General features: G+C 38.9%; 5 protein-coding genes across 13 annotated transcripts in view; 4 read left to right on the top strand and 1 right to left on the bottom strand.

Annotated features, from left to right (window-relative positions):
* CDYL2 (chromodomain Y like 2) overlaps nucleotides 1-29265 on the top strand; it is a 61354-nt gene extending 32089 nt beyond the window's left edge. For all 4 annotated transcript variants that reach the window (XM_030025564.2, XM_041126386.1, XM_041126387.1 and 1 more), the window contains exons 2-7: nucleotides 935-1529; nucleotides 9543-9760; nucleotides 17012-17184; nucleotides 21358-21568; nucleotides 22295-22438; nucleotides 24700-29265. In XM_030025564.2, the coding sequence (XP_029881424.1) occupies nucleotides 935-1529; nucleotides 9543-9760; nucleotides 17012-17184; nucleotides 21358-21568; nucleotides 22295-22438; nucleotides 24700-24858 (1500 nt within the window). In that variant the 3' untranslated portion in view covers nucleotides 24859-29265. The remainder of the gene's footprint in view (nucleotides 1-934; nucleotides 1530-9542; nucleotides 9761-17011; nucleotides 17185-21357; nucleotides 21569-22294; nucleotides 22439-24699) is intronic.
* Nucleotides 29266-73833: 44568 nt separating this feature from the next.
* On the bottom strand, nucleotides 73834-90843 carry CMC2 (C-X9-C motif containing 2). The gene is made up of 4 exons (XM_030026114.2): nucleotides 90706-90843; nucleotides 82664-82800; nucleotides 78300-78371; nucleotides 73834-76174 (listed from the first exon to the last, which is right to left on the bottom strand). The coding sequence occupies exons 2-4, from the start codon at nucleotides 82742-82744 to the stop codon at nucleotides 76100-76102; spliced, it is 228 nt and encodes a 75-aa protein (XP_029881974.1). The 5' UTR covers nucleotides 82745-82800; nucleotides 90706-90843; the 3' UTR covers nucleotides 73834-76099.
* Nucleotides 90844-90957: 114 nt separating this feature from the next.
* On the top strand, nucleotides 90958-99577 carry CENPN (centromere protein N). 2 transcript variants are annotated; one of them, XM_030026679.1, is made up of 11 exons: nucleotides 90958-91119; nucleotides 91404-91593; nucleotides 92731-92776; nucleotides 93543-93599; nucleotides 93959-94035; nucleotides 95605-95781; nucleotides 96460-96561; nucleotides 97120-97177; nucleotides 97628-97737; nucleotides 98364-98487; nucleotides 98784-99577. In XM_030026679.1, the coding sequence occupies exons 2-11, from the start codon at nucleotides 91423-91425 to the stop codon at nucleotides 98897-98899; spliced, it is 1038 nt and encodes a 345-aa protein (XP_029882539.1). In that variant the 5' UTR covers nucleotides 90958-91119; nucleotides 91404-91422; the 3' UTR covers nucleotides 98900-99577. The 2 variants fall into 2 exon arrangements, with proteins under 2 accessions (XP_029882539.1, XP_029882538.1); XM_030026678.1 differs by having other exon boundaries at nucleotides 97625-97737.
* A 1655-nt stretch (nucleotides 99578-101232) lies between these two features.
* Nucleotides 101233-123292, top strand: ATMIN (ATM interactor). 5 transcript variants are annotated; one of them, XR_003925071.2, is made up of 6 exons: nucleotides 101233-101479; nucleotides 107860-107985; nucleotides 108952-109151; nucleotides 110155-112125; nucleotides 115132-115169; nucleotides 122629-123292. XR_003925071.2 is itself a non-coding variant. In XM_030026072.1 (4 exons), exons 1-4 carry the CDS (start codon nucleotides 101249-101251, stop codon nucleotides 111983-111985), a joined length of 2388 nt encoding a protein of 795 aa, XP_029881932.1. In that variant the 5' UTR covers nucleotides 101233-101248; the 3' UTR covers nucleotides 111986-117652. The 5 variants fall into 5 exon arrangements, 2 of the variants coding, with proteins under 2 accessions (XP_029881932.1, XP_040982285.1); XR_005933262.1 differs by lacking the exon at nucleotides 115132-115169 and having other exon boundaries at nucleotides 123103-123292; XR_005933261.1 differs by lacking the exon at nucleotides 115132-115169.
* Nucleotides 123293-129770: 6478 nt separating this feature from the next.
* LOC115346241 (protein phosphatase 1 regulatory subunit 3E-like) lies at nucleotides 129771-137709 on the top strand. The gene has a single exon (XM_030026074.2). It carries the CDS (start codon nucleotides 129782-129784, stop codon nucleotides 130739-130741), a length of 960 nt encoding a protein of 319 aa, XP_029881934.1. The 5' UTR covers nucleotides 129771-129781; the 3' UTR covers nucleotides 130742-137709.
* Nucleotides 137710-144179: the final 6470 nt, after the last annotated feature.

Genomic DNA, 144179 nt, shown 5'->3' with positions numbered 1-144179 from the left:
TCCTGCCTTTATGCCTTTCATTTGCTTTTTTTTTTTTTAATTGGTGCACTCACAAATTTTGTGTATTTACTCAAATATTGCATTCATTAAAAATACAAATTGTTGTAAGTTGGAAGTAGCAAAGTGGATATACACTACTGCAAATACGATCTTTGGTGTAAAATATTGTAATTTGTTACACTCAGTTCTCTGTTCAAGATAGTTTCAAGACAGAAGAAGTATGGGGATGTTTATAGGGACATAATGCATGTGTGGATTCAGGAAAGTGATCAGTAACTGACAATACAGCAAAAGATACTTTATTTAGCTCTTTCAAACAAGAGATAGGTGAGGAATGTAACAGTAATAGTCTCATTTTACAACCAGATTTTCAAAGAAGTCATGCTTTCGTTAATGATCTTCAGGTTCTCTCTTGTTTCTTCACATTGTGGCTATTGCAGGTTCCCAGATCAGATTTGATCAGGTGTTATGTCTCTTCTTAATGTTTTCAGAAGGGGAAATGGCCTTGCTGTCAAAATACCGCTGGGGCTACTGCATTCTTCTCCTGTATTGCCAGGTCTGCTCATGGGAATTCTTTGTTGAACACTAATTCCTAAATGTTATGTCAAGCAGTTTATACACACACCAAGTAGGTTCTCATCAGCAGTCAGCATGGTCGTTATAGGATCCAATGGGAATATAGTGTTGGACTGCATCTTACGAAAGAAAGGTAAATTTAAACCTGTAAAATAGGTTGCTATATTTTGGCTAGCCTGGGTAGGCTTTCCATGTCAGAGTCAGTTCATATTTTAGGCACTATATTTTAGGAGAATCTCATGAATACTAAGGCGCCTTTACAGTGTCAGGGAGGCCTTCCTAGCTGTAAACAAAGAATATCGTTTTCATGACCAAACTATTTTTCTTTCTAATATGATATTTTTGTTTTTTCTTTTAGGTAGAGAGGATTGTAGACAAAAGGAAGAACAAGAAGGGCAAATGGGAATATCTCATCAGGTGGAAAGGCTACGGAAGCAATGAAGACACCTGGGAACCTGAACATCACCTATTACATTGTGAGGAATTTATTGATGAGTTCAATGGACTACATGTTACTAGAGAAAAGCGATCAAGACATGGGAAACAGGCCAGTGCTCCAAAATTTTTACGGGAAAGCCGAGGGTCATCTGTTGAGAAAATATCACATAGACCTTCTGAATCTGGGAAGTCTAAAGGGTCAGCACACAAAAGGAAGAGAATTAATCCATCTCTTCAAAAACAGAAAAGAGGATACGCAGCAAAGCCAGCATCTACTAATGACAGGGCTGCTAAAACTGTGACTTACCGAACTACTCCCAGCGGTTTACAGATCATGCCACTGAAAAAGCCACATAATGGTCTGCAGAATGGAGATGGCAGTCATGAAAAAGATTCTAGACATTTTGGGAATGGCTCACAACAGCAAAACATGGATTTAAATGATCATGAAGGAGAACAAAATTTGCCCAGCGTGTTGGAAGTTGGTAATGATTCACCCGTTGTGAATGGAATTGGTATGTGATTTAAACAACTACAGTCTTTGTGGGTGGGGGGGTGTTAATTGCAGCAACTGCAACTAGAGAGTCCACTTGTGGAAAAATCATTGTCATGCTACACAAGTGATATGGTGAGAAGCACATAAACAAGTTTCACGCTCTTTCCCCATAAATTATACCATTTTTTTATCAGTTGGCTTCTCTCCTTCCGTTTCCCACGGAGTGACATGAAGCAGTGTGGGCTTTGCTACATGCCTTTGCAGTATAAAGTCCTTGTGGGGAAATGATGACAAGGCACAAAGTAGGAATGACAACTGAGGTATGTATAATACTGCAACTTTGGTTTTGTGTATCACCAAGTAACAAATCACTTCTCAGTTATGTGTGCTCAGACCCAATGGTCTAGAAAGATCAGGATTCTTTTAGAAACGGAATTAATACCACTCTTGCTAAAGTATCGTGGTAAGTATGGCTGAATAACATTCAAGTTCCTCAGTATTAATGCTCATCATATTCAGTACTCAGAACTGCCAGGTCCTTGTCTCTGACAGTGACTGGATACATCAGAAGTCACAAGACATACTCTACAGGAAGGTACAAACAGCCTTGAAGTGAATGAGAAGAAATAGGAGAAATTTCTTTCTAATCCTCATAGTTACTGACTGGCTTAGTTCTCAAAAGAATAAAGCTTTATGTTCTCTATATTCAGCTATTCAGCTTAATGCAACTAAGTAGCTTCTCATTATCTATATGTGTCCAATTTTTTTTTTTTTTAATCCTACCAAATTTAAAGCCTCAATGGGGCTTTGTGGCAGTAATTTCCAGGAATTAACAATGAGATGCACATTTTATTTCATCAGGGGTTTGGGTTTGGGGTTTTGTTTGGGGTTTTTTGACCTTTACTTTCATTGAATAAGCTCTTGTCCTTATATGAGGGGATAAAGCAGAAGACATCCCATCAATCAGCAGGCAGCCCCAGCCTTTTTAGCCTTCCTACCACGTGGAAGTCTTTCCAGATTCCTGGTAGTTTTCAGTATCCTCTTGTGCCTTTGGTGTGGGGGGTTTTTTTAATATCTTTTAAAAACAGCAGGAGCTCTTCCAAATTATTTCCTACTGCTTACTGATACAGTGGCAATACAACCTTTTGAGAATTATTTTTTCTGCTGTTACACACAGCATAAAGGTTTTCATTCAGTGATACACAGTTGCTCTTAGGTTTTTTTTCCTTGCTGGTTACAGTTAATTTAGAACACAGCTATAGGTATGATTTTTTTCATTATGCATTTAATCTGCTTTACTGTTGCCAATTCACCTTTTTATTATGACTCAGTGAAGCTCTTCAGAATCTTTCGTGGTTTTTACTCTACTTATTTTGTACTCTCTTCAAATTTTCCTCTCATACTTCTCTTCCCAGTTCATTAGTACATACATTAAATAAACTAATCCTTCTGCAGGTCCTTAGGGCAGCCAACTACTAATCATTTGACATGATGAAAAGTAACCATTTGTCCCAATTATTTATTTTTGTTAGCCACTTTCTATAGCCCGTAATAGCACTCATTTCCTTAACAGCTTCTTGTGAATTGCCCTGCCAAAAATTTTTCAAAAGTCAACATAAATTATATCATCCCACTTTCCATTTTCCAACCTACTGGCAATCTAGCAAATGCTACTTGATTTGGGAAGTAGAACTGACCTTGCCTAGTCTTACTGGTTACATCCTATAACTACTGGGATCTTTCAATCCAGGCATCAAATATCTTGTTAAAGACTCCCAAACCAGCAAAATGTATGGTCAGTTTTAAATGCGTAAATCGCCCAGATGATGTCAACAACACTTAAAATTGAGAGTGCAGGCTTTTGTATTTTGATGAGTTTCAGCTCATATAAGACTGCTTAAAAAGTTACCTGCTTCTTTAAAAATATTGCATATCTAATATTACTGATTGATGAAGTTTTTTTCATCATTTGTTTTATGTTATTCATTGGGGAAGTTCTGATACAAAAGGCATCTTTGAAATGCATCTTTAAAATTCATTCATTCCCATATTTTAGAATTATTTTTTTTTAGTGAAGAACTAAAGGGCCACAAAGAACTGTAAGGTCAAATGAGCCTTTCATTTGTCCCCCCAAGAGCTAATGAATGGCATCTACCAGCCCCTGTTTGAATAATCCCTGTAAGAGAGCTCTATTTCAGTAGAAAGCTGCTTTCCCTAAGCAGCCAGGTGTTCTGCCATGTACAGAGGGCTCCTGGCCTCACAGCTGATGTATGCAGCTCCTTTAAAACATTTCTTTATGATGGTTTTTGCATTCTCCAGATCCATCACTTCCGTTCTGTAGTTTGCTCTCCTTTCTCCCTTGCATTCTGACCTCCCTGTAGGCAAAAGGAAGAGATCTTTGAATCTCTACCTGGTTCTCATATGAGAAACCCATACTCAGCAGCACTCCCAAGGTCAGAAATCCCTCCAGTCTTGCTTTGTGATACCAAGCACATGCATAGTGGAGAAAATGACAAAGAGGAGATGAGACTACCAAAGTAAGAGCAGACAGAATCTGGTGGAGAAGGGTCAAAGTAAAAATACTAGCTTTTTTCCTAATATTGCCCTACAAGCTTGAGAGAAGTCAGATTTCCTGATACAGGATTTTGCATCATTTGAAATGTCAAATCGAAGAAACTTGCACTGCTCTTCAACAAGTCCAACAATTTACTGAATTCCCCACGGTATTCACACTCACAGGGAAGTAGCACAGAAGATGCCAGTTTGATTCTGCTATGTGTCCTGTTAGTATCACAAACTCATTTTAATCAGGATAGATGTCACACTGAAATTGGTCTGAAATTTTACAAATTACAAATGAAGAAAGTTTCAGAGAAAAATGCCAATTTGTTGAATAACAGAAGTTTTGTTCCAAACATCTTGGGTTTCAAAACTTTCTCCAAATCTGAGCCAAGGTCCCAATGCTTTGTCCCTTGAGACCAGGAGCAATGTGGCAGTCTGCTTGGCAGGACTCCCACGTTCAGCTTTGAGGCAGCCAGCTATGCCAGAGGTTTCAGGCAGTCTGCCACAGAGTCTGCAAGTCGAAAGCCCAGCATGCCCCATCAGTGCTCACAGGGCTCCCAGACACTATATGTAGAACAAAGAGGGAGCCTGGAGGACCTGGGTTTGGCTCCCAGAAGCTGTGGCTCCCAGGCAGCCCCATGCAGAATCTGATGAAGTAGACATTTGTGTCAGCTTTGAGATTGCCTATATGGAGCCCAAATGAACGTCAGACTCATTTCACAGCTAAGTGTAAGTGCACAGAAAAGGTATATAGAAATTTTAAGTTGGTCTTGAGAGGAAGCCTAGACTGGGAAAACTCAAAAATTCCCCCCAATTTGAAAACCCAGCTGTAGGCCCAGCTCTGCTACCAGTGTTGGCCTATGGTTGAAGGCCTCCAAAACCCATCAACTTGAACCAATATTCTTTCATATTATAATAGCGTTTAACTACTAGTGTATTGACCCAAGCAATATAATTAGTAATTTACAAACTACAACTAATCAAGAAATATCTATTTTGTTTGTGGTATGCCAGTTCTGTTGAAACAAATAATAGCTATTTGAACACTAGTTTTTGATGACTCCTTGACTGGACTTCCACCAGTCTGTTTTGTTTTGTCTATACATCCACTTGGGTACAAGTGTTTTCTGCTCAACCTATAGATAAAACTCTCACCAGTAAGTTATTTACCCCAGAAAGATGACTGTATACCTACAGATGTATGAACAAAATCATATATGCAGCCCAGTGGAGGCCTGGAACCTTGCTGAAGTTGGGACAGATCTTTCTTACCAAAACCTCTCTTCTACCTTCTACACATCCTGTCACAAGGAGAGTAGAGTCATCTTTGTTCACAGTTATTTAAGGATCTGCAAATGGGAAAATGTTGAAAAACTCTGCAGGAGAACATCCACTGATGCTCCCAGGAGCTAATAATACCGTTCTTTCTGATGATATTTGTTGTCTTCTGTTATCACATTTCTGTTTCTCTCCAGATGTTGTAATTGAGAGTGATTGTTTTGTCAAGTTTCTTGACAGTATCAAAAAACATCCTCTTTTAATTTTCTCTTTGCTTTTTCTACATCACTCTATTTCTGTACCATCTGCTGAAGAATTTTTGCTTGTCATGTATCACTAACCACTGTTTTTCTCCATTAAGAAAATCTTTGTAGTCTCATGGTGCCCTTAATTTAAATACTCTCTATGAACTTAGTCACTGCTTCCTCTTGTTTTTTTAGCTTGTTCTGTTTTATTTATTCTGGAGCAATACTGGCAGTAAAAGACAACCAAATATGCTTGCTTTCTCAGTTTGGATAAAAACCCATTGCTTTTAGATATCTTACAGATGCTCCCTTAGCTGGAGAAGTCTGAAATTATTAGTAAATTATCAACAGAACACTGCTTTTAAGTATGTACAGTATTAACCATTACCCACAAGAAAGGCAGAAAGGAGACAGAGAAAGGCTATTGGGAAGACTGAGGAATGCAGAACTGTTGTTCACTAAATCTCAATAGCAGAACTAGGGACCACTCACTGAAACTGGTAGAACATCAGATAAAAGCACAGATGAAAGAAAATTCTTCTCTGTGTAGTGGCTACACAACTTCTCAAAGTTATACCACAGGAAGCTGTGGAGACAGACAGCATCAACAGGCTCAAAAGTGGATTAGAGAAATCCATGAAAAGGTCCACGAGCAAATACTGAAGGAAACAGGAAGGATGAATCCTCCCATATTCCTATACAACACTTAGGGATGATACTAGGGCAAAGGACTGCAGAAAGTGGCCAAGCTTGCATTTTCTCCTTAAATAGCATTCTTTACTGCCATTCTTGGAGAAGGATTACTAGATGCACCAGTGGTCTGGGAATATCTTAAATTCCCTTAAAAAATATTGAAACTTCTTCTAGATACCAGTGTGGTTTTAGGTATTCCACAAGTTCTACTGCTGATTAAAAACAATGTAATAATTAGATTAAACTCCCACTAAAGGAAGGAATATTTTCTTCTGTTCTCTTTTCTTTTTGTACTTAGACTGAGCATCAAATACTCACTACTAAGCCAGTAAACCATACTTACAGGTACCTAAAGCTTCCTTAGTTAATTTGTGACATCCTTAGTTTGTTTCACATGCAGTATAGATTGCTTTGAGAATGTCTCTTTTTTCCTATGTCACAGTCATTTTTCATCTTGACATATTAAGGTACTGTTACCCTTGTGTGCGTTAAGCAGGTGCTAACTATTAACCCTCATGCAGAGACAATCTGGATGCTTTAGTGGCTCCAGAGCAAACCTTCAGTAGCTCCATCACATCCACGCAACAGACATGCTAAATTGGCCTGGTTTCACCTGAGTGTTGTCTTTAGATTTTGCTGATCATTTTCTCCAGTTTATCAGGTTAAACAAGATTAAACGGTTGCACTGTATACACTGAAACAACAATTTACTTAATATATGTTGTTCTGTTAATCATCCATCTTGGAAATGACACTTTTCCATGTATGTTTCTTTCATATTTAATTTAGATCTTTCTCTCCTCTGGTTAGATTTCTGTCAGCTGGCGTGCAGATAGTTAAAATACTGTGATAAGATCTGTAGTTTCTTACATCATATATTTAATTTACGAACTGAATGCATTACTCAAGGAAGAATACAACAAAAATTAGCATAAAATTATTACTGAGGCTTTTTGTTGAGCTGGATTATCTGTGTGAATTAATCTTCTACTATTCTCATACCACCTGTATTTAAAATAGATGTGGCATAATCTTCAACACTAGGTAGATAATCAGTACTGTTAATCTGACACATCTTCCATTCAATGTTCATTTGTGCCTCTGATTTTATAAGTTCTTTACACTTTTGGGGGAGATTTAACTCTTCACATCTTAGTAGCTTATTACTGGGTCAAGCAACATAGTAAGTATTGAATAGATAAAAATGCAATATTTAAAAGTCTGCCTCAGTCAAGTAATTAATTTGTTTCAGCATATTATTCCCAATGATATAGTTTTCCATTAGTAATTTCACAAGCTGATTTTTGTTTGTAAGAATACATGTCAAAATATATGCAGTAGCAAAACCTCATGAAAAAGAAGAAACATGCCATAAAAAATTATTCATAATTTTTAAAATTCAAGCACATGGTGATTTCTACACTTGAGATAATTCTTGACAAGAAAACAAATTTCAAATTCTGCTGGCTTCAAATGATTTTTTTTCAAATCAATGATCTAACATAATTTGTCAATATTTGCATTGCACCAGTTAAATCCTCTATTCAATATAATATAAGCGATGTTTTAGATGGTATCTCTTAATTTAACAATGAAAAAGAGTTTTATGATTGACTAAAATAGCAGACTTTTTAACAAACATGCATTTTTGTATGTAGATATATGTGTACACACATGCACACGTTACATGATGAGGCCAAATGATGCACCAGTAAATACTATTAAGCACTCTATATATTTTAACATCACATATCATAACTCCACTGTATATACAGGCATTTCACCCACTGTGAACAATTCCACAGGCCATTGCCAACTGAGAGGTATCAGACAGTTCAGTTACCTATATAAACATCAAGTTGAAACGTAGCTAATCCAAAATGAGGGTAAGTGATTTTGATTTAGAGAGTAATATGTTATGAATTCACCATTCAATTCCATTCCAACAGAGCATTTTTAATTGGATAGTGGTCATTTAAAGTATAAAATTATGTTCCAATATTCATGTCATCTGCCCTTTAAAAATTCCTGGCTATTTGATACCAGAGGCTGGAACAGGTCAGCTTTGGCACCAGTAACGAACGGAACAACCAAAGGTGTTTTCATTCAGCTTTTTCTTGGCCTTTCTTAAATACGGCATATTGTGGGCTCATGTCTATTTAAACAAAAAACAGATTTGGAAACTATTTCAATGAACAGAGTGACTTTAATCTCTGTTCCTCAACAACCTGTCTCTGCTTTACTTTTAATGGTAATAGTGTGAAACATCTGTAATTAGAAAAGGAGTATTGCATTAAAATCTTGCAAAGATATTTTTAACATTCCAGCTCAGCATTGTTACCAATCATAATATATCGCCTATTACAGAGGAACTGTAAACATAAGCAAAGTAATAGTTTACAGTTCATACACAGAGTAAGTGAGAATAAACTGTCTTTTAAAATTGACATACTATTACTCTCATTTGTTTTTAAGGAGGAACTATATCTTTCTTGTCATTGTTCCCTTTTTTCCCTACTGCTGGATACCCTCCAAAATGGCATCAGCATTAGTATTTATTATGTACAAAGTCCAGTATTAATATCATACCTCTTAGTAAAAAGTCAGTAATTATTGTTACTGCAAAATGTAATGAGCAGAAGCTTGGGATCAGAGCAAAGAGGATGGCTAACTGCTGTTTCTAATGCTAACCACAAGAGAGAGAAGAGAATGCCAGTTGTGTCGGCTTAGTAGGAACTCCCTTAACTTACTGTCACACAGAGAGGTGCAACAAGTGTGTATTGGGATTGTTATTTGAAACTGATAATGACCTTTTGGTCACCATAGAAGGAAGAAAATGTAACTTTGAAAGATGGGATTTGGACTAAACTTGTAATGTCAGGTTTCTCCAAAGCTGAATTAGAATCCTCCTATGAATTCAGGGATCACCCCAAATTCATATGAAAGACTATGATACAATTGCTTTCATCTTCAAAGCAGAACTGCATCCCATTAACAGTACCAGTCCTACATGCTACAGTTCATTGGATCTAGAGGTTGTCTGATCAGAGAACAAAACATACTGCATGTTGGAATATAGAATAATAAGAATGGATTGAGGCCATATTTGACTAGCCAGGCATATTTTTGATTTATCGAATCTATCACATAGAGGCTATCATAAATACTGAGCTATGTTTAAGCTAATAGAAAGTATCACTCCATTTCTTTGAAGGTATAGACATAACTATGCTTTGATTCTTTCCATCTGAAAGGTTCTTCTCTGGCCAATGGAAGCTTGAATCTACACAGCACTGTGAAAAGGAAACTAGATGGGGAGAAAGATTATGTCTTCGATAAGAGACTAAGATACAGCGTGCGTCAAAATGAAAGTAACTGTCGGTTCAGGGACATTGTAGTCCGGAAAGAAGATGGTTTTACACATATTCTGCTGTCCAGTCAGACGTCAGATAACAATGCACTGACCCCGGAGGTAAGCATGTAGCCATAAAAACCAAAGCAAGCCATCCTAATGTGTGGGTTATCTTGGAAACACTGCACTTGAACTGGATTTTATGTATTTTTGTCCTGATTGATTATCTTAGAAAAGAAATATGGAGTTCAGATATATCTAACTTTTTCATGCTTGGGATTCCTATCAAAAAGAATGCAGTGGAAATTAATTTTTAATTTACATGTCTGAAACCAAAAATTACAATTAAAGAAAGGAATGGCAGAATCAGTATTTCCAGCATGGAGTTGTGTGAAGCAGTTTTTCACACATTGAAGTTACTGGTATTTACTATCCTTAGGAGAAATCTGGTCTCTTTCATTTTATTAATTTAAATAGTGCTCCAGTTGTTGCATACAGAGAATTTCAGGCTCTATCCTGAGACAGTAATTCTAAAAGTATATCTTGATCCCTAATTGCTTTTTCTCTGAATCATGGACTTTGTGAGTCCTTATTTATGAAATCTCAACCAATTAGGGGCTCTATTCTCAGCTGAATTGCATGAATTCGTACAACATATAAATGATATTAATTAATTCCCTTGTTCCAAACATTATACACTTAAGGTCAGACTTGGACTTGTAGCTTGTACTACTCCAGTACATATATGGGTCACTGGAAGGGCTGAGAAGTTTTTCCTTCCGTTCGCTGTGATCCCAGCAGAGTGGGCGGTGATGCCCTGGTATACCTTTCCCATGTCAGAACAAAAGGGGTGTCAGTAAATCCCTGCATCGGGACGCATGTCCCGGAGAGCAGAGAACATGCTTGAGCCCTGTTCCACATGGGCAGTAATGGCCTGATGGAAAGGGCTTACCATAGATGAGAGAGGAAACAACAGGAGCTGCCTCCCAGCACCAGTTTTGCCTGTGAGCATTCTGCAGGCAGAGTTCCTCCACGAGCTGCTCGCAGTGTGGCAGATCTCTACCTTTTCTGCCCTCCAGACATGCCAGCGCAGCTCTGTCTTACACAGTAACTTCAAGATAAGAGTATATGAAATATCAGTTTGAGCAGCATCTGAGGGAAAAGTAGATGATAGCTTTGAGGAGTTATTTTATTCAATAAGAAACTGATTAACTTTGAAATTAATTATAATGAGCTTCAGATAAAACCACTGGCAGGTATGATGGGCCCTAAATTTGACTCCCCTTCCCAAATGCACACCTACACATGGACATCAATACACAGAATGATACTAAATAGTTAAAACTGATGGTACATACATTTCTCACTCCTAGTTTTTAAACTATATAATATTTAAAAGGACTATCTTGGTAATTAACACAGAACACCAAACACCTACTTTTAATACAAATTCCTTAAAACACATTAGATTGCATCAAATCCATCATTCCATCCATGTATTAATTACCACTAATTGACACTGCAGGTAATTTAAACAAAGAGCTCAAGGGCCTGAAAAAGTATGAAATCGAGGACTGACTTAACTATGTTCAGGCTGAACAGACATACCTTTACGTTGCTGGCTGTGCTGTTCCACATCAGCAGTGTTCAAATGCTCTAACCAGTGAATTAATTCAGGCTCTTCAGGTCTGCCAAAGCAATCCGTTTCATTCTTTGAAAATTTTCAATATGCCGGGAATCCACCTCTGTGGAAGAATAAATGATAAGCATATAATAGTCCTCTTCTTGCATCACTGGCATAGACTATTTCTAGATCCTTTATTGAAGCTCACTCAAAAACCAGGAAATACATTTTAGAAAACTACATTACTGACCAGGATCTGGATGGTCAGGAATTAATCAAGGTAATGAGTTCTCCACATTGAGATTGTCTGTTTAAAACTCATCCAGGCTGAGAGCAATTGAAAGCTCTTGCCCTCTGAAGGCTGCTTGCTGGCAAACACGAAACGACTTCTTTGGCCTCAGTCCAGGCTGCAGCCCATGATCATTCGCACCACAAAATCCAGCACCTCCAATATTGGCAATTCCACACCCTTGCTGGCAAGTACAGCAAAAATCCAAGGAACTGAAAGGAGGAATATGTTGAATGCCTTGTCCCTGCAGTTTGTCACCCATAGCCATAGATGAGACAAACTGATAAGAGTATTTTAGGGATGTTTACAACATTTTCAGTTTTGACGCCTTTTATCACCAGTGAATAGAAAGTACAAACACAAAATTCCTGCAAAATGAATCACAGAATTGTTTAGGTTGGAAAAGATCTTTAAGATCATCAAGTCCAACCGTCAACCCAATACCACCATGCCCACTAAACCATGTCCTGAAGTGCCACATCTACGTGTTTTTTGAACACCTCCAGGGATGGTGACTCCACCACTTCCCTGGGCAGCCTGTTCAATGCCCGACAAGAAAGTGTGTTTCGTTTTGTCAAAAGAAACGCTAACTTCAGGCTTGATTAGACGTTCAGTAAATTATGTTTGCTAAATAGTAAATTATTAATTTACTCAGAGCAGGTCTACTTGGTGTGGTTAAAATAGTGGTCTGGTTATTCTCGGCCATCTATGTTAGGAAAAAAAGAAAAGGTGTGCACTGCCCACAATCATTATAAAATTAAGCTTATACAAAATGACTCTCACCCCTAAACAGCCCTGCTTCCCTTTGTGCTTTATCTTAATCTTCAGATGAAATTTAATAGTTTGGTTCAACCATTGGCCTCTGCTATTTATGCCAATTTAATTAAAATAACAAAGAACTTATTTATACAAAAAAAAAAAAAAAGAAAAGCTGCTGAGAGCAGTCTACCTGAATCTTCATGCTATGTTTTTGGTAACCACCTGTGGGTTTGTGCAGGTGATTTTAGCATGAAATGTGCCAATGCTCCTTCCAGCAGCATTTGCACTAATTGAAGTTGGCTCAGTGCCACTCTAGTAATTGAGTTTTTTTCTACAAAATGTTCAGGGCACTATAGAAATTCTTTCTTATGCTTTACAAGACCTTATAAAACTTCCAAGCCAGTGTCATGAAACAGCACAGCTTGTTTTTATTTCAGTGGCTTAGGCTTGCTATTTTTAAAATTCATTTTTAAAATAGATATGTAAAATATTTCATCTTTATAAACTCCATTAGGGCATTTTCTCTCATGGGTCTTTTGCTGCTTCTGAAGTTCTTTCTCCAATGATGACATTGCTGTTGTAACTCAGCATATTTTAAGGATCCAAATTCTGTTTCAAACTTAAGATTAAATGGATCCATCCACTGCTTTTACTTTACACTATTAGTAGAGCTAGGAATTAATATTTCCCTGAATTAAAAGCAACACATACCCTGAACAGCTAATATCTCCATTGAAGACTGATAAAACTACCTCAAGTACACTTCTCATTCAAAAGAATTGGGTTTCGAATTTCTAGCCATGAGAATTACAGGGTTTGAAGTTCTACCAGGTGCATTTTGGAGCGCTGGTTTGTCTTCCTTTCCTTACTTTTCCCAACTTAAAAAAATTTAAGAAGGCAGGTACAAGTTTACTGTTATCAGTATTTTTGCTGTCATACAAAGACAAATTGGCTTTTTGGCCAGTATTTCTGACTGAAGCCAGCCTTACAGGTTCCTAAGTCCTTTATTTATCAAACAGAAAGGACTTGGAATCTGTTTGCACAAAGAGTCAGTAAGTAACAAAAAGTGTATTTATGTAAAAAGGTACGATTGTGGAAGAGATTCTAAGAACAACTGAATTGCTTTAAAATTTTGGTTTACTGTAATATTTACCTTTAAGAATATCAACAGCGAATCCTTAGAGATTCAGAGAAGTTAACCTTTTAAACTAGTATTACTATTTATATGAACAAGAGACTTCTGTTCAAGATACTTTGTGTAATTACGGTGCTAAATTCCCAGCTCTTTGATTTCCCCAGAATGTAAGCAATATAGAAAGCAAAGGGCACCAAATGCCTTTTAAAATTTCCGACATCCAGTGAAAGGCATTAAAATAAGCTCTTAGAAGTTTAATGAAGTTTTTAAACATTTTATGTTTATTTTGCAATATAAGGTGTCCTGTTAAAGAACTAACCAGCTTATTTTCTCGGCAGGATTAAAAAAATAGGCAACTTTTGAGAAAGTGATAATTTTATTATATATTTGGGTTTCAGTAAAACAGGAAGTAAAGCATTAGGCCTGGTCTAAATTTGTAATTTGGTAGATTATCATAAGCTAAATAACTGGCCCATACCGTTTTGTAAATACTTCCTCAGAAATTTTAGTCAAATGCATTTGAATAGAAATACTGTCCCCACAACTGAAAATTAACTAAAAGACCATAAAAAAGCTTATTAAGAAAAATATGGAACTGGAGAACACCGCTATGGAGCCCTGCAAATAGTAATATTAGATCTGGTCCACTAGAGAAAGTAAAATTTAATTGGACAAATGCCATAGTTATACCAAAATGAGGGAAGGTTTAAGAACTATGGAAGAGAGAAAAAGAATATGGAATCTGATAAAGAAATGTAACAAAATACACACAGTATCTCTATAATTGCAAACTGAATTCACTACCACATTAATGGAAATCTGTGCTTAAAAACAGACAGCAGTTCTGAACTAAAATTATATTTACTTTACAGTACTGCAGTTTGATACACAGTTCTGCAACGCTACAAGCACACCGTCTCTTTTATCTTTATTTTATTGTTAGTAGCTTTCCTATAATCATATAAACATCTGTAGAGAAATGCCCATACCCAGACAATCAATGAGGAAAGCTATGATGCCAAGGCATTCGGAAGCAACAGTGAACAGCAGGTTGGCTATAACTAGGATAACATAAGTCATAACAATGAATGACAAGGTGACCAGGTGAATTTTGCACTGTACCAGCAAAGGAATCATGGCATAGAACAAGGGAGTGAGAATTGACTTTGCTGGAGTTGGTGTATTCCAGTGAGCCTCCCAGCACCTTTTGATGATAAAGTTAATGACAAACTTACAGATTAAAAAAAAAAAACCAACTTTTTGGAGACTGAAAACACCAACACATTATGATTTCCTGCTTTCTGATACTGTTTTCTTTTGCTAGAAACTAGTGGAGCAGTGGAACTAGATTTTTCACTCCTGCTCAAAAATACTACCCAAAATACTGTCAAAACCTTCCCATTTTCAACTGTATCTGAGAAATCAGTTCCTAATAACAGACCTTTAATATCACCCTCTCCAAAACATTGAAAAAACAGTGATAGCAGAATATTGGTTTTTCCTACAAGTAGTATAATGTCTGCTCAAAAGTTTGGTATACTTTTAGATGGCTTTAGCCATCCAAATCAATGAGGGGTAAGATAAAAAAGAGACAGGTTTGTAATGGTAATGATGTGTTTGAAGGATAGCAGTGGTAATATCAAAGAGATGGTACATATGCAATTATCACTGGAGGAAGGGGAATGGTAAAGAAACTTGTTGAATGGAGTATCCTATCATGGCATCATATTTAAAGCAACACTCCTCATTGTATATAAAAATGTTCAACTGGTATTCTCTGATATTTATACATCCTCCCTAAGAAAAAGCAAATTTTGAGAACTTTTAAAATAAACTAAGAGGACAATCTTGCATTCACATGGAACTAGGAAGATCAAAATATGTATCTTTTTTTATTCTAACATCTACCACCTTCTAAAATTTCTTTTTTAACTTTGAACAGAGGTTTTAAGGTGTTTTTTTCCTTTGTTTCCCCTTTACAAAATATGCGAGTTTTGCTATGTTGTTACCAACTGAGGGCTGAGACAGCCTCCGAGACTCTGAGAATAAGCAGTACTTGTAAAATCGCTGATGACATTTTCATACCTGCACAAGAATTTCAAATACACTTCCAAATTCTGCTGCTTTTAATTACTTCACTTCCACCCACTGTCACATACTCAGTATTACAGGCGTTCTGAAGTGCACTTGTAAAAGTGAAGCATCTAAAAGTTCACCACCTGCTTTCTCATGTCCCACTCTCAGCAGTCAGTAAAAATCATTTTTATGCAAACACGTGTGGAAAGCAGGCAGGTAGCATTGCACTGCATGGTTTGAATATACAAGTTCAAGCTTGGTCTCAGAAGCCACAAAATTTCTAATAAAAGGCTACCTAGAATGGTATAAACAAAACTTCTGTTCTGTGTTTAGGGACATTTCTTAAATAAGACACTTCAGAGATCTAAAGAATTTTTGGAAACAGAAAGTAGTGAACAAAGATAATCACAAGCTAAAAATCTTGTTTTTCTCTCACGTGGAAACCATATTTAACCCACCAACCACATTTTGCTATCTTTTACCTAAATTTACACTAACAGCAAATCTTTCAGTTCGAAAGAGAAAAATTTGACTCAGCAGGACCCTGTCTACAGGAAATACTTTGACACATGAGTATGTTTAAGCATAAGAGGTGTCACACTAGATGAAATCATGGCCCTTGAAGTAAGGAGCAAATCACTAAAGAGAAGAGGGAAAACTGAAATGGCTGAAGTCAGTTACAGCTTACAAACTACACTGAATTGTGACGAAACAAGAGGTTACCAATCAGAAGTTTATGAAATAATATTTCCTTTTAAAAATCATTAGAAAAACAATTCTGCTCAGATGAAAGCATTTTCTTACAATACAAGCAGCTCAATTCTATACAGATTTTGATTACATTTGATTTATGGTGCAATTAATAGCCTGATCCAGTTGTAAATCAGAGTGTAAAAATGTCTCTCTTTCAAGTGGCTTTTTTGCTCTAACTTCTGCAGACTTTAACAATATCACTGACCACAGAAAAATGAATAATATATTTGTCATGTTGATGTATATGATGTCCTCTTGTCCTGCCTTGCTCTGGTTCAAGTCATATAAACCAAAGTAGTTGAAAAACTGAAAACTCGGGTTTATAGATTTTGCTTACAACCTGTTGAGGTTAATAGGCTATTGTTGTCATAACCATGTTATTGAGGATACAGTGATGTACACTGAATATACACGATGAAATTAAAAAAAATGATATTTGAAATTATTAAATTGCAATCAAATAGCATAAGCTGGCTAGACTTTCCCATAGAATAAGCAAAGAACAGCCAAGTTCTAAAAACTCGTTGAATTAGTAAGCATCTACAAAGCACTTCCAAATATAAAACTCAGTGTTATCATTCTAAGTATATTAAAATTATATTAATATATATAATTGATGTAAGTATTAATAGTGCCCAAAATGTAAGTCTCTCAAAATCAGTAAGGTTTGTAAAACTAGGGAAATGATATTGCAACGGCATGCATGTCGAATTGTTTACTTTTCTTTATCCACAGATCATGAAGGAAGTTCGGAGAGCATTGTGCAATGCATCAGCTGATGACAGTAAACTCTTACTTCTCAGCGCAGTGGGAAGTGTATTCTGTAGTGGCCTAGATTACTCATATTTAATTGGCAGGTTATCCAATGACAGAAGAAAGGAAAGCACTAGGATTGCAGAAGCTATAAGGTGACCCAAGCTTACCTATGATCTCTAAATTATGAAATGCAGTGTGTGATTATAAAGATATTTATCAGGTCCAAAAATGTTGTATATTTAAGTGTTGATTGCATTCTAATTATAGTCTTACAAATTTGTTTAATAAAAGAACCTTGGACCTTTCCTTATTAGAAAAGAAAGCACATTTATTCCAGTGCTAATACCCACAGGGATTTATTTTATTCCACTTCTCTGTATTTAGTATTTCAAATCATTCCTCCAAATTCAAATACAACTTTGTTGTTGTTTTTCCAAATTAGCTATTGCTTCATGTTCTAAAGTGGTTCCTGAAAGGCAGATATTTTACTTGTTTTAATGTTCATCATTTTAATGAATTTCAGTACAAATGGGAATCCATGGCTTACTCATATTCTGTTGAAACAGCAGTCTGCCACTGTATTTCAGAACCTTATTAGAAGGGTCTCCACTCTTTTTCTTAAACTTAAATTACTTAATATATATGTAAATGTAGTTTTACTTTCATAACTAAAATGTGACTTTCCTTATATATATCACATTACCTTAATAGAAATCCAGGGTTTATGACATGCAGTCTACAGATCAATCTGCACAATACATCACCAAATATTTCCATTATCCACAAGGTAAACTTTGTACGTATTTGGCCAATCTTCCAGTATAAATCAACATTACTCCACTAAAGCCAATGGTATTTCACCAGTCTGTACCAGGAGAGTGTTTGGTCCCCCTTTTTTTCCCCCACTTCCTACAAATAAGTATTATTCTTCTGAGAGCTTTAAAACTTTATGCAACAATTTTCTGAAGGAATATTAAAGAATTTGTTTTACAATAGATCTATATTTTGGATATATTAGCATAACATAAGATCAGGTTTAGTTATTATACGACGTGTATTAACCACTGATTATCTTGGTTACAACTACTGCAGATCAGTTTGGATTCTCAGTTTAATACTTTTGAAATTCTCAAAGTAGTAGTTATTTTGAAAGAATTTAAAATGTATAATAAATTATGACCTGTTTTTAAGACCCTAGCTATGCTTCAATATCATGTAGTGATATTTAAAAAGAGAAAAACCCTTTGAAGGACACATCCTAATTTTTTTTTTTTTTTTTTTTAATGTGAGGGATTTTTAATAATGTGGAACCAAAAAAAACATGAGGGAAGAATATCACTATTCTTGTTTGAAAACACAGGCACACTCACACTCCATTAGAAGATACAAATTTAATATTATTCATGTAAATATAGTGTAGATAGGTATCGTTATATATGTATACATTTATCTACACACATTTAATATACAGGTATACTTACCAATTCAACATTTAAATGAGTGTAAGCCAAACTATGATACTCAGTTTTTCCATCCTTGGACTCACAGACCACTCTTGAAATACTGGTACAATGTACTGCTCCTTGTCAAGAATGTCGGCTTCAGGCCCACTGGAAATAGATTTTTATTGTACTTCTGGAAACAATACACTACGTTTTCCATTTAGCACTCTCTGTGCTTTCTGTGAACAAAGGACTCAACTCATGGAAAATATACTGTAATAAGGGTAGAAAAAAATGTACACTTCGCTTTTTCAGTGGTTAGGATGTCCTAAAACACATTAACAGATCTCTGCGTCCTCTGCTGCTTTACATCAAGTTAGACTTGTATCAAAATGAAATTAACATCTTGATTACCATGTGTTTCCACTTTCTAAAGTATGGATCTCAGATACTGATCACAAGTTAAAACTGAAGTTTAAATACCCATCAAGTCTCATCTCACATGAATGATTTATTCATTTGGTCCCTGTCCTCATCTACTGCCTTTGGGGCTTGCAGCTCACAGATGTGTGGCACTGCAGCTTCTCTCCAGGTGCTGAACACAGATCCATCAGCCTGAGCTGCCATCATCCAGACATGTGTCTGGCATTGCACTCCTGGAGCAGGGAAAAGGCAGACAGGCTGCACTGCAACTGTGCATATGTGGCCTACAGCTTCTGTAGACCAAATGCAGGCATTTGCTGCCCTCACAAGCTCCCAATATTTTAGCCTTCCACTCCATCCTATAGGTGGCACGTTCCATACCCATCCATTGTAACATCCTCTGTGCTCCCCGTCCTTCCCTCATGACAGAGGCTCATTGTGTCTTCTCAATGTTCTGTTCCACTCTCTCCCAATCTCCAGGTCCTCCCTTCCTTGCTCACTCATATGAAGATTTCACATTTCCTTCAACCTTTCCCCTCCATTAATGTGTTCTGCTTTGTTCTTCCTCCCCATCATCTAACCATTTCCTCTCCACATCCCTACTTGCTTTTCCACATTCAATTCCAGTCCCACTTATCACCACATACTTCCTGCTTTTCTCCGCAACACTATTTTCTTCTGCCTCGACATCGTCCTCTGATCTGCTGCCACCATTTATCCATAGTTTGTTCTTTTTACCTAGCATTTGTCATATCCCTGTTCCCATCTGTAGTCCTACTTGGAAGGCTTACTTGCTTAACTGCTAAGGTTCTCAAAATTTTGGAATTAATCAGGTGCAGGTGCTGTGATCCACAGTCATTACTGAACCATAAACGACCGAAGAAATAACGAGATAAGGGAACGGCATTGCTTCTGCAAACAAAAATGAACCGCAACTCTCCTTAACCCTGCTATCCTCTAGAAAGAAATGGTCTTGAACAGACAAATATGATGTTCCTTATTTCACTCTCTTTGTCTTGCCTCTGATCTCCTGTTTTATTACTCACTGTGTGAACAGAGCTGCATCAATTCCCACGAGTCTCTATTTTCCCATGGTCAAAAATCAACTCCTTACTAGATAGCCTGAAAAACAGAACTCATTCACTGAACATGTAATGCTGGGTCACCTCAGACTCTCTGTTTTCAGTTAAAATATAGCCAATGCCCTTGCACTTCAGTCCAATAAAATACTTACTTATCTTCAGTACGTTCTCCGTTTTTTGCCAAATCGGCACTGTAACCTGCAAGGCACACCTCCTGTTCCCACATACAGAAGTCTAGGTCTTTTTGACCTCAGTGGGAGGGCTGCAGCTCATCAAAGGGCACATTTGACAAAATGTTCTTTCCTAAAATCTGCCAGCAAAGATGCACTCTGGATCTAATAAATACCCAATGCAGGAACAGAATCTCCTGTTTTGTTTAGAATTTGATTTATACATGTCTCTTTTCTAAAGTAATTGAGCATCTTGTTTGCCTCCATATACCTGCTGTGCACTGAGCTGCTGGAGCTCATAATTTGCCCACAATTACACTCATGCTTTTTCCTAATTGGTATATAGACTGTTCCATTCAACAGATGTCTTTCCACAGTTGCTGGTAGGTAACTTATTTAAAATATCTCCTCATTGCACAGAATTTAACATGTTCTAGTTCATTCATCCAGATGAATCTGATCACATTTACTTCCCCATTATTCCCATCGCTTCACATTTACTGTTGTAGGCAGGCAAGGGCATCTACCTTGTTATGTCTTTGCCAAAGACATTTGCAATGAAGAGCCAACACATCACTCGCCTAATTCTTTCCCTGTTCAAACATTTCTCTCTCTCTCTGACTCCCCTTTGTGGGTCTTATTCTTTCTGCTGGTGTTCCATAAATTTTTACTATCTCCCAATCCATTGATGGGACTTGTAGTAACCTTTGACAACCTTTTGATCTTAAGAGAACTTTTTGAAAAAAATAAATATTCAGCAATCCACCTATGAGTTTCCAGTCTTTCACGCTATAATATGTTCATCAAGTTAGCCAAACCAGATCGTCAGAATCCATACTAGCCATTGTGGAACAAACAGAGAAGCGCTATGTGTACAAACTCATGAGTTACTGGTCCAGAAGTAAAACTAAACCTAACCAAACCATTCTGCAAAAAGTACAAAAGTCAATGCATTCCAATTAATTAATTCATATACAAAACTATTTAATATGCCAGGTACTCAGAAAGATTAAATAACTAAATATGAGCGAAATTTTCCATGTGCAAACTAGAAAGAATCTTGCAATTCTGACCTCATAAAACTGGGCCATGGCATTTATTGTGTCATCTGTGGTTCTAATTTGTTTTCAGATTAAGTACTTTAAGCTTGGGTATTTATCTAAGTGTTACTTCTGTATTCAAGATTTTTCTTTTATTTTTTATTTTAGGGATTTTGTAAAAGCTTTTATTCAATTTAAGAAGCCAATTGTGGTTGCTATCAACGGTCCTGCTCTTGGGTTAGGAGCTTCTATTTTACCACTATGTGATATCGTTTGGGCAAGTGAGAAGGCATGGTTTCAGACACCATATGCAACAATCCGACTCACTCCAGCTGGCTGCTCATCATACACATTCCCGCAAATTCTGGGTGTTGCACTGGTAAGGTTTTCCACCTCAAATTGCTGAAGAACCTTTCTTGAATTCATGCTCTTCTTTCTCTCTTTAAAAAGTAAGGCAGAAAACAACTGTTTCTCTTAATTGTCATGAATGGAAATGAAATCTGTGGAAAGTTCATCTAATCCCTACCAATTTCCTATCACAAAATGACCTCAGAATTCAATGTACTACACATGCTGCACACAAGAAAGACTGACACAGGTTGAAAAAGCAAAGATTGTCAAGACCATGGTAGAAAAGGGAAGAAATGCATTAGCAGAATAATGTTGCAGAGTACTTGTCTGTGTTGTGTCAGGATTGTGCAGTAACAGAGCAAGATACTGCTCTCTGGTCTCTAAAGACAATCCATAATAATTCTAGTAAGGTTGCTTAGTTTTTACCAGTATAACAAAGCAGAATTTGCCCCACAAAGTATTTCATACTAGGTTCCATGACTCTTTGCACAGTATCACTGACAGTTACTCTTGTAAAATCAGCAATATAGATTCATCATGCATGCCAGCACATTTCTCTTTAATGAAACCCATGCTGGCTGTGGCCACCTGCACAATACTTAAATAGTTAGCGAAACTCCTTTTAAAGTATTTTGCAGTATGGAAAGATACAGGAGACCATTTGTAAATTTAATCTTGAAAATAACAGGCAAGTATGGAAAAGATTTTTAGGTAATTATAACCCAAGATCACAAGTGATCTTTTGGTTTCACAGGCAAATGAAATGTTGTTCTGTGGGAGAAAGCTGACAGCACAGGAAGCCTGCAGCAGAGGACTAGTGTCACAAGTATTTTGGCCAACAACATTTAGCCAAGAAGTGATGCTACGAGTGAAAGAAATGGCATCCTGCAGTGCAGTGGTAAGAAATCAAACTCCTTTGTGATTAAATTACATTTCACAGAGGCAAGGTCTGCTCCCAAGGCTCATCACATGGTGGGTCCTCAGTTTCCACAACCATACCTGTGAAAGAAGGCTAACAACAGAAAATCTGGAGAGGGTTCAGTGAGCTCATGGAGTTTCTCATTTTTCAGGGGCAGGGAGGGTTATTTCCTTTCCCCATCTTCACATTTATCCAATATGAGTGGAACCTCCTTGCCCCAGATTTTGAAAGGTGACTTTAGCATAGGTTTCCTTCATGAAGGTGGAAGAGTCTGCAACTATACAACTGTAGGGGAAATCTCTGTAGGGCCAGTAAGAAAATATATTTGCCTTTCACGTTGTCCTGGCCTACTATGTTTCAGCTGAGTCTGCCTTCTTTTCTGCACCTGCACAGTTCCTGATTCTGCAAAATGTTCTACACAGTGCACCAGAAGGGTAAGATAGTGCCAGCTAACCTCTGCTGTGAAGGAGAAGTGAGATCCAGACACAGAGGGATTTGAACACAGTCTGGTCACAGTGTATTATAACTTTCCTTTTGTGTACATAAAAGTTGGAAGAAAACCCTTTCCTATTTTTACTTCCTAAGGTTTTTTCCCTTCAGGCAGATATACTCCCATTCTGGGCACATCGTTGTTTAAAAAAAAATGCAGTGAAGAAAGTGATACTGGCTGCAATAAAACTGCACTAACTGAAGTGCAAATTGTTGCCGTTTCTTGCTATACTTCCTATGCCTGAAACTGTCTTAGCACCCCTCAGTTTCATTTAAAAGATCCGTTGTAAAAGAGAAGGTAGAGACACAGGAGATTTTTAATTAAATGAACTGTAGATTAGATCTTACAAAAGACATTCAGAATGAAACTGTCTGGAAATGTAGCATAAGCTTATTTGATCATGCCGATATAACGTGTGTTATACGAGTTGGGAAAACCTCTGGGCCTTATTGTGAATTCTTCCTTCCTTCACTGTTATTGGCTGTCAATGAAATTTTCTCTTGAGACCTGTTAGAAAGATTGGTGCTGACTTGCGGACAAAGATGAGTTAAAACTGTCAAAGACTAGATTTACTCTCTGAGATCCTAAATGCAAATCAGGCTGAAGTCACAAAACCAATGAATATGATGAGCTCATCCAAGTTCACTGTGGGTACTTGTTCACAGACAGACCAAAAAATAAACCACTGGCCCCACTATTTGCAATTAACACCATTTACTTGAGTTAAAGAGAAATACTTCTTTGGAATAGCAGTATTAGAACCGAAAACAGATAGGAACTGGGCTTAACATGTAGGTGTTGACAAAGCTGAGTGGAGAGGATGCGTCTCCCTTACCATAGACACCGTATTAGTTTACATTAAATCTTCTGCTCTCAAAAAAAAAAGTGATGTATGAATTATTAATGGTTTTGTTTGACTAGTTGGGTTCCTTGTGAGATACATACTGGTGTTATATATTTCAAAAAGGATACAATCTCAATGCGTTTAAAAATGGGTCTGGGAAAAATGAGCTGAACTATGGGAGCAACAATGGACCTGCTGTTCATGCCTTTAAGAACTTGCAGCAATTACTAAGGGCTTGAGATTGGGCTTTCTGTTGCAAAAACCTTAGGTGATTTGTTATGACTACTTGTATATGCTAAGCAAATGCAACTCCAGAACACAGTCAGAGGGTGCCTGTTTTGCTTAATACACTTCTTTTATAAAATATTTCACTTTTATAAAAATGCACGTAAATAAACTTAAAAAGGTATTTGCAGTAAAGGCCCTTTCCTATTAATTTCTGTTTTGATAAGGAAATGATGCATGAGGGAAAATTGTTAAAGATGATGGACACCCACGTTTAGGTTTCCAACCTCTATAACCTTAAAGACTACCTTCCAGAAAACAGGTAGCCAATATATCATGCCTCAGACATTTTCATTTCAAGGGATCACATTTTTAACAGGAGGGAGTTCAGCTCCTTCTAGTGCTTCATGGCAGACCTTCAATAAACTAAGGTACTTCAGAATCCCTCATTCCTTTTAAAAATGTTGGCACTAATGCATAAACCTCAGAAGTCCTTAATTCTTGAAGATGCTGACTATCAGCAAGTGGAGTTATGGCTGTAAATCAAATCTAATTTCTGTGCCCAAAGGAGTTATTTAGATTGTAAAACAGAGTCAGTAGTGTAAAAATGCTGTTCACGCCATTATCCATAATAATTTCTTCAGATTCAAAATGAAATACTGAGTGATATTTTGGCTTTAGGTATTGGAAGAGTCAAAATGTCTCGTGCGGAGCTTCCTGAAATCCGGACTTGAAGATGTGAATGAGAAAGAGTGTCAGATGTTAAAACAGCTGTGGAGTTCTTCCAAAGGACTGGATTCATTATTCAGCTACTTACAAGACAAAATTTATGAAGTCTGATGTCTTGGCCTAACTTAAAGAGAAAATGCTCCACTTGCAGAGTCAAACATTACCTGTGTTTGAAAAGCAGAGGCAATGCATCAATGAGGAATTTGTGACAGTGTATCCTAATACATATGGTTGTGTCGATTTCCTTGTGAGCTACACAGCTGCTTGTAGCTGGTTTGATTTTGTGTAACCGAGACGTAGGCAGGCTTGTTCAGTGCACATAATCTCTACAGAGGGCTGCATCTTTCACATTGCTCATCCAGATAAAAGTATACATTCCATGTGCTGAGAAGCACCACCGAGGCCCAATAAGGCACACCATCTGTAATGATTTATTTTGTCTGTCCTTCTTAACTTATTCTTGCTGTTGCAACACATCTGGGCTGACGCAGAGGGCTCAATCTAAAAACTGGGTCAGCACAATATTTTGTAGACCCAAACACCATACTTTAGAAATATTTTAATTATTTTTTTTCTAACAGTGTAATGGAAAAATCTGATAATTTATATGTATAATATGTAAAGTTAGTTTTACAAAAACTACTAGGATTTTTTTGTTGAATTTATTTAACTTATTTATTTTGTGTTCATATTCAGCTGTTTATTGATCACAGATCTTATTTTCATATTTCCCTTGACTGAATTAATGGCATCACATAAGAATGCAAACACATTTTCAGCAGCAAATTGTGTAGAAAAATAAAGAATATATAGAAAACACACAGAATGCTATGGGCAGTAAAAGAAACAGCCACGTGCATGCTCCTCTATGTGTAAAATTGTATTAAAAAATGTATGAAATAGATTCATTTGCCAGGGTTAAGGGGAGAAAAGTGGATTCTGAAACAGTGAGCCCCCCTTAAGTCTCTCTTCACTTTCTGCCTTCTTGAGGAGCACTGAAGGGCTTGCCAACAAGATGCTTTGTTTAAGTTTACTATATTCCTGTTAGCCAGATATCAGTAACAGGGTGAGTGATGCCGTTATGTGGCATCACACTGTTTTTCAGGTTTAAACATCCCGTTTTGGTCTGAAGTCTAAAAGCAAATCCTTATGAGCCTTAGTCTAGTTGCCTGATTCCTCAGGTGTGAGATAATTTCTGCTCTGGAGGCCTTTGGGTGTGGGCCAACAGTTTATACAAGGTGCTAGGTATTGAATTAAGTGGAGGGAGAGGTTTTGTTTTGCTTCTCCCAGCTCTCCACATCTGGCCACCCCACCATCTGTTACAAGAACTTATGGCTGTCCATAAAAGCAGTCCACAATGAACAACAAAAATCCAATCTGCTATTTTAGAATGTGATCCTAGTACTTTTCAGTGACACTGACTGACTTCTGAACACTGGATCTCTCTCAGTTCTTTCTTGCTAGTAAGGCAATTAATATGGGAATAACACAAGCATGCTCTGTGACTTCACCTGCCATTTTAGTAAGCCCAAATGAAAACCTCTTGAAGCAGAAGCTTTGCACATTTGTTTGCTTTGTAATTTGTGCACTTGCTCTCCCATCCTTGAGCTCAGTGATTTGTTTATGGTTTAAACCTCTGCAAATGAGGCTGCTAGGTTTTCTCCCTCCCCGTATTTCCATGAAGAGTTTCAACAAAGCCTTTGTAAAGTTAACGAACAGGTGATGATAGTAAACAGTAGCCTTCAACACATTAATATAACTTTTTTTTTCCCCACAAATAATTAGAAGCGCTGTTACTATGGCCTAATTGTATCACTGAATTTTAAGGAAATCATTACCCTAAAGGCAGAAGTTCTTATGGAAATTCTTCATTAGAAAGAGAAAAATCTGGCTTCTAATTAGCCTCTTTTAAATGTTTTCCAAAAAACTTGCCAAAACAAGTAACTTACTTATTTTTAAATGGCTGAAACAGAACTCTTTCAATAACTATTTGAAGTGATAGATGCACCACTTGTTTTATACTAATACTTGCTTATTTCCACAACCTGCCAGCAATGCCAGAGAGTGCATGTGCAAAGACTTGGTTGGATCAAGGCCACAAGACCCCCTACTATGCCAGTGTGCGCACGTGAGTCACCTGTACAGCAGTCCCATTAAAATGAGAGGGATTACTCAAGTGAAAACCACTCGCATACGTGTTTGCACAATCAGGCCTCCAGCATATGACTTCAGAAAAAAAAAAAAAGAAAAAAAAAAAGCAATGGAAAGTACCATGATTCCTCAATTTCCTTTATTTCCTTTATTCCCGTCCAGAGAGCCATAACTCCTAGTCATGTGTTAATAAGATATTAGGAAGTTTATTTCAATACTATGCTTGGGTTTTGTAGATAAATATAGAAAAATTGCTCAGCAATGTGAAGGTATGCTTTCCATATGAGATTTTCAAAGAGAGAAGAATCATAAGTTGTTAGACCTTTAAACTGCATCATTTCATCTGAATTTTCAGATATCTGTATCTTAGCATTTTTTATGACAAAGGAATGGTTGAAATACATTTTCTATAATTATTTTTCCATTAAAGCAAGCGCTAACCATAGTTAACATTTTTAATTATTCATAGCTATACAGTTACAATCTAGTTTTCAATGGAACCTATTTTCCCTTCAAAAAAAGAGTAATAACAACGTCAAAAGCTTCTTTTCCAGTATTTGGATCAGATCAGAATCAATTTTCTCTTGTGTTTCTGTCCTTACGAGGTATTCAGATATCTAGATGTACTGTACATATTAGTCTGGGTACCTTTACTAATATTCACAGTATTTAAGACTATAAATGCAATTTGTTGTTAAGTATGTTATTTTATTCTTGTGTAAATTGTTTTGTACAATCTTTAAAAACCTACAGTTTTGCATTTGTAGATATTAAAGGTAAGCAATTTATTTTGTGTTGTCCTGCATGTATATTTTTGCTGTAGATAAGTGTTGCTTAGTTTACTATTTCAGTACATTTCTGTTTAAATGAATAAGCTTACAAACTTTAATACAGTATATATTTTCAGAATATAAACTTTTATATTTCTGTGGTAGGTTAGGGTATGCGTTTTAGGCAATCTTTTTCACTACTATTAACTGTTCTTTTAATCTATAATATAATGGTTTTGTGCCAATAGTTTTTCATTAGAATAAAATGCTCTTTTAATGTTAGGGATAAACAGACAATTTTGGTTGGGGTTTGTTTTATTTTGGTTTTTTTATTATTATTATTTTGCCAGCCTTTACAGTTTTAAATGTAATTTATAAATGTATTGCATTTGTGAATAAGCCTTACCATTAGGTACAAGAAATCTTTAAAGCTACATAATTGCTTATGTAGTACTAAGGACTTCCCCAAATAATTGCTGTAAGAAAGTTAGCAAATCAGAGTACAGGGCCTTAAGTTTTTCTTGTGAAAAGGATAATACGGGTTGTTTCTTCTGAACAACATAGGTAGACTTGTCAGCATGGGCTTTGTTATATATAAACTGTGCATTTGTACTCCCAACCACAGTAGTTTAATCTCAGGCTTTTTGTGGCTGGGTCTATAAAAGTCAAATCTGGCTAAAGCCAGTGCTCTTTAGGAGACACTAAAGAAGTTTACATAAGAGACTTATAGACAATCTTAATCATAGTACATTTGGGTACTCGGTATCCTAGATGTGTTATCTGTGTCTGCCCAATTAACCGTATGTTTTAAGCCATATTAAATCTCTTTACTGCTACTTTAAATACTACACTGAAAGTCATTCACTAGCTTGCTTACTCACAGACAGGATTTGAATTTTTAGTGAATAAAAATATTATGCCTTCCATAAAAACAAAGGACCAAAGAATTGCATTATTCTAACAAAGCATTAGTTCCTTCGCCAGTGAACTAGTTTGACATTTGTGCTGAAGATCAGATAGTCTCTTTCTGCTACAAACACTGCATTCTCATCCATGTCAAGTGTAAGGGGAAAAGATGTATCCACTGACCTATTGGGAAAGGAGTGACGTTCAGCTAGGATGGCATGTCTATTGGTAAGGCTTATTACCAAACCTCTGAGATGAAGCAAAGAACCAAAAATTCACAAATTATGTCAATGTAAATTTATTTTCAGAACTTGCACAAATAATTAATTGTAGAACTTTGCAAATTAGGCCCTTAAGTTATTTTGTCAGAACGCCATGGAACAGACTAAAACAGTTTCTAATATTTGTAATGATGAGTACATATTATAATATTATAAGGGTACAGGCACCCCTATATCACAGTGTTGTAAATATTTTCTGAAACTGGTACAGTACTGAGGGACTTGTATCTTCTGATATATCAAATATTGACTGTCTAGATCAAATTGTACACAATTTATTTGTTGATGGTCCTGTAACTAGTGTATGGACACATTTCTGGGTGCCTTAGAAGTTGTATTTTTCATGTGTGTTAATATGCAGTATTTATACATTGTGAGAAGCTGCTTTGAATAAAAACATTGAAACTTCATTTCAATGCAGTGATTTTCAGTTTTACATAGGCAGAATGAAAGTGATGATAAGTAGTAGCCACAGAGTATTATATATGATAAAGCTATTCATGGACTCCTGCCCTTTAAAAGAAAGCAGGCATGCAGCAGGCTTTTTAAGAAGAGAAATTAAACTTAAAACTTTTTTTTTTCCAAATGGCAAAAAAACAGGGCACTAAAGACACTGCAATAAGAACTCTCTGAAATCATTCATCATGATCCATTTCATTTTTCATTTCATGATCAAATCCAAGAAAACTGCCGAGAGCTGTCTTATAAATACACTTCTAGGACACCTTCTCCACCATTATCACTTCCACTATTTGGTATGTGCACGTCACCTAAAGCATATCTGCCCAGAACCAACTACTGCATGCTGTATTTCAGCTCCATATGAGGGCATTTGATTTTGAAGTGGTATTTGCCAGGGAGGCCAAGATTCAGCCCAGAACCCCCTTGGTGCAGTGTGAAGCTGGATCACCCTGTGGTCCTCCTACATGGTTATAGACAGCAATCCTTCCATGAGGTCTCTTGTATACAAGGTGATCATTTGGCTGTAGCATCCATGAATGCTGTTTCCAATCACATATCTCCCATGATTAGAAGAGTAACTGTAAATTACCTCTGCCTGGGGCAGAAAAGGAAGGCTATTTTTACAGCCAGGGTTACCCAAACCACCTATACAACAAGGTCTGAAAAAAAAAGACCTAGACTTGATTCAAAGGACAGCAATTATGTTCTAGCAATTATGTTGGTTAGCTTTAAACTGACAGACACTGTTAGTAAAATCTGTGGTCAGCTATTTAGAGCAGAGGATTGAGCAATTTAGTCTTGCTTCACCATCAACAAATCCAATTATTTATTACAGTGACTCTTGTCAGGAATGAACTTATCGTAGCTTGCACTGGACTGTAAACAATATGCACATGATGAACAGAGTGTGATACCTTTCTTCTCTAACAGTTGTATTGATAATTTTTGGTTTAACATAGATTGCCAACATGAAAATTTTATTTTAAATAACTTATTTTCAAAGGAAAGCAAAAATTCTTTAAAATTAAAAAATCCACCCAAATATTTTGTCAAGTCAGGGTTTTTTAAAGCATGATAAGTGTTAGTCCTTGTTGCTGTAAATTAATATACAAACAAACTACATGGAAGAGGAACCCATTAAGTAGATATGAAGAAGGTCTACAAATTTAAGCAGACAAAAGACAGGTCTATGAATTGCATGTATAAAAGAGCTGGTACTAATCCCACTTAAGATATAAAAAGTACTCGAACAGGTCAAAGCCCTACATAAACTAAGATATGCCATTTCTCATTTTGAGTTTTGAATAATAGAACCAATATTGCATATGGAAAGAACAAGGAGAGGTTCTGAAACAAATGAACAGCAAACGAAAGCATGCGAGAAAACCAGAAGGACACCATTTTAAAGATTGTGGGAGTTCAAAGCAAATGAAGTCTCAGAAGTCAGGACTAGGGGTCGGCTTGGTTGAGAAGGAAAAAGTCAAAGGGTGAAATTCTGGGCCTATTAACTGCAGGAATTCACCTCTCCTTGGTGCCTTATTTTTCATGAAACCCTCTCAGAAGATTATAAAATTTAATAAAACATAACGCATCTGTTCATGACTCTGATGTCTGACATCCTCAAAACCAATCTACAGTCATAGCATGGAGAGAGTTTCAAATTACTAAGCAAGCCAGACTAACAGCCCGCTCTAGAATTCAAACCATTTGAATTGTGCTAGCACCACTTTGCTTTAATTTATACTCTTTCCTTGGTTTTACAAAATTTGCTCATTACGGATGTATAATAAAAATAGAACTGTTAAAATCTTTGTTGAATTCCAATTATTAAGTCCATCTGGCTTGACACAATAACTTTCACCTGGAACTGTCAAAAGTACTATGGGAGAAAGAAGGAAATTTTCATTCTGGGAAAAGGAAACAGTTTATCATTTAGAAGCTTCAAAAATCCTAAGCTAAACTGTATCACCTTTCCTTTATCACTTCCTGGCACTGGTGTCACTTGAACAAATTCAGTGGATCGAAGTCAAAACCTACCAACATCAATAGAGATCCTCCTACTGACTTCAGTTGCTTCTAGATCAGTCCCAGGGGTTGACAGATACCACAGCAAACTCCTTCACCGTAATAATACAGGAAATATCTTGTAGCCATCTTCTTCAAAAAAATAAATGTGGCACTGATCAGAAATATAAAATTAGGAGGGATGCAGGGTTCCCTATCCTTAGTTCAAAATTTAACAGCAGTGTCTAAGAAATTTTGAATAAAATTCAACATTTTCTATTTTATCACTGACTCTTGTTAGTAGAAAGACATGCTCTGCTGTGTTTTAACCTTCCTCAACTCTTCAAGTCACATTTATCAACTTGGATTCTGGATGACTATGTAACATCTGTGGAATTTATTTTATACATTGGTCATAGACAGAAATATGTTGGTGAGCAACTATAAAGAGAAAAGTAAAAATGCTCTTTGCAACTAAGAGTCACGTTTGAAACAGGGGCTATTGAACTGCCACTGCCTCCTACGATGTTAGATAAAAAGCTGCATCTAACATGAGAGTTTCTATAATGAAAAATGATTTAAAAACTAAGTGGCAATCTTGACTTGTTAGGATTAAGTTAATTACTATCATCTAGAAGTAAGTTATTCACAGTCATCCAGAAATATGTTTCTGATGTGTCTGTAAATCAGTGCTACAATTTCTGTTACTCCAAAAAGATCAGCAATTTCATACTGCTGTCCTTCCAGCCTTCTGGTTAGTTATTACATATGCTGCCTACCATGCTCTCGGGTATTCACTCTCTACAACAGGTTCATTAAATGGATAAAGGCATTCACAGGAAAACTCTTCCCATGCCTAATTATTCAAGATCTGCATTATCTTCACCTCTCTCTTGTTTGTTTTGTATGCAGCTGCAGCAAGTTGTTTGTCAGGGACTCAGACTCCAGCAAACAATTCCCTCCAAGTCCACTTTTTGCCCATTAGGCTCATAATGAGCAACAACTCAAAACTCCTGCCAGCTGAGCTGCCAAGGGATTCCCTGCTGTTTCAAGGGTAAAGGTCAGATGAGCACGGCTTTGCTGATCGGCAGCAGCATGCCCACTGATTGGAGTGCAGGGTTTGGAGTCGACAATTGCTCGACCCTGATCCTCCCTTTATTTCTGAAAGCAAGCCTTAATAATATCAGTGGTCCAGCCCTCTGTGGGTTTTCCTGCCATAATGACCTTTCACTGCTCCTTTGCACAGGGCTGCTCCCTGGAATGACATCTGAAGCAACGTTAACTATACAGCAACCTGCAAATTTCTTATGGCAGTGACCAGGTCCATCAGAAAAAAAGCAACTGACAAGGTGATCATAATACCTACACCATCCCCAGCACCACGCTGCGCCTAGGTTAATCAGACCAGAAAAACAGGACATTATATTTTTCATGCATTTACATGTAACAGGATAAAACAGATGGACTTATTTTCCTGGATGTGATTATTATTTTCCTAATTATTATTTTCCTAATGAGATGCCAGTTGGAAAGAAATATCCCAAAACACACTAGACCTGGTAGGATTCACCTTCCATACGTGGCTGTAACTAGTTGGAACACAAAGACCCTGTCCCTCTCTAAATGATGTTTCTTAAATAAATCCACTGTCTCTAAAAATCTATTGAAAGATTAAACTGAGCTTTAAAGAAGTAGGCTGCAATATAGCTGATTTGACAGGCTAAAACTTTTCCCAACTGTTTCAAGTATGAGAAAATCCAACAGCACTCCATTTGCGATTCAAGCACTTGGTAAACATACTCCACAACTGTACCATGGCTGTGTGCCAACAAAATGGTGAGTCAGCAGGCAGGGTAGGGAATCAAGTGTCAAGAATGCATTTAACCCTCACTCCAGAGAACACTTTTCGTATGAACAGAATGAAAACGCTCCATAAAAACAAAAAATTACTGGCATTTTTTCTCCATTAGTACAGGCAACCATCTCAATTTTCCTCCAACTTACAGAAGCTCTCAAATTTTAAATTAGGACAAACGCTTAAGAAAATAGCAGTCAGCAAACTGATGAGAAAGAGGCTCATAAACACATATCAGTCCAGTCCTATCGTCCTTACTCTGACAAAAATCCCACTGATAATCCTGGCAAGGCTGAGTGCAGAAGGGTTTCATGAGAGCATAAGAATCGATAATACTAAGTACTTGCACAGATATAAAAAGGAGTACATTTTCCTAATGAAAATACAGTTCAAATGATCTGTCATATTCCCAAAGGAGTATCTGTGCATGCTACTTTGCTTCACAGTGTTCTTGTGGAGTGTTTGATGAAATCATGAGATTTCCTAAATCATTTTTAAATTAATCCCTCTTCAGAAATTCCCCACTGAAGCATCACTTTGCATGACCACCCTAGATATACTATTCAGGATAGCAAAAAAGGATTAAAAGATTGAAGGTTAAAAAAAGATTTGAAAGAGGACCCAATCTTCCACCTGAAAATTTGAACACTCATTTACAAGGTTGTTAAACACTGCCAAACCAGAATGGCAGCATTTTATACCTACTTTCTTACTCACTCTTCACAGGTGTAAATAACCACATTGGACACCTGTGGAGGAGGGGAAAGGGGGAAAAAAAAAAAAAAAACCACAACCCTCTAGTTATTACCTTCACAGTGTTAGTTAAGGGTAATTATAGACCAGCTGTGAACTTATAGCTTACCCCTATTAATGAACAGATAGAGCTTCCAGTTAAAGGCTGAGAACAGCTAGCTCTGCCATACCTCACGCTGCTCAATCCTACAAACGCCTACACAAATGAGTAATTTTTTTCACACATCTTGCCCCACTGAACTCCAGAGCCATCTTCTACAGGAACTCAACTCACAGCCAGTAATGTCCATTTAATGTTGTTGTTTGTCCTGCCCTGGATTAAGTCTGGGTTGTGAAACAACAGAGATAAGAATTAGTTTGTACAGACATCTAATGTATGACCAGGGTGGAAATACTCATAGTTAGTTTCCCTGCACAGATCTATGAAAGAATTTTTCTCCCATCTAACAGTCCTTGTAAAGCCTAAGCCCAAAGTTTAGACAAAACCATCACTTACGGCATAAGAGACAAGCCCTGCCGAACCCTGCTAAACCCTGCTGGAGTGGTTGGAAAGACTTTTACCCCAGCCTTCAGCTCTGTCCTCCTGCCAGATGTTAGCAACTGTAGCAGGGGCTGCAGGTTAGACAGCTGCATCTGCACCAAAGAAGGTAAATTTGAGCTATGAACTCAAATGGCTGACAAAAATCTAGGACGCTTGAAAGATGGCAACCTCCCACAAAGGAACACAGCAGCAGGAAGGAGGTTATTTCTTCAAACACCACATTCCCCTCCACCATGATCTTATGGACTGGAAATACAGAAGTATGACCGAAGAGTAACTTTGATGAGAAACCGATGTCACTCACTGTGAATGGTTCTGTCATGGCTCGCACTTGGCTTACACAAGTGTGAGAACAGAATCAAGTTCTGCAGAACTTCAGTTCTGAAAGCAAATTCCCCATGTATGCTGCTAAATTTCTCCATCTGAAATTCATAAAGAAAGACGAATGTAAAAGATTGTCAGCTTGCAGTATTAAGCTTGCAGTTTATGGAAGGAAATCATGACACATCTTTCCTGTATGCAGAAAGCTCTAAGTAATCTTCCATCATTATCCCAGTACTAATTCCCAGAAATCCTGCAGAGCTCCAGAACTCTCTAGAGCACTATTTCATATACCCAGCACTCCTCCATCAAAAACTGTCTAAAAAAAAAAATCCAGTTACAAATAGAAAATTATTTGCCCATTTTTGCACTCCCATACCCAAACACTTTTTGGTCTTCTGTGTGTACATACCCAGGAAATGCTAACATCTACAGGTTATACCAGTTTACACTTCTTGCAACATTCTGAACAAATCAGGAGAGTAAGAGACCAAATGAAATGACACATGCAGTGGCACAAGACTAACACAATTGTTGATTTAGCAGCAGAAGAATCTGAATGCTTTACAGCTTGGTGGCTTGTTGTATGAAGGCTCTTCACCCAGATAAGAATGTGAATTATTGTTGAGAATTTTTTTTTATATAGTCTCTGCAATTTTTATGCAGAAAGCATAAGCAGAAAGTGTTTTAAATCATTTCAGATACTCAGCACTAAATAAGTGGCTCACTTTCAAGAAACAACCAAGAAAAAACATTTCACAGCATGTCATATATTCCTTCAAATGGGAGTTACATTTCATCAGGATGGATGCTTAAGTGGAGTAAGTCTCAGTATGAGGACTGTTTTCAGCAATAGTTGTTAATTAAGTAGTAAAGTACTAATAAAATGTTTAGTCAGGTTGCATTTAAATAGCACTATTATGATATGCCATTACTAAAAAAGAGTGCAAAACCCATTCTGCAATAGACTGCATTCAGTTTTCATGCACTGTGCAAATCATTTAAAACCAGAAAGGATTCCAATGTCCACTGTGCAGTGGCCAGCATACAAGCAAGCTATGAAACTTATGCTCTAAGTCACAGAGGAGGGGCTTTTACTTAAAAGCACACTTTAAGTTCCTCTAACATGAGCTACAGAAGTTAAAAGAAAAAAATTTTGAAAAATAATTTGAAATATCCAAAGTACTAAAAAAGACCACTACAAGCACAAAGACATGCCACCATAAATGGACTGAAATTACATCATAAATGAAAAAATAAATATTCATATTCTTAACACATACAGGAATAAATAAACACACAGCAGCAGTGAGGCCAGCAGCTCTTCTGCAGTGTCATAATGAAAAACCACCACGAAAACAAGGAAGAGCCTGTCAGGAAGCACACAATACACACTGAACACACCATGGGTGACACAGCAGAAATCTGTCCCCAACAGTACACAGCAAAGGGTTAGGCATTCAATTCAAAACTGAACTTGGTTATCAAGAGGCACCAAAATGTTTTGCTGCAGCTGGGTACAGTGAGATAGGTATAATTCTGTGTGTGTAAGCAAAAAGTCCAGTAGGCAAAAGAAACTCAGCACAGCCAGGATGAATTTCAACCAAAAGAAAATTCAAATATTTAAAACTGAAAAATATGTCAACAAAGATGAAGGCACAGGGGAAGAAAGCATAAGGCTGAAGTTGAAATGCAGTCGCACAAAACTGCCATCATAGCAGAAATTAAATAAAATGTACTGGAGAGAAAAATGTGTATAACTCAGGTATAATTTATATCATTATCTTTAGAAGATAACAACCAATAACACCAAGTACAGAGAAATTTTGATTTTCTAACAGCTCCTCTTCCTGATTACAGTAGTTCTGTTGTAGTTCTGTATACTTGTGGTATAAATGCAGTAAGCAGCTGACGATCTAACATGTCCAAAGTTGCTTGCAGAATCTTTATATTATTATTCCTCAATAATAGCCATTGGTGTCTTTTAGTCTAATTAACGATAGGCTGCTGTGAACATAAGCCCCAGTTCCAGAAAAGGTACTGTTTGTTCTTAAATCAAATCTAAGTAACATTCGTATCATTACTGTGATGACAAATAGTTTATAAATATACATAATAATTTTGAAAACTTAATTTTATTTTTACTCTGTATTAAACTAAAGCTTGGCAGGCCCTTCCAGCCAAAATTATTTTATTATTTGCAAACTGACATGGTATATCTCTGCACCATTAAAACCCTCAGACTTCCTGAGGCCACAGTTCCACTTGTTTTTAAGGCAACCTGTGCAATGACTGTACTACACATCATGGCAGCAATGGGGCTCCTTCCAAGTCAAAGAAAACAGGGCATCTCTTCATGGGATTTTTTCAAAATTTGCATCAATGTAAATTAGGTACCAAATTTACATAGCTGCTTTTGAGAACCTGTCTTTTGTGTCTTTGCTGGCAAGCTTCCACTCAGTGTTTAGGCGAAGTCTTTGTTCACTTAGAATTGTGCCAATAATCCCTTTTAAAATACAAAAGTACCTGCTTTTGTGAGCACTGGCTGACTCCAGTATGTCCACTGAGGTAGAATTTTGAGCATGTGCTCAGTAACGTACCTTTCAGACAGTCATATTCTTAACACATGTGTAACCACCATATGTTTAAAAACATTTTCTTGAAAATAAGTCTTCATATCACCTTACAAAACAGAGGTGGGCTGAAATACTGGATTTGCGGAGGCTTGGATTATTTTTGCCTGTGTATTACTTGCATATGATCTACAAAAACACTAAATCACAGTTTTGTTTTTTTAATTAAAGCAGCTGACCACAGGTTATATGCATGAAAATAACTGTCTTTTTAATACAGGAGGAAGGCCTTGTTCATTTGACAAGAATGGTATATTTTTTAGAGATTCAAATCTTACCACTAGAAAAATAGGTCATCTTCAACTGATATAAAAAGAATTATAACCAACCAAGAACAAAAAGCCAAACCCACATGCTTGGGGTGAGGTTCTCACCCTGTAAGTCAATTAATGCTCTAAAATGTTCTCATTTCTATTCTGCAAGACCTCCCAATTTTCACTGTGTAAAACCTGTGCTTTGAACATTAAGGAAGATGACATTTATATTATGGGAGTATGATTTGCAGCGGGTTAATGTTCTACTTTGTGATCAGATTACCAAGAAAGAACCTTCCCTTGTCATAAAAGCCACTTTTTTCCTTTGGATTCAGAAAGCTGATTTCACCATGTAACTGAGTCATTAAGGAGACTGCTGAGCAGCAGCACCAGCCAAGAAATAAAGATTAGATTGCATCTGTTGCTGCTCAATTCTGCACCTTGCTTTTGCTCAAACCCATTTGTACTTAGTCACCACACTCTATTCAGGACTCCCCTTGTACAGTATACACAGGAGCTTGTTTTCCAGATGTTCTGTTGATCCACAAAGCGACGCTGCTGAAGCAGAACAGGAACCTGATTCCCACCCTCCTAGACAAGTGCCCTGACCAGTAAATCACAGCAATATGCTTGCTCTCTCTCACTGGCCTACTGAACATTTAACTGCTCTTTGCAAAGTCGAACAGTTTCAATGGGAGGCACTGAGAAATCCCTCCTTCACTTCTAAGTATCCTGTTCATCATTTGGGATATACTTTTGGATGTTGCAGGAGGTAGATTCAAATCCATGAAGTAGATGAGGGCATTACAACTACACCTCCCACGTTACATATTCTGGAAAAAAGCTATGATACTCGATAGAAGTAGAGAATATCTCTTCATTGGCCTTCTTATGTTTTTCTTGAGTTTCCCAGCTTGGTTATGGATCCTCTGCTCTAACCCACTTAGATACCTTGGCACCTAACTTACTGTGGATCACGTAAACCTTAAGATTCAGGCATTGCAATGCTGGCCAACATAAGATCTAAATTAACTATGTGTACATTTAGTCCACAGACTCAGTTCTTCAAGTTTTAAAGAAGGAAGCTTTGATTTGAGAGATTGTTGCAAGACAGGCCCCTAGAATCCAGAAGTTCATTTTCTGCAGAATTCTATGTTATGTTTTTAGGAGAATTATGTCTTCTTTTATTTCATGTGGCATTATATATCCACTGCTTAGCTACAAAGCAGGATGTTACATGTCATGCAGCAGTGTAAGTTAAATTCAAGGAACCTTCCCGGACTCATCAGTAAATAACAATAAGTTATGTAATTAAAACCAAAACAGTAGGAGCATTACAATAGTGCATTGTCACTACAAACTGACAAAAGGATTGTGATAATATGCATACACGCATTCAGAGATCAGACACAGTGCTCATATATATATAGTATAGCCAAGCAAAACGGAAAACTTCTCTCACTTAAGAATTCATAAAACTGAACATAGAGTGGGCAAATTCACTGGTTCCAATGCAGGAGCAAGGTGATCAGTAACACCCAAATCCTTTTCCTTTATCTTTTTCTTTCCCAGTCTTTGATGTTGGTATTACAATAAGGATGAGATCCCAAACCCAGATTTGGCTCAGTTGCCAAGATGCTGTGGTAACACAGACAAAGACATAGCTCCTGTCCCAGCAGGAGGAAAATTCGCCATCAGAAATGCAGAGTTATAAATACAGATACAATTAAATTTAATATTGACCTTGCTGTACTAAAATCAATGAGAGATTTTTCACCAACTTGAATGGAAATAGGATGAAGCCCAGAGATAGGAGATATGCCAGTTCTGCTCATCAGACTCTACCTAGCCTTTGCACAGTCTCATTTATTACAATCATCACATTAGAGGGAGGTCTTCAGGATCAATACAAAGCAGAAAGAGACACAGTAAGTTTGTATGAGATTTAAAAATAGTTTTTGAGGCTGGGGATCAAGAGACAATGAGACAAAAGACAAGTAGGAAGAGGCACAGGTTAGCAGCTGATACAAATCATTACAACTCCAAGAGAACTGTGAAACAACTTCACGAACACAGGGCTTAGAAACTAGCAGGGTAAGCACAAAAAATGAAGAAGTTGAAAACGGGGCTTTACTACAAGAAAAAAGCATGGCTGAATGCATTTTTTATAAAGGTAATTAGGGGAAATAAAATGTTTCTCAAAATTGAGACTTGGAATTACTCAATGCATCTATGGATTTGTTGTCAGCCTGAATAGTGAAAGGTATTAGATAAGAGAGCTTTTAGTGATTTGAAGGGAAGCAGGAACTAGCCTAAACATGAGGGATGGAGTAATGCACTGATTAATTTACATAGTATTTCGAAGTCCGTAAACAACAATTGTTAAAATAACCACAGAAATGTAAGGATACTGAGAATTGAGTGTTCTCAGAGTGCACAATGACATTAACAAGCAAACAAGCAGTTAGTGGGTATCACATGATTGATTTTCGAGTTCATTGTTATGAACAACATATGATTCAAAAAATATAGATACTTCCACCGTGACTGATAGCAAGACAAACGAATTAGGGACTGCAAGCCAAAGAGTCTATTTTATCTCCAGAGAAGGGTTGCTTAGTCATCTCTAGTCAACAGCCCCTTTTAAAAATACTGAAAGTCATTTTAAAACCCCAAGGAATGATGGAATTTAAATGATTTGTGAGGGTGGAAGACTGAGAGGTTTTCGTACATGACCAGTCATTTACCAGAAAAATATGAGATGCTCCGCTGCATTGTTTAATCATATTTACAAGAAGTTTATTTTTTCCCCAGATTAAACTCCAGCCAATACAGCTGAACTCAGACACATCACAGCAGATCATATTTGCTCTCCCTTCTTTGCAATATACGTTTGTTGCAATCTACTATTTACTTTTCTCATGGTCATATGTGCATTTCTAAATGAATCATTACATTCAAATCATTCAAATGAATCAGTTCGTACTTCAAATGAAGTTCAAATGAATTCAGATGAATCAGCCAGCTTATAGAGAGAAAACAAGTAGGTAGGTTAAGGTAGTAGGTTTCGGTATACAAAATCCAGGTTCAATTCTCTGCTGCAGCAAAACATGCAGTGACATATGAACTGCTTTTGGTCTCAACCTGCAAAGATATTTTGGTACTTTTCACTGAACTAGCCTAAACCAGATTGTATCAATGAAGCACCTCACTTCACCATCAGTTACCCCTCCCATCCAAATTATCACACTAAACTCCAAAATGGCTCAACTGATCAAGTCAAAAGTGAGACAATAAAAACATAAGCTTTTTTAAAAGCTCAGATACCAGAGGGGAATGGAGACATATTTTTGTTCTCTAAATGCGCACCACTCTATAGTTGTGTTAAGTGTCTTTTTCTGACATACTAAGGTTCCTCTGAAAAATAAACATCACCACACAGACTGACCATTCATCCACACAAGATAAACTCAAATTTCCAGCTGCACAGTTAAGTAAATGCAAAATAAAGTGACTAAGAAATTAGTCACTGAACAAGTACATTTGTAAATAAATAATACATATCACATGAATGGTGTCAATAAATCTCTCTTTGGAAATGGCATAACTCTATATGGACTGAGACCAGTGATAAAACATAGGCTAATTTCCACAGGTCAGGATTAGAGCCTTGGATATGCTACTGAGAACCTAGACATCTTAACTTGCACTGGACCAGACCCTCAGCAGATATCAGTCACGTAATCTCTACAGGAAATCTACCGAGGATATACAGAAAGAAAAATTAAAAAGAAGTCCCAAAAGTCCTTTACTGTAAAGTCAGATACTATTTGTGGATGGTGGGTGAACCTCAGCATTTAGCTCCAATATAAGGCAGATAGCTGCAAGGGAGTACATATTTCCATCTGGGCACAACTCCAATTTTATATTAATAAACTAGCTCTTTTTTTGTAAACAGAATCAATATCCTGTTTAAAAGTGATTCTCAGAAGAGCAGGAAATTAGAAAATATTAGTATTAAATTAATCAAACTTCTGTTCATGAAATATTGTTACTGTTAGTGGATAAATTTCTTTTTGTTTTTTCAATGTATATATGCATGTACATTGAAAACATTACCCCAAACATATGAACTATGTGCTCATTTGAGATATACAAAAGCTACATATCTTCTTCTTAATGGTGACTCCATGAACACTAAATGAGTCCAATTTCTACTTTCAGGGATTATGAATTTAAAATACGATACAATTTTTTAGGTTGAATCATACAGAGTAAGTTTACTTTTGCTCTTTGGTATTTCTCAACAATATTAGATGTCCCTCTAAAAGTAAGGAGAAAGAAAAAGCATACAGGCAAGCAGAGATTTCCTAAAACATTTTATTTTATTACTGGCATGCCAAGTCCCCATTTCCCTGTCCTTGTCAGGAAACTCCAGAGAATCAAATGACATCAGTTACGTCACTGAAGGCTTTCTAGACCTTGGCTTGCATTTTTACATAGCTAAGGAATTTCTAAGCTCTCTACAGTTTTAATTTTTGCAGAAGAGTAAAAACAGTTCCTAGTTTAGAAGAACTGTATCCAAGACAGAGAGAGACCTCCCTGGGGAAAGAACAAGGAAAGCAGGAACAAGGAGGGAGGCCACAAGAGTGAAAGGGGGTGAAGTTTTGGGGAACAAAATGTCCAAAGAGATCAGTAATGTTGTTTGGCTTGTGACCCTGATGAATATTAAAAACACTCAGAAATTATATGGTCTGAATGTAGATAAGAAGATTGGACTGAAGAGACAAAAAGAAAGATGTTGCAGTCTTTCTCATAATCTAAAATAATACAAAATCATCTTTTAAGATGAGAAAAAAATCTGCTGAAAATAAATTAGTTTGTAAAACAGGCTTACTGTGCAAGTCTAAAGTTAACTACAGCATTCATTACCAAACACGCTTTAAAATACATCACATCCAGGGAAGGTTACTTTTAGAAGAAATAACTTACTCCATCTAGACTGTCATTCTAAACCTCAAAACTTTACTTCTTGCTGCATCAAGCTACTTTAACTTTTCAACAGAAGAGATTCAGGTTTTTTGGTATGACCTATGAGGGAAGTTACATTTGAGAAGAACATACCTGAAAATCATCAATTGCATAAACCAAGCACTGAGTATCTCGAGAATTACTTGCAAGACTGAAGTGCCATTTTATTTACTGAGCCTTTTCCCTTTTGTGTTTGCACATTCATGAACAGTAACTTTTTATGAGGTCTAATGGAATCCCAGTGTGAGAGTTCACAGTGACGCCTTTGAAGCAATAGGCAAACATTTTTAACTGTGAGCGTGCTAGATTAGCTGTAAACTTCACATCTACTGCCCTGCAGCTGAGATCACTGCTAACGGTCCGTAACTGTGGATTCCACAAGCTGGTGAGTGGGAGAGAGATATGACAGTTAATTCAATTACTCATTCATCCCAACATACACTTGGTCTTTTATTACAACATACATAATTCACATGGGGGAAAGAAAGTAAAGCTATTAACAGCCTTCAGCATTTCTACGCTTCCAATAACATATTTCAACAACTTCAAATCATCCCTCTGCTCTCTGATACCTTTAAAAGGTTCAGGTGTTCATACCATCAAAACTGCATATATGTCTTCAAAACTGGGCACACAAATCTCCAAGTTTTAGTTTGCAGCTCCCAGCTTATACATGCAAGCAGAAATGTCCACAAATTGAAACATAAGGACTACAGATGCTCAACTGTTCTTGCACATTTTGCAAATGCACAAGTAAATGCAATTTGTTCCAGAAAAGGGAAACACAAACTACAGACTGTCTGTTGAATATACTCTAAACAAAACCACCGATCATGGACAAGGTTCTCTTCTATTGTACTCTACCTTTCATAAGTGTTTTAAAATAAACACTAAATAGTTCTTGCTTAATGCACCTTAAATATGCCTTTGGGATGCTCTGTGGACAACTGCGGAAAGTCACTAGTGCCACAATATACTCAATACCTTTGAAATATTAACTTCCATTAAAATATCATTATTTTCTATTGTTACATCTGTCAGCAATAATTGCCAAAGGACATTTGTATAGAAAAGTTCCCTCCTCTGTGTCACTGAGGAGGCTTTAATACAGCTCTTCCATCAATGCTATACAGTGGCCACAGATAGACTGTATTTTTTTCTACAGTCACAACCTACAGTAAAACTTCTCAATGGGTAGAGAACTTGATGTTAAATAATAAAATGATAGGATGCCTGGTTATTCTTAGGCACTGAAGAAAGTAGAGGGATATAAACAAAGTCAAATCTTAAACTAAACTGTCTTATTTTTTACACATACGCAGAGTCAACATGGTAGCATGTTTTATGTATGAGACTATATACAACAACATATAACCACACAGATTTGGCAGTGAAGACTGGATTTTTCACATCTTGAAACAAAAATCAAACTTGCCTTCTACACTCCAAGCTAAGAGCACCTTTGTTTAAGCAGTTAAATGTTCTTGTTCCAGGGCCAGCTGCTAGAACGAGGCATGATCTCACAGAGCAAGCCTGTCTATTAAAGAGGTTTTATCACAAAAAGTAGTAAGAGGTTACACACGGTTACTCTGGTTCCATTTAGGAACAGTACTCAGCCTGATTATTTGCTTTATACTTTAAGTCAACAAATCATTACACATGAATTCTAACAAAGCCTCTCTCACAAAAACATGCTTGGGTATTGCATGGCAGCGGCTCAGTAAGCTATAGCTATGCTACAGAAATCCTCCTGGCCTTGCAGCCCTACCAAGGTAAAGCCTAGCACGGCACCTCTGCTTTCAGTCGACAATGTCTTTGCCAGACTTTAAACATTCATGCCAGTAGTCTGTCTAGATGGAGGAGAACAGCACATAAATAAGGAAGAGAACTAAAACACATTTGGCAGGAGAAGACTTTGCAGGGGGAAGGGAAAGGAAAGAACTTGAGAGGTGCTACGCAAGGTGCCAGCAGAATCAGTATTTGGGGAAACATCCCATACAGTATCATATGGCCCTAGATTATGTAATTCTGTATTATTCTTTTCCACACTCCCTACTGCTCAGGACAGATACATGCTGGGCTTGGTTTCTTTAGAGAAAAGGGCTCCCATGTTATTGCTGAAGTTCACAAGCACATTTGAAACAAAATGGCAGGCAGTGGGAAGAGACAGGCACGCAAAAAGAAGACAGTCTCATGTTAGGACACCTGAACATTGCATAGTGGAATGGGATTTAATCCCCATTTCTGCATTTCAACTTTCTCAGAGTTGGAAAATCTTTTGAATCAAACTTGTTCCACAGTTTCAGAGCTTCTGACTGGAGATCCTTGGGTACGACATTTCTCAATACCAACTAGCTGCAATGGAAGCTGTTCCCTGATCACGGAGTGTATGTGGTTGAAAGAAAGGTAACTTAGGTGCTAGGTGTCTCAATTTCGGCAACCAGCATTAGTATAAACTGTCATTCATTCTCCTTTGCTACAGTTCATTACCTGTAAAATGGGGATAGTACTCACACATCTCTCAGACTGTTTTGAAAAAAAAATCATGATTACAGAACAAACATATTATACAAGAAAGCCTCTGAGGGAATTAATCTTCTTGTCTACATGGTTGAGTGTGAATGTTATGCATGAGTCACCTGGAAAATCAGAAAAGAACAAAATACCAAGTTTCTGGCCATTTTAATGTACAGGAAGTTCGTTCACGAATTTCACTCTTGAAATTGCTACCTTTCTAACAAATCTAACAATGTACTTTCAGCAATTTGCATAAGACATTTACGGAAGGGATACTGTACATTAAACTCAGCTGACATATAAACCTGCAATAAACTGGAAACAGGCAATCAAAGGTTCAGCTTTTTGATGGAGGCATGCACATACTGAAATTCACTTATTTTCTGAGCACAGCAAAATATGCTGCAGAGTATTTTACATAGCAGATCTTCTTCAGTGACACCACTTTTCTTAACAGAGCTTATTTTACTATTCCTCTCACTCCGGTACATGTGGAGCAAGAACTACAGATGAATTCTTGCTGTTACAGAGAAGAAATTAACCATGAAGCAACACTAAAAACTCCAAAAATAACTTGCTCTTTTTGAATTCCAAGTACTTTAGAAAACACACACACTACCAGATAAGCATGTATTTATTACTGAAAGCCCTAGCTTCCTTACTACAGTCTTCATACATGGGCATTACCAGCATCTGCAAGAACAGTTTTCACTACTGCTGAAAGGAGGAAGAAGACGCACAATGTAGAACAGAAAAAGTATGCACACTGCTTATGTACATTAAAAAACCAGCTGTGAATGCATGCATTCATGTGCAAGGATTACTGTAGCAAAGCCTACAACCACAGATAAAATTAAACTGATTTTTTTTTAGCCTCCGTAGTCCTCATGTAATATAAGATTTTTACTTTCTCTTTCTGACATGCCCTAAAGCTTCCTGTATTCCAGTCTCATAGTCTTTTCAGCAGTACTTAGAATGAACCCAGAGCCTCTTGTTACAGTCAGTTGCACTTCATCAGATCTACTAGGAGGCACCAATAGTCAAACAGATATACTGAGAAGAATCTGAGCTGTTTGTAGCATTTGCAAGATCACAAATGCAGCTCAGTTTACATTTCACTTATTTCATTCTTTACTTTTTACTTCAGAATTTGAGAGGTGGGGTAGATGAGAATGACATTACAGAAGATAGTTTATCTGAGAGTAACTACAGTATTTTGTCATAAAATTTTTATACAACAAAAGCCAAAGCACATCGTATTAAAAAAAAAATTATTGTTTCTTACTGTAAGAAACAATACTAGATTTTTACCAGTCTGTATCACCTGCCAAAACCAACACTAATCTATCCAAGCACAATGACACTCAATATCCTTTTCCAGGTGTGAGTGAACACAGCAGGAAGCTGAGATCACATCAATTTCTCAAACTAGGTGTCTTAGTTTTAAAACCAATACATGATCCCAGCTAAGACTTTTGTCATTTTCACGGCATGAACAAAGCATGAAGCTCAAATACAATACTTGGATTGGCTATTTCTCCTGTCACAAACTGTTCAAATAACATTTTTCTGGTTGGATTTTTTTTAATGTAGATATTTGCAAGTTGTTTAGTTTATCATGGCTGCAAGAAAGACAGACGTATTCATGGCATCAAATATTGTAAGGAATATTATTCAGAACAAGATCCCCAAGCCGTACATTATATACCATGATATACTAAAATCAATGGAGCTGTGATAATCTCCATCCATGGAGAATCTTGCTCATTATAAACTTGTACTGAAATATTTTTTCCCTGGTCATGATACAAATATCAAATCTAGGATGCTTTCACTTTGAAGGTCCTCTAGTGTGCACTACACTGCAGAAGGTACTGAACCCTACAAAAAACAAAGCAGCCAGATGAAATAGCGTCTCTAATTTCAGAACATGCGGCTGATTTTTATCACATTTCAATAACGCTTCTAATCTCCCATCATAAAATACAAACCAGCTCTCTGAAAGGCTAAACAACCAACTTCAGCTGCTATGATCTGCAGAAAAAACTCCGCTTTAGTAAAAGATACTTGCTTCCATAATTTGTAATACATCAGTTTCTGCTGTACTAGATAGTACTTTATCCAAGTTTTAATTTCCAAGCTCTGTGCTGTTGACATTTTACAGTATTTTCTGAAAAAGAAAATCAAGAACAAAACAATGACAACAAAGAGGATGATGAAGATCAAGATCTAAGAAAATCTATCAATTTTTTTACCTGCCTTAAGTGTGTTTTATGTTGTGTGTACTGAACTCTTGCAATGACAGTTTTCATAAGAATTTTCATAACACACTGGCTACTGGTTTGCCGTCTAACAGGATCAAGCATTCAAAGTTTAAGAAATACACGCTATACACCCACAGCCCATGAAGCATAAAGGAACATGCTTCATTTATTACTGTTTAAGGACATTGCTCCTAATCTTTAAAAATTGAACAAGTTTGCTCTGCGTGAAACTGTCACAGGTCTGATGGGGATGCCCAGACAGCTGTTGAACAACTGCCACTCCAGAGCAGAGGCAAACAGTAGCTTCACTTAGCTTCTGGTTGAATGGTGTGAGCACTGTGGAGAGACTTAGCATTCATCCATATCCAGGTTTCCTCCAAAACCTCCTGTGGGAGGACTGGATAAAAAGCAATAAGAGCTTATGCTTTGTTATAATTTGAATTCATCTTTCCTGTCAAAACAATCCCATGGATTCTTAATCAATGCCTGATTAAAAATTAAGGACACTCTATTGGCAATACCACAAAACACAACCTCTGCTACCAGCTCTTCTCTGCTTTATCTTACTGGAGATTCTCAGTAGCCTTGATCAAGAGATGGGAAGAAAAGGAAGATGGGGCTAATAATTCCTGTAGAAATCAGTCATTCAACTAATGGGAAAAAAGAAAATAAAGAGCAATATATTCTCAAAATTTTCTTGCAACTATGAAGTAAGATCTCTGCCAATCCTTTAACTGACAGTATGTTCAAGTATATTTTCCTGAGACATGTCATAGCAAAACTTCCTTGTGCTTTGTATTCCAGTGAACTAAAATAGTGTATCTGCCAAACAGGAATGGATAAGAGATAATAAGAAATTAACATGTAGAGCTTCCAGCACCAAATGGATATCTAAGGGTTTTGCATGCAGCCATCTATTTTACTAGATTCTTATTTCAACTCTGCAGAGAGAAGAAATAAAGGGTGTGGACAAACACCCACCTTGCAAGTAGTTGTGTTGGTAGAAAAGGTTTATCCTCAGATGTCCATCACCAACTCAGATGTAGAGGTAACTGCCCCTTCAGAGCAGCTCCTAGCTGTTCACTTTAACTGGTACCAAAACCACTTCAGCCAAAACAAACTAGATTAGCATAGACCTGCCTCTTAATACTGTTAGAAAAATTTAGACTGATGAGAGCTGGCAATGCATCCCCTGTCCTTCCCCCTCCCATCCACTCATCCTCTCCCTCATGCAAGCAACAGCACTTAACTGACCCCTTTAGGCATCACAGGATGCTAAATAGACAAATAATGACTTTTTATTGAACAGGGGAAAAACTGGGGGAAGGGGGAAAGCAGGAAGGCCCTCTTCAGCTGCAATCTTGGTGTATCCTGGATTAAAGTAACCAGGAAGCCATGGCTTTATCTTTAGTATATAAATGGGAGACAGAAGGAAGGTTAATTTATTTCACTTGATGAGAAATACCATGTTTCCTCTTCAACAGATAACATACAGAAGTAATGGCCCAGAAAAAAGTAAACTAAGTATGTTGCAAGACAGTTTTAAACCATCCCAGGTCTTCCTCTCTTTTAAGATCAAGATCTCCTATCCTTCTCATGAAAAGAAAATCTTTTACTGTGCAACCATTTAGAAAGACTATTCAGATTGTTTTACTTTACGTTTTCCAAACCTGAAACACCAGAATGAATAATTACAAGAGTGTTCACCCTTGCTATTAGTTTTAGAGCCCTCTAGGGCAAGCTGTTTAATTCTTGTCTTCAAGGCTAAAAACTATTTTTCCTTCTCAAGAAGCAGTTCAGAGAATGGCATGGGTTTGATCAAGAAAGATTTGAAATACAGAATAAAAAGAATCCTTCATTATGGGCAGATGCTAGGAATCTCTTCCCCCCACCTCTTTTTTCTGTCTTTGAGGAAGACAAATTGCTAAAAGTTTAGACATATAAAAAAATAACAGCAGCATCAATTTTGAGGCAATGTATATTTCAGCAGACAGCACATCAGTCAGTTTGGTTTATAGAACCTGAGAAATGATGTTTTAACTTTTACTATTGCTTCTGTCAGTGTAAAAAAAATGTAGTTTCTCTGCTTTGGAGTACAACAGATAATACTGTCATGTTCAAAATTATACTTATTGCTCATGTATATAATAACTACAACATTTGTCCTGCATTTAATTTAATGTATGTGTTCCAGTGTTTGCTTGGTTAAAAAAAAAAAAGAAAGAAAAAACATTGTGAGAGTGCATGTGTGTTCATGTATGTAAGAGCATTTTTTAATATGCAGTGTCTAATTTGTGGAAACAGAACAACAAAAAAAGGTAAAACTGCTGCGTATTTTAGGGAAGGTAATTCAACAGCACTATAATATTAACCTAAAAGCTAATTACACCTTAGCTATGGCAACTGCGTTTCTGCAACACAATGGCAACAAGCTCAGACCAAAACTTTCAGAGCTCTTCAACTTCCTCCTGCCCACTGCTTGGATAACAATCTCACCAAGCAGCATTGGTCTTTGTTTCGCAAAATTAACATGGTTTAATGCATTCTGGCTAAATCTTGCAATGATGAATTTAACCCATTCACTAAAACTGCTCTGCACAGAACACTCCAAGATTATCTTTTCTTACAGAAGATAAAGCCTGAGCAATCATCTTTGTAACAGTCCACGATGGCAAAAACATCAGGTTTTTGTGTGTCACAAGTAGTACTGATGTGAACCAAGAAGGGATGGCTGACCACTTCGACAATAAGATGGTATGTGGAGGTGAATCCTCCATACAGGCCATCCTTGTCAGCCTCTTGTATAGCTGTGGCAATTTAGACTAGCAAATAAAGCATTGTATGAGGTCTGTCACGCAGTGTGGTCTACATACAGTGTAAGACAGTACTTTCCCTCCCACCGTACCTGGAGTCCAAGCTCTTCTTATTCCAACACGAACATTAACCTTTTCCTTTGGGACCACATACCCGGAAAGCTTAACTCTGTGTCCTAACTCCTAATATACCATTCCAGAAACGTTACTTCATTCCCACTCTTTGAAAGTTGGCGAGCTAATAAAATATTGTAAGTGACAAAATATTATTATTAAGCCAGAAATACATTATTCAGCCAGACTAACAATACCTGGAAAGAACATGTATAAGTAGCAGTACAGCAGGATCAATAACATCCAGAGGACAAGAGGAGAACAGATCCCTGAGGGTTAGTCTGTTCGAGCTAACTGACAATCAACAGAGACTAGATACAACATGTATCCCTGGCAGACTAGGCACTTCACAAATACAGTGCACTCGAACAACATACTCTTTGACCTTAATGGAAGTAACCCCCTTTAAACAACACTCACTGCCCCAACAATCCCTGCTGTGGACAGTCTCACAAATTATCGACCCTATTCCATCTGTTTGAAAAATGATGAAAAAGACTCATATTTTCACATGCTTCCTTATTCCTCTGCCTTGTCTACTTTATTGTAAGCTCTTCAGGGCAGAAGCTAGGTTTTTTAATGCTGCAATAAAAAGTACTAATCCAAATATGGCTTTGAGCACTACTTTAGTTTCAAAACAATAAAGGTCTTCATCCAAACATTGCTTGCTTCATCAAGAAAAAAATGCAGTATCTAGAAGCTACTTCTTTTCTGCTTCTTTGCTGTAAGATTACTAAATCTTTCACTGGGTTCATCACTAAAACATCTATCTGATGAAAAGAGGACCCCTAATAAGACTTCTTCAAGATGCTACTCTTTCCTACACTTCTATCACTTTCTGTTGCTGACTCTTCCTTGCTTTGCTGACTCCTCCTAATTTCCTTCTGTGTGTGTGCGTGCTTACATGTGCATGTGCACATTTCCTCCTCTACTCTTGAGTTCTTCAAAGCCACTGGTGTTTACACCAGAGCAAGTACAGTGCTCACAATCAACACACAAAAGCAATAAGGGAAACAAGACAGACAATCTGACTTAGACTGGCTGTGAAATGGTAGCAGTTCAGTGGTTCAAATCAGCATCAGCCATTCTCAGACACTGGCCCCTGCCAGCAGTGAGAGTCATGCTGTAGTTCTACAGAACGAATCAGTCCCTTCCCCCTCTGCAAGAAATCCCTCCCTGGCCTCCAGCTGCCAGATGGAAGTGACAGCCAAGGGTCAGATCTTCCTTTGTTACCAAGATGCACTTATTGATCTGTGTCCCCCCAAAGCACAGAACTCCAGCTCAACCTCAGCTCTCGGACCACAAGCTGTTATAGGTCCTGGGGCAAACAAAACATTGAAGCGTCATAACTGAGACCACAGTGCACAATATTCCCTTTCTCTTTACTCCCCCAGCTGGTTTCTTACATTTACCAATGGATAACTCTGCACAGGAGCCTTTATAACATGGCTGTGAGATTCAGACCAAGCCGAGAGGAGGCAAGATGTGATATGATAAGGTGGCAAGGCATTTCTTCATTTCTTTAGCTCTCCCAGGCCCCTTATTATTGCTGGGACATAACATTATCTCTCTTCATATCGTGGCTGGTCCTGACCTTATATTTTAACACCAAAACTCTCAAATTCTTTACTACTGTCCCAAAGAACAGGCAACTATAGAGAACAGCAGAGAAGAAAGAGCCTGGGCTAAATAGTACAAAGGAGAAAAAACACTGAGAGTGCCTGTATCCTCATTCTGATCTGCTTTTCCTGCTTCTCCATGATTATGGGCTACATTCTTTGTTGGTGTGAACCAACACAGGTTACAACTGCTTACACAGGGGTGGCATCACAAACCTTGTAAACACCCATGTCCCTAGAAGGAATCTGCATCCTCCAACACAATGCCATTGCCACCATCTCCTCAGATATGCTGTGAGCACTGCCCAAATGTTTCAGCCAAATCTGACAGGTACAACAAACAGCTGTGGAAGAGTTCTCTAATTTGACAGAAACAGGTTGCAGAGCAGCTCCACTGGCAGGGCTGGAAGATGTCTACAAACGACTGGAAACCACAGAGAGACATCTTTGCCAGATTCAGCTGTAGTCTGCACCCGTCTCTACCTTCTCATCATTATCACCAGGTCAGTACCCTCCAGCAAAGGCAGATTAACACCATTAGTAGAATTGCTTAGGGAGCATTCGCACAGCTTCTGTTGCAATACAAAAACCTCTCACAGAGATAAGTTTCTGAGGGCAGCAGACTCTCCCACCAGCTCAGCGATCTGCAAAAATGAGCTTCAGTTTATGGCCCAAGAACCTCTGAAGCACATGACATGATATAAAAGTGGAAATAGCTGTAGTGTGGATGGAGGAATTACACAGCTGCTCTTGCCTATGTGATGAGGTTGTAGGATAGCATATCAGGCAATGCAAACTAGAGGCACAGGCAAGAAGCAACCCTCTTACCCCTTCACCCCTTCTCAATAAATCTGTCCCTGTGAAAGCAACCTTTCTGACTTAGTGACATTCTACCTGTACTTTGCACAGGCACAAACTGCTGGACAACAAATTAACGAAGGCCTTTAACTGCAGCCTGAGCAAGCGCTACTGGTGCCATGACTCAGTGCCATTCTCTGCCATTTCTTGAAACTTCCTAGTCACAAAAGCAGTCCCTGTGTCCCAAAACCTGCCTGGATCAGCAGTTATTCTTCTGATTGGATGAGTTATAATAAGAAAGGGTATTTTCAGAACAGTTTTAGGTATGCATATGTGCTAACCACTGCCAGTAAGAAAAATCATAAAAACCTTGAAGAATGGTACAGACTTTCCAGGCATGTAATATCCAGTTGTCTCTAAGAGGCAACAACAGCTACAGCAGTGAATGCTGAGAAGCCTCCACTATCATTTCAAATATTGTCTTATTTTAATACAATCTTGCTTTTATTTTCACACAGAATCCAGCCTCTTTCCTGCACCAGTAATTTTATGCCTTCTAGAATGCAGTACTGTAAGAAACACTCAACATTGTGATGAGCACAAGCCCTATTTCAAAGAACTGGTGATGACATGATATTGTCAGCACCAGTTTTAATATCCATTCAGCTTGGATGCTGAACAGAGCAGGGGACCTTCCCCACAGACGTACAGAAATAAAAGGCCTCTGTTCTCTCCAGTAACAATACCAACATACATATTAAAGGAGTTTAAAAGAAAAAGTAAGCTGTATTTCAGAAAAGTCTATGCAAATGGAAAATCAGGTACATTGTTATAAGTATCAGGTAGCCTTTTACATGATATGACAGAAGATGCTGGTGTGTCCAAGTCACTCTGATTCCCATCTTTTGTGCATGTTCCATGCAGGCAAGCCGCTGCCTTGCAGTCCCACTGTCTTCCACATGAATTCACAGGAATCTGATGACACAGAAAAGTTTGCAGCTGGTTTTGGTGGTAAACTCCCTCCCTGAACATCCACATACAACACTCCATGCACATGCTCCTCAATGCTGTCCACAGTGACCCTCCCCCCAGGAGCATTCAAATCTAAAAGCAGCATGGCAGAACGGTAGCATAGCATGATGTGAGACAGTAAATGTGATTCTTGCCAGCATTCAGTAACACACCAAGGGGAATCATTTGCTTCAGCAGCTTTTAGATTCACCCTAGTTAAATTCATAATATTTAAGTGCACAAGCCTCTCTCCGTTTTCCTTTTTAAGACTAGAAAATGAGGTTATAGTGGACAGCTCAGGTATCTTGTGTCTGCAGATGAAGTGGATGCTTCTGTGGGGTTTGCACTACCAATTAACTTTCCCAAGTAATGAGGTATGATCCCCCTCTGAGAAAGCCTGCTTCATCTGTGATATACTCCCTGCAGAAATGTAGAAACCTACCAGCCTAAGTTCAGATTCATGAGATTTTTTTTTTTTTTAAATATTCTTTGAGAAGCTACAGGAATGAAAATTTGACATGGGAGCTCTTCTATTGTTTTCCTCTTTGGGACAAATACTATATAATCAGTGAAGAGTATTTTAACACTAAGAAAGGTAACAATATTTTATAATCAGTGCCCATATAAAGCTATGTGTATTAAAAAAATTCAGCCAATCTCTGTAGAAAACAATGAAGATAAATGACTGTTGTGAATTAGTTTAAGGCTGCTACTATAAGATGTCTCAGTTTCTCAAATATTATAGGTAGTGAAATTTATGATTTACTCTGGCTTTTATTCACTGCCACTGTAATAAAAAACCCCAACAATTTGGCAGCAATATAAATGGTTTCCCATCAACATGAATAGTGTCAGTCTGTGGACCTGTATCTGTTTTCACTTGAGCTCAAGTAAATCAGAAGTTAACCACTTAACATGAATTACACTGATACAAGTTTAAGAATGAAGGAATCAGACCTAGGCATTGATTCTGCATGCCCTTTGCTAATGAAACCAGCTCTGCTATTGTTTATACCCTAACTGAATGCTATCACAATCATTTGGATACAATAAACAGCTCTTGCAGATGGCTGACTGCTAAAGAGGAGAAAAAAAAGAGGTGTACTAAAAGGCTTTGATAACAACACATCAACTTCATAAACTTGTGTCCTGCAGTAATACAAATGAACATTCAGCAGACCACAAGCAACAAAGGAAAACGTGGATGACTTCATCAGCCATTAAGTCTGCTGTGCCCTGATCTAACAGCATGATTCAAAATTAAAATCAAGGAAATTTGTCAACATGCATTTCCTCAGCTCAGAAGAATCCTCAATTGTTGTGGCTTTTACTCTGCATCCATGTGGGAGTGTCAAACAAACCATGAATGGGGAGGATACTGAGCAGACTGGGGCTGTATTTTACCAATTCCAAGTCAATAAAACCAGTCCTTTTGTGGCAGAGGCTTAGTCCATATCAGTTTTACTTTATGCTAGGGACTGGAACTGATACATGCCATCACACTCTAGGGCAGAAAGGAAAATAAGCAGTTTCATCTCTTCCTCCTGCACCCAGACCTTCCGGGCTCGTTCAAAACACAGCAGAGCAAGGCCCGGCGAATCTAAGTCAAAGTGGTCCTGAGGAGTGAAATTCAGAGTGCCTTTCTGTGGCTGTGGAAAGTTGTTCTTCAGCAATGGGAGTTACATGGAGAACCAAGAACAGATTATATGAATATTCATTATTCAAAAGTAGGATTAAGAAGAAAATGATGGTTTGAGGATGTAATTTATGAGACAGAATGACACAATCCCATACCATTTAAAGAGCGCCTTCTCAAACTGCCCCCGTACTTTCACACCCACACTTTTTCCCTTCCCTTAAATGTTAAAGAGCTGGGGAAGAGGCCTAGTGCACAGAAACTGCATATGGATACATACCCGTTTTTTCATGTATTTGTGAAAAAAAGCTGAGCTCTGGAATATGCAGGAAAAAAATTGCACACAGAAAAAATTATTTCAAGGCATATTTTACTCCTCTAGTCAATAAGTATTTCTAAGTCATACACAGGGCAACATTTAATTTTTCTGATCTGGAATCTTCTCATATAAATACAGAGCCAGTTTTCAATACTGATAAGGGTACTTCACACCCATCTTTACTAGCTTCACATTTTGCTTTATCAATGAATTTACTTTTCAGTAATTAATGTGTTGAAATGTTATTTTTAAAAACTTCTGATTTTAATCTTATGAACTGCAACATACCCCAAGATCTTTTTTCTACTTCCATCCTTTAAAAATCTACTTTTTGGCAGGTGTTAAGGCAGCAAGTATTTCTATAAACTGCAAGTGCAAATACGTCTCAAAATGTGTTGCAAACAGAGAATTGAGGAGACATTTAAGAAAACACAACAGAACAAAGCAGTGACATGGATTACAGTATTTTAAAACAGTTTCTTTCTGGCCAAAACACTATTTTTTCAGAGCGCTCTGCTGAATAGTGTAAGAGGGAAGTCTCTTTGTACTCACAGTTTTCTGGCTTTTATGAGTCTCAGTTTAACAGAAAATTTAAGGATTTAAAAAAAAAAAACAATCGACAGAGAAGTGAAGAAAGAAACCAAATGAAAGCATGTGAAGTAACTCAAAGCACTCTACCCATGGCTGGTAATCCCCACTTTATAGATACGGGAAAAGATGCAAAGAAATGGAGTTAGCCTGCCTAAACTCACATCCAAAGTCAGTGGGACAGTCAGGAACAGAACCCTATTTTTACCTCCTAGCCTAAGCACCAAGCTACAGTTCTTAGAAATGGAAAAAAAAATTCACAAAAAGCATAGTCCTATAAAAGAGAGGGTAGGAGAGAACAGTCTCATTGAGGTAAATACTTGTTTGTGGAGACTACTGCCTGTTTCACCAACACCCTAGTGACCACGCTGTCTGCGCCCCTAATTAGGGCAAGCCCCTCTGTAACTGCATGAGGTCATGTTTTTCTTTCAAGCAGCAGTAAATTACCATGCTCGTTATCACTCCTCTACACAGATTCCCTCAAAAATTAGATTATCTCCAGGGCATCCTTTGCTATTTTGTCATTTTCAGTATCACTCTCACTATAGCAGGAAAAAAAAGCCAAAAAAAAAAGAAAAAAAAAATCAGCATTTAGGGTTTGAGAAACAAAGATATTCATGTATTGGGCGGGGGGGGGGGGGGGGGAGTGAAAGCAGGAGATCGTCCTGGAACTGCCAATTTTCTGTATCCTTTGAGGATTAGATCCAAGCTTATAATTTCAGTGAGCAATTATCTAAATAGAAATGCTCTAATTGCACTAGGATTGTGTTTTCTCTGGAGTGTTATTTCTTTCAAGTATCCTGCTGTTTATTTATATTCAGCTAAATAAAAGGTATGCTGAGCTACCCAGCGATTTACACTGCAGTAGGGATGTTACCATTGGTACACAGGAGATTGCTGGTATAACACAGAAAACCCTCTAGGCTGTTCTAACTTACTAGAACTAAGCCCATTCCAGTCTCTGTCTTATAAACTCACAGTTTAATAAAGAAAACAAAGCAATTCTTCCTGGATGATTGTCAATGAACTGCTTTGTTGCCTCTGGAATCACTGCCAGCTCAGGGAGAAGTAAGGAAAAAATTAGGCATGATGCACAACTACCCAAGGAAAACAGCTTCCCCAGCCTGGTACCCCACGTGTCTGGAAGCAGCAAATGTATTAAGGGAGAGACTGTCATGGAGGCAAAACACAGCCACACACATTGTTCCTTCAGTACTGATAGTAGTTTACACTGATGATTTCAACATGCCTTGACGGCTACTAGAATCACTATTACAGATACACTGGGAAAGAGAACAGCACTAAGACAAACAGCCAAGACACAAAAGACTTAACACTTGCTTATTAAAGTTTCGTACCCAGTAAGAGCAGAAAGGTTATAGGGGTTGGCCTGTATCATTATGCACCTTACGCACCATTGCACAAGAAAAGTTCTGTCTATCTTAAAGGTTAATAAGTCTATAAGATGTGTACACATTTGAGGGGAATCCAAAAACTCTCCTTCACAGGGAATTGTGATTGTCTAAAAAGGGTTCCTATTTCTCCTTTTCCAAAATTATAGCAAAATGTCAGAAGGAAAAGCAGCAAGAGGAAACTCAAAGATCGCTGCATTCTGCTTGAAAAACAAAATGGATCACATTAGTCTAGAAAGTCTTAGTGGCAACATCGCAATGTGGTATATAATTCTTAAAGAGTCAGGCAACAGAGGAAGTTTCCTATTGCACATATTCGCATCAAAAGCTACTTAATATGTATTTGTTTATTTTTACACACAGTAATGGAGATACAGGAAAAGGGGAAAGAGCCAAAACTAAGACAGTTTAGAAAAGGATAAAATTCAGGAGAATGCATGAAAATTATACATTTCAGGGACACTAAGTATCAAATCAGGAATAATTCCCTAGAAACGTCACTGCTTTTTCCAAATTCCAATCAAAAGTAACTGCTTTATGTTAACAGTAAAGAAACAATGAATAGTATGTTCCTCCTCTTCTTAATGTGCCATCATTAATGGAGAACTTGACAGGAGCAGTTAAGTGAAGAGGATCTTTATCTGCTTTAATTTTATTTCTGTGTAGAATAAATTGTACAATTCAGCTTAACCATTTTCAAAAAGGATGACAACTTCTCGAATCATGGCTCAGTTCTCATTTCAAACCCAAAAAGCATGACAAATAGGAGTTAGTGTACAAGCCTAACTTTTGTACCAAATTTTACCATGCAAAACATGCACAGAGCACCTGTTGGTGAGCCACAGGCATCTGTGACACAGGTCCCAAGAATAAAACACAAAAATATGGTAACTAGCAACTGAAACCGTAACAGCCAATGAATTCCAATCCCTGACAGGGGCTGAAAAACACACATTTCAGAAATACACCTACTTAAAGCTAATTTTCTATGCTGCCATGAACATTACCAGCAGAGAAACAGTATCTACTCGCCTGTCCTTTAACAATGAGGATGATGACTGGGAGGAAAATAAACATGATAATTTCTTGTCCAAAGCTGTCACTCAAATTGATGTAGCAACTGAATTTTTCCACAGCTGAATTAAAGTAGACATATACCTGTTAATTTTATTGCTTTTCTCTACTTATCCAACTGAAGTGAGAACCTTTAGAGCCTGGGACATCCAACAACAGAACAGAAAAGTCCTACTTACATATATGCAAAACATGAATTAGTGGCAAAAAAAGGGTCTGCAGAAATAGACCAGATTCAGAACTACTCTTGAGGGAAAAGTCTTACTTAACCAACTGGAAGTTTTTCTGGAGCAGTGGCTTTTTATCCTTTAAGTCCATGCTTCACTTCAATCACTTAAGAAATATTATTGCCTCCCAATATTACAAAATTTTCACACATAAAATTTTCTAAGAGGGACAAATAAGTCTTTGCTGCCTTCTCGTTCAAGTTTACTCCCTCAGAGTCATGAGCTCAAGGATGCAAGATCTCCATGCGGAAGCAGAAATCCACAATATTAATTAGATTTTTTTTCTCCCCAGAAGGGTCTAAAATGTGGAAAAAGGGCAAGGGATATAATGCAGATTATTAGATCTGCCATGCAGATTATAAAGGGTCCTGGTCAGCAGAGGACTCAAGAATCCCAGACCAGTCTTCAGCTCTTCCATGCCCCATTTCAGCTGAAAGGGCAAGAACATGCCAGCGAAGAACTCGGTGTTTAGAACATCGCACAGATTTTGGGGGCTACCTTTTGCAAGTTCTGCCTGTTCACCATTGTTTTTGTTCCTGCTCCAGAGAAGTTCCAAAACAGTACTCAAAACCAATGCTTTCATGGCATTTTAATGACACTGGGATCCCCAGTCCTTTGAAGAAAACCAGGTTCTCTTTATGTGCTCAGAGGTTCATGCATGTCTTTCTTCATGTACTGACATTTTATTATTTTTATACAGGTATCATGATACTCAGTGGTGGAAAGAAAGCTTTTCTGAAATGTAAATTCATACCTTGTTCTGTCTTCCACAAAATGAATTTTTTTACCACCTAGTTTGCAAAATGTGATTACACAATTGCTCTTGCAAATTACAGCAATCATTCAGATTTCCAGAACCCAAGTCTATTCAGGAAAACCAGATTTAGAATTGAAAACCTGGAGGATACACAATAAAGCAGTACCTTAAATTCTAAACATAGCTGGTAGCAAACCATAAAATTCTAGCAATATTTTTCATAATTTATTCTTACCATATAGCAAAGACAAAGGACAACTTTTATTTGATCACAAAGGCCTCAGTATTTATTATTTATTCTCTATTAAATTCAATTATGTTGCTATCACTGCCAGTAAGTCTTTCTCTGGTAGATTCATTCAGTTAGCCACACTGTGTTTCAGCAGAGCAAGGATTTTAGGACTGCTTCATCAACTGAATCTGTGAATTTAATGTGTCCTGGGATCATCTTACAGTTGGCTACTAAGCTGTTTGTTACTATACTACTGAAATGATTGGAATGGTAATAACCTATCATAGACATAATACTGCCAAGTTACCTGATTTCAAGATAAGCTTCTTAACCCACTAGTTTCATTGAATAAAAGTTAGAAATTGTCTGGCTAGGATGGGAAATAAGTTTTGAGATTCCTGATTTTAAGACAAAATATGAAGAACAGTTTTCTCTGCAATGCAAGGAAGAGGCAGTATCTTGAAGGCTCTCGGTTTCCAAGATACTTAACGAACAACCTCTGGATTCTGAAGCCACAGTTTGTATCTCACGCTTAAATTCTACTTCATCTCTGGTTCATTATCTCCAGCTCAGTGGAAGACAGTTCCATAGTTTTCTGTGTTATTACTGGTTGCAGTAGCATTGTATTTCTATTTATTATTAGCATAGTATTCTCTCACCACACATTCTTTTCTAGCTGCTTCAATGCTGCTGACTTTCTTAAATATATTCTTTGAACTGTGCTCCCAATTTCCTGTGAATAAGACTCTCTCTTATTTGCAGCTGTCTCCTAAGATAGCCTTCTCTTTCTCATACATATTCAAATATCAAATGGAATTTGTATTTCTCCTGTATCTTATTAATTTTTTGGATACTAATAAAAAAATCAAGATTTTTAAAGCAAAAACCAAAGCAGTGTTCCAGTTATATTCCTCACATATACCAGAAACAGTGGATCAGCTGCCTTCCCGGTGGCATTTCACCTAGAGTTTAATTTGATAACACTGGTTAATACAACCCAACAAACAGGCACCAGCCCCTTTTCACACAGAACAAACCCAATCTATTCTGTTAGTGTCCAAGAAACAGACAAGCTTGAACAGTTATACCATCATAAGAAATTATTCATCATCTGTGTTTATAAATACTCCCTCTACTTATGGACAAATATTTTCAATCCCATTCAGTGCACTAGCTACCTTAATGAATCAAAGATACAGGGATGCAAACTGTTCTCACAACGTTTTTTCATTATCGGTCATGACCTTTCATCCACAGCAGGCCAAATGCATGTGTGCAAAAGCAAGCAGTGTATTCCCATTTTATTGTCACATTTTATGTTCTACAGCAATAGTAGTTTTTCATTTAATTCAAAGAAAATATCTGAAGCCATCACTGCCTCCATGAACTGTTCTTCTCTAACATAAATGAACGTAATTATCATGCTGTCTCTGAATTCCATGTTTTCCATATTACTTTTCTCCTGTCTTAACCCACTCTCTAAGTGAAGATGTTTAATTGCAAATGCAGACGTAGCTATACTCAGTTGGCACTTAAGGCTTTAGAAACAAGTAAAGCACCAGGTTTGAAAACGTTACCAGTTTGGAACTGTTTGCAAAGTTTATGAAAAGCACGCCAAAAAGAGATACAGAAACTCACAGAAATAATTGAAAGGCTATACTAAATGTATGCACTGTGTACCACAAAGCCAAGAAGACAGTATCAAATGGGTTTGCATTAAACAAGGGGGAAGAAAAAACTTCAGGAAAAACAGAAGAACAATGGCATCATTTAGCATATTTGTACTTGGGTCAGCTCCAGCTGATTGTTTTGGAAAGGATTCTGCTCAAAGTGAAAGGTGAATGGAGGAAGGGAGATCAGGAAGGAGGGGGGCATTTGTCATTAAAAAAAAAAAAAAAAAAGAGAATGCAATGAGTAGTGAATGTATTATGTTGCAGTAAACACTGCAAATATTTGAAAAAATACTATAGCAGTATCTTCATTCCTTTGATTGTTATTAAGTAGAAAGCAAACAAATGCTTCTTTGCAGAAACGGAGTTTGGAGCTCTGCCAGCAATGGTCACATCTAACACACATTATTTATGACTGTATAAAGTGCAAGAATATTAGTCATTTAATGAACAGCTGGAGGATGTCTGTTACAAGACATGAAACGATCATAACTTGTTAAAGGTAAAGAAGGTTAAAAATGGGAATTTCTTCACTCAGGAAGCTGTTGTGAGTGCAGAACTGTCTCCACCTTAGGTCTACAGAAATGCATTTTCTACCTTCTGCTAAAACAGCTGTCACAGGCATCACTGATGGACTTTTTAAATTCAGGACCTAACATTGTCTCCTTATCATCTCTTACAAACCCCCATCAAGATCTTTGACATCACAAATTACCCATCTCTCACTGAAACTTCAGTTTGGTGCAAAGTTGTATACCCAGTGGGGTTCCTCCCTGCCTTTCTTCTCAGAGCTACATTCAGTAGTCTCCTCTTCCTCCTCCTCCCTTCATACACTGTGGACATTTTCCAAGGGGCTCTTCTCACCCTACTACTTTTTCACGTTTTCTATTTTTACCCTTCTGTTGACCTCATTCACTCATGTGGGCTCTCCTCAAGCAGGGACTGACAACCCTCAAATACTCCTCTTTTGCATATCTCTGCCCTGCCGCCTTTCTCTTCTCTCACAGATTCTGCAATACTAAATATAACAATAGAATTACACGTTTATCCCACCTAACCTCATTCCAACCATTGTCTTTCTCTCCAAAAGGAATCTTTTACCCAACTGCTGATGAAGATTTTGAGACAGAGCAGCCATAAGATATATATTTTTTCCTTTATTTATACCTCACTTATTTTTCTTTTTTTATCATTTATTCTGATATTTAAAAATGCATGTTAAAGAAGGGAAAAAAAGAGCTCTCCGAGAAGGAGAAATTCTCTTTGGATCTGTATTCAAATAAGGAGATGAAACAGGACACGAAGAAACAATATCTTTTTCATTGTTGTTCAGAAGATACCTGAAATTTCGTGAAATATGGAGCTATTTATATATGGAATCTAATTACATAAAGTGTTCCATACCTCTGCCACTGAATTTTGTGAAGCAGCATGGGTTACAGGGTTTGTCACTTTTTTTTTTTTTTTAAATGGTTTTACATTATTTTTTGCCTCTCTGAGAGCAGCTCCACATTTTCCTAAAGAACGACTGTTTCTAGCCATCAGACTCTGTTACAACAAACTGACCATGCCTGGCTAACTACTTGCTCAATCTATTTATTCAGTTTCCAACACAACACAGCCCAGCCCAGCACAGTATATCTGGCATCATGTATCATACATATCGTGCAAAAATTTCTCTCAAGCATAATCATGGGTCTTAAAACTGAAACTTTGCCACACAATGACAAGGTCTCCACATTACCAGAATTACATTCCCTCCTCCTCCACCCCCATCCAACTCCTCATCAGTCTCTAGAATGACTCAACCCAGTTGAAAGGCAGTAGGCTTACAAGTTATTTCATTTCTTTCAAGCGAGATACATCATATGGAGGAAATAAATAAAATGTTTTACAAAAGTTATTTTCAGTGCCTGGTCCCTGGTGGATAATAGGGTCTACCTGGTTTCATCAGCTGCTTCTAACTGGGAATTTTTCTACATTAGTTTTGGCTTAACCACAGTGATATGTTACCATTTTGAAGCCAACCCTATGATGGCAGCAGAACCATTCCCAGTAGCACATCAACATTTCCTTCTAACTCTTTAAGCTGACAAACATATTTTGGAACTATTCCTGTTGTTACAATTACTGCCTTATCTCCAAGTCTGCGGACAGGGTAAAAACTGCCTTTGCACAAATGCATTTTTCCTAAGGTCCTGTGCTGAGGGCCATCTTTTACTCACCAAAACCGCAGACTTCAGCTAGACTCTGAGGTTTTCAACACATTTTTAACAATTTCACTTCCAAATAGTAGGCAGCTTATTGGCTAGCCATGAGATGTTTATGTATATGCTCTTCTTTGTCTCCCTCTCACTGGCCTATTGTTAGTGTGGTAAACTGTGTTAAAATTTATACAAAACAAAAGGGGGAAAAAAAGAAAATTACTGTCATGTATCATCCTGAGGAAAATGAAGTTAAAGTATCTTATTTTCAGTAGTCATGAGGGATTGAAACCAGAAGCAAACATTTATCTGGATGTTGCAGAAACTGATACATCATTATGATTGCAGCTTCTTTTTTTTTTTTTTTTCCAAGAGTTCCATGGTGTTAAAATTTTAAGGATGAATTATGCCAAGTTTTGAGTATCCCCTGCTAGCTGCTACTTGCCCTTACTTCTAATCAAATTACTTGAACTGATAGCTGTCAGCACTGTGCAGAATTAAGAGCCCTCTTGGAAAAGCATCCCCAAACCTATAAAAATAACTGCAAAAGAATCAAATGGGGCAGGTGTGAAGAAAGAGCAATGAGGGCTAACAGAGGAGAAATGGTTCATTCAACTGAAAGGGGCCAGGTAGTAGCTGAAATTTCAGTATTATAAATAGGACATTATGTAGCTGAACTAAAAATAGGAGGTTTATTTTTACTTAATGTTCCTCACTGCTGGCTGCTGACCTAGAGAAAGAGGACTCAGAAAGGAGAATTAAACAATTCCCCACAACCATGCAAAACAAAACTGCTAGCCTGGCTACAGCGTCTATTTGTAAACTAAGAATACCATTCTTTAAACCAATTTCAAAAGATATCTAATTGAAAGAACTCCCTAATGTTGCTGTGAAAAGAATGTAATAGAATACAACAATTTCTGCAGAAAACCAATGGCAATTACAAATTCCCTGTCTACATACTGGCTTATAACAGAAAATCGCTAGTGTATCTAATCTGATTCCTTCATGCACTTTATATGTATGCAACTGTTGTCCTATGCTGTAAGCAGTCTCTGCTCAACAGTAATAATATGTTATCATTCCAGTACTCGGTTTCAAGTCAAGATTGAGGGGCCCAGCATAGGTTTGGAGGAAAATGCTCTGCCAACCTGCCACCTGTCAACCGTCTCGGGGTAGCATCTTGTGTTCTTCCCTTTCCTAAGGACCAATTTTACACTTAAACTGAGAATCCTAATTTAGCTATGGTAAAATGGCAGCTTATGTGGCCAGCTGCTAAGGTGGCATTTATACTTTGTTTCATTAAAAAAAAAGATAAAATAAAAGATGAAACTAGCACAAGCCTAAACCACCAAATTTGGATTTAGTTTCAAGCCCACACATCTAATCCTCAGGACAAAACAGACTTGAAACCATGGTTTTGGTTCTGCTTACAAAGATCAGAGGAAGCTGTAAAATAAAAACAGATCTGAATCTGAACTTAAATTCACAGATGTTTAAGTCCATGGCTTTTTTTTTTGGCCCATCACTAGCTAAAATCTAAGTGTCTCAATAGACTTGAGGTTTCCCCAGGCTATTTTTGGCTATATCTGCTAAATACTGGATCTTTGTAATGTACCATCGACTCCAAGGGGCTATGTTGAAGCATTTATTCATCACCACTTTGGCAGGAAGCTGAAACGAAGATGAGAATATGGTGATTTAACTTTGGAGAGTAAGCCATAATTACTTAAAAGTTTATGGCAACAACAAAAATAACTTGCATTACTTGTCATTGCTGGTCAAGCTGAAATAAAGGTATTTATTATAAAAAAATATTATCATTATTTAAGGAAAAATACTTAGCATCTGTGTAGTCTGTATGCAAATCTGCTAGCCAGTCATGCTTTCTCTTGGGCTGAAAAATGGCAAATTCCTTATTTTTATAAATTTCCTGTATTTTACACTATTCGCATCCTTCATTAGTATTAGCAATCTGATTTGTTTGGGAATGGCAAGACTCAGAACATAATTCTGCACTTAGCTTAAATAATTCTAAAATGCAGGTTAGCAGAGAGGCAGATGATAATTCAAAACTTCTTGCTGCTTCTAAGCTGTTTTAGCTTCTCTCACTGTAAAAGCCAAGTCAAACACACCTAAATTAAAATACCTACTTGCAGTGTCTCAAAAGACAACAGAAAGATTAATGTATTTTGTTTTCCCTCTTGATTTTAGGTAATATTTTTTCACTTTTCATATGCTGAATCAAAACCCCAAAATAAAAGTAAACGCCATCACTAAGGTTGCACTGTTCTCTTAGTGCTAGGTTTCAATACAGCAGGCAGCTTCAGAGGAAAACAAGAACCATACACCTTCCATATTTGAAATGTTGGCTAAATTTGCCATTGCCTTTCTTTCACTGTTGTACTAATTTTTATACATTTATACGTAAATATATATATGCACGTACACACACAACACCACTTCAAATGTAGCTTTGGATGCTACTAATAGTTTCAACAAACCCACATTGCTGCCTTCACTTTCTCCTCCTCCCCTTCCCTAATAACTCACTCACATAAAGCAGACAAGAATTGCTATGCAACCTCTGGAACCCTCTTGGCTGCAAATGGAAGGCAACACAACAACTAAGGAAAGGACACACCAGGTTCACGTGACCTGCACTTGCCAGGCATGACCTACTTCTCTTAAGCACCATTTCTGGTGTAAGGATGTGAGGAAACTTCAACTTAGGAGCACCAGAATACACTAAAACTGGCCTGTTGATCTATAACCACAAACAATGCAAGCCCCATCAAACCACAGATAAAAGTCCCTATGAATAATGTCCCAAGTTCTTCCCCAGATATTCAACGTGTTAAACCAGAGATATTTTCATACGGACAAGGTTCCCTGCCTGCCATTCTGCTCAAAGGGAGAATTCTCACTTCATTTGCCAGTACAGCCTTTCTGCTTCCCAGTATAACTTATAGTACACAACTTCTGTATGCAGTATCTTCTAACACATGGTAAGACTGAATAAACAATTCGAGATAACATTACAGCATCTCCAGTGAGTATTGGACACTAGAATTGGTTTCCACTTGATGCACACTCCCTGCCATAATATGCAACTTCCCAACTAGGAGATTTAGTTCAACTACGTCATTTTCCCCCTCACGTTGAACATAGCCCCAAGCACAGAAACAGAAGCCCTTGAACACAAGCCCAGCACAGAAAAATTCAAGGGAGAATGTTTTGCCCTTGTTATAACTAGAAGATGATTTAAGAGTTTCCATTTTAAATACCAAGAAGCTCCAGAGGAAAGTTTCAGGTTTCCTTGTTGCTACCCCTCTTTAGCCTTCATGCTATCTATTCTTGGCCATCCTGCAAAACAGAACCAACAGCAGCACAGCTGCATCAGACTAAGGGCAAATTGGCTTTCTGAAGAAACTTCTAGTATTTAAGTCTTTTCCTCACACCGAATATCGTAACTCCAACCAGCCTCTTCTATTTTCCTAGTCAAAATAAACAAACTCTCTTATCACAAAACAGCATCTCAAAACCCATTCTCCATAGTTGCCATCTGCTAGCTGTATGACAGTGAACAGGGACCAAGTTTTGGATGGTTTGCTGTCGCATATGACACACTTGTATAGCCACCTAAATGAAGCCACCGTGGACCAATTATGAAAGATCTGTTATTCCATTTGGAATTACTCATTTGGGGATTTGATTTTTGATTTGTTTTCCTCTGAGGTTTTTTGGAAGCACTAGTGGGATGAAGTTTAAATTAAATTGGGACCATCAGCATCCCAAAGACAACTATTCAGTAGCACACATTTAATATTGATTTAATATGATTATGTGGGCTGCTAGTAACCGCAGCTAACTAACACCACTTATACGCAAAATACTTTATATATTCATTACCAGCAATGTTAGAATATGAAGCAACCCAAAATACAGCAAAATAATCCACACAAATATTTAGCTCTGAAAGCTACAGAAAAGTGTAAGAATTAAAAGCTGGAGTTTTCAATTCACAAAGACAGCTCAGGTAGACTGTTTCGTGAAATCACGCACACGAAGTCTAAGGTGCCACTGGATAAATACGGTATTATAGAATATACAAAGCAAGTGACAAACCAACCACTACGCTACCCAAAATGAATCACTAATAAAATAAACTGCAACAATGCCAGTTGTCTTTGAGGATGACCTTATATTCCTGGCTGCTTCCAGAGCCAGGCGCATCAGCCAGTTCAAATATCCTGCTGAACTTTGGAAAACAGCAATGCCTGTATTAGGGCACATCATTGCTGTTTCTAAAATACCTATTACAGCTATAACTACAAATCCACGGGGTGGAAAAGAGTGAGGTGTAGTCTTCTAATCCTACCAAACATCACAGAGAGGATTGTTGACAGTATCAGTGCCGTTCCCCGCTGTGATTTGTGGTCACCCGTGAGGCCCTGTGCTAGGGCCCTGCTCAAAGCTGCATGCAGCAAAGTCCAACCAAGTTTGCTTATTTCAACAGTGCTGTCCTGAGTACATCGACTTAATTTAAAAAAAAAAAAAAAAAATTGGGCGATAAATAAAGTAGGACTGCGCAAGAGAATTTGGCATCGGCAAGTGATCGATAGCATCCCTAGAGTGTTCCAGGGCATGGGGACCGTCTGTGAGAACTTTTGGCCCGAAGGACCCACCGCGGGAAGAGCGTGGGTGTCATTTTACCTGAGGCGGAGACCATGGCTGGACCGCGCAGCCTCCAGGGAGCGATGGCCACCACGCCAGCACCCAGCCCTTCTGAGGACTGAGGCCGTTCCTCAGCCCAGCACCCAGCACCTGGGCACAGCCGGGTTGCCACGGTGGCCAACGGCAAGGAAAAGGGAGAGGGGGCCAGCACCCCCTCAGGGCCTCTCCAAGATGGCGGCCCGTCCGCACGGAGCGCCTCCCGCGCTCGGCGGGAAGGCCGCTGCCCCCCGGCGGGACGGCGCGGCCGCTGGGCGGCGCTGGCGGCGGGGAGCGGCAAGCGAGAAGCGAGGCGGCCGCCGCAGGAGGCCGGACCGGTCCGGTCCGGGGGCCGTTCCCGTGTCCGCGGAGCCTGGCGAGGTTCCCGGCTGCCGGGCGGCGAAGAGGGAGGCGGCGCTGCCGGCCGAGGCGGTGAGCGAGCAGCGCCGAGCACTGGCGGCTCGCCCTGAAGCGGTGCCAGGAGGCGGGGAAGGCCGCCCTGTGGAGCTTTGTACCGCCGGGGCCGGTCTGGGAGCGGCGGCCGCTGGGAGACGCGGCCGGTGGGGGTTGTTAGCGTGACAGCGAGCAGCTCGGCGAGGGGAAGATACCTAAAAAATTCCCAATATTCCTGCTTAGGCGCTGGGAAGGAAGGGTTTACCCGCGGCGTGGCCGTGTGCTGCCGCCCGCCTGGGAGGAAGGGCGGTCATCGCTGGGGTTCGCAGTGCGAAAGATCGCTTTGGACATAACGGCATAATTTAACAAAAAACCAAAAAAAAAAAAAAAAGCCCATGATTCAAGCGTGGGGAATAACCACTTCTGCCTAGTGCTGGAGGAGAAATTAGCTTAATGCTTCACATATTTACTTACAGTCAAAATAATCTAGCCCTAGGTTGCTGGCAGCAAAGGTCAAGACCAGTTTTTCATCAAGGGTTTTGTAAAATTACACTATTGCCATTAGACCACTGATTTCTTGCCAACGACACACAGACTTTGTAACCTGTTCTTTCAGCACCTTAATGCTGGGGAAGAGATGGTCGTATCTGGGTTCCTTTAATGTAACTTAGTTACACACATCTGTATTCTTTACAGCGTTTGATGTTTTTCCCAAGCCCAAACAAATCACCAGACTCTGGATGGCTGATGTCTGTACTGGGGATGAGTTCTGTCAAGCCATCAGTAAGATCTTTTCCAGGTAATGAATGCCCCCAAAGATCTTTCTGCACAGTTACCTTTTTGAAATGTAGCTTGTTTTATCTAGGGTTCTACATGAAAAATAATAAAAGTCTCACCGGTTAAAGTGATAGCTCCATATCAAAGTTCCCAGCCTTTAAAATGTCACTAAATCATTCAAAAGAGTAATTTTAAAGCATGACAGTTCACAAGAACCATTTTTAGGCTAAATATCTATTTTGTTCCCATTGATACATTTTTTGGTGCACAGCAATTTAAACAGGTTTGGGGAACCTCATGTGAATTTAGTTTTCACTTTTAAAAGTTTTTATTGGTACACCTTCATTTACCACAAAGCAGGTTCTGTTGATTAGCACCATGGTTACCACTGAGCCTCAGTTATACCAAATATCTATTTACCTTGAGTGATGCAAACACCCCTACAAAACAGGCCAGACTATTCACTTCATCAGGTTCCTCCTATTATGCCAAGCAGAATTAGAATCGGCAAATTACAAGTGAAAGGCTCTGTAAAATAAACAGAGAATCTAATGGGACCACTAAGATTTGCTACAATACTCCATTTTAGTGAATGTTAATAAAATTGAATATGTAACTTAAGTCTACACCCCTGAAATCCATTATGTTGTCCAGGTAGAGAATCCCCTTTGCTTAAGCACAAGTGTTAATAATTCATTTTTAATTAAACTGTCAGAGTCCGACATCATAGTTATCCTGTTGTTCATGTCATTTTAGGTATTCCACAGAAATGTGTTTTCATTTATATTAGAAAGATTTTATGTTAGATGTCATGCACTCTTTTAAAGCCCGGGCAGTGCCAATATTAAGAAATGCCTGACTGTTGAAGGCACTTTACTCCTGTGGTGGTGATGTGGTTTAACCCGGCAGGCAGCTGAACACCACACAGCCATTTACTCTCTCCCCCGCAGTGGGATGGGGGAGAGAATCGGAAAAAAGGTAAAATTTGTGGGCTGAGATAAAGACAGTTTAGCAGGACAGAAAAGGAAGGGAAAACAATAATGATAAAAGAATATACGAAACAAGCGGGCTGCCACTCCCCAGCCAACTCCCCCCAGGTTTCTATGCTGAGCATGACGTCATATGGTCTGGGATATCCCTTGGGTCAGTTGGGGTCAGCTGTCCCGGCTGTGTCCCCTCCCAGCTCCTTGTGCCCCCCCAGCCTCCTCGCTGGCGGGGTGAGAAGCAGAAAAGGCCTTGGCTCTGTGTAAGCACTGCCCAGCAACAACTAAAACATCAGTGTGTTATCAACATTATTCTCATCCTAAATCCAAAACACAGCACTGTACCAGCTACTAGGAAGAAAATTAACTCTATCCCAGCGGAAACCAGGACAGGCGTAGAGCTTTAGTAAAGTGTATAACACATTGGCAATATTCATTACAATGATTCACAATTACAGTAGGCATAACTAAGTTTTCAGCTGCGTATTTTACCAGTGGTTATTCATATTAATCATTCCTGTGGAGGAATGTACCAAGACTACATTTCTTACAGGGTTTTTTTGAGTACACCCTAATATTCAGGAAGTTATGCATGCCTATAAAAATTCACAGTCAGCCTATCCCTGTGTTTGTGAGCAATTACTGCAACTGTTTGAATAAGCAGCGTTATCAGCTGAGAATCGGATGGGAAAAAGTAAGTGGCTAGAACACTCATAGGACTAGAGTCCTCACCCAAATTGTACAAATGGTCAGCTCAATTGAATCGAGGTTTTTCTGCAAGGTCTAGAAACTACGTGTAGACTGTAGCTGCAACAAATGCCTCTCCTATAATTCTCTTAGGGTGTTACCAACTAGAGTGTATGTGGTGGGTTGACACTGGCTGGACACCAGGTGCCCACCAAAGCCACTCTATCACCCCCCCCCCCCCCCATCAGCTGGACAGGGGAGAGAAAATATAATGAAAGGCTCATGGGTCGAGATAAGGACAGGGAGAGATCACTCAACCAATTACCATCCCAGGCAAAACAGACTTGACATGGGGAAATTAGCTTAATTTATTACCAATCAAATCAGAGTAGGATAATGAGAAATAAAAACTAAATCTTAAAAACACCTTCTTCCTGGCCTCAACTTTACTCCCGATTTTCTCTCCCTCCTGCCCCCCCAGCAGCACAGGAGGACGGGGAATGGGATTTACGGTCAGTTCATCACACGTTGTTTCTGCCGCTCCTTCCTCCTCAGGGGCAGGACTCCTCACACTCTTCCCCTGCTCCAGCGTGGGGTCCCTCCCATGGGAGACAGTCTTCCATGAACTTCTCCAGCGTGAGTCCTTCCCACGGGCTGCAGTTCTTCACAAACTGCTCCAGTGCGTGTCCTTTCCATCAGCTGCAGTCCTTCAGGCACAGACTGCTCCAGCACAGGCTTTCCCATGGCATCACAGCCATATTCGGGGGCATCCAACTGCTCCGGCGTGGGGTCCTCCATGGGCTGCAGGTGGAGATCTGCTCCACTGTGGACCTCCACGGGCTGCAGGGGGACAGCCTGCCTCACCAGGGTCTTCCCCACGGGCTGCAGGGGAATCTCTGCTCTGGCGCCTGGAGCACCTCCTGCCCCTCCTTCTTCACTGACCTGGGGGTCTGCAGGGCTGTTTCTCTCACATGTTCTCACTTCTCTCTCCAGCTGCAGTTTTTTTGTTCCACAGCAACTTTTTCCTCTTCTTAAATCTGTTATCCCAGACGTGCTACCACCGTCGCTGGTGGGCTTGGCCTTGGCCTTGGCCTGCGGTGGGTCCGTCTTGGAGGCGGCTGGCAGTGGCTCTGTCAGACACTGGGGAAGCTTCTAGCAGCTTCTCACAGAAGCCACCCCTGTAGCCGCCCAGCTACCAAAACCTTGCCACACAAACCCAATACAGTGAAACAGGGAAAGACAAACAGTATATTCATAGTATATTAACACTCAGTGCTGTAGCTTAACAGCAATACCAGATTCAAATCCAATATAAAGAACCATGCAGATATGGCATGTTTGGCCTGTTGATGCCAAAAAGTCCAAAAACAAGGCAAAAGAGATGCAGGCCATTCATGAGATGAGACATAAAATAGTATTAAAAAAATAGTACATGAAAGCCAGTCTTGTAGCTTTTTATCAACTTAATTATTAAACTAACTGCAAGAAAGTACAGATGAAGGTTAAATTGGATAAAGACTAGACAGTGATTTCTGACGATACTGAATTCTCACCTCCCCCAGTGTGGAGCCCACAAACACACATGCAATAGCTGCAGCTTATGTTCTGGTATTGTGCTTGTGGGGCAAAGCTATGTTGCACCAGGGCACTCACTGCAGCTTAAGGGTGTCCTAAGTTAATTTATGGAAAGCTAGCCACTGAGCAGTCACTGGAATCTCTCTCTCAGTAATTTCCCCTGACAGACAACTAATGTTTTGAACTATCCCTAGTAGAATTGAGCACCAGTACAAGTGATCTTTGCAGGCAGAGCTTAACACCAGAGCAAGAACTAGCCCTGCTGTACTTACATTACACTGCCGCTATTCAGCAGAATATCTTTCCTTCTACTGAATAACAATAAAAAAAAAAAAAAAAAAGGAAAACAAGATTGCAGCATTTCATTTTCCAGCAAGAGAAGGTACATGACCGATAGTGTTACCAGGTGTTTCTGGTAGAGCTGGAGGGATTTTGCTGGGTAGTTATCACTCCCTTGCTCTGTACTCCTCCTGTCTGTGTACTCTAGACTTTTGTTGCACTTGAATATGGAAAAACCTCACTACTATGGCCAGGTCTGTAATATAGCTGCCATTTGCCCTTTCTGTTATTTCCCCCTTCTTCACCTTTCCCACATGAAGTGCCCAAGAGCTTCTCTCACATGATGCAACACAAAATTCCATCAAATTTCTTTTTTCTTCTCTCTCAAACCTGCTCTTTCAGAAAGAACAATGGGAAAACTGCTTCTATACACAAATGACATTACAATACAGTGTCTTCAAAGTCCTTATAGACAAGGTTTATTTCACCCAACATGTCCCCTACTCACCACTCACCTCACTTCAGGAAACAAAAAAAATGCATTTACCATTTCACCCTTACTTTCTTTTTCTGTCAGATAACTCGTAAGTATTATTACACTAGTGTTTCTCAGCTTCAAACTAGCAACATAACCCCTCTCAAAAAAAAAGGAACAAAACCACAGGAATCAATGGGCGATCTCATATCCCACTACTGACAGGCAATTAGCAAAAAGAAACAGAAGGATGAACATGATCATACTTTCACTAGGTAAACAAAGTATCTGTAAAATAGATTTATTGCTAAATGTAGTTCAAAGTATCAATAGAAATTGTGCATGCCATTTGGTCTTTCATTCATTAAGCACATTGATCTCTGAAAACATGATTCTGACTAACGAGCTGTGTTAAGTGGCTCTTGGATTCTTATTTTGTTGCTATTCTAGTGAAAGATCTGGACTCACAGAAGCTGTTGAAAGAAAGAAAAGCTTCAGTGCTTCTGCACTCAGATAACAGCTTCTCAACCTAATCTCTAGGACAATTCTCTATTTATTTATTTACTTAAAGATTACAAGCATCACCAAATCCTATTTAAGAGCTTGCCTGAAGTAGATTTTGTCATCACAAATTGAAGAAGGATCAAGGATGCAGAGTTCCCAGCTAGGGAACTTCACTACAAAGTACTTCAAAAGTATTCTGAAGAGTAACAATAAAAAGACTGCACCACTTCCAACCACTCAAGTATTTAATTCAAATACATCATTTCCTTGTTCTAAGAAAGCAGACAGCATGTCAAAAGATGCAGAAACAATTGCTTCAGTTTTTCTTGGAACTTTCACTGAAAACATTTGTGGTTAAGTTTTAGCAATTTAACTGGGTCCATCCAGGTATTGAAAAATAAGTAAAATTATTCTATATAATTAATCTTTCAAAATAGATCACAAAATACACCTGTCTTCCAAAACCAGGTGCATGTACTAATTTCAAGATTGAGTGTCAACAATGGTTCTTACAACAAACTGTAGAATTCATTGTAGAATAGGCACCCTTTTTTTCAAAAGGTTTCAAGACACTTAGTATATTTGGCTCAATAAAATTTATTTTTTTAAAATAGTCTTTTGTTGCTAGGCAGAACAGAAAAGTCATTTAAAAATAAGCTGAATCCAGCAGACACCCAGAGAAGCAGCTCCATCACTGCACAAACCAATATGTTTTAATATCAAATCTTCTGAATTCAGAGACTTGTTGAGGACTTTCTGCAGTTTGATAGCAAATAAACAGCTCTTGTAGGCTAACGAGGCAACTTGGCTAATACAATACTAGTTGACTTGCGTAACTGAAAGGCAAGTTACACTTTCTTTCACTTCAATGTGAGTTTTCCTTCAAGAGCAATAGTCATAACTTGACTTCATGTTTGTACCAGAATTCGTGGAAGAACTACTTAGCTTGTATTTTTCACAGCACTCCTCTTCTAAAAAATCACTCAGCACACATTGATTGTGCTCAACAAAAATCAAGGCAAAGCTTTGTAAATCCCTGGAAATGTTCCATTCTGAATTTCTAAGGCCACTTGCTTTGGGTATGATGAACAAATTGTCTTACAACAGTCTACACTGTACATACGGTTGGCAGGAAGGATTTTTAATCTTCTCAGTGGAAGATGGTAGTTTCATCATTTTTGCTCCAATAAAAATACTAGAACTCCAATTATTACTTGATAGGCAATTTCCAATTTCAAGCCACATCTGTTTAAAATTTCTTTTTGTTAATTCATTTAAGCAGTGTTATCACAACATCACAGAGAGTGATGGAAAAAGTTATTCAGTGTTTTGCAAGGAACAGAACAAAACCAAAAAACCCCAAGATATGAAAGAGAAACTGCTAAACACAAAGAAATACATGCAACTCAACACAAGGTAGGCAATATAGCAGCCTTGAATACATAATACTCCACACACACTGACTCCTCATTACTTAACAATCATAACAAAACTATGCCAGAACAAAGACCTACCACAAGAGTTTTCTTTTAGAGGTCAAAAATTAAGTTGTGAGTGATCATTTATTATATTTATTTTTTTCCACACTGTTTGCCTTGCTGGGAATGAGTATGTATGTATTAGGTGCGTTTATTTTTTCACGATTTCACAAACCACAGGCTGAGCGTTGGTGATGGGAAAGAAGTAGTCTGTCAACTTTCAGCAGCTGAGTGTCCCTATTGAGATGCAGCTGTCCAACTACAGCACAGCTCACTTCTCTGAGTTTTTGTGAGCATCGATTAGCCTCCGTCGCATCGCCCGGTTCCTGGCCCTGTTTTCTTCATACTGGAAGACAGATAAGGAAATTAATAGATCAACTGTTATCATTAAACGGATAAGTCAAATTTAAAAGCTAGAGCGTTTATTACTCAGAAACAGAAACAATATCTTTGACGGATGCATTAGAAATGCAGTTCTTGTTAATATCTATATATTGGTTCATTTTTACTTTGAAATTAACATTTATTTGATTAAAATACATCTTTCCAAGTTTGAGGTTATTAAGCTAAAGAGTATTAGAACATTCTAATAAAGAAGATTCAGTTAATCTTATGGAGAAACTTAATTATACAGCCATCTTATGTACGACAGCTACACTTCACACATGAGCTACGAAAAATGTTGCATTGGTGCTATTCTAGAGCACAGGTCAGGCTCTTTTCCTTTTAAAAGATACTGATTAATGTAAGTGTGTCTGCCTTCTGAAACATGAATTTGTCATCACAGACTTGGTCTATTTTTGATCCTGGTCGTTAATTATGTGCACAGATAAAGTAGTATACCAAGATGAAAGGAACAAAGGCAAATTTGGGTTTAATAAGGGTAAGGCATTTTAGGGTTTTTTATGGTTTAAAAAAGAAACACAACAGAGATGGGACTCCAGTGTAAAATGGAATCAAGAAAGCCTTCACAGTTTAGATGACATGCATAAGACAACTGTGCTTTCAAGTATGCCCCTGCACTAGCAAAAGCCTGAAGACTGAAGAGCCTAACTGTCTTTCATTACAGCCAAAAAGGAAACCTTTTCATGGCTAAAAGAAATGAAAAATTAAAAATCAGTGTATGATTTGATATATATTTCATGAGAAGCAACTTATTCTTGGCTTTAAGTTAGCCCATATATTTGTTAATTTTTTTAGTAATTCATATCAAGAATAAAACCCAAGTAACACACAAATACTCAAATCTCTATATAATATAATAAACTGTTAAGGAGATTGATTTTGGAAAGGATTTGCATTTTTTCACTCATTGTACTGATTGGTCTGTAACTGAAATAATGGCCCGAAACGTTATTTAACATTTACAGAATGCTTAACTTTTTCCCATGCCCATATTTATTTTTTCAATAACCCATCCATGTTGTTACTTAGAACGAGAACAATGGATCTTCAAAAGCTACATCTGTACCTATTCCATACTTGTGAACAGTCTTTCAGGGGCTTCCTAGTAATGGCATATCAATGTAGCCATATTTTAAGGCGGCAAACAAATATAGCCATCAAGAACTCCTTTTAATGTAAAGGCTTCAATGAAACAAAGAAAAATAAGATTACCTGGAAAGAAACTTTCCTTCATTATTTTCCAGATCTGTGCTACAGTTTTTACAAGGGGAAAAAAAAAAGGTATTTGGCATAAGCAGATGAAATTAATTCCCATAGACTGACAGAGGGAAAAGAGGGGGCCCAAACTGTTCTGGCTATCATGCACTTCCAAGTTTCCATTTTTAGACACAATTGTGAAATTTATGTCAAAATTAATAAGTACAATTTCAAGTTAAAAGATGTGTGAAAAGTTCGTTTATGTGTTCTGTCATGTAGGCATGACAACCACAAATATAAAGACCAGTTGATACTCTTCTGAAAATGTGCCCATTAGCTAGTTAATCTGCTTAAACTCAGACTCTTCCATTCCTTCATATCTGCAGATGTAGTACGGCAATGAGTAGGTCCTAAGCAGAAATATTTTCATTTAGGGCCTAACTCAGCAACTCATCAAGTAGTTTCAGTCAGTATAACTGACTTTAGTAATAAGTGTTACTCATGCAGAAGTGACCATTACTACTTTATAGTCTATTCTCTGCGAACACGACTACTTAAAAAAAAAATTAAGAAAAAATCAGAAGCAATCTGTGAAGTGTCAGTTCCTATCTGCAATATTTGTTTGGTTAAAATGTGTTTGCCTATTTTTGTATATCCAAAAATAGACTATGCCATTTGTTAAAGCCAGATTTTACCTCACAAATCTATCAAAAAAAGTTTAAATTTGGTATCAAATGCCCACTCCAGAATGTGCTTATATTTCAAGGCCTATTTATTGATTTGTACTACTTAATAAAAAGCAACTCTGTTTCTGTCCTATGGACTTTTTTTTAATTAAGCATTTAACTCGTAGTAAATTTGTTTCTTACCTCTTTCTTTAAGCACTTCCGCATCTCACGGTCAATATCATTGCAGTGGCCAAAAAATTTCAAAATGTTGTGCTGGTTAAGTTAGGGAGAGAAAAAAAAATTTACAATTCAAAGGTTTCTTCCTCGGAAGCTCAAAATTTCTTAGAAGTCACTTGCATTTTGCAACATATCCTGGTCTTCTTTTCCTTTTCTCTTTTTGTGAAAAATGATGCTTTGTAACTTTCTCACTGAGTAGGTAGAAGTTAGAGCTACTCCTGAACCTCATTTGAACCACCCCTGCCTTGCTGAAAGTTGAAGGTACTCACCATGTCATATAATCAGACTAAAATAGGATACCTAAGCTGAAGCTATGAAGTCTAAATGTAGAACATTTTCTTGATCTGGGAAATCGGTCTTACAAATTTCACTCACACTAGCTTGAGTCATGTACAAAAAATGAATATTCTGAACTCCAGTTTGTGATATAGAAAGATGTAGGGAGATCTATGGGCATCCTGGAGGCAATGTCTTCTGTGCTTTAGTTTTCATTATTTCTTCATGACCTAGAGAGGCAAAGGACTTGATGCTCCATCATCCCTACCACATGAAGAATGAGTTGTTGGTCCAGAAGAGGCAGGCACTAAGCTTAAGTGACTGAAATGTTAGAACCAGTATAAAAAACGGGTGATTAAGTTTCTCCAGATCTTGAGGTTAATAAATAACATGCATTTACCATCTTTATGACACAGCTCAACTATGGGCCTTATGCATTCTTAAGTGTTACTTAGTTTCTGAAAAACTGCAGGCATTGTCCTCAGGAAGGCATTCCCCACCTAACCTGATGACATCCACCATAAAAATCTGTCCTTTTAGCCAGGATTTCCTGAAGTGATTTCATATTATCAGCTATCAAATCACTCTCAGAATGCATTCTTCTAGAAGGACTACTTTTTCAGAGCGATGCCTGTTACCATGGGACAGAATCTGGTAGCAGAGTATCCAAGCAATTCAGGAGACCTGAAGGTGTGGAGCTTTTAGTAGATATTTACAGCTATCCAATCAATAGAGACAATTCGATCAATCTTTTAGAGAACTAATGAATTAAAAAAAAAAAAAGACCATGAAGAACAAAACAAACAAAACAGATGAAAATGAAGTCACTTCTGTATTTCAGAGGGAAACCTATGCGCATTTCTGTAGCTGATGAGCAGCCAGATGGATTTATAGAAGTAATACAGGAACACTATTAAAAATTCAAACAGTGGACAAGATTTGAACCAATAGAACATTACTGAATGTAGGAGTGTGTTAATAAAGATTATGACAATTAACTATAGCAGTGCTACAATTAGCTTGTTTATACCTCTCTGCTTTATAAAGGGCATCAGGTGACACTCTGAAGCAGTTGCATGCGATAAATGGTCACTTTACTGCAAGCTTATCTTGCTTTTACAACACTTTCATTTTCGCTAATACAGATTTAGTTTTCTATTCTATGCCCATACCTGCATGTTAAACTTCAAACTGAGTGCTCACATTTCAAACTCCACTCTTACTACTGCATACAGTGACTTGAATCTATATTTCTTTAGCCAGATTCCTAAGCTGTCAACTTTTTGGTTCAGATTATGAGAAAAAAAGAATCAGTTTCTCAAAAATAGCTATTATGCCTATTACAGTGATATGGTTGCAAGACAACGCGCATTTCTTTCAGCTGCCACCTATGAAAATAAGTCTTTTTAAAACACGCACTTGGCACCACAAGTGGAGTTGTTAAAAAAAAAAAAAAAAAAAATCAAAATAATGACACCAAATAGGAATCCCATTAACCTCTCCTCACTAGGTGCAAACCTTGATATAATGAGCAGGTTCTAGATTAGGAATAAAGTAAATCAAACTGACTTGTGTGAAAATGCACACACAGGACACCCAATTAAAAAATAATGCTTTTTATCCCTCAGGAATATTAATTTAAATTGTAGATGAAGGTTCTTAGAACATTTTGGCATTATAACAAAACAGCAGGTAGTCACTGATAACTGATAAAGATCACCAACTTTTCAGATTTCACTGACTTCAATTTTAAAAGAGTATTTCAGTACATTCCCCTTGAATTTTAAATGAAAAGGTATTGCTTCCTTTCAACTGAGTGTGAAACAAGCCATCCTCACCCCTTCTGTTCTGAGACTGCTAGCACAAATACCGTCTCATCGTATTGAGACATGAATTGCACAAGAATTGCACGAGAATTGCACAAGATTGACAAAAGTAATTCCTCTTCATGTAAACATCAACTTCAAACAAAACCAAGAGAATATAATCCTGTGCATGACTGTATTATTGCTGCTCCTAGTCCCTTCATAAGTCAAATTGGCAACAGATTCCTTTGAATCACTTGCTGCCAAGGAATTCAAGTACACCTTTTAGTTCCAGTTCCCTCTCAAACTCAAGGCAGTCTAATAAGCTACATTATACAAAAAGCCTATGATACGTGTATATTAACATTAATTTTTATTAAAAAAAACCAAACAAACAAAAAACACCCACACCCCAAAAATACAGTCAACCATTACTTTCAAGTAGTAAATAAGTATTTCTGGATTCTCTAGTCAAAGCATAGAAAGCCCAACTATGTATGTACCAAAAAGCAGGACAAATCTGAGTGTATTTTCTTTCCTGATTGGATTTGTTTTCACAATTATGAAAAACTAATGACAACATTTTAATTTTATATTGCCTATAGAAGTTTTGTTCTTCTCTTAACTGATAGTCATTTTATTTGGCAATCCTTTTGATACTATAGTAGTTAATGTACATTACAACATTAAAGTTGTTTAAAAAAAAATCAACTAACAAAAAAAAAAAAAAAAGAAAGTCTCTACAATCTCTCAAATTACCTAAAGCATTTTTAAGCAAATTAAAATTTTAGAACCCAGAAGAAATGCGTAACTCTTGCACTTAACACAACTTTTAATTTTGAAGCTTGGGGATGTTCTGCACAAGAACTTTCTACCTTGGGTTTAAAAAATTTAGACAGTGCATAGGAACAGACAGGCAATGGTATGGGAAGTACCACCTATGAGATGGCATCAACAGATTCCAGTGGGCTTACATTTCAAGATATTGCACTACAAGTGCGAACAAAAACCAATTAAAGGTTGCCAAACAAACCCAGTGCAGTATACTCATTGAAAGTGAATTTCAGTATTAAAACTCTGCTCCCTTCATTGTTGTAATTTAGAAATCATAAGAAAGTGTGGTACAGCAAAAGTTTTTTTATATGTTAGTTTAGCTACTTTAAAATCTGCAAAAATGTTGTTATATCTCTTTCATGCAAAATGTCTTCTCACATATTTTGTGTATTATCAGCCTTGTTTTTCTTTCTGTAGTGACTTTTGCAAAGAAAAATTTAGAATTCTGCTCAAAACTGTAACGCTAACATATGTATTGTCTTAGAATTTATGGGTAACTAACTTCATTGCAAAAAAAGTATAAACATCACATCTGAACATGGAGGTAAAAATATTGTAGATTGCATGTAATGGTGTAAACCATTGTTTTCACATTCATATTCAACATTTAAATATATTTTTGTCTCAGTGGAAACTACGAAATTGAACTTTTTATTCACTAATACAGAAATATATCTGTACAGAACATCTACTTAGAGTATACAAGAGTACTGGGAAAATAATTCACAATATTACAACAATGCTGCAGATAGCTTTCATTGCAGGGGCTGACTCTTCTACATCTAGAGGTTTACTACAGAGCAAATTGAAAAAAAGACTTTTAAATGAATGACATGAAGATTCTATCTTCTTGAAGCAATGAAGAGCCTTGAGAAGCCTGAAGACAATTTGGCATTTCACATCCTTGAGTAGGTGCCTATTAAGAACATGGAAGTCAAACAGCAATGCACATTTAGCTCTCCAAGCATTGAATGTAAGGCATGCTGCATGTCCGGATCCCCATCAACACATCTGCTTATAAATAGACAGAAGCATCTGCCCAGTGGACAGCTGGAATATGGAAATGCTGTGAGCATACAAAAGAGGGCATTTGAAGTTGCTTTTATTATTGTTTTTTGAGGGGCACACAGTACTAAAAGGTGCAGAATTTATTTCAGTTCTTAAAATAGGTCCATTCTTGTCCAGCTGTAGCACAGGAAATTTTAAGGCATGTTTTATTTCATAAAGAAATCACTGGCAAAGTTTTACACACAGTCATCAGATACCTCTTCAGTGAAAACGTACTAGCTACATGTCATGGCTGCTCTGCCTAGAGGAGGTTTTTCTCTCTATGATCATATAATATTCTCACTAATTTATCTGACACTCATTCCCCCAAACCACCCACTCTTTTCTCTGCTCAAAACTCCTTACCTCCTTGTGACACTTCTTGAGCAGACTGATAACTAGGTTACATTCTTCAGTGTGCAGATGCGGAGACAGGTCTGGATGCATCTTTAGTTAGGGATAATTTTAGTAGTACAAGGACAAGAGTCTCAGAAAACTTCCACCTGCCAACATTAAAATATGAAAGTATAACTAGAAAGTTTGAGTTATCCACTTAAGATATTATCACACAGTATTGTTTTAACAAAAAATATTTTAGATCAAAATGCAGCTTAGTATGTATAAGTTATATTACACAGTTAAAGTAATTAAAACCAGCACATGTCTGTTCTTCTACACAGCCCAAATGTTAAAAGTTAACTAGAAGTTTATATTTTTTGCTACCATGGACATAGGCATGCATTTGAGATTTTAATTTTCAGGGACTCCCTAGTAGCATTAATCTTTCTTGAACTGCAGATTATCTTTTCACCTTCATACTTTGGTTTTCTTCTTTCTAGCTTTAAAAAAGCTAAGTATATGTAATTTTCTTTCTACCTTCTACAAAGATGGATCAGAACAGGAAGCACAATGATATTTCATTACAGCACTGAGAACTGACAACTTTTTTAGTTATCTACATGCTTTTTAAAAAATCCTGATCCAAAGCATTGATGATGCTTTAAAAACCAGTACTTAATCAAAACAGTAATGATTTTTTTTTAATTATGCCCAACTGGAACGTCCCTTCTTGCAACTTCACATTGTTGCCTCTTGCCCTTTCACTGTGCTCCTTTGAAAAGCATCTGGATCTGTCTTCACGAATCACCTACTCCCTCAGATAGTGGAAGACAGCATTTAGGTTTCCCTCGAGTCTTCTCTTTTGACCGCTAAAGCAGCCTAGCTCCCTTCACCTTGCTGCATATGCCAGCTGTTCCACCCTCCTGACCCTCTTAGTTTCTCCTTTGCTGGACTCGGTTTTTTATCATCTCTGTTAGACTGTGGGACCCAAAGATTAACATAATATTTCAGATGTGGCCTCAAGACTGCCCAGAAGAGAGGAATAATAATAACTTCCCTTGACCTGCTAGCTACACTCCTAACGCAGCCCAGTATGCTGTTAGCCTTTGTTGCCGCAAGGGTGCACTGCTAAATCACATTTTAACTTCATGTCAACCAAGACCCCCAGGTCCTTTTCTGCAGGATTCGTGGGGCAGGAGCAAGCTTCATTCTAGAGATAATTTCTTATATTGCCTCCCATTTGAAAAAGCAATATTCCCAGAAGTAATTTTCAAGATCTTTTCTTGAAAAGGAAGAAAGCATCATATGACAGAGGCTGAAATAAGATGACATCTTTGCTGTTGAAGATCACTTCACCAGGGAGGGAAGAAGAAAAGTCCAGTTCATACCAAGACAAATGGTCTCATCTTGACAAAATTCTACTTATATGACCCATACTGCCACTGAATTAAAGAGATGCCTTTGTTTGTTTGTTTGCTTACTATTTTCTCATTGCCCCTCCTCCCAAAGAGGCGACCTTTCTAGCTGCAATAAATCAGGCAAATACCACTACAACTTGTACTGAGTAGCCATAAATGTTTTAACACTACAGCTAAATAGACAAGCTAAATACTAGCAGCAAGTGGTCAGATTTTACAATTGCAAAATCCCAATATTCAGCTGCAGTGCTGGCAGCTATAATCTATACTGCTATTCCTAGAATACTGTATTGGGTTTGTGTGGCAAGGTTTTGGTAGTGGGGGGCGGCTACAGGGGTGGCTTCTGTGAGAAGCTGCTAGAAGCTTCCCCAGTGTCTGACAGAGCCAATGCTAGCCAGCTCCAAGACGGACCCGCCGCTGGCCAAGCCCAAGCCCAAGCCCACGCCCACCAGCGACGGTGGTAGCACGTCTGGGATAACAGATTTAAGAAGAGGAAAAAGTTGCTATGGAACAAAAAAACTGCAGCTGGAGAGAGGAGTGAGAACATGTGAGAGAAACAGCCCTGCAGACCCCCAGGTCAGTGAAGAAGGAGGGGCAGGAGGTGCTCCAGGCGCCAGAGCAGAGATTCCCCTGCAGCCCGTGGGGAAGACCATGGTGAGGCAGGCTGTCCCACTGCAGCCCGTGGAGGTCCACAGTGGAGCAGATCTCCACCTGCAGCCCATGGAGGACCCCACGCCGGAGCAGTTGGATGCCCCCGAATATGGCTGTGATGCCACGGGAAAGCCCGTGCTGGAGCAGTCTGTGCCTGAAGGACTGCAGCCCGTGGGAAGGACTCACGTTGGAGAAGTTCATGGAAGACTGTCTCCCATGGGAGGGACCCCACGCTGGAGCAGGGGAAGAGTGTGAGGAGTCCTCCCCTTGAGGAGGAAGGAGTGGCAGAGACAAGGTGTGACGAACTGACCGCAACGCCCATTCCCCGTCCTCCTGTGCTGCTGGGGGGGAAGGAGGGAGAGAAAATCGGGAGTAAAGTTGAGCCCAAGAAGAAGGGAGGGGTGGGGGAAAGGCATTTTTAAGATTTAGTTTTTATTTCTCATTATCCTACTCTGATTTGATAGAAAATATATTAAATTAATTTTTTTTCCCGAGTTGAATCTGTTTTGCCTGTGACAAACAGTAATTGGCAAGTGATCTCTCCCTGTCCTTATCTTGACCCACGAGCCTTTCGTTATATTTTCTCTCCCCTGTCCAGCTGATGGTGGGGAGAGTGATAGAGCGGCTTTGGTGGGCACCTGGCATCCAGCCAGTGTCAACCCACCACAAATACTCAAGTAATATATTTGGCTTGAAGAGGTATGTACACTAATTTACCCAATATTTCCCATCATGTGTTCAGCTTAACAAGAGTTAAATTCCCACAAGCAAACTTAATTTAAAAAATCTAAACAGATTTAAAAGTCTCTCGAGACCCATGAGAATATGTTCCACATAGTGTTGCAAACACATGCAGCAATTTCTTTCAAAAATCTTCCCCCATACTATCTGGTAGTCTAATATTACGCTACATATACTCTAAGCACAGAAGTTGGAAACTGTACAAGTTGCTTAAGCATTCTATTCAACAAATTAACAAATGAACCTTTAGAAATATGACAGCAGGAGCACGACTGTAACAGCAAAGTGATTAAGAACCCTGCTGTGTTATTGCCACCAGCTTTTGATTGCATGCCACACAAAGTCAACGTTTTGAATTTATCAGTAGATTTTTGTGATAGCACTAGAGTTAGCGTTCCCTTGAGAGGGTGACGTGCTCAATGACTGTGCATTACTTTAACATGTGTGAACCCAGCTGATTATTAAATCTCTTCATCATTCAGCCTCCGACTGCTCTTCTAAAACTGTCATCTGAGCTGGCTGTCTTGCTTTCTCCTTCTGAGACCAGTGCCCTAGTGAAATAGGTAGCATGCACATCAGCACAGGCCAGAAAGTCAAAGGGAGCTATTCAAGGAAAGATTCATTATTTCTAAACTAAGAGTAGTAATCACTGCCATTGTTTACAAAATTATTCTCATATAAAGTGGATGAAAGCTATCAATGTCACAAATAGATATGACAGTGCATTTCATCAATTAAAAGCCTTCTAACAACTCAAATGAGTTTTGCAATGGCACCTCTTGCAGGACAGATGCTACAAATCAGAGGTCCTAACTGTCACACCAGTTCATAGATCAGTGCTCCTGAAATTAATTTTCAAATAACATTGAATATTAAAATCTTTCAAGTTCAGTTACCAGATACGGTACTCAGTTCATACAGGCTACGATGGATTAAAGTAACAAAACATCTTACAGTGGTCATGGAAGGCTTAACTAGAGCCTTTAAGTACTTCTGATGTTCATGACTGAACAGTGTTATCAGTGCTCAATATTATATTTATGTTTAGGAGTGACAGTGATCTATACATGAGCAGAGAAGGCTAAAATATTTTTGCTGGAGGGGAATGACTCTGGCAGATGAAAGTTTCAAGAGTAACAAAAACATGTATGAAAAAAGGATAGGATGGTTTCCTTAGTTTCCTTTTAATAATGTTCCAATCTAAAATAAAGATAGCAAGTTGCCATCTCACCAGAATTTAAGCCCACAGTGACAGAATTCTATATAGGTGGTGGCTCATAAGGAATCTAAGTATGAAAATATACTGGGGGGGGGGGGGGGGAATCGCAGAAAAAAATTGGGAATAAGCAATATAAATTGCTCTGAGAAAACTACTAACAGAAATGCTGGATAAAGAACATCAAGGTAAACATGCAATTGCTGTAGAAAAAATACTAGCAGTAAAGTAGAAGAACAGTACCAAGAAAATACAGGAATTGCTTTAGGAGGAAAAATGGACTGCAAAATCCTAAGCAAACATTAATATCTGAAACGAATATTTGGAGAGAAGTATTTAGATGAACTCTTTACATAAAGGCACTGACATTTCACTGGATTGCACAAAAATGGTCTGCCCTTTAATGTGTTTTATATGAGATTTTGAATTATGTGCAGTTTTTCCTTCCTTGTTAAAAATTACACTACATATATATCTAAATGATTTGGTTGAAATGCCTTAAGAACTAACTGCAAATTTCTATAAACTCTTAGCCTCTGAAGGTCAAAGACATGGATAAAGATGATTGATCTTTCAACTTCCTTAACTAGTTTCTAAATCTACGCTATCATTCAGGGAAAAGAAGAATTAAGAAATTGTCTCATTCGAGTATCATGTTCTGTGTAGTTTATCTTAAGGTGGGGAAAATAGGGGATGTTCTAGCTTTATGGTTTCCAATATAACCCCTTTTTTTTTTTTCTAAATCAAAAGCCTAAACTTAGAAATTCTCTGACAATAATACTGAATTTCCAACACCAATATTTCTGTTTAGAAAAATAATACTTGTAAGATAATTCCTTGCATAAGCAATCCTGAACACTAAGCATATCAAATTGCTAAACGTTTCCTAACAGGAATCAACATATAAGTTATGGGAAAGTGATACTCATTCCTAATCTAAAAGCTGATCTATACACATGTTCAATACATTAAATATTTAATATTAATGTGCAAAAGGAACCTACACGTATTATGGAATTCACAATAAAACTGCAGATACCTAGCAAGTACACAGAAACCAAAAGGCTGTCCCAAAAGAGCAGACAAGAACACTATGCATTTCCTTCACACTCCTGCTAGACACCAACATCTAGGATAAGGTGCTTGTTTCTCTCCATGTGCTAGTCTCTCCTCCTGACATCCTTAACGCAAATAGCAGTAAAAGGACCTAGCTGTGTGGAGAAATAAGGGGTTTGGTACATTCCCACTTCTTTCCCAAAGGAAGCATGAGATCAGCATGTCAGGAATCGAGGGAATTTCCTTTTTTCTTTTCTCAAAATCTCCCATAAATATGAACTAACCAGTTCCCTGACGCAGAAGGAAAACTAAATTAGGTTGTTTTAGTCTCACTGATTAGCTTAATGCTTAATATTTCCATGTTTGGGGGACAACAATGAAAGAAAGATTTAAATCTAGGTAATTGTTTTCCTAAGATGCTTTTTCCATATTTCATTAAAACATGTCAGGAGACTATTTCTTAGAACAAGTTTTGCTATTTTTTCATTTAAAAAGTTGCACACAAAAGTAATTCAATTTTTTCAAGTTTCTAAAGTCAATAGTTAAAAAAAAAATTCACATATTGCTCAGAAAAATGACTTCTTAAAGCAAAATGCAAATCCTTGTGTACCAACCCTGAAGATGAAAAATTGCATCTGAGCATCTACATTGCTAATCATTAAGCTCCTTAACCAGAAACACGGAGCTTTCTACAGTACAGAACACACACATTTGCTGCAAACACTCAAATAATACCCACAAGGCGGCAGCATGACCGTGCAAACGAGAACATGTACTAACAGAGGGGGAAGGGCGAACAGATCTGCAAATTCCTATAAAGCCACTGTATCACTTCACCATGTGTAACATTTAGTTTTGCACTTCATTTCACTGTCTAATCTGAGTAAGACCAGACATTTTGGTTTTAAGTTCTCAGTTAGATAGTATTGTTCTGTTTGGCTTTGGAGAAAAACACTTACAAACCAACCAGCTCTTTGTTTACTCAAATGATGGGTGTTTTCTGTAACATTATACAAAGTTTTAGCATAAAAAGAGATTCAGCTCCACACCTAACTGGTAGGTGTTACCTAAAGATATCATTCATGTCACTTCAGCAGAACTTCTGCATTCCTAGTATTATCTTTCATACACAATTTATAAATATTTCTGATAACAGCTTAAAATACTCAGAAGATCCGTCATTCAGTGAAATGAGAAATCACAGTTGAAGGCCATTTAAAAAACCTAGGGAACTCTGAACTAAGGACTCTGTTTCTAGCTTTCAGCAACATGGTTAACGTCTTCCAGATGAGGATATTAAAGTATCATTCTATGCTGCTGTTCTTGAGGTTGTGATTAGGCACTGCTGTTCTTGAGGTTGTGATTAGGCACACTGAGAATGACCCCTCGCTTTCCAATGTTTCCAAGCAATTTAGCCAGACACCTTCACTTCAATACACCAAGTTTAGCTAAATCTTATAAAAATTAGTCACAACCTCTTGAATCTCAGTCTTCAAAACTATGCATTACTTTTCCAATATTACATATTACAATGGAAGGGAAATAATTTAGATACAATATCTATGAAGACTTGTAAATAATAAGGAAGCACAAAGTGGGGGAGAAGGGGAAATTATGTCTACTTTTAAAATGTTTTTATATTAAATAGATTTTATTTACTTTCCCTGAACCTAAATAATAACAATTAAAAAAACCCTTTGATAAATAAGATTCATACTGATTTTAACCCTCTTTTTACATGACTACTTTCTACCAGCAACTCAACATCCCTCACATCAGCAGAATGAGTTCTCACCTGCTACCTTTAGGACTAAGTATCTGATAAAACTACATCAAGCCTGATTTCATACTTAGTAAAGCAAGCTAACAAGGTGTTAGGCCTAACGAATAAAGTGAGTTGAACACCAACTTGAATATCAAGCAATTTCTACAGTTTTATTTCTGGCTAAAATAAATGACCAACTGAAGCACAATAGGGCATTTTCAACTCCTGGCAATTACTTAAGGTCGTATTCACACAACAAACATCAGCATAGTTACAGGGCAATTAGTGGAATATTTTTATTATAATATGCAGCAAGTCACACTGCACCATATAGCATTTTATCACAAAAGATTATTGAAGCAATCTCTTTCTATTTCTGCTGTGTCTATGAAGATGAGAATATACAGTCAAGAATGGCAAGACCCAGCCAGTATAAAAGTAAAGCATGCTGAAGATAAGGTTCTGTTGCCAAATTCCTGTTTTGCAAGCTGCTCTCGTACTTCAGCTGCATCCACCAGACCAGGCTTCATTTCATTACTATTGCATTCATTCCCAATCTATCAGATAAGAACACTATAAATTTAGTACTGCCAGCAGAATTTTCTTGTTTACTGTAGAACAGCTTTTTGCCTTCTGAGAGAAATGGATCAAGAGGATCACGCTCCCCTGATGGAAAAGACAGGACCTCATCTCTTCAGCAGCAAGCACCCCTCAAGAAAGGCACATAGCACTTGGCTGAAAGTAAATATTGTTAGTGTGACAGCTTTGCTGTCAGGTGAAAGGGGATGCTACACTGTTATCAACAGTCAGGGCAGGAGAAGAGGCCCACTGAACTAATCCGGACTGTTTTCAGTCTGTAGTTTCTCAGTGCTGCCAGGAGTCCTTAAAACAGTGATGGGAAACACACAGACCCAAGGAAAAGCAAGCTTACAACCATCGCAATGGAAAGCCCCACGTTGCCACTCAGAACAGCCCTTCTGAAAGCCCTCCCTGAGCCCTGAAGGAGGGTGCGAGGTGAACAGAGGCCCGGCCCAGAAGCCGGCCCCGAGCTCAGGCAGGGCAGGGCACGGCTCCCCCAAAGCCAGGCGGCGGGGCGGGAAGGGAGGGCAGCTGGGAGGGCATCTCCCCCACATGCCCCTCTTTTCGTTCAGAGCTAAAAAGGAGCAACGCTGCCCGCTCGGGTCCGGCCAAAGCCTCCCCTCTCAGCCATCCTCGCACTTACTCCAGTCCCCAGAGGACGAGCCCAGCCAGGCGAGGCAGGCACCGTGACCGACACACCGGCCGCGCAGGGTCGAGAGGAGACACGGGTGACCCGGCCAGGCCCGACCGGAAGCCACCTCAGCGCACCCGGCAGCGGCGGGAAGAGCCCTCACGGAGCCGGAGCCAACGGGCTGCGGGGCGGGAGGCGGGGCGCCTTGTGATTGGGCGGCTCGGGCACCGTGCGGCACCTGACTGGTCGCTTCGAAAGGCGAGCGGTGGTTGGCGTGGCGCGTGACGGGCGGGGGCTGCTTCTGCTGCTCCCGCTGCGGTGTGAGGTGGGCACGGACGGTCGCGGCTGCTCCGCTCCGCTCGGCTACGCGGTTCCCCCGTCCGCTCTCTAAGGCCCGCTGGACACCCATCGGACCGGATAGGACAGGTAGTAGCAGCCCTGGTTGTGCGCCAGCGCTCTATCCCTCTCCGGAAGGTTGCGCTGAGGCCTCGGTCAGTGAGGGAAACTTCTGAGGGCTTGGGGAAAAATGGTTGTAGAAAGCGTTTTAACTCGCCGTCGTTGCTGTCTGCCGAAATCTGTGGTAGTGCCGCGCTTAGGACTGATGCCAGTGTTCTGCTGGTCGTGCCTAGATGCAGCTTTGTACACCTTAGTAGGGGAGCTAATCTCCTGAGCCTGCCTGTGCCTTGGTCTTAACTTCTTTAACGTTTCAGCTTTTCAGGTGGCTTCATCATGGATGAAACTGTTGCTGAGTATATCCGAAGAACTGTACTAAAAATCCCACGAGATGAAATCAAGACAATGCTAGAGAAATGGGGCTTGCTTTCTGAGACGCAGCTGCAAACCATAAACTTTCGTCAGATAAAGGAGAGCATTTCTCAGGATGTTGTTCAACTCTGTGAGGTAATCACTGAAGCACCATCAAAAAAAAAAAACCCCATTCTTATGAAGAAATGGATTTTCTTTGGCCATACCACAGCATCAAATGGCAGTTTGTAGTCTGGAAAATGTAAAGCTGAGGTGGTAATACCATCAATTTTGTCTGATTGATAGTAGAGCAGGACTGACTGTTACTGAGTGTGGCAGTATGTGTTTTGAGCTCATAAGTTGCACAAGGTAGATAAAAGCTCAGTGTGTTAAACCTTTAAGAAACGGATGTATTTCTAAACTGTAAAATAAAGGCATTGATTGAGATGCTTACTCATTACATAGTGCTAATCTAAATCTATTTAGTATGGGTATTGATAGCACTAGTTTATATCTTTTAGACTTTTCAGACTTTTTTTTTTAAATTTCCTTGGCCAGAACTACTTCTGTTCTGCTTAATTTAAGCAAAAAAAGTTTTCTGATCTCCTACTTACGTAATCTAATTTTGGTGTATCAGGAATCTTTATATGTACCAGGAGTCTTTATATATAGTATCATAACCCAGATAGATACAGTTATTACTGATATCTCTTAAATTCTATAGCTTTTTTTATCATTCCCTTTGAATTTCATACTCAAAGATTCATTACATTGGGTGTAGATCAAACCATGGGCAAGAAACTGTTAAGTTATTCTTGTAAGGTAGCAAATGTCATATTTTAAAATAGCATTTGCTTCTGAAACATTCTTATCTGTAACAGGTAGTGTCATGAAGGTTCTTAAAAATCTTTTCGTGCCGTAAAGGTTAAATGAGGAACCAAGCATATTAAAATACCTGACAATGAAATACTGATCAATGTTACATAATGTCATGAATGCCCATTAATTTTACTTTCTAATTGCTTGTACATCATATGATAAGGACAATGCTCTTATTGCTGCCTCTGCAGAAACACTTAAACCTTGCTGAAATAGCTTTCGTTATTGATTTCTCAAAACTTTATTGTGTGCACATTGGGACCAGGTGTGGTGTCGCTGAGGAGAGTGTACATGCTGTGGACTTAAGTGCAATGTCATTTAAACTACCAATACTGAGATTTTTCACTTACCTAAATAGTGTGATAGAGCATTCTGGACCTGCAGTTCACCATGCACTGTTATTCTTCTTTCCAGGAAAATTCTGTAGACATAAAGCAAGCGGCTGTCCTAGACATAATTTGTAAGTAAAAAATGAATAAAAATAACATCTTCATATTTTTTTCTGAGTAACTTGATAACGCCCTTAATTACATACCAATTGCTCTAGTGAGGTACAGATGCACTTGGTGTAAACAGATTACGTTTTAGATGATTAATCTTACTGGATCTGACCTTTTTAAAAAAAAAAGAAAAATCGAAAGCTCAAAATTGACAAAAGCATGTTTGCTTCTTCTGAGGTCTGAATAGATGTAAACTGTGGTAAGCCACATCCAGCATGCAGTTATAAATGTAGAGAGATATGTTTGTCTTTGGTATGCACCGAACCCTAAGATCGGTAATATCGCTCTTCAATAGGGAGTGAAATAGGCAAAATTAACAGCAAATACTCCAGGTGGAACTCTAACTCCAATATTAATTCACAACTTGATTATATAATAGTTTAAATCTCAAGTTTTCTTTTAACAGTCCACACTTCTTAGTTTGAGTTTAGACTGAGTTTTGGTCGTTTTAGGTAAAATCCTTTTTTAAATATTGAACCTCAGAGATACCCTCTCTTAGTTGCTTAACTGAATTTAAAAAGATTTTCCTATCTCTTCTAACAAAAAACTATTTTGCTTTTAGGTTTACTATAAGTGGTAGCTTAAGAATGCTGAATAAATTATATTGCATTATCAGAAGTAATCGTTTTGAAATAACCTGGTCATAAAAGTATTCTAAAATTATTTGTTCCTTTAATTACCATTTGATAATACACTATGTTATTGAGCAATTCCTATTTTTCTTAGACAACCACGTCTACCCAAACAAAAGAGTGTGGTGTGTTTACCAGATGAAGAAAACAGGTAAAATGCCTTTCCTTGCTGTAATCTCGCAGTTCTCAGCAGCTTACTGCAGTGCTGCCTCATATCATACGTTTTAAATACCAATATAGTCTAGTATGGATTTTTCAATAGAGATATCTTTAATGTTTTTAGAATACTTTTTATTAACTTCTCAAGCAATTTTTAGAAATTGGTAACTACTAATTAAGTATTAACCTTTATATAGCAATAATGAGGCTCAAATTTAATATACAGCTTTTTGTATAAGGCTATGCAGCTTCAGCTTTTTCTGCTTAATTTTGTTTCAGCAAAACTGTGAAAACATCTCTGAACTAGTTCTTGTAAACACAATTCTTGTTTATTTTTTTCTTGTGTAACAGGGGAAGAAGCGGAATTTTTTGACTTAACAGATTTCAAAAAAAAATTTAAAGGAAGGCTTCGGTCAGCCTTGAAAAATGTAAGAATAAATCCATTCTAAATTTGCTAGCTCTGATGACAGTAGATTGTTTTCGTAACTTTAGGAAGGTATTTTGTTTTCTTACAGTCTGCATCAAAAATTAAATGGAATTATTCATTTGGGAATGGTAAGAACTGCGTGTGAAATAGGAAAAATGTGTTGCATGCCTGTTCTAGCAACTTTACAATTATGCTGGAGTGAAATAAAATGTAAGTCTGCCTTAAAATATGACAGACTTCAAGAAAGGCAGTATGTTTATGATTTCTATCAAATCTTTGCCCTGTTTGAGTGTACATGTTGCCTGGGTAAGTTGATATTGCTTTGTCCTGTTACCCAATAACAATACCTAAGCAACAAAAATTTGAATCAAACAGAGTATAAAGGGGGAATCTGAAGTAGCCAGCAAGCAGGACAAGGAGGTTCAGTTACTATGACTTAGATTAGTAGTGAAATTGTATCCATGTCCTTTTAGTTCTGGTTTTGAAATGATATTTTGTGATGGCTGTGAGAACTTGGCCCTGGTATTTCATTACATTATAATGACTGAAAGACCACTGTGAATAGCAAGAAGCAGTTTCTAGACTACAGAAATGAGCATAGTAAGAAAAAATGGAAGGGAAATACTATCATCTCACTTTTTTACTAAGCAATTTGCAGAAGCCTTTTCTTGCTTTAGCTCACCAGCTTCATTTAAGCAAGGTAATAGAAAATGCCTGTTACCTGTGTCACTTCTTGATGCACAAAGGATTCCCACTGACAACAGTAGAGGGCAACAAATACAAATCAGACTAACAGATAATTAGCTGCAGTTCATATAACTCTTTTCATAGAGTTTTGCAATGTATTTTTTTTAAATTCCACAAAAACTTTGAGAAGTGATGTTGGTCCAGCAATTTAAACAGTTTATGACCTAGCTGGACTAAAAGCTTGGCTGTGTGTGCCTCAGTCAAAGGGAGGGTTTTGTTTTTTTACAGGAAGTTTTCCAACTCTTAAGTCACCCAGAGTGAGTCAAGGTAAAAAGAAGTAATGGAGGAGGAAATCTACAAGAACAGGAAAGGGAATGTTCTTCAAATTTCTGATTGTGTATTCTGGAGCAGTGGTAAATATTATATTCAGGTCTAAAATCACAAGTTGATCAAAAGTTTAGTTTCTCAAAAATTGGACATACTGGAAATATTGCCACTAGCCCTCCATCTAAACAGACACCTTTTTGTTGTGTTGTTATTTTCCCAAAGAGAAATCAAGGCTTTTGTAATAAGCTATTTTTATTTTTACCCTTCAGAAGAAAATGTACGTCAACAGGAACAAAAGTCGTATTAGAGTTTGAAAGGGGAATCTTTCTTTTTTCTTTCTTTCTTTTTTTTTTCCCCTCCAGTTTGTGAGGTTATCGTTTTTCTGTGGAAATTTGATTTAAATACAGTCCTGAACACACTGGTGGGATTTGTTTCTTATTCAAGCAGTGGCATACTAAATTATGTTTGGGTCTTGTGAACACAGGGTTAAGAGATAACAAAATGTTTATGGACACCTGAATGTGCTGGTAAACCAAAGCTTTTCTTTTTCTGTTAGGTCACCATCAACTTTAGAGAATATGAGGATAATGCAATCTGGATTAGAATTGCCTGGGGAACACCGTATACAAAACCAAACCAGTACAAACCCAGTTATGTTGTATACCATTCACAGACTCCCTATGTCTTCATTTCTGCCTCAGTGCTTAAGAGCAACTTGCCTCTGCTGTGTCAGGTACAGAATAAAACTGTGTAGACCCTGGCTTCACCACAGTCATGTAGAGCTATAACTGTATTAGCTTTTAAGAGGATGGGTAAAGATTTGTCACTTTATGTAATTTACATAATAGTCATTTTTTTCCTTTAATTCGTGGTAAAAATGGGGCAAAAAACAATTGGGATTTTTGCTGACCTTGAATTGTTTTAATTTCTTAACCAAGTGTTAGGCAATATTCAGTTAAATTGTCTCATAGAAGTTGAAGAGTATTATGTCAACACAGTTAACTTTAAGAACTAAATGTATGAGCTCATCAGGGAATGCTATTAATCAGTTTTAAAAGACATTTTCTGTCAACTTGTGGTGATCAGCATTGGTAGTCTTTATTTTTTTTATCTGTTTAGCAGACTTCCATACTAGTAATTTAATTTTTAATCTGTTTTATTTATTTATTTTTTTAGTTGATAAGGCTATAGGCTTATCTGGTTAATCCTGTGAATGCTTTTAAATATTAACCTAAGCTTAATAACAGTCTATTGAGCATTTTTTCAGACATGAGAATCCTGCTAGTTAAAGGGCAGTTGCTTACCTTGAAACAAAAACATCGCAATGTCTAGACATGCTATATTTTTTCCATATTATAAACACAGTGATGATTAAGACTGATGTTAAAACAATTTCAATTTTTATTTAAAGGCCCTGGTTCTTGCTTCTAATTACCATGACATCCGTGAAATGGAGCTTCGAAGTCATTCTTTAAACTCCCTTAAAGATATTGTGTTTAAGAGATATAGCCAGGTAAGCCACTTTACAAGTACAGCCTAAGATAAGTCTTGCTTTTTGTTTCAGGCCTAGTTCTCACCCCCTAGCAGGGGGGAAAATTTACCTCTTCCAAGAGACCATCAAGTTAAAATAATATTGAACTACTGAGGTGGACAGCCTTTCATTAAGGTAACATTACAATGGGGGTGTAATTACTTGGTATCCCACCTGCTCTTTATTATTGTTGTTCCTGATGGTTAAACTCAGTCTAAAAATTGTATTGCCAATTCAGTCCTAGGACTTCTTAGCATCATTTCACTAGGCTTCCTAGAGGAATGATTTGGAGGCTATTAGAATGGGCACTTACTCTGCTCATCCATGTAACGCTTGTAAATAGGGAAATGTTCACAAATATCATAGGACAGTCATTCTTTTCTCAAAATAAAGCTGGGCTTTCTGACTTCTAGTAATTGTCAAAAATTAGAAGAATACTCACTTTCAGAATGAGAAGTAAAAAGAAACTGGAAAGTTCTTTTCAGCTACAGGCTCTAAAAGTGGAAGTGGACTAAAATTTTTTTTTCCCCTCTGATTTAGAACTTCCAAACTCATTATCCGAGACCTCTACAAGAAAGGAATGTAGCACCCAAAAGTGGTACGTATATTTCAAATTAAACGGCAGTTTGAATGTCATTACTGCTGGCTTATGAAATCAGATTCAATCTAGGAAATGTACATATGTTACATTCACGTTATATTATCCATACCTGGTGGGGTGCTATAATATGGGCTATCGCTAGGACAGGTAAATATTTCCCCGTGACTGTCACTGGACACAGTTATGAAACCAAAAACACTCAATGCCCATTATCTCCTTTCATATTAGCTTGGGTTTTTCTCTTGGTAAGAACTGAAAATATAAATGATGGAGACAATTAGCTTATGGGGGGGGGGGGGGGAGATTGTGATGAATTCTTTAAAATTGTCATTTTCAGATTTTCACTGGAGTAATTACCTGATCGGAAAAACAGTATTGTATCATCTGACAAAGTTGTCTTTCTGGATTTTTTCCTCTTCTTTTCCCTACTCTTTTCCCCTGCAGCAGATTTAAGGATAATTCAAGAAAACAGAAATGAGAAAGAAAGAATAGAGAGAGTGAATCGGGAAGTTTTTGGTGATGGTCCCCAACCAAAACTCGAATTTGCACAATATAAGGTAGTAAAAGCAACAAATTTTCTTTTTTTATAATTTTAATATAGTGGTAGCTACATTAAATTGCAAGTCAAGAAAAATCTAGTATTTCTTCAAACTTTAGGGAGGACATATTTTAAAATAAATGAGTTAAAAGTATCTTTAAGAAATGGATTTGCATTGAGATTTGGTCAGACTACTAGATCATGTTTCAGTCTTTCAGCCTTGTGAACTAAGCATTTTGACTTATTTTTGTAATAAAGGTAGACTTACACCACCAGTGTGGTGAAGCATGGGAAATGAGGGTTATTTGAAATCCATGCAAAGCTCATGCTACATATAACACCATAATTTAACTTCATGGATTTTGACTGATGAACAGATATATTGGAAATTCTAAGAGATAATTAATGTTTTGCAATATTACTGAACAAGCTGCCTCTTTCAGCAGAAAACTGTTTACCATGTGGTGGCACCCTCTTATTTTATTAAAATATTCCTCCAGCTGGAATCATGTTAACATTAGAAATAATAGACAAATAAGATACAGCCTTACTACATATTACATTTTTAATGTAATGTTTAAATAATAGCATATAAATAAAATATATTCATTGCTTATACTCCCTGGTTAAATTTTGTGTTAACAGCTTGAGACGATGTTTAAAAGTGATCCTCAAATGGATGTTTTGGATAAAAAAGAACCATTCAGATGTCTGGTCAAGTTTTCTAGTCCACATCTTTTGGAATCGCTGAAATCCTTGGCACCAGCAGGTAAGTGTTCCAACTCTACAAAATGGAGGAGAAATCCACAGTCAAATATTTTGGTCATCTTACACTATGCTTCTATCTTGCATAAGGGAGAACCTTCACAGTTTGTTTATAGATAGAAATTTAGTAGAATAAAAATCTTATAGCTATAAAAACTTATGTCTAAATACATAGCAGTTTGTTAGAATTACTGGCTTGTACATAGATACTCAAGCTGTGTTTTTAGCTTTATAACAGTTATGAAAGGAAAATACTGGTTGAGTTAAGCTATAATTCTCTCTCTCTCTCTCTCTCTCCAGGTATGGCTGATGCACCAATTTCACCACTACTTACATGTATACCACAAAAAGCTAGGAATTATTTTAAAATTAGAGAGAAGAAACATTTCTTTCCGGAAAGCTTTGTAAGCCCTTAATTTAAAACTGATTCATAGAGAAATATATAACTCATTTATTACTGGTATTAATCTAAATCATAATAAACTTCAAAACAGATTTTTAAAAAATAACTTATTCTTTCATAATCTCCTACAGTATTTTTTCCAAATTACGGCAGCTTTGCATTTTTTTTTCCACGTTTGTCTTTAACAGAAGAGTTAACTCTTCCCTGAAGTGATTAAAAACTGTTAGTTGCAAAGTTTAAACAGAGATTGTGGTTATTTTAAATTTAAATGTGATGACTGCTCTTAACTGTATTTTTCATGGTATTTGTGAAGTTAAAGATAGCTAAAGCTTAATACAACACAATACAATAAGACAACTGTAGCTATTCAGTTTGCTATCATAGCTGTAGATGGCCAAGATATTCTAGGTGGCCTTCTTATTTCGGCTCCAGTTCAGCAGCGTAACAGAACATGTGCCCCATTTTGAACACGTCAATAGTCCCATTCAAATAAGTGGGACTACCTGTCTGCAGGTCAGGCATGTTTTTATCTTAGTAGATGAAGATTATATTGAAAGACCATTACAGCGCATGGGGAAGAAGGGCCTCTTGAAATATAGATGTCCTTAAGAAGTTTCCATGCAGCTTTAATGGATATTAATTCAGATCCAGAGTTTTTACTCACCAAGGGCAACAGCCAATCACAAATACTTTTAAAAAAAGTTTATTGGTATTAATGTCTTACAAAATTTTACCTTAGAGGAATACAATGAAACAGGCAATAATTTTCCTTTAAGGAAGTCCATGGTTTAGAATATTTTAATTAAGATTTGGTCCTTCTGCAACCCTTGCACATTTCTACTTTTTTGTGCTTGGGGACATCAAGATTGCAGAATCAAGATGGCAACATTCATTAATGCAAACAACACCTTTGCACTGGGATTCTGTAGAGTTTGTAATTGGTAATGATATAGATATTTTTATGTAACTTGCTGCATCATTTTTAATTTGAGATGGATTTGATCTGAAGATTCAGTTATAGTGTACAAGTGTTTCTTTTTTAATTCTGTTACCTGGAAACTTTGTGTGTATGGAATTTCCAATTTGCTTTAGGTATGCCAATGTGCAGAGACAGTCTTCATAAATTCCTGGCACAGTGTAAATATTTTGAGAGGTTGTAGGGGAGTGTTTTTGTTTTTCACACTGTAAATAAATGTGTAAATTAAGTCTTCTCATAGAAGTTTGTTTGGCCTGACTTAGAAATGTGTCTTAACATCTACTGATTTTTTTTGTTTTGTTTTGTTTTTCAGCATCTCTGTATAACTCGCACATAAAAAGAAGTTAGTTTAGGACTATCTGCTAGTGATACGTTTTTAGGACTTCCACCTGTGTAATTTAAATGTTAGTTTGACAAAATACTTAACATAGTGTTAGGATTCTGAAACCACGCCAGGTTTCACGTGATAGACATTGCGAGTTGGCTCGTGATGTCTCTCACTTGTACCCTCACAGAGCCTTCTAGGAGTCAGGCCCATTATGATTCCAGTATGCGTTTCACTCTGTGCAACTTTTTCTTCCTAATGCTCTATACCAAATAACTTAATGCCCGAGATGATGATGATTTACCATAAAGTTCCAAAACACTAAACCACGGCGAGTACCTGGCCTACTGCCTGTTTCTGCCTCTTGTTTCTGGGAAAGGCGGTCTCTATCCCCTTTTTAACAACTGAAAAGTTGGTTGCTCTGATTTTTCAGGTACACATTTCATCTCTAACTTCCTGTAACCAAGGCTATTATGGGAACCACACACCACTTCTGGGCACCCTACACGCAGGAGCAGGCGTGCGGACGAGAGGAAGGATAGGGGCTGTACAATGAACGCAGGGTCTCCGCGCGTCCTGGGAGCTACACAGGCATGTTACTCTTCCCCAGTTGAGGGTGGGCTCCGTACCGGTAGTGTACATCTTTTCCTTTAACTGAGCAAGCCGTAGGGGAAAAACCTCCTGTGTATTGTGTCACTGGTTCTTTAAAATGCGATTCTACATCAGTAAATAAAGGCAAAAACACCCGCCATGCAGCGGAGAGGCTGCGGCCCTATCTGCCTGTGGCGGGTGACGGGCAAAGGCTGGCACAAGCACTTTCTCACAGGCTCTAGCTCCATGTACTCGCTAACGCAGACGGCGTTATTCTCCTTTTTTTTTTTTTTTTTTTTTTTTTTTTTTTTCTTTTTTTTACTTTTTTTTCCCGTTTCCTGGCTCGGACCGCCTCCCGCTGGGGGGGGGGGGGAGGCGGGGCCGCGCCACGCGCCTGCTGAATATTCAACAGCGGCGCTGCCTGTTGGCGGCCGCCCCCGGAAGTGGAGGGCCGAGCAGCTGACAGCAACATGGCGGCGGCGGCAGCAGCCGGGCGGCGTGGCGGTGGGTTGGGGCGGCCTCCGGCGCCGGCCCCCGTGCCCGTGGGGGACCTGCCGCCCGCCGGGGAGCTGGTACGGCCCTCGGTGACAGAGCTGTCCCAAGTGAGGACCAACATCCTGTGCACGGTGCCCGGTTGCGGCAAGGTCCTGCCCAACAGCCCGGCCCTCAACATGCACCTGAGCAAGGCCCACCCGGTCCAGGTACCGCCGCCGCCCGGACTCGGCCCCGCCGCGCGGTGAGGCGAGGCCCGGCCCCGCCGCCTCCCTCCTGCGGGGCCCGACGGGGGGCTGCGGCGGGCTGAGGGGGCTTGGCGGGGGGGTGGTGGGAGAGAGGCGGCCCGCCCCTCATCTTGGTCAGTGGGGCTCTGTAATGGCGCAGCTCCTTCTTCCGCCGCGGGGGCCTGCCGGAGGCTCCGGCCGGGCCCTGGCGCCTGGGCCTCCTCGCCCGCCTTTGCCCCGCTGCGAGGCCTCGGCCCGGTGCGGCGGGTGAGGGGATCCGTTCCTGCTCGGCGGGAAGGCGAGGCCCCCCGGGGGCCTGCGGCCGCGTACGGGCCCGGGGGGCGGCTGCAGTGTTCGGCTCTGCTGGGGTTTGCTTTGCGGAGCCCAGTAAGGGGGGGACGGCGGTATTCCCAATGGGAACAAGGAAGCGTTTCTTTTGTTTAAATCTCCCCCGCGTGAAAAGCCTGTGCAGGTGTGCCTATAAAGGCACGAGTGCGTGCCTGTGCGCGGTCTGCCCAGTCGTATTGAGAATTCCTCTAAAATCACTTCGAGAAAATAACCGGTTTTGTACCAGCGTTAAACGTGACTAAGGCGGTTAAAAGTTCTTTGGGACTCAGTTTCTGTTATTTCACTTGCTTATTGCTTATCTTTCTGCAGCGAGGCATTATAGCCCCACTTGTGAGGTGCTATGCAAACATACTGCGTTTCCTACCCTTAGCAGTTGGCAAGCCATCGTAATCCAAATGCTGAGTGCTGTTGTGCTGGGGTTTTTGTTTGTTTTTTTAAAATGTCTGTGAGCCAAAAAAAACCTAGATGGATGCCATTTTGGAAACAAGCCCTCATTACCATAGTACTGCTGAGAAAACTGCAGCGTATGCTGGGGGGTGGGGGGAGAGCCACAGTTCAGCAAGCATGCATTTGAACGTGGGCCTTTCAGAAAGATATCCTTACTTTTCTCAGAATGATCATGCCAAGTGTGTGAGGTCAAATCCTATTCCTGGAAAACTTCAAGCGCAGCATTTGTAGCTGCATGCTGAAAATGCTGCCCCAGTGGGCAAACAATAAACATCTTTTGTGAAATGGTTAATTACAGGTAATCATTTGTGATGAACAAGAGGCAATAGTCTCAAGCATGCTTGCAATCTCCTGTCTCCGTTCTGTTTAATTTCCTAATATGCGCTAACAACTTTTCCGTGTGTTGTGTATTATATCTTGCGTGTACGTAGGAGTGGAGGTACAACAGAAGTTGAAAACATTCGCTCGGGTTCAGCAGACAGTCGTTTCGGTTGTGAGCTTCTGCTCTGAGCGTACGCAGCAGCCTGCGAGGACTGCAGCTAGTGGGTTATATAACTGCTGTTCGGGGTATGATGGGTGAGGAAATGTTGCTTTCTCACCAGTTGCCTAGATAGCTGTTAACTATTGATGCCTTGTAGAATTATAACACTTTTCATACACCTAATTACTAAATCTTTTGGTAGCTTGGGTAAATACTGAAGCATGGATGGATGGAGATTTTCAGGAACATCTGACTTACTTATTGCAAGGGCACTGTAATTGAGAGTAAAATGTTATCAAGGCTTAAGGGAGGCTAATTTTTCTGTACTATGTCTTAGATAAAGTATCTACAGTATTATGCATGGCTTGAGAATGCATCTTGAATGAAGGGAGAAAGATATGAAGGTAAAAGAGATAAATCTAGGTGGTGTTCCTCTGTTTCTCCAGAAAGAGATGGACTTGGACTAATACTTTAGTATTAATACTTCCTTTTAAGAGATAACTTCCCCAGACAAAAAGAATTTAGTAGGTTGCATTTGTTAGTGAAACATGAGGAATTAGTGAAGAAGCAGCTTTGCAAATGAGTTGGTAAGAAGCTATAGGGGAAGGAGAGAACGTTGTAGTGCTGAAGAGAAGGGAGGTTGAATTGTTTAATTTTCATTAATAAAAGTAGCACCAGTAGGATCTTTTGATACCAAAAACTATGAGGTATTGTTGCTGCAGAGGAAGGACATTTACATAGGAAAGCAAGATTATGCTGTAAAAACGGAGTTAAGTGCCACGGTACAAGGTTATAGTCTTGTGAAGTGATAACAAAAAATTTGATCAGTCCTTGTTTGTAAGAGAAATAACAGAGATGGGAAACGCTTGCAAAAGCTATTTGGTCATATGTGTATGAGCATTTAGGGTAATGCTGCTGTGAGAAGGGCAGTTCTAAAATATGTCAGAAGGATATTCTCTCACTGCTGTAGGGTAGGAATCTGATTCAAATAGGCTAACAGGAACCCAGAAGAGGTGTAGAAAAGCGCTGTTAAGGGTGGTGAATGGCAAGTGTGTCTGACAAAGGGAAATTAGAAGAATTTGGCTTGTTTGGCCTAACAAAAGAAGATATGATGAAGTGTTGGTATATAAACATTTGTTTTCTGGCTCCTTAGCTTAACTAAGCCAATAAAAAATGAGAACAGTGGGTGTATATACTGGCACTTTAATATATTAGGCTTGAAATTTTTTTCAGTTCTTTGGTCTTTTGCCTGTATTATTTTGCGGGAAGAAGGGGAAGACTTCCGTGTAGTTCAAAAATGAAGCTAGAGGAGTTTATGTAAAGGAGAGGATTCTGTGGATTCCTATGATAGCAGGAAGGCTGTAGTCAGTGGTGAGCTGGAAAGGGTAGCTTACCCCACTGGTCGGTTACCCAAATGCAAATATTACACTACCGTGATAGTTGCTGTAATAAGAATAAATGCCCTTCTCTCTGTATTGGGTTTGTGTGGCAAGGTTTTGGTAGTGGGGGGGTCTACAGGGGTGGCTTCTGTGAGAAGCTGCTAGAAGCTTCCCGTGTCCAACAGAGCCACTGCCAGCCACCTCCAAGACGGACCCGCCGCTGGCCAAGGTCAAGCCCAAGCCCATCAGCGATGGTGGTAGCGCCTCTGGGATAACAGATTTAAAAAGAAGAAAAAAAAAAGTTGATGTGGCACTGCAGCTGGAGAGAGGAGTGAGAACATGCGAGAGAAACAACTTTGCAGACCCCCAGGTCAGTGAAGAAGGAGGGGGAGGAGGTGCTCCAGGCACCGGACCCAAGATTCCCGGGCAGCCCATGGGGAAGACCGTGGTGAGAGGCAGGCTGTCCCCCTGCAGCCCGTGGAGGTCCACAGTGGAGCAGATCTCCACCTGCAGCCCGTGGAGGACCCCACGCCGGAGCAGATGGGTGCATCTCCCGTGGGAGGGACCCCACTCTGGAGCAGGGGAAGAGTGAGAGGAGTCCTGCTCCTGAGGAGGAAGGAGCGGCAGAGACAAGGTGTGATGAACTGATCGTAACCCCCATTCCCCATCCCCCTGTGCTGCTGGGGTGGGGTTAGGTAGAGAATCCGGGAGTGAAGCTGTGCCAGGGAAGAAGGGAGGGGTAGGGGAAAGGTGTTTTAAGATTTAGTTTTATTTGTTATTACCCTGCTCTGGTTTGCCAATAAATTAAGTTAATTTTCCCTAAGTCGCGTCTGGTTTGCCCATGACGGTAATTGGTTGAGTGATCTCTCCATGTCCTTATCTCGACCCACAAGCCTTTTGTTATATTTTCTCTCCCCTGTCCAGTTGAGGAGGGGGAGTGATAGACTGGCTTTGGTGGGCACCTGGCATCCACCCAGGGTCAACCCACCACACTCTCCATGCTATTTAGTAAAGAAATGCATGATTTTCTGCTGAAAAAAAATGTTTTAAATAGTTGGCTACAGTCTACTTTAACTTAATGTTTTAAATTAATCCTTTGGAGTAAGCCTTTCTGTTACAGGAAAGCAAGACATCAGTAAGTTCACCTTGACTAAATCAGTAGCAAGGATTGTTACTTTCCATTTTCCAGGTTGTTGCCAGAAGCCCTGTCCAAATGTCAGTATTCCTTAGAATACAAGTGTCTGTGTTTTGAGAAGTTAATTGAACAAATACCTACCAATAATTGTGGTGGGTGGCTATTGTAGAACCATGGGAAGTAAAATCAGACATACAAGGAAAGGACTTGTGAGAATGTCTAAAATACCGGGTTTTTGAGAAGATGTAAGATCAACCATTTAGAGCCAGGAGGACTTTGAAGATGGTCAAAACAAGGTTACTCTCTGGATGGGGTTACTTATATGTGTAGAGTATCTCTCAACTTGTCACAACAAATTTGTTGTGATCTGTGCCTTGAAAGTCTATGTTCCACCTGTTAAAAAAGGGTCTTACTTGTGTTTATATAGCTTTTAAACACTTGATGTTATGCTGTACCCTAGCACTTAAGTAGTTTTAAATAACCTGGCTGTGGTTTACCTGTTAAGTGCCTGGACTTATTTACCATATTGCCCTGTCATTTGTTGGGTTGTGACATTAAATATAACACACTTTGAATAACTTCTTACTTAGGAATAAGTAACTCCAATTGTCACTCACTAAGCATATTGATTTCATCTGCAGTGCGAGAGACCAAACGTAGTTTTGACTTAAAGGCAAATCTTTTTTTTTCTCCTGAAGACTTTGAGACTGGCATCTGGTCAGAGTGTGTCTGGGTAAACTCAGGGTTAAAAAGTGTAATTGGGGGTAGTGGGGCTGGAATAAGTAGATTTCGAGTCATGTTTTGGGCAGTGGCTCTAGGAGGTGCAAAAATAATCACAGTAATTATTCAGCAGAGATAAAACAGACCTGTTTATGAGTGGTTTGTCCATGGGGACTGCTTTATATAAAGATGCTTAGAAGGTTAAAATGTTACATGAAAAGTCTCTTTTTAGAGAATTATTCCAGGTTTTCTTGATGAAATGGCAGCTGATCATTTTGGTCGAGAGGCTCTAAACTTTGCTTCTTTGAGTATAGTATGTCATTAACAAAAATGAACGTGCGGCAATGTCAGCAAGTAGCAGTGCTGAGTGTGTGGAAACATAACTGAAATATTCCTTGAAGGGGTTACATTTTACACAGAGTATCTTAGATTGAGAGATGATTTGAGGAAAGACAAAGTCATTGAAGCGTCCCACTCATCTGCTTCATGGTATTCCTGAAGTGCAAATGAAATGAATACTTCAAAAGCAAGGCATGAGTAGCTCAGAACACAGAGTTGTTGGGTTGTGACTAACCGTAGGTAGGTAAGAAGCAAGGGTGTGAGCACGAACCCCTTTGTGTTCTGGCAGCTGAGTACATACTTTCTGTTTGCTTCACATGGGACAACAATTGCACTTTGGCTACTTTATGTTTGGTCTAACCTGTGTAAACATGAAGCAGTTGGAGATCTGCCAGAACGAGGTAGTTAGGGAGTGACTGGTGTAAAATCAACATTCCGCCACTTACTGTGCTTACCGTCACTGCCATAATGCTAAGGAAAAATCAGGTGCAAAGCTCAAACAGGGCATGCTCTGGTAATTCTTCCCTGAATAATCATCCTGGGGATGCCATTGTGGACTTCTGTAACTGGCTCTGGGGACTTGGTTGGCCTCCTACTCAGTCTCAGGATGTGAGGAGACTCACAGCTACTCTGAGCATCAGATTTTTAATAGTTCACTTTTGATTTTTTGCTTAGATACAGATGCCTGATGTTTCCACTGAGAGTCTTTCAGATAGGATATGTCTAGAGGGATACATCTTGTCTGGTTTCCATGGCTGTGTCCTCAGCAGGAATAGGTTCTATATGGTTGAACAATCCCACTAGTGTGTCCTTTTCATATGTATTTTTGAGGTCCTCTTTGAGCAAGTTACGTTGCTTTCTTCTATTGTGTACATGTGATGGTCAGTGAGGCAGATCACATGGAAAAGCGCAGATACACCAGTCACTTAACGTTCGGAGGTTCATAATTAGCATACCAGTTGTTAGTTTCATAGACTTAAGTGAGATTTGGTTTATGATCTGAATTAAGTGGCAGAGTGTACTTGGCATTTTTCATTTTATTACAGGTAAACTCGAAATAGTGCCAACAGAATTCCAACGTCAGGGAAGTGTTGTGTTACACAGTGTGTGACTAATTTTAATGGAGCTTCAAGTAGACCGTGCTACAAAAAAGTAAAACCACGTTGAGTCGGCAGTGCAGTGCAGTATCTGTAGAGAAAGCTTTTTGGGTCAAATAACACAAAAGGCGGTTATAATTGGCTTGGGGCAGCGAGTATCTTGGTAAAAGTAGACAGTATAGTACCACTACTCTGTAGAGCTTGTTGTAATTTCACTTGGTAATTTTGATGGTATATTTGCAAAGTAGCGTGCACATAGGTGAAAAACTCCATTTGAACTTTCAAAACACTTAGGAAGGTGCCTTCAGCTCATTGAGGTGTTTACACACTCAGTGAGCCAAAGTTGATGTGTATTCTGAACGTCTTTAATATGCAAACCTGTAGAATTGCCAACTTCTTAATTGGTTCTTTTTCAGGATGGAAAACTTAATGCACCAGTAAGGAAGGGTTTGAAAACTTCACAGAAATTCTACTGCTGTCCTATTGAAGGCTGCCCTAGAGGACCAAACAGACCATTTTCCCAATTTTCTCTTGTAAAACAGGTATTCTTATTTCCTAAAGTATTTTTGTACTGATTAGTCCTGACTGTCTCTACTCCAGAGAGTGTACACTTTTGCATTCAGTGATGAGCAAAGCCTCTCAGCATGTATCCAGAAGTTGGAGAACTGTATGCAGAAGGTCCACATGGGCATATGGTTAATGAATTTGCATGTTTGCATGTTGATATTAGAGGACTTGAACCTTTTGATCAGGCAGATGCCAGTATGTTCTGACAGCCTCTCTCCACAAATTAAAAAGATGGGGAAAGATCAAAGAGTGGCAGGGGGGAAGATCACAGCAGCAACCGATAAAGGTTTAAAATGTGGCTGATGCTTTTAAACTGCTTTTTCGAGTGGTCAAGAATTAGGAGTTTTTCTCTGCTTTAGTATCAAAATGCATGTTTACTAGTTACCTGTTTAAGAAAACATGTAAGACTTTTTTCTGCATGCATGAGTATAAAAAGCACTCTTCTGCTGTCGGTTACCTGTGATAAGCTGGGGACACCATAGGAGATGAGTGGCTAGAACTTGGTGCTGTAAATGAAAAGGAAAAATCTGGTGTTTGCTCTGAAGTTGACCTGTTTGACTTGAGACTATTAGCTCAGTTGTAGATCTTCAGGAGTGTGCACATGTTGCAACATATACTTACTATGCTCTTTGGCAAGATTAATCTATAGATTTATTAATGTCCATAGGAAACCTCCAAGAGCATTAGGACACATAAATGTTTATCTGTGTTTTAATATGCACATAGCACAAGCAGATTTGCAAACTTTAAATTCTTTCTGTTGGTTTCTTTAAGCTTGTAACTTACTCCTCCTAATCAGACCTTTAAAAAAATTTTAATTCTACTCTTCAATGCTATTTAACAGTAACAACAAAAAGCAAATATTACTGTCTCCCCTAAACATGATTTTCTCTTTTTATCTTAGCTGAAGGCTAATGTTTACTTTTCATTGTGTATTCTAGCACTTTATGAAAATGCATGCTGAAAAGAAGCACAAATGCGATAAATGTAGTAACTCCTATGGTACAGAATGGTATTTGAAACGGCATATAGAGGTCTGTGGCAAGACTTTCCAGTGTACTTGTGGGTGCCCTTATGCCAGCAGAACAGCATTACTGTCTCATATTTACAGAACTGGCCATGAAATTCCTGCAGAACACAGGTAAAAGTGAAGCAGTTAAGTAATGATACTTACATTCATCACCAATTCCGCTGTCTCCCATGTACTGGCTTTTTGTCTCCTTTCTGTTGATTAGATTGGAAATAGGCTCACATTGTTTTGGCTGTAAAGCAGTTTGCAGTTTCTTTGTTCAGTTGCTTTTAGTAATTTCTGTTTTGTTGAAGGCAGTGATGATTGTCTAATTAATAGGATGAGGCTTCCCCACATACAAAACAAAAAGTACTGATGACACTGCACTGCATGGCATAAATGCTAGTGATTCTTGTTGCATCTGCAACAGGTTTTTTTTTTTTACAGTTCTGTGAGAGTAGAGATGATTGGGAAATGTTTATAGCTCGTAACTGGTGTGGAATGCAGTTCAGTTTATTTTCTTTTATAATAAGTCTAGTCATCTTTGCAAGTATTAGTGGATTCTTTTTTTTTTAAATGCCTATATATGCATGTTTAGATTTATAGTTGTCTTAAATGTGTACATATATTTCATAATGGGTAATCTGTTTCCTGAGGCCTAGCCTGTCTGTCTTGGAGATTCAACTGCTGCAAAATTAAGTTTTGTGTGAAGGAGTGCTAATTGTATCTTCAGTTTCCATGAGAGACCTTTACCTGTACACTTAATTTTAAGAGCGCTGTCCCTTCAATGCTCAGTCTGAGTTAGCATCAAAATAACAAATTAAACATGCCTTCAAATCAGAGTGCTTAATGTACAAGGGGGAAGAAACCATCTAAACTTCTACCTCCATTTAGGAATAGGTCTCCATAAAAGAGGTAACCTTTTTTTCTTTTTTAAAGAAAAAGAGTGAGGAATGAAATTTTGCAAAACTGAAATTCATGGAGTCTTTTTATGTTTTAATCAGGATTAGTTGTCTTCTCATATCCAACCTCATCTGTGACTTCAGTTTATATTTTCAATGCAATGACTCAAAAGAATGGAAGGCAGATGTTTTGTGCTTGGAAGGAGTATAAATTATTGATCTCATGTTCACAGGGATCCTCCTAGTAAGAAAAGGAAAATGGAAACCTCTGTACATAATCAGCAGTTGGCAGAGAAAGCAAATGAAGCATTCATCAATACACACAATAATAATCCTGGCACTCAAGAATTGGAGTCCTCTGAAGTGAAACTAGTGGCCTCTCTTGAAGGCTCCTGCAGTTCTAACTTCACGAACCAAATGCAGCCAAAATGTACACCGAAGATGCTTTTACCAAAGCCCAAGGTGGCTTTGGTTAAACTTCCAGTGATGCAGCTTGCTCACTTGCCTATATATGTATCTGCAACAGACTCTTCTGTCAAACCTGCTGTAGTGGCTGTTGATAATCAAGGTTCAGTTCTAAGTACTGTTCATTTATTGCCTCAATCTATAGGAATTCTGATTCCAGCACTGGAGGCAGAAACACTTGTATTTAAAGATAGTATGCCTGTTTCAAAAGTGACAAATTCCGGTGATCGTGAACCAGTAAGTACTGGTGTACAAGTTGAGTTGGATACGGTTGCATCAAATAACACAGGGCAAGAGCTGGGGAATGTTTGTCACAAGAATAAAATTTCTTCAATAAATATACAGACTGACTTATCTTATATTTCACAGAACTTTGTACCGGCTGCAGCCTGGACTCCCAATTCTTCTGTATCCTCTTGCTCTCAGACAGATCTGTCATTCAGTTCACAGGTTTCATTGCCTATCAGTGTACAAACACAGACGCTGCTGCCTGCTTCCAAACTGACTTCATCCATAGCTGCTCAGACTGATGCTTTTAGTCAGGTTTGTTTTCCAGCATGCGGCATTTCTAGAGAGACTCAAACCAGTAGGACACAGGACTCTATTGATGGAAGAGTGCAAATGGACCAGGCTGTAACGTGCAGTGACATCTTTGACAACGTTCATTCATCATATAATGTTTCTACTCACATTCAACTTCCAGAAAACAATTTAATGCCTGCAAATATAGATCAAACCTTGCTGCAAAGGAGTAATGGCAAGAGCCTGACTCAAGATACGGTCAAGTCTGAATCCCTTATCAGCTTCAACACACAGACTAATATACTTCCACCTCAAAATACGACGGATAATCAAACCCAGACAATGGACCTACTAAGTGATTTGGAAAACATCTTTTCGGGAAACATGTCTGGCCAGACACTGGATAATCGTGGCCTTTTGTCTGAGACAAGTTCTAATGCTGACACACATCTGCCATCTGGTCCATCACAGAGCACAGGAATAGACTTTGACATTGAAGAGTTCTTTTCAGCATCCAATATCCAAACTCAGACTGAAGAGAGTGAGCTTGGTACCCTAAACTCTGAGCCAGTTTTGGAGTCACTGGACATTGAAACTCAGACTGATTTCTTATTTTCAGATAGTGCCACTCAATCATATAGCTGCCGAGGAAATTCTAACTTCCTAGGTTTGGAGATGTTTGATACACAGACACAAACAGACTTGAATTTCTTTTTGGACAGTAATACCCATCTGCCTTTAGGAAGTATTCTGAAGCAGTCTAGTTTCTCCATGAGTACTGACTCCTCTGATACAGAAACCCAGACAGAAGTATATCCGGCTACTAAAAATATACCTACTCAGAATATTGAAAGCAAAGTCCAGCTCAGTAGCGCTGAAACACAGACTATGGATAGCTGCTTTGAGAATCTAGGGAGTTTATTCCTTACCAGCAATGAGACACAGACAGCAATGGATGACTTTCTTCTGGCTGACTTAGCCTGGAATACAATGGAGTCCCAGTTCAGTTCAGTAGAAACACAGACCTGTGAAGAGCTGTGCTCCTTGTTTCAGAGCTCTGACAAGCCCAGCCATTGAGTACTACATAACATAACTGTTTTCTGTGGTCTGAAATTAAGTTATTGGGGTGGGACAGATGGCTTGACCAAGTTATCCACTTTGCTTTATTGAATGTAATTATCGTGAGCAGTTGGCCTAAGAGACTTTTCATGCTGAAGGTACTCTACTCAGTATGTAACGCTACATAAGCTATGTGTGTATAAATGGTGGGGAAGGGGGGGGCTGTAACATGTTAATGTGCATTTGAACCTTAAAAAAAAAAAAAAAAAATTGTGGTGCCTATGTTTTTTCCTCAAACTTCTTTACAAAGCTGATACTGCTTTAATTGAAATGGAAGAACTTTTAAAGTTGTTCTATATATATCTTTCTCTATCTATCTATTCCTGGCTTACGTATGGGGTTCCAATGTGCTGGACCAAAACCCTGACCTGTCCAATTCAGATGCTTCCCTGAACTTACGGGGGAGGATTCTATTAGTGTAAGCTACTTCTGTTTGCTTTTTTTAGTAGCTTGTATTTTAAATCCAGCATGAACATAATAAGCCGTATTGTCTTCTTTTACTTTATGCCTTCACAGCTCCTTCTCCTTCATAAGTTGGTATTTTCCAAATACCAGTCCAACACACTAGACACATATAGACTCTTGAATTGTTGAATATATTTATTATTTAAAATATGTGGAAAGCAGTACTTTTATTTTTTTTTCCCTGAGTGGCACTGGTGCCCTTTTAAGAGTAAGAAGAGAACTTGGAATACATAATTATAGGGAAAATTAGTATGTCATCCTTTTAGCTAGTGTAATGAATGGGACTAACATTTTTAGAGTCTTCAGGAGGGAATTACTGAAATTATTTCTGTCTGTAAGATGCAAATGTTACAATGTGTGTGCCTCAAAGACTGGAATAATTTTGCTGAAATTCTCCTAGCTTTATTAAGATATAAGTTGAGAAATGTTACAGTGGTTTATACCTCTATTACCTTAACAGAAATCTTTAGAAATGGAAAATTAAATTCTCTAAAATGCTCACTCACCTAGACTCATGGTTTTGGACTTTCTGCTTCCAAAACCAATTGGAATCTGTACAACAGAGCTGAGAGATCAGCTCACAGAAGCCCTTTCAGAACAGCTGTATCTTGCTTTTGTGTGTTGATCTGCAGCCTTCAGTTCCTGCAGCTTTTAGATAGTTTTTCTGAGTATAGTCAAATTCAAACTGATTTTTCAGAGAAGAAACGTGGGACCTGTTGGAATTTTTTTTTAATGTTCATCTTGCCCCTCATACCATTGTTTGCAGTATTTTTCATTTGCATAAGAAAAAAATGAAGCCAGTTGTGAATGTATGTTGGAATTTGGCCTTAACTAATTTTTATCTCTTACTATAATACCTGCAAAACATAGGCCTCTGGTTTTGTCCTGGACAGGTTTTAGTTTCTGTTACCTTAAATGAAAAGAGAAACCTCTTCATGTCAAGTTCCTGGGCATGTAACAGACTTTACTCCTCACTTGTGAGAGGAGAAGTATTGGCTGCATATTTACTAGGCAGCCCGTCAGTAAATGTATGTCTAAGCCTTAGTTTTTGAAGACTCGCTATGCTTTGTGCTTCATATCCTCAACTCAAGGATGTGGGAGTTGTTACTCATACACTGCAGGCAGCTTGTTTTGTTGAAAATGAGCAGTACCTTTTTTTTTTTTTTTTTGTCTCTTCCTACCACTCTCTAATGCTGTAGTTAACACACTAATATGGTAAGCATCTCCACTTTTACTGGAAATAATCTCTAGATTAACCCTGAAACTCATATTTTCCTCCTAAAAAAACCTCCTGAAACCACAGCTGTGTTGCCTGTTTTAACTTTTCAACATTTCTAGGTGCGAATTCAGGCACTTCCAGTCTTTGGCTGAAGAGACTGCAGAAAGGAATCTTGCAGTTCCCCCCAGGAGTACAGTAATTCTGCTTTGGGGAAAGTCCCCCCAGGTTTCACAATGCCTAGAGTTCTTATCTTAAAGGTGGGATATATTAAAAGAAGGTAGGCATTGCTTGTAATTCTATTCTTCTGAAGATATGACTGATTCATATTTACTTGCCTACTTTGAAATTGGGAAATAAATGACAAAATTGGGTTAGTTTATTCTATTGCAGTATTTTTCCAGTAACGTTGCATCTTCAGATTTTAAAGAGTTTTTCCTTCTCCTTTCTTCCCCCTGGCTGAAATACCAGAGAACATTTCTTCATATGTGGGCTTCTGTGTTTCCCATGTGCAAGTTGTCTGTACTGATGCAGCAAAGAGAAGCAGTTGCTATAAATCTGGTTGGGGAAAACTGCATTCTCCGCAGCTGTAGGAGGCAGAAGTGAGAAACTGTTCATTACCTATGAATTTAGAAAGTCGGTCTTTTTTCTGCAAGAGAAGGAATCTTAGGTGATGAGGAGCAGAATTACAGAAGGCTTTGAATTGCAGCCATCTGAGAGACCAGCCAGCATTTAAAGAACTTTGAAACTAATTTACAAATCAGAATGAGAATTGCCATGTTCTTACAGTGTAAGCCAAAGCTCTTAACATCAGTGACTATCAGAAAAAAACTAAGGTGTGGATGCAATCTTACAATGTAATGGCTATTTATTGTACCTTGTAATTAAAAGTATTTGAGCTCTGTGTGTTTTTACATGCAAGTACCATTCCCTTCCCTCATCCTATGGGTTTAAAATAGTTTGAACTTTAATTAGGCAAACACAGTGCTACAACATGAAATTATTTATTGAAAGTGCAGCATTAAGAAATTATTAAATATGTCTGCATTGTCTTGGGGAAGTGTCTCATTCTGACCAAAATTAACTTCTTTCTTCACAAATTTGATTCTCCCTAAATTATTCCTGAAAGTCAGAAACAGGTTTGTATCCTATGTTGCTGGCATATGTCACTCAGTTTGACTTTATTAAGTATTTTTGTGAAAATGTGAAGACTGCAACCAGTCTTCATAGTTTGTTGAATCCCACAGTAGACCTAAGGAAACCTGATCTGAAATACTGTTGCTGAATATTACAAATTCTTCACATTTGAACAAGTTCTTTAAAATGGCTGATTTTCTGTTTTGGCTGTTGTTTTAAAAATAAACTTCAGTCAGAACTATTTCTTGGTAGTACTAAAGTTATACTTATCTCCCTTTTTCTGCAGTTTGTCTCTGATTTGATTTTCAAGGCACTGTCTCTATTGTAAGTATTGGTCAGCAGTGACTTACTACTTTGCTTACTCTCTTTTGTATCCTCTACTGCCATTTGAACTGCTATACAAAAAGTAACATCAGATTCTCTATAGCCTCTTAGCACAAATTTTTATCTGGAAGTGATACTAATGTTACTTGTACTTGCTCTTTGCATTTCCTGCTTAATTCTGTTATGCTGTGATTGCTGGATCTTGATCTGGATGCCTGTGTAATGCTACTCTAAAATTGAATTAGTTGTTTTCTAGTTTCACTTGAGCTTTTCTTTAGTATATAAAAAATCAAAAAAATGAAACAGCAAATTTGGGACACATGTTCTATGAGAACATAAGCACAAAACAGCTGAAAACCGAGAGGTCTGTCGTGTTGCCTTCTGTGTTCGTTTGTCACAATGCTAAAAATTTGTACGACAGTACATGTAAGTTTCTTCTACTTTTGGCTTTATTTGCATCTATTTCCACTAATACCCTTGTAAATACTTCTTTCTGCGTTGGGTAGGGAGGGAATCATCCCCGAACTCTTCATGGCAGCCTAGAGAAATTGGTAGTTTAAAGGCAGAGTTTACTAATGCTACGTATTCTTAGCTATGCAAAGCTGCTTGTGTCTAGAAAATTTTCACTTCCAAAGGATATGAGATCTTAAAAAAATACATACGTACTTGCAGCTGTAAATTAAACAGCTGTAAAACAAGCCTTGTGAGACCTCATCTAGTTTTGAACAATTCAATCAGTGTCTGTAACTTAATGTATGTGACTAACACTTTTTACAACTTTCCATTCCAAGGCGCATATGCAGTCATTTTTTCTGTAGAAAACAAAAGGCTGAATTTCCCTGTTAGTCATATGTACCTTGATTGTGTAGAGGCAACAGAACAAAGAAAGATGACTGCCTTCCAGTGTTTTAAATCCTTATCCTGCTAACACATGCTCATGTGCTTAGTCAGGTCAGAATTGATTTTTTTTGTGAGGCTGGGCAGAGATGTAAGTGTTGGCAGGATTGGGATCTTAGGGGTTTTTTAATAGCCTTTCAAATATAGGGTAAGTCAATAGGACTAATACATACTGAATCAACATAGGGTGCTCAACTTGCAAAAGAGTATGTTACTGAAATGACAACTGTGAGGTGAACCAAATGTACTTGCCTTTATCATTAAGGCTGTACAGCTTCCTTTGCTTTAATATGTTTCTGACGTATTACTTTTTTCAACATGATCTTAATATACAATTTCCTGTTGCAAACACATTCACACCAAAATGTGGTTAACATTCTGGGTCTTGCAAGCTTTTTCATTCATGTTTGGTTTAAGGTGCTGCTATGCTTGTGTTGCTAGTAGAATAGGCCTACTGTAAACAGACTTCCATTAATAATTTTATATGAACACTATGAGGATAGGGTTGTTTAATGGTAGCAACCTTCAATGCATGGTGCAAACATGCATCTTCTGTTTCTTTTGCTGTTGTTTTTTTTAACAGTTGATGTGAATTTAAATGTGTGCTAGAAGGATCTGCTGCTTAGAGCATGACTGAATTTTCTTGTTTAAAATGCCATTGCTATGCAATGAACAGAATCAAGGAACTACATCATTCAACTCTGCATTGCCTCGCAGTCAGGTTGAGGGTATGTTTGTACTTGCGCGCGTGACTCTTCCACTTCACTGAAAATGTAACTGGACAGCCTGAAACAGTGGAAACTCCTGAAGGAACTGCTGAGTTAAATAACAGAAGTCCTTTACTTCTGATTCTTTTTCATGTACTGGCTTTACAGCAGTATCATCAACATAACTAGCAATGGAATATAATAGATGACTTGTGATGATGTAAACTGTACATTTCACAACAACTAATGCTTTACATGCATGTTTCAAGCACTTGCATGCAGAGCTAGATTGACAGTACTTCTATCTACAGATATCTGCAAGTGCATCTATGATAAAGCTCAATATGAAAGCCATATTTTTTTCAGCTTACAGAATTCAACACCTGATTATGATCTAATTTAAACTTGTAACTATTTGGAATGGATGAGTAATAAACCTCCTGGGCGAGTCTTTCCCAAAGCATGTGTGAGTTAATCTTAATAAGGCTGAGAAATGTCCTTGAAATATTTTTCTTCTCATCACTGGTGGGATTTTGATCTAGTGGACAAATTCAGTTTTCAAAGGATGTCCATGTTTAATTCTTGCTATTTAAGCCAGTAAACTTGCAATGAGCAGACAAAGGCAAGCATTCATTTCTTAGGCCTATTTTACAAGTGACAATCCCAAAGAAGGAATGTTGTCCTAGTATTGTGAAACTTTTAAGTATATTAATGCATGCAGAGAAAACCTTGTGCCAAAATACTGTTTCATATTTCCCTCTGTTGGGAACTGAAGTGTTACACAAAGCTACTAGTAAGTTATTCACAAGTATTGAAAATGAAGCACTTATTTAGTCCTGTAAATTATACATATTTTGGAATAAAGTTAACTTCAATCAACTTTTGCCTTCTGTTTTAATGGCTGTGATCTCCTCCCTGCAGAAGCATGGGTGGGGTATTCAGTGCCTATTGGCAAGTACCAGCTTAACATCTTACCTCTTGACAGCTAGGTGTCTTGAATTGGTAGAGATTTTCTATATTAAAACTATCTTACAATGTCAGTCCTTGATCTCCAGAGGTGGCAAAAGTTTTCCAGTGTGGTCCTACTTTTCAGTGAATCCTAGGAAGCTTAAACTGGCAACACAAATGTAATCAGAATGTCAAGGTGCTACATTTCATAAAAGTGAAACAAATTTATTTGAGAGGTTCTCTGCTGTAAGTGAATCTATGCATAGACTTCCACGCGGAATCTGATGCATACAGGTAGTGCCGGATTCTTCTGACCAGCAGCATCCAGGCTGGCTGCACTAGTGGTGCTCCATCTCAAACCTCTCAGCAGTGCATGCAAAATTTAATCTTTAATTACCTTATATGCACAATGGAAAAACTCTACAGTTTCAGCTCACTGACAGATGCCTTTCTTCTACAACAGACTGAGGACAGAAGGATTACTTCGCATTCTTCCTCTACCTTACCATCCACCCCTCCTGTAATTTTCAGGATCTCTAGAGTCATAAGTAACATTAAGTAGAAACTCAACTGCATTATGATGATTAGCTTTCAAAGTATTCTACTAGAAAATTACAGTCCTAACAGCTTATATTATTTTGCAATATATTTTATATAACTGAGAAAATAATTTTTGCCACTACGAATATTTTTTTTAAAAAAAAGCTACAGTAGGTTGATTTGGAATATGGATCATACTTTGTCCCTTTTCTTCCTGTAGAGTTCCCATGCTTGGTAATGATCCCACTATTTTCTGTTAGTTGTAGGATAAAACGTTGATTTCTCCTGTTACCTGTATATCTTGTATATGTAATTCAGAGTAGGTAACGAGCAGATGCTCCTTGACTGAAAGTTCATCTGTACTATTACATCAGGTATAGTCACCAATGATGCATTCTTGCAGAAGGCAGCATTAGCCCTAGTGCTAGCAAAATATGGAAGGTATTTCCAGAGCGTAGTATGTCATAAGTATCTAGAAACTAAATACCTGTTCAGAGCATTTAAAATTATGAAAGAGTCAAATATATAAGATGCTGACTATCCTTTTAGGAATAATAGCCCTATTCCTATCGTAGCCATGATTCTGCTTAGTTTAGGCTGTTATTTCAGGCTTTTCTTTATTCAGAACAGATTTAGCCCATGGACAAAGTCAGATACTTTGACAGACTGATCCTCATGAAACTTTCACAAATGGTAGACAGTCTAAAAGGCAGGACAAACTTTAACTCTTGATTGAGAACAGATTTAGAAGTTGATAATGGCTGGTTGGAGATCAGGGAAGCCTCATGTATTTTTGAACTACTTGCTTGTTTGCTGTTGCTGAGAATTCATTTATTCTGCTGGCAGTGAAGGCATCCCTGACTGGTTTGTGTTTAGTTCCTGAATTTCCTTCACTTAAAGAAATTGCATGCTGGCACAAGTTGGTTGTTTTCTGTCAAAACAATGGAATTAGAGGCAGATTTTCTTTCTGGCTCCAGGATTTGACAGTGAGTACTCTGGAATCAGTCCTTTGGAAGTTTGGACCTAAAACAAAAGGGGGAAAATGTTGATTTAACTTTCAGGTGTTCCATCATTGTATTTTTATGTTGTTGTCAACAATTCCCCTTTCGCTTGTTTTGTTTTGGCACCTTGAATACAGGAAGCACTTCTAGCTGATCTAGCCCTTAAGTTTATTTCCTTTCCTTGAACAGGAACGGCTTTATTCTTGAGAGAATTTACACGTAAACAAGAAGCTGCTGGTTCCTGTGCTAGAATAACCCAGTGTATTCAAGGGCACATAACTTGATTAAGCTTACAATGGCTTAAGTGTTGTGTATTCATTTCTTTGTGTTCTAGGCCTTTAGTTAGCAGCTTTTCTGGTTTTCTGCTACAGGTCTTGTAGCAATAATCTGCAGGTGTGGTTCTTAGAAATATTATCTGTATCAGGTTGTAGTAAAACCTCTGTTTAATCTGTCTGATTTGACAGTTTCAAAAACCTCAGCAAAAATCTTATCTGGCATGGAACATTGGAAAGTGTGGAAATAAAGTTTATAGTTTTCCCTGCAACTTCAAACATTTTTTTTTCTGTAGTCCTAAAGAATTTACTACCTGTCTGCAATGGCTGCAACTCATAATTACTATAACAAACATGTTTGGCTTAACTTACTGTTAATTGGTAATGCAGTTCATTTTTCAGTTTTCTCATTGAAGCAGCTGTATTTTCAGTTGTCTGAATAGGAGAGACTATCTTCGCTCCTTCTAGACTATGGAAAATGTTACTAGTTTCACAAATACATAGATGTTTGAATTTTCTACTTAGTGGAAAATGGGACTGAAATAAGTATATATGGATTTATTTATTTTGGGGCTATTTGTGAAGGATGCTTCTTTAGTAGAGCTTGCATTTTATGTCTAAATATGAAAAACAGGATTAGAAAATACATTACCATGGGGGAAGGGTACAAAGAAGGGAAGCAAATGGTGTGTTAGAGGGTGTGTCTGTTTTGTCAGAATGATACTGCACTTGTGTAACTCTAGCACCATAATTGAAAAGCAGTTAGGACAAGTTACTACAACAAAAAAAACTATGTTTCCTGGAAATTAATGACCAAGATAGAGCTTGACTCCACATAGTCATTGGCTGAGATTTTCAGATATCCAGAGTACTGAAAGAGATAAAAGATGCATATAGGTCATCATATCAACTACAATGACCTGGTTTTTAATAGATCTTTATAACTTTTTAATAGGTTCTTTATGACTTTCCCTCTTGACTTGCAACAAAATACCAAACAGGTACAAAAAACTACTGCCATTTCAGACTGAAATGTTTAGCTTTTGTTATTCAGGAGGAGCGAAGGAATGCAGAAGACCATAATACTGTCAGCAGCCTTGTGCTGTTTCTGGCATAGGTGCTTATTTTGTTCGCCGTTCAGTAGGTGGCACTCCTCTCTCCAATACAGAGGTACTGTCACTTGAAAAATCAAATTTGCTACCAGAAAAATGGTGGTCCTGTTTGAACCTCCAGTGCAACAACTCTCATACTCTGCACCTCAAGCTGATATGCCACTCATCTTAAAGATATGCTTCTTAAAGAATCGTAACATACTTTCTATACAAATTAGTGTTCTAAAAGATTTCCAGATTTCCCTAAGCAATTCCCAGGAAAAATTGTACTAGGAGACAAAGCAAACTGCTTAGAGCTGTTATTTAACACTAGCGCTCAGCTCCTGCATTCTTCTCTAGAGGTCATTTCACGTGAGTATTGGGTGAAGAGATGAAGCTGTGTCATCCTTCTATTTTTAAAGGTATAAACACATTATTTAGATACACAGAATACATATCACCTATTTTACTGAAACTATGCCTCTAGAAGGCGATAATTCTTTAGCTCTGATGTTGAGATACCTGAAGATGAACACAATTAACAAATCGATGCCAGAAAACAACTAAAACCTACATTTATGCACATGTTTATTAGTAAAGAAAGAAATGTTAAAAAGACATTGAATCTGTTTTAAATTGGAAAACATATGCTGTTGGAAGCCTTGCACTGGTACTATCTTTCCCTACTCCAAATTTTTATCAAAGCATCAGAAGAGGGGAAGGGTGAGTTGCAATGCATCTCTGTCCTGAATGCTGAGTTGAATTGCAGTTATCTTTGTATCTATGGAAAAACTGCTATTTTACTTTGGTTTTTATTTAACACAAAAGCAAAAGAGAACTTGATCTAGAAGTCCCTTGTTCAGTGTGAGATGAAACAAGAATAAGTGAATACCAGAATGCACAGAATACATATGAAACAGAAACAAGCAAAGAACACATTAACAGGATTAACAAAATTAATCTACTTAACAACAAGTAAGAAAAAATAATTGTAAATAACTGTCAGTCCCACCACTGTCTGCTTTCCAGGTCACTTCCATTTCTTTTAGGTGCCAAATTAGCAAGGAAAGTATGCAAATGTTTGTCTGTGAAGCTCAATAGGATTTAGCACTGTTTAAGTTAAGAATATTATTAAATGCCTTGCAGAATAGGCATGGATTTAAGAATGTTCCTGAAGTTGGGCATTGCTTCAGTGCTCAGCAGCATCAAATACCTAATGTGCTAGGCTACTGTAGTCATTCAGAGTGAATCTAAAGGAAGAGGTTGCACTTCATCCCCAGAATAAGCTATTTAAGGCTCTAATGAATCTGTCTTATGGTCAGGAAGAAACTAAACCTACGTCAAAGTAATTGGCATTCATCAGCTTATAATTCTATTAATAGCATCTACAAAAACTACAAATATCCACATTGCTCACAAGGAAATTCTAGTTTTTTCTCACAGTCTAACAAGCTTTTAAAAAAGCATGAAATTACAATATAGAAATGTTAGGTCAGTCTAGATGGCACTGCAGCTCCTGCAATGTGGCTGACTGATAAGGAAGGTAGTCCGGAAAGCAGTGGAACCTCCTGCATTTTTCATTCATTTCCTTCCTTGACCTCAACATACCTGTTCCTGATATCATCGGTTAAAGAGCCCTGGGTGTCATCGTGTTTTGTATATTGGTTTTGGTTTGTATGTGGAATTTGCATACAGGCATGACAACTGTTCTTTTTAAAAACAGTAGGATTAGAAACAGTTGCAATACTCTTGTCTGATGTAAGAGCACCGTGCCAGTGTAACTGCTCAGGATCTTCTTGCAGGAGTGAGACCTTTGTATGGCTCGAGAGAAACGACGATTCATTAATTTCTATTTTTTGTCCCCTTACTTTATCATTCACAATGATAAAGCTCCTTTTTCACCCTTCTGCTCTGTTGCTCTGGCATTGTGACTGCAGGAAGTGATCTCAGCTGAAGTACCATTGAGCATCTTCTGAAAGATAATGGCTTTTGTATTCTTCCAGGAAGGGTCTGAAGTATCCTTGGGAGTGGCATCTTTCACAGGTGGAAGTACTTGTGAAGACTTAAAGATTCAGAGCCATTTGGATCAAGCACATCAGGCACATTAATCTCTTTATGCCTTACAGCTTCTGGATTTGTCGCATCTTCCAGGTTCTGCATACAGTGTTCTTTTTATTGGCGGGTTCTTCATTTCACCTTGGAATGTTTGAACAGTGTAACTTGTTCCGTAGTTCCATTTTAATGTTGTATGTTGTAGGACAACAGTTAGACTTACTAGAATGGGTTGAAATCTCTTCCTTTTCTGAAGCTGTGTCAGCTACGGCATGTACGCTTAACTCGCCTTCTGATTTTGATTGATTCCTTGTGGTCTTGGCTTCTTGACCTATACTGTTGTCAAGAGATTGCAACATGTCTAAGCAGAACTGGCATTTGTTGGAAGTTTCATTTGCCTTGTGTTTCTTGGCTTGTTTTTGCAGCTGGAAGCAGGCAAGTGGATCCCTTCTACCCCAGCCTTGCACCTGGTAATAGGGAAACACGTTAAATCTGAGACAAACCAGAGCATTGTTACGAAGGAAAACGTCGAAGAAATGGTATTTGCTGATGTAACTGAAGACTCACGCTCTTTGCGTTTTCTTGCGAGTACAAAATAACAAGTAACTGTAATTCCTCGCCGGTCCTGTTTTGTAATGTTGCGTAGCGAAAGACCTCCTGAACCGAGAGGAGGAACCGCGGGGTTGGCAATCCCTCCCGGGGCGGGGGGGAGGTCGGTTTTATCCCGAGAGAGAAGAGGTGAATCTCGCCTCTGGTGCAGTGTGAACGCTGCTCCCTCCTTCGGGATCGGGGACGACGCTTTCCTTCACCGTGGGTGTAAAAGTGATTGTGGGGAAAAAAAAAAAAAAAAAAACCAAAACCCAAAAGCCGCCGATCTGTAGAAAACGGTTTCAAAGCGGTCAAGCCTGACGTTCGCTGAGGCGCCGCTCCCCGGTTACCGCGGCAACGCGGGGGGCGCGCGGCCCCGGGGTCTGTGTGGAAATGGCGGGTCTCCTCCGTGAGGGCCGTTCGTGGGGGGGGGGGGGGGGGAAGGCCGTACTGGCCGTGTGAGAGCTGCCCGGTCAGGGGGACGCTGCGGGGGGAGATCCTGAGGTCCCTCCCGACCTCAAATCATCCCGTGGGTCCTGCGATTGGGACGGACGTGGCAGAGCCTCGTAACCGGCAGCCGGCCGCTGGCCTGAGGGGGTTGGAAGATGGCGGGTGGGGAAGGACTCTGGAGGCTAATGACAGGCGTCAGCCCGAGAATGGCAAACGGGAGAAAGGACAGAGCCGGGCTGCTTGGAAGGAAAAAACGAGGGGAGTGCTGAAAGGGGCCGAAGGAAGGAGAGAGCCTATACGGGGGTTTAAAAACATAGAATAGGAAGGGAGTAGTGCGTGTGAGAAAAATGGATGCGTAATGACCAAATAGGACGAAAAGGAGAGAAAAACTGTGAGAAAGGTGAAGAAAAGAACAAATAAAAACATGAGGAGACAAACTGATCTTGCAACAGAAGGAATCTAAATAAGCACAGTGAATCACTGCCTGACCAATAGATCTTCAAATATGAAAAAATGTAAAAATTAAAATCGAGTGTACAATGAGCGTATTTTTATGTCTAAAATCATTAACTAGCACTACTGAGACCACCTGCAGTTGCTAGAAAGTCCTGTGGTTATTTTTTAACATGGCGTGAAGACTGAGTCGCAAGCAGTCTTAGCAGAAGATGGGATTTGGGGACATCCTGAAGTGCATTTATTCAGATATTTGCGTGAAGATCTATGTTAAAAGTTCTAGGACTGAAAAAGTCCCAGTCCTGCTAGCTGTTACTTAATCCTTGTTCAATCCTTTTAAAAACAGCAGAACTGTTTATATAAGAAAGATACTTTAAATGCTCTTTATTATCTTCTCCACAAAATGAGATATATCTGGGTTTGGTTTTTTTTTTCTTTTCCACTGTAGTCTTAATTGGGGCTTTTTTTAGCTTATGCTCTCTCCAGAAGTCTTAAGCCAATAACTTAAGAGTCAACAGAGATGGTTAATGCTTAACTAATAAAATTGTGTGTGAGCTTCATCATACAGTAAGGCAGATTCACAAGGTCATGAACTGAGGTAAACTCTTACAATTCTATTGTCTTGTTAATATTGTATCTTCCTTTGGATCCTGATATTTAAAAAAAACCCACAAACCCACAAAACAAAACCAAAAACCAACCACAAAGAAACCTTTCCAAGTGTCACATCTCTGTTTAGCAGAACGTACAGCCCTTTGGAAATTATCCACTGATCTTTGTTTGATACCAAATGTCCTTGATATAACTCTGTGACTCACACAACTTTCATCTCAAGAGATAAAGACTGCATATCCTGGTTAGACGAAGATAATACTTGGTATAGAAGATCAGTACCATTGTTCTTAAACATTGTACTTAATTTTTTTTATATATACCCTAGGCATATTACCTAATTCTAATCTGGCACTTCTCTGAGATGTCACTAAGATATTTTCTCGGGGAAATAAATAAAGTCTGACTTAATCATTAATGTGAAACGGTGTGGGAAGGTATTTTTAAAGTATAAGCATGCAGAACGAGTGTATCATGCGGGGCTTACAAACTGTCAGTGTAAATACCGTTGTAAGATTCATGTAGTCATATAAGATTATTAAATTCTCGGGTGATATTCTAGTGTAACACCACCTACATAGTTCATCAGCTTCAGAAGAGCTGCACAGATACAAATGAGAGTAGAAGCTGACCTTTCCAATTCACATACTGAGTCACAACTTCATCTCGAAAGCTGATGTAATCGTAATGCACTTCACCTTTACATCCATTTTATCTTCCTACAATTCTCATTACTAAAAATAAACCTCTTCTGGAAAGTTAAAGTGGACATGTGACAGCGGCCACTTTGGATAAGCCCCAGCACTCAGACACTCCTCCCTATTAATGGTTCCATTGTAGTTCTGCCTAATGCTCCCCAGCACCAGCATCTGCTTTCTCCTAGATTACCTGGAGTCAAAACAATTGATAAATGCAGCAGAAGAAAGCTCCCAGTTCATTGCCTGCATTGTTTTCGCCTTTTCCTTTGCGAGTCATTTAAATCTTAACAAAAGAGGGGACCAAACGTCTCAGTTTGGTTAGTTGGAAATTCTCAGGCATCAGATGGATTTTAAATGCAGTTTGGCAAGGCAGAAATGTCAGGGTCACTCAGTGCTACATCAGCAGAACAAGAGGCTGTCTTTAAAATTTTTTATGTCAGCTGGAAGATGCAGAGACGGGTCGACAAAAAGTTATTAGGACAATGTTATTAGCACAAACTTTTTATCCTATGACCATGCTATTTAAATCTGCAAAGGGAGAGGAATCTCTAGGAATGAAAACAATGCTCGAGTGCCATTTCCTAGGTCTGTTGACACCAACTGTAATGTAAGACCTTCTGCTTTTCTTACCGCATAATAGAGCAACACTGTATAGGTCTAGAGTTTACATTATGACTGCTCTACTCCTGCTGGCACCTTCAAAATTACCTTGTCATAAAAATACTATTTTCCAGTGAAAAGATAAAAGGTATTTCTTTAAAGTGGCTAGCTAGGTCAGTACTAATGATTTCTTTATCAGCTTGTTGTTGATGGTATTATTTAGAAAAGAGCCTTGGATAACGTCCTTAATATAGCACTGTAAACGAACAGACAGATTAGACTTAAACGTACATGTTCAAAATTTTGTGAACTAAATTGAGATAGAGAGTGGGTGATGTATGGATGCCTACCACTGCATATATTAAGCCATGGTTTCTGTATGTGCGGTAGTTCTCGTTTGCTTCTAAGGATTGAAGCATTTGCTGTGTACAGTTATTTAGAGTAGGCAAAACCAAAAGAACTTCCTTTTACAAATGGTGTCCGATGCTTCCCATTTTGAACTCGTACCAGTGTCCACATCACAGAAGGATGCACAAGGCTGCAGGCTATTTGAGGGAATGTCTGTGTGTGTTTGTTAAATTTCAGTGCTCGAAACTTTCATTCACTATGTCTGTCTTAAACTCGTTGGATGAGGAAGACCAGCCTAGTAATAAGGACACCCTCAGAAGTGAAAGATGTGGGTAAGAGTTCCCGCAGCTTCACCCTTAGCAAGTGAGCAAGAGAGTAAAAAGAAAGCTGCACTACACTTCCCACAGTAGATTCAGTGAAACATGTTGGGAATGTTCAGATTAAGAGAAAAATGTGAGAAATACCTTTGTTATGGATTCTGGTGGAGTTTACATGGTGACAGTGCTCAACAGGGACAAGGCTGAGGTGCCCCCATGCATGCCAGAACTTGAGGTGTCTGGGGGAAATTGCAGGTAAAAATGTAAGCACCTCCAGGATTAGCTGGCAAGTTGATGTTTTGATGATTTAAGTACCATTTAATTCTGATTTTTTAGAAGCCTGTAAACAGCTTTCTTCTACCCTACTCCATGAGGATCACCTGTGAAATTATTTACAGTGGGCGTGCATTTATATCAAGTCTCTTTCTACCCTTTTCTCCACTACCCACATGCCCATACAGTATTCTCATTCTCTCCCAAGGCTACAGAACCATCAGGTTTTACCTGATGACAAGAGCTGAACTCAACTGAAATTTCTGAACTGTGTTCTCATCACGTCAATCAGTTTATATGGGTGTTCATCTGCATCTCATGTTGCCTTGACCAGGCTAGTCCAAAGCTTATTGTGGTGTTTGGGTTTTTTTTTCCTTTCTTATCACAGGATTTTCTCTTTTTTTTTATGCCAGTCTTTGGTTTGCTAACTTTGGGGAATCTGTATTTTCAAGCTGGTTACGTGAACTACATTGCCTACAATCACCAGTGAAGAAAGGAGTTGGCTGGGGTTTTGTTGTTGTTGTTCTGTGAAATATTACTAGGGTTGTGGGAGAAAAGAAAGAGGCCTGAAAAAGCCAAAAAGCAAGAGTATTACACAAGTTTATGATAAGAAGAAGTTAGGCAACTAAAATTACCAGAAGAGAGGAAGTCGAAGTCTACTAAGGCACCCTGATTGTGTAAAGTACAGCAGAAGCTGAATTACTCCAAACAGCCATGTTCCCTGTGTATACCACAAGGACATATCCAAAACTCACTGAATGCGTAATCACGTTTAAGCCAATTTAGTTTATTAGTTCTGATAGTTTCACAATATTTTAAAAAAGGCAAAGACTTTGCATATTAATGTAAAAAATAGTTATTCCTGTTTGCTGGATTTAAAGTGAAATTAATGTCAGCAAAACCAAATGTTAATTCCTTAGAAAATGTTAATTACAGGTTAGAAATCACTAAAAAAATAATTTAAAAGGACGTAGTCTTAAAGCCTGTTTGAACAATTCTTTGGGTCTGTTCTTTTTCTCCCACAAATTAGTACGAGTAGACGAAAACCAAACATGAGTTCATGTCGTTTTCCTGAAATACTCGTTTTTGGGAGGGAGGCATGGGAAAGAGGCCTAACGAATCTTTCCTGTAGTGTGCATTAAAGGACAAGTGAGACAATTTTAAGATCCTGGGCTAATGAATTCAGATGTAATCCTTTAGGTTATTACTATTTGATTTTTCAAAACCTACGATCCTCCTTGTGAATGCAAGACAATGACACAACAAAGCATTGGGAAGCATAATGGTCTCAAATTTAACACTGCTGGGCATATTTTTTCATTCCCTACTTATGAACCATCTGTCGTTAAAAAGATTTGGAACCCAGCAGCAATAACCTAGGAATTATTTTCATGCTTATTAATAAAGGAATTAAAGTTGATAGTATGAAACAGTGGGGACCTTTCCCCCATCTTCTGGTGGCTCTTTTTTTTTTTTTTTTTCTTTTAAACTCTTGGCCCTTATTGGGTTTACTTGTCCCATTCTTAATCTCATCAGCCGCATTTCCACTGCCTAGACTTTCAAAGGAACACCAAGTGCTGCAGATAAAATGATGAAGGTGTAAAACCTCCTGCTCAGAATCTAAATCAGAATCGCATGTCAACACAGTTCAGGCTCAGTCTCTGGCAGGATCATTGTTTTTAATGCAATTTACTAATTAAAAATGAGTACCAGATTACGGAAAGTCTGGAAAGAAGCGGCTTGCTAAAATAGTATTTTAGCTCCTTGAACTGCCCGCACCAGAGTCTGCCTTTCATTAAAGTGTAATTCATTTGAATATGGCTCGGCAATTACTGGATGCTCTTCTGAAAAGAACAAACGCGGTTTCTGTTTCATTATCAGCCCTCCGTGTTTAGACTGGAGCTGCTTTTACTATAGATGGAAATGTGTGGCAGGGCTGCGGCAGGTGTATTTTATTCAGCAGATGTACCGTAAACGCATTACAGCAGATTAGCTGGATTTCTTCCTTTAAATGTACACTGCGAGATCCAACTTGCAAGCCAGCTGTTTCTTACCGGCCCGTTTAATCTCCCAGAGCCCGGCTTTGCTTCTTCCTTTAGCAGCTATTTCTGTAGCGGATCGGGCGAGGGAGAGCGCCGCTATGAATTTTAATGCTTCCACCGGGGAATCCCTCCCGCCTCCTCTTTTTGGATGAGATCCTCGAGGAAAGACCCAGAACACAGCGAGGAGGAGGAGGAGAAGAGGAGGAGGAGGAGAGGGATGGCGTAGCCGCGGTATCGGGGAAAGCGGGAAGGGGGAGCCGCCGGGAGAGGGGGGCCGGCAGCCGGCGGGGTGTAATTAGGGAAGGTGGCGAGGACGACACCGAGGCGGGCAGAGGGGCGGGTGGGGAGCGCGGAGCCATGGGGGAGGAAGGAGGATGACTCGGGGCCTATTTCGCTGCCAGACCCCGGCACGTCAGCAGCAGCAGCAGCAGCAGCGGCGGCAGCCGGAGCGCCGCGGTCCCGCCGCCGCCGCCGCCCGCGGACACATGCGCCCGCCGGCATCCCCCCGGGCCGGCCGCGACGGGGACGACGCCGAGGTGATCCCGCTGCCCCTGGGTCCCGGCGAGAGGCAGAGCCCGCGGCCCGGGCGCTAGCCCGCCTCGCCATCCGCACGCCGCGGCCGCAGAGGAGGAGCCCCGGCCGGCCGGGAGGGCGCTGGGCGGCGGGCCCCCCCCCCGCGCCCCGGGTCGTGCGCTAGCCCGCCGCTCCGACGCCGGCCGCCCCATGGATAAGGCGGGCTCGCTGCACACCTCGGTGCCCACGCCGCCGCCCCGGCTCTACCTGCCGCGCAACTTCAGCTGCAGCGCTTGCCTCTATGGCAGCCTGGCCGAGCAGTGCAAGGGGGGCTGCAGCCCCGACGGCGACGCCGCGCCCCCGCCCGTGGTGCGGGAAGCGGCGGGCGAGAAGCCGCCGCCGCCGCCCCGCGGCCGGGAGCCCTCGCTGCCCGCCGTGCCCCCCAGCCCCACGCAGCGCCGCCGCGCCAAGTCGCTGCCCACGCCCGGCGACCGCAGCCTGCGCCCGGCGCTGCAGCAGAGCCCGTCTCGCCGCAAGACGGTGCGGTTCGCCGACTCCCTCGGCCTGGAGCTCACCTCCGTGCGCCACTTCTGCGAGGCCGACCTGCCGCAGGTGCCGCTGCCCGCCCCGCCGCCGCCGTCGCGCACCGCCGACCTCTTCAAGACCAGGAAGCCGCCGGCGCTGGGCGACCTGGAGCCGGTGCTGTTCGGGCCGCCGCCGCCGCTGCTGGAGCCGCTCTTCCCGCCGCAGCCCGGCGCCAGCCCCGGCTTCGCGGAGCGGGTGCGGCGGCACAAGGTGAGGCTGGAGTGGGTGCGGGCCGAGCCGGCGGGGCTGCGCGGCGCCGTGCGCGTCCTCAACCTGGCCTACGAGAAGGCCGTGTCGGTGCGCTACACGCTCAACGGCTGGGCCAGCTGCGCCGAGGTGCCCGCCGCCTACCAGCCGGCCGGGCCGGCGGACGGCCTCACCGACCGCTTCGCCTTCCTCCTGCCCCTGGGCGCCGCCGCCGCCGAGGCCGCCCTGGAGTTCGCCGTCCGCTACCGCGTCGCCGGCGCCGAGTACTGGGACAACAACGAGGGCAAGAACTACCGGCTGCGGGGCCGGCAGCGCGGCCCGCCCGCCGCCGGTCCCCCGCAGGACCCCGACAGCACCGCCTGGATCCACTTCATCTGATGAGGCGCGGGGCGGCGGCCGCCTCCTCCTGAGAGGAGGGGGGGGAAAGCCGCCGCCTCAGCGCCGAGGGGCAGCGCGAAGCCCCGCGGGGCCGGCGGGCCGGTCCTGCCCCCGCCGAGGGCTGAGGAGGGCCGCGGCGGGAGCCCGGCGGGCCCTCCCCTTCGCCGGGGGGCTCGGCACCCCTCCGGCCTCGCCGGCGGTCCGCGGCCCAGCGCAGGCCTCGTTTCCAGCCGCCCCTCTGTTAAGCGGCCGGAAGGTATTTTCCCGAATTCTGTTTACAGGTGGATAATTTGTATTTTCTGTGGCCCCGGCCATGTCGAGGGGAAACCTCGCGGGCTGTCGGCGGGGAGGCCGGGGGCACGGCGTGCGGCCCCACGCACGGTCTCTGCCTCAGTTCTCCCGCGGCTACCGGCAAAGCAGCTGCCCGGCCAGGCTCCGGAGCCAGGTGCCGCAGGGTATTTGCGGAATTTCCTAGTCAGGACCGGGACCAGCAGGTGCAAAGATGTGCTCCCGGGTGCCGGAGGTCAGGACCAGCGGGGTCAGGGCTCTGGAAGCGCGGAGGGCAGTGTCATAGGGCATCCGTCCGGCCATCCTGTTTGCTTAATCCTGCTTAAGCAAAGCCCGGCTCCGGCGAGGTGCTGGATCTGTGCTTAGAGCCTCGCTGACCCGCTCGTGGTCATTGCCCTGCGGGGTTAAGGGCCTGACAGGGCAGGGTTAAGGGACAGACTGCAGTTTTGAACCCAAAAAGGCAAGAGTACGGATGCCCCCGGGTGTAGCTGTGTTTCATCGCACTGTAAAAGCGACCGATTGGTTTAAAGCAAAGTTATACTTATTTTTTTATTTTTGAACCTTGTTTCATGTGTTTAAGCATATTCAGAGAAGAAAAATAACGCCACATACCAATTGAAATGCAACCCACTGAGAGATTTTAAAAAGCAAGTGTTTTGTTTTCAGGTTCACGTGCCATGTTGTAAAGGTTTGTCAGGATCTGATGTTTGTTTCAGTAGGATTGGTCCCATAAAGCTGCTTGTGTTCAGGTCAGCAGGAAAGTCGGGGAACTGCACCAAAGGAACTAGAGGTGGCAGGAGTTGAATCCGCAATTTTAGTCTGCATCCCAAGCAACACTTTCAGTTGTATTCCTGTTAACAGTTTAACTGAACTTCTTATGCTGAGCTGTTGGTGCAGGAGCCTGCTTTCTGAAAAACAAAATGCTCCAAATTTTTCATAATTTCAGCAAGTGACAGATTTCACAAAACTGGCTAAATTTAGTCAGACAAATTGAAGAAAGTCATATCTTGCCATATAAAAATATATCAATAAAAATTACAGAGCATGCTGACTTCTGCCTTCAGAGATAGGTTTTAAATTGTATTAGCGGTAAACATAGTATTTTCCTTTTAAAACTTGCTTTTTCAGGAGTTCAGCTGAATGCAAGTTGTGCTGGTGCCAAATCTGGGTGCTAATTTTCCAGGATTTAGGCGTGTATGTGTTTGCAGGAGAGGGACCTCTAGAAATGCGACTTCTGAGAGTGGTAAAACCGATGTCAGTGTGATCTTCCGATTATGAAGGGCTGTAAGATCAGGCCTTTAATGTTTTGGATCTTCTGTAGATTGTTTAGGAACGAAATGTGATTTTTAACTGCGTTTTTGTGTTCCTCAAAAGAGTTAAGTGTCCCAAACGGCTTGAGTAATGTCGAGTTCTCATAGAACCTTTTGACTTCGGTGGGAAATGAGAGTCCTTTTGTCTCCTGAGGGTCTGGTTTAGTCAGAATAATTGAACTTATAAATTCGGGGGGGGGGGGCAGGGAAAGGTCTGTTAACTTGAATGGGAAAAGAGTATTTCATTTAATTTCTCCAGATCACTGTTTCTGATTTAATAGAAGTAACAGCAAGACTACTTTCTGGAGTATTGGTAACTTGGTTTTAATTTCCCAGTCGGTTTTCTAATCCCTGTGTTTTTAATAGAAACAGAATATAAAATAAATGTACTGTCAACAGCTACTGAGTATTTCATATTTTAGAATATTAAGGGCCCCAGTCTTGTAATAAAGTAATCCTATATATTGCTAGTACACATTTATAAAGCTAGAATTGCAGAACTAGGGTCTTAAAGTGGTCATGATTAAAGCATATTGAGTGGTATATTTGATAAAGAAAGCCCAAGTGTCTTTTAGTTAAACTTATCTTTCTTTATAAGAGCCTTAATAGTGGAGAGAAGGAAAAGGACTTGTCTCCATTTGGAAGCACTTTGAAATCTGGTGGAAATATAGCCAAACATCTTTTTATTTATGTGTTCTAGCTTTCCAGAACATTTTTTGCTTGGCCTTTTTTACCCAAATAGTGAACCGACAACTGTTATGTAGATTGATGAAAATGCTCGGAGAAAAAAATAGTTTCTATGCATTTTAGATTAACTGATGCTGCAACTTTGCTTATAAAGATTTAACAAGATTTCCTGTTTACTGTTTTAATGGCTTTAGAAACATGAGCAGTCCTAAAACCCTTTTTAACAGTGAATAACTCTTAATTCTACAACTTCAAAATTATTTTCCAGCGAATGGCAGTTTTCATTGTCGTTTGACTTATGCAGCATCTGCAGGTCTCTAATCGTTTAAAAATCTCCTTACAGCAACTGTGGCTTGTAAACCCTTTAAATTCGGAATACCTAAATGGATGTACATGCATCAAGTACACTAGCAAGCTGTTGTATTACCATTTTTTTTCAGCATGGCTGAGGTGAAATGACTGTTGCTCTCGGTTGAACTTTTGTAGGCAGAATTGGGCTATGGCTTTACAGTACTGTTCAGATATTAATGCTCTTTTATTTATGGCCCCCTTTGTCAAACACAAATCTGAATATTAAACCTTTTGAGGATGTAGCATACCAGAAGAATGTTTTGCAAAACAGAGTCTCCTGAGCTTTCAAGCAGTTAAGCCTGTCCTCAACACTGAATTTTGTGAGTAACTTTATGGGCTTGAACTGGAATCAGACATTATTGATGATATATGTGCAAGTCCAGTAAAAGACATGGTCTGCTAGAAGCATTTATAAACACCTACTTTTTAAAGCCTGGAAAGGTAAGGTTGCACCTGGTCAGCTTTGACCAGACAATGCTGTTGATGAAGTCTGTGGAAGAAGTTTGAGGTGTTTTAATGGAAATTTATCAGTGGTATATGCCAAAGCTGCACTACTTTGATTACATATTTTCACTTCTATCACATGAATTTATTTCCAAGCAAGATTTATTCAGATTTCCAAAACCACATTCAGTTGCAATGACCGTGAGTACTTTTTCCACTGCCAGCTCTCATGTACAGTTTCCAGTCCTTTAGATTTCAATCTGTTGCTATCTATGTGTGGCTTGCTAGAGGCATTGTGATAAATGGAGATGAAATAAAAATCCCAAATAATAATTATATAATATTCACATAAATTATGACTTTGAGGAGGAGAACCTGTGTTGAAGAGCGTAATTTTCAAGTTGGCAGGACATCAATCATTTTAACGGGAACAGGAGCAAAACTTTTTAAAATCACATTTCTAAAGAATATAGTTCCACAAAATGAACTTTCACAGGCAAAGTAAAATATTGGAAAATTTTCAAGCCAACCTTTTTCTGGAAAAAATGTCAGCTCTTTGTATTTTCATTTGCATGAATAGAGCCCATGCCACCTTCCTTTCCAAGTGACACTAGAATGGTTTAGGCAAGGGCATAATCCTTAGGTCGCGTACTTCACTTTTAAGTAAATTATACATTGCTTATGTCTCTGCAGATGTAAAAATGTGTCTGTCATTTATTGTGCAAAGTTGTAGCTTTATGAAATGTGCCACGTTATTTTATGTGCAATATAGCGATACTTTATACAGTGAGTCAAATTGTACTGTATGTCTGATATACATTGATGTTTGCTGCTTCACGCTTAAACTGGTAGATTTTTTGCATGTGATTCTATGCCTTTCATGGCAATATTTCTGAAATCTACCCTAATTCTTAGAAATCCTAAAAGGAATCAGAACTATTAAGTGACTGTAAATGGAATTTTAGCTAGCTAAACGTATTACTGTTTATTAGCATAAAATCAGTAACTGAAACCGTCCTACTCATTTTCAACAAATGTACATAATTTCAGGTAAATTAATTTTCTTTCTCCTTTTACCGTTTGCAAGCAACTTTCTGATGTGAATGTGTGTGCCTCGGTATCTCAGTAAACAACAGAATAAGTGCACACTCTTTGTCATTTCAGCATATGTGAGGGGAAAATGTATCACTTGAATGAACAAATGTCTGTTCATGCATAAGCATGATCTCCTTACAGATACATGAAACGTTTTTCCATAGCGCCAACAGGCAAACATCTGCTAATTCTATATTTTAATGTAAAGTAACCTACGGAAATACTCAGAATCTGCTTTTCAACATATTATTAAATATATATTGAAATTTTTATGTGCCTTTCAACATTTCCTATGAAGAAATCTCATGTGTTCCTTAGCTCTCTCACCAAAAGTCTAATAATGGCTTTGTCATTAAAGTGAAATTTACACTAAAAACATAATAATCAGTTCTAATTCCTGATACATTTTCAGCTGTGCCAGAAATCCTGTATCTGTAGCAGCCAGAAGAATTTGATAATATTTTCCCATATTACAGTGAAAGGAATTACAGTCAGAAATATGTCTTCCTGGTAAACCTCTACAATTATGTAGTTAAGTAAAAAACCATAACAACTGTGACTATAGTTAATATAACAAAATATATTTATTGTACATATTCACCTCTTACACAGATATTCTAAAAGCATATTCTATCTGAAACCAGAAGGTCTAGTTTTTTATGAAATCTATTTGTGGAGACATGGTGTTTTCAGCTTTTACTGTTATTTATCTGATGCTGCATAATGCATATCGTTAAAACTTTGGATGGATTTAATCTGTCTGCACAGTTTATATCATGAGATAAAAGTGCTCACTGTAAGGAATACCTGAAGAAAATTACTTTTACCTTCCAATTACACTGCATGGCTTTTTGGCAAATCATCAGTAATTCTGTTTCCTGTATGCACTTCATGTGTACATGTTCTGAATATATGAAAGGATTACTTACTGAAATGAAAATATTTTTGAGCACTGAAATTAAGGTTTTTCAAATATAAATAGTTTAAGGTAAATATAGTCAATTTTGCTGTAAAATAAAAAACCCTAGCCTTATGTAGAGCTGATCAGGTTTTTTTTTTTTTTTAAATGGAAGATGGTGACATTTTTCAAAATGAAACATGTTCAGGGGAACTTACCTGTTTCAATAGGAAGGTTTTCTCAGGTTCAGCTTATATGAGAGAATTGCCCTAAAACAGTTAAGTGGTGAGAGTACTTCCTTAAATCAGTGTATGGACTTGAATGTAGGTCTTCCGTGATCAAAGTGAATACTGAGCTATGAAACCATTGGCTATTCGTTGGACTCTTTCTTTATCCAACTTATAAATATGGCTTTTAAATTATTTTACAGAGAGTTTTTTTGACCCTGGATTTCCTCATGTTGTATGAATATCCTTTTTATTCAGCTATCCTGGCTTTTGTTTGAGCTTTCTGTTGTTGAGAAAGGTCTGATTTTATTTTTATGCAACATAGGAAGATTATTTTACATTACATTTTTGGGGCGAAGGCAGGAAAACTGTTTTCCTTTCAATTTTATTTTTTTAATATTAAACAACAGCATTGCTTGAAATAACACATGCACTAGCGATTCCAAAGAATATAGCTAAGAAAAATGTCAAATGTGAGATGTGCTTTTTTAAAAACATATGTGCTTTGATTTAGTAAGGCAGAGAGAAAGTCCTAGTCTCCAGTGCAAGCGTATTAATACCAGGGATTTCTTTCTATGCAATATTGTGGTGCAACTGGGTTTTTTAGGGATTAACTTGATTGGTGAGTGTATTGGTGTGTGTGTATAGAATATTCTGTTAAAAGTGTCATTAAGGAAACTGTATGTCTTAAATAGTCTTATATCTTTAGGCTCTTTTTTGTCCAGTCTGACTTCACGAAATCATAATAATACTCCTTTGAGTAATAGTAACAAGACAATGTTTCACAAAATTGCATAATGAAGTGTCACGCATTATACTTTACTCTCTATCGCCTTCTAGGGCAAAAAGTTGTGTTACTGTTGTAGTTTTAAAATTTTTGTATTTCTGTATCTTAAAAATAAGCCAAATTGTATTATACTTTTAAACTCAAAGAGCTAATATATATGTTTTTAAAGCTGATCAAAAATAGTAAAATTAAAATTGGTTGGGATTACTTGTAAATCCAGTTTCTAAACTGTGGTGTAACAAATGTTTGTGTATATCCTGTAACTGGGTTCATGGAGGTGCACCCTGACAAGAAGTTCATGCATTTTAAGATTGATACAAAACGAGCTCTACATGGGTGCAAAACCTGCCTACATCTGGACATGAATCCATGTTGTAAGGCAGGGAAATTGACTGCTGTGACAGAAAATTACTGTTCTTGGAATGGTTTAAACAAACCTAACTCCTCCCTTATAGTGTTACACAGATTATTTCTCTTTGTAATGGAGATGCTGTCTGTTGAAGACAGTGTTTAACATGCAAGTTTTTATTACTGTTTCTTTGATTTAACTTGGCTTTGTTTAAAAAAAAGAAGTTAAAAAAAGGTTGTTCCTTAACTATGTACTTAACGAGTACCTTACTTTTGGTTGTAGTTTCTTCTGCTATGTTTATATTTCACCAAGTAATGTTTGTTTCTAATGTTTGTAAAAGTAATGTAATATCACCCAAAGTTCAAAATCAATGTTTTCTAATAATGCCTTGTAATTTACCTAGCCTTACAATATTTCAGACGATTTTCCACCAAAACCGCATCTAGTCACTGGTTGTCACAATTATGAAAAATATATATTTATAAACCTGTAGCTTCTAGCTGTCATTAAAGATTAATGATACAAATTGTGAGCATGTGGTGAATATAAACCTCTTCTTTTTAACTGACAAACCATGAGTTCTTTTTTGTGGAGGATCTGGAACAGTTATGTTCCAGTTCATCCATACTGCATGTATGAAGACGTGTTGTGATGTACCTGCACGTCTGAAGACAAATATCTAATATTTGGGCCAGATTTTCCAGCCAACTTGTCTTGAGGCAGTCTCCATTAAGAGTGTTCTCTATGAAAGCTGCAGTATGCTGAGTTATGTTGGTAATCTGGTCTTCTGACGTGTAACCATCTTTCAAGAAGGTGGGATGAGATTGTCGGTGGGCGTAAACGTATGTAGCGGTCTTTATAGCCTTGTATCGTTACCAGCGTTTCAGGCACAGTTTAGCAGTCTGTAGTTCAGAAGGGGATGCCTGTACTTCAGCTGTTTGTGGCTTTACTCCTTCGTGGCTGTGCATCCTTACGGTCACTAGTAACAGTTGAAACATGCTCAAGTGCAGTTCAACATTTAGCCGCCAAAAGCCTGTGCTAGGTGCTAGAAAGTATAGAAACACCAGTCTTTCAGGAGAGGAGGGAGCGGCTTTCATAGAGGGAAGATATGAGATATGTAAAAAGAGCTGTGATTTTTGTTTTTAAAAAACCAACAGTTTAAATTTTTCAGTGCTGAAGGACTAGGAGGAAGGTTTCTAAGCCCCATGTATATTCAGCAGTAGCTGCAGTCAAGCTGTTTCTTTAACCAGCACATGCCTTTTCCTCCAGTGGTGATGCAGAATTGAGGCTACCTAGGTACTATCTAAATGAATTGTAAGGACTCTTCCAAATATTCTTTCTCTGTTAATTGCTGAGTTCAAAATATTTGTTTCCTGAATTGTTATAATGCGCTAGTTTTCACAGTCTTTCACTGTAGACAGCATCTTATCTTACAATGCCAAGAACGATTCTCAGCTTTTCTTTAACCAACACTTTTTAAGCCTTCTTTAGAGTACAGATAAAAGCCATATAGCCAGAAGGAGAAAAAATGTTACATGTTTGTTCTCATGTAATTAGTACAACTTATTTTTCTATACTCTTTCAGAAGCATCTGCTTAGCTGTCTCATTATTATTAATAATAATAATAATATTTTTATGTGTTTCTTTGAAGGGCAAAGTAATTAAAATGTAGCTCCAGATTTCACTTTTTTTCCAGAGGGAATGTTTTCTGATTTAACATCTATCTAATCTTGTTGTTCAAGTAAAAATGAACTCTTAGCTCACATAAATTACAGAACCCAGAACTGTTTTCTTAAGATGCCATTATATAAATATTAGACTGTAATAATTAGAATAATAGAGTGTAATTTCTCTTTTCTTTTTGGTAAGGTATATGCTTTGAATTTAAAACTGTTGTTATGCTTGAGTGATCCTGAAGCAATGAGATTACAGCTCTGGGTGAAGATGATGATAAAGTCACAGTGCTCTAAAATGAAAAAAAAAAAAAAAAGTAGTTTGACATTGTTCTTCAGTCTTGGCTTAATTTTTCTTTTTTTTTCACTCTTACATGGGACAAAATATGACTACGGTAATTCATCTGACTATTAATCAGAATTACATATAGTAGATAGAGTCATTAATAACAACTGTTAAAATGTATGAAGTATTCATATAGTACTACTACTAATAATGATAATAATAACAATCCCTATTTCTTAACATCCCTCTCTGGGCGCTTCTTGGAATCTACCAACAATTTTTGGTCCGACTGATGAGTTGAATTGGCTCAGGGGACGTACTGAATGCCATGGCTGTCCCAAATGGGGGAGCCCCTGGGACTGGCGGAGGTGGCAAGAGCGAGGATCAGGTACAGAGAGGAGGGAGAGGGAGCAAGAGCCTGGTCTTTCAGCGGCAGGGAGCTGCGAGATCAGCTCAGGTTCTCCTACAACCTTATCCCAAAAGCTTCTGCTGTTGTCATGATCTAGAGCCAGGGTTCTCAACTTTTTTTTGACCTCAGGATGACTGCCTCTTCTTCCTTGCAACTCTCCATGCGTACAGGGACAGGTAGAAAGGAGAAATAGGGGTTGTCTGTGCTACCTCTAAAGAGTGGCCCTTTGCAAGGCTGTGTTAGATTCCCTGCTGGAAGTACTACTTTAGATCACATAGAAGCAGGGGCATGCATTAAAGGACCATGATTCAGTTAGTCTTTAAACCTATGGAAGATACGGGAAGTAGACAAAAAAATTCCTATCAAGGTTTTGAATGGCTGAATTTTGTTCTTTGTTGTCTAACGTGTTTACCAGGCCAACCTGATGCAAGAAATGCCCCTTAGACTAATAGAAAGCTGCAAAGATGTTTCGGTTGTAGATGAGGATGATACAGAGCAGAAAAAGAGCTGTGCAATGATGGTATTACACCAGTTTTATCACTGGCTTTGCCTTACCAGTTGTGGCACAAGTGAGGGGTTGTCAGAACAGACAGGAGTTGCCCAGAATACTTAATTTTCTGTCATTTTCTCTTGATCCAGTCCCATGCAGCGAAGAAGGGAGAGGGGTGATGGCTGACAAACAGAAGTACCCGAGTCCCAAGAAGTGCAGACTCATTCTTATATCTTGTAGATTGATTTTTGTGGTTAGAGAAGGGTACAAGTGCTGTACCTCCATTAAAATACATCGCTAAGCAAAATAGATTCAATAGCATAAATAATTAAACACTATAAACAAATGACAAATAAAACAGCCTAATAGCAGAGGCTGTAGGACACTTGTACCACATTAAAATAGATCAGGTCTGAAGTGACTGAATTATGCTTTGTCAGGAAGAGAGGGATGTCAATATTGTGAGGCAAACTCTAATCAATCCAGATACCCCAGACTAAATTTTCCTGCCAAGCACTGTTCCTGTAAGACTGTGTCTCAAGTAATGTGGGGAAAATTACATCGACGACACTCCTAAGCTGCTCTCAAAAATTGTCTGGGCCATCTGCAGCATATCTTGCTGGTAATTTACACTGATGCACATTGCTCAAGTCTTTTAATATTGTCTTATGTGCGTGAGGTCGTATTCCCTGGAAATGCCTTGCCAAAGGCTGTTCAGTTTTCCATCAGTCCAGTCGCATTTCACCACGTTAAAACACGTTTGTCCGTAGAAATGGCGCTGTGTTATGTAGATGACTTTTGCAGTCTCTCTAAGACTGATGCAGCTTCATTAATATAAAAGCAGTTTCACCTGTGACTTCGGTGGAAGAATGTTTTTCCCAAAGCTCCCAGTCAATCTCTGTTCTGTTATTGAAAGGCTCCTGTTGACTTAATGGCTGGCATCATGTTTGGAACTTGGTAAAATGTTAGACTGTCCACGCACACCCCTTCCCCACCAGGCCAAATTTTAGGCGTGCTGCAAGAAGAGGAAAGAGGAGACTGGGGGATAAGCGAGCTGGTAAGATGATGGGTACAATAAAACGAGGTTTAAGTTAATTCCTTTGTTACACATAGTGCTGTGAAGAGTGTTTTGTAAACGTTTTCAATGAAGCAGGATGTGCTTAATATTTTTTCTGGTCTTGACGTTGACCTAGGAAATTGCCTGACACTGCAGTAGTACCTTTTAGAGACTAAGCAGGTGAACTAGAAAACCAGGCTGACCGCACTTCCCTACTTCGCCCCCTCGGCAACGTTGTGAGTGCCACCGCGTGGTGAAATTATGCAATAATTTCTTTTTAAACTTGCAATTATTTAAATCGGCGCGTGGCACCGTTTGACAACCTGGAGCATCCCACCCACCGGTGAACTCGTGTTATTAATTAATTGTGCACTATTCTTAGGTTTGCTTTCTCTTCTCCAAAACACGCAGTGCAGGTGGTGCAATCTCCCTTGTCTCTTGCTGCGTGATGTCTCCCAGCATCGCAACAGAAGAGCCTCACACGCTCGGTTGAGGAGCCGAGGATCACTCTTGATTGATTTATTGGTGCAGTTCTGTTTATTCACATGACTAGGCTGACGTGAAGATAAATCTTATGTCCTTCATGTGTCAGTTTAGCATATTAGAACTCTGTGATGGGAGCCATTACTACAGGAAGATTGTAAATTCCCCATCAGTTGGAAGAAAAAGCAAAAGAGGATCCTTTTCCACAGGACATCAACTGTTTGGAGACACCAGTTAAGGGGAGCATTAGAAACTGAGATCAGCTGCACTTCTAATCATCAGAGCTGCTTAGCTAATTGTCTTACTGCTAATTTAATGACAGTGAAATTGATATTGCCCTTATTTTATGCTCATCAAAACACCACCAAGAGTTATTATTTATGTATTTTTGTTCTTTTAGCTTTAGATCATTGATTTTTTTTCCCTCTGGTGAGAAGTAACAATTACGTGATTCATATTCATATACATGATGGGTCAAGATTCACAGGGAGAGGCAGCACTTTATTGGTTGAAAAACACAAAATGTTAGGTATGCAATATTTTCAGGACTGATGTGGATAAAAATCTTAGAAAATTAAATACAATTGAAAAAATTAGTTCCAAGTTTAGCTTATATTATTCGGTTACATAATTTGAAAGATAAAGGGGTTGGTTGGTACTTGTGGAACAGAAAGGAAGTGTTGGCAAGAAGAAAGGTGATGATATAATTAATGCCTAGGAGATACAGAGACAGAATTATTGGTTGTGGGAGAAGTATGGAAATCAAAATTTACCATAAAACCAATCTCTCTACTGAGTCTATGATGTTTACTAGCCAGTAATTATAAGTGTTAAGTTCTTCAGCTCAGGATCCAGACTTAAAGAGGTCACAAATAAAGTGGTTATTTTGTAAAAAATCATCTCCTTTATTCATTTTCTGTAGGAGCACACACTGGTGAACAAGTTTGATGTTTTCCCCTATGATTTATACAAAAGCACTGTGTCATAGACCAAAGCTAATACACATTCACTCCATCTTTTTATTTTGATGAAAGGCATTCATTACGGATTCATGTTGGCAAGTTTTGCATTCATGCTCTTGCAGAGTCTGGCTCCAGCCAGTGCATGGTAGTCTGCCTGAGGCTTCCTGCTGCTGCTGAGTGTAGTGAAGTTATGGGATTATTTGAAAGCTAGGAGCTCTGCTTGGGTAGCATACATCAAAGAAGGAAGAAAACATTCTTTTGGCAGCACAATTCAGATAGTTGAGTGGATTGTAGAAAGATATAAAAATATTTATTTGCTGAAATAGACATCCTTTGGCCTAAATAACTGCAGAACACCAGAGCTCTTGGCATAAACCACACACAAAAAGCACCTAAGTATTATGATTCCCATTGTAAGAGGAATTGGGAAATTTAATAAATCACTTTAAGGTCATATAAAACCCTAAAAGAACTAGGGATAGAGAGGTTCCCAGTCCTCCTCTTTAAGCAAAAGAATGTCCACTCCCCAACTGTACACCATGAAAGGAAGGTTGAATTCTGTTTCAGATGGTTTCTTCAGAAAGTTGTCATCCATATTCATGTGTAACCTTAAAAACACTGCTAATACACAGATGAGGGCAAAGCTTGAGGAAAAGATTGGATTTGCCAGTTTTTACTACTCCCCAGGTTCCTTAGGGGATTACAGAAATTACTATTTCATTGATCAAAAGGAAAGAATACAAACGTTTTAAGGGAAAAAATTGTATAAAAATGCATTACAATGCTCTGGACTAAGCTTTAAAGGGAGATCCACAAGGGTCATATATTACATGGCTATGAATGAAGGGCCTATTACTCTCTAGTAAAGTCGGGAAAAACAGGGTGGAAGAAACAGTAACAAATTGAAACATTTGCATGCATTCCTATCACCATTTGCCTGCACTCATTCTAATTTGAGACAAACTTTCTCTTTCCCTTTGGAAAGTGCACAGGGAGGTCAGAGATCCAAACAGAAGCAGGGAATCTGTAAGAGGCCAGGATCAAGCTCCCAGCTCTCTGGGCCCTGAATGTTGTCACAATAAATACTGCATGATACTGTGAATAATGGATAAGTACTGACAGTTTTTAAAGCATTTATGCTAGGTTTACTGGAGCCTTTTGTTTACCAACCACTGCCAAGTTCAGAGTCCTGTGGAACAGTCAAACCCACTCTTACCTCTTAAGAGACTTTGCAGTTTAATTCCTATGGAGAAGATAGTTTTATCTTAAATACACAGTGGAGTCTCTCTTGGCAGGGCTTTTATCTATGACTTCTGTAGGAAAAATTAGCTCCTAGGATTTCAAAAAAATCACCAATTACTTTGACATCCCTTCAGATTGTAAAAGCAAGCCCTACATTTTTGTACATTAGAAAGGTTTCTGTATAACCTGCAGTGTATTTCTGCCCTTTAGAAGGGCTGTGCTTCTGAAAGGAACTTCCAAAGGAATATGAATTTTGCCTTTGTCATCTTATACAGATTAAACATTCCCCTGCTTCCTCTTAGATCAACTCAGATACTTGGTTTGCGTTCCTGTTTTGTGCTTAGCTTCTAATCACTATTTTAAAATTGTGGAAAAAAGTTTTAGACCAAAACTCTGCTG

The sequence above is a fragment of the Aquila chrysaetos genome, chromosome 9 (genome assembly GCF_900496995.4).
Source record: "Aquila chrysaetos chrysaetos chromosome 9, bAquChr1.4, whole genome shotgun sequence".
Lineage (NCBI taxonomy): Eukaryota > Metazoa > Chordata > Aves > Accipitriformes > Accipitridae > Aquila > Aquila chrysaetos.
The sequence above is the reverse complement of the archived record's forward strand: the minus strand, read 5'-3'. Positions and strand labels throughout refer to the sequence as shown.

Excerpts from the sequence above, each read along its gene's own strand:
- ATMIN (XM_030026072.1), top strand. The coding sequence starts at position 101,249 with ATGGCGGCGGCGGCAGCAGCCGGGCGGCGTGGCGGTGGGTTGGGGCGG. Across the intron at positions 101,480-107,859 it reads GCAAGGCCCACCCGGTCCAG|GATGGAAAACTTAATGCACC; the intron begins GTACCGCCGCCG and ends GTTCTTTTTCAG. Across the intron at positions 107,986-108,951 it reads AATTTTCTCTTGTAAAACAG|CACTTTATGAAAATGCATGC; the intron begins GTATTCTTATTT and ends TGTGTATTCTAG.
- LOC115346241 (XM_030026074.2), top strand. The coding sequence starts at position 129,782 with ATGGATAAGGCGGGCTCGCTGCACACCTCGGTGCCCACGCCGCCGCCC.
- CMC2 (XM_030026114.2), bottom strand. The coding sequence starts at position 82,744 with ATGCATCCAGACCTGTCTCCGCATCTGCACACTGAAGAATGTAACCTA. Across the intron at positions 78,372-82,663 it reads TCAAGAAGTGTCACAAGGAG|CACAACATTTTGAAATTTTT; the intron begins GTAAGGAGTTTT and ends TAACTTAACCAG. Across the intron at positions 76,175-78,299 it reads GGAAGTGCTTAAAGAAAGAG|TATGAAGAAAACAGGGCCAG; the intron begins GTAAGAAACAAA and ends TCTGTCTTCCAG.
- CENPN (XM_030026678.1), top strand. The coding sequence starts at position 91,423 with ATGGATGAAACTGTTGCTGAGTATATCCGAAGAACTGTACTAAAAATC. Across the intron at positions 92,777-93,542 it reads GGCTGTCCTAGACATAATTT|ACAACCACGTCTACCCAAAC; the intron begins GTAAGTAAAAAA and ends TATTTTTCTTAG. Across the intron at positions 96,562-97,119 it reads TGTTTAAGAGATATAGCCAG|AACTTCCAAACTCATTATCC; the intron begins GTAAGCCACTTT and ends CCTCTGATTTAG.